At 41.1% G+C, this 126,771-nt stretch overlaps 4 protein-coding genes across 4 annotated transcripts; 2 read left to right on the forward strand and 2 right to left on the reverse strand.

Annotated features, from left to right (window-relative positions):
* Window positions 1-19,044: 19,044 nt before the first annotated feature.
* DOCK5 (dedicator of cytokinesis 5) lies at window positions 19,045-83,197 on the forward strand. Its single transcript, XM_009483902.2, is given in 52 exon segments — window positions 19,045-19,150; window positions 22,170-22,253; window positions 28,834-28,874; window positions 29,900-29,955; window positions 30,836-30,932; window positions 34,094-34,242; window positions 35,092-35,227; window positions 35,376-35,533; window positions 36,214-36,295; window positions 37,086-37,215; window positions 37,337-37,409; window positions 38,964-39,106; window positions 39,753-39,878; window positions 40,419-40,543; window positions 40,913-41,011; window positions 41,163-41,235; window positions 42,093-42,196; window positions 42,876-43,068; window positions 44,478-44,575; window positions 45,533-45,622; window positions 46,737-46,837; window positions 48,858-48,992; window positions 49,748-49,859; window positions 51,012-51,082; window positions 52,065-52,171; window positions 52,615-52,751; window positions 53,442-53,537; window positions 54,459-54,557; window positions 57,286-57,380; window positions 58,452-58,530; window positions 59,074-59,174; window positions 60,251-60,309; window positions 60,798-60,952; window positions 62,589-62,674; window positions 63,230-63,386; window positions 63,944-63,984; window positions 64,097-64,187; window positions 65,092-65,211; window positions 66,616-66,705; window positions 67,493-67,597; window positions 68,944-69,085; window positions 71,368-71,449; window positions 71,653-71,737; window positions 72,528-72,614; window positions 73,118-73,294; window positions 75,298-75,381; window positions 76,176-76,313; window positions 76,422-76,588; window positions 77,379-77,556; window positions 79,886-80,024; window positions 81,508-81,623; window positions 83,096-83,197. Coding segments are annotated over 52 exon segments (5,697 nt in total).
* A 6,879-nt stretch (window positions 83,198-90,076) lies between these two features.
* GNRH1 (gonadotropin releasing hormone 1) lies at window positions 90,077-93,554 on the reverse strand. The gene is made up of 4 exons (XM_009483901.2): window positions 93,508-93,554; window positions 92,925-93,066; window positions 92,142-92,237; window positions 90,077-90,118 (listed from the first exon to the last, which is right to left on the reverse strand). The coding sequence occupies exons 2-4, from the start codon at window positions 93,063-93,065 to the stop codon at window positions 90,077-90,079; spliced, it is 279 nt and encodes a 92-aa protein (XP_009482176.1). The 5' UTR covers window position 93,066; window positions 93,508-93,554.
* Window positions 93,555-98,374: 4,820 nt separating this feature from the next.
* Window positions 98,375-105,519, reverse strand: KCTD9 (potassium channel tetramerization domain containing 9). Its single transcript, XM_075724004.1, has 12 exons — window positions 105,457-105,519; window positions 104,228-104,349; window positions 103,512-103,555; window positions 103,235-103,331; window positions 102,673-102,731; window positions 101,929-102,057; window positions 101,187-101,254; window positions 100,989-101,084; window positions 100,385-100,534; window positions 99,896-100,001; window positions 99,487-99,620; window positions 98,375-98,666 (listed from the first exon to the last, which is right to left on the reverse strand). Exons 1-12 carry the CDS (start codon window positions 105,502-105,504, stop codon window positions 98,550-98,552), a joined length of 1,170 nt encoding a protein of 389 aa, XP_075580119.1. The 5' UTR covers window positions 105,505-105,519; the 3' UTR covers window positions 98,375-98,549.
* Window positions 105,520-106,898: 1,379 nt separating this feature from the next.
* CDCA2 (cell division cycle associated 2) lies at window positions 106,899-120,642 on the forward strand. The gene is made up of 15 exons (XM_075724200.1): window positions 106,899-107,455; window positions 107,962-108,092; window positions 108,699-108,849; window positions 109,649-109,851; window positions 111,209-111,284; window positions 112,155-112,390; window positions 112,747-112,834; window positions 113,348-113,559; window positions 113,983-114,061; window positions 114,690-114,742; window positions 115,788-115,928; window positions 116,679-116,853; window positions 117,386-117,597; window positions 118,012-118,897; window positions 120,609-120,642. The coding sequence occupies exons 1-14, from the start codon at window positions 106,924-106,926 to the stop codon at window positions 118,858-118,860; spliced, it is 3,138 nt and encodes a 1,045-aa protein (XP_075580315.1). The 5' UTR covers window positions 106,899-106,923; the 3' UTR covers window positions 118,861-118,897; window positions 120,609-120,642.
* Window positions 120,643-126,771: the final 6,129 nt, after the last annotated feature.

The following is a 126,771-nucleotide window of genomic DNA, read 5'->3' on the forward strand; positions in this document are numbered from 1 at the left end:
GGTGTGTTATCATATGCAGTTAGCCTCCCGGGGAATTTGCTACTCTCTTCTATTCAGAGAAATGCTATATGCCCTGTTTAAGAAGCAATTTATACTGTATGTAAATAAAACAAGGAAGCAGTCAACACCCGTTCACGTTAGACCTTGAGTCAATGAGGTGTGCACAGAGCTGCTATGTATTTCTTCCAGTGAAGAAATTGTTTCCTTCCATCACTGCAGGAAGATGGAACATACTGAAATATATTTACAGAAGAGAGAGATCTTGTGATAATGCATGAGCTGGTGTTGGTTACACAGTCCTTTGCTTACTCTTTAGCTGTAAATAGGAGAAAGTACTTCTGCGCAAGTTTGTCATACCTTAGCTCCATGTGATAACTGAAAGGGGGGTTCTAGTAGCTGTAAACTTCAGTTTAGTTAATGAATGTTTGCCCTTTCTCACAGCTGTGCTGGTGCAGAATAATCTGGGAAAAAAAAAAAGAGTGCCAGTGAAATTGGTGGCAGGTAAATAGTGGGTTTGTTGAAAAATTGATTAGAAATATCCCTGTTACATTAACAGAACAACAAAATGAACTGACAATAAGGTAATGCAAACTAAGTAACAAAACTAGTATTATCATACAAGCGTTTGCCTTATTTGGGCAACAAAATGTGCAGTGAAATATTCAGCTGTAATGCATCTGGGCTATGAGATTTGCAGATAATATGCTAAATATTGTTCCATGATAAAACATGTACAGGCAGATGGATAAAACCACTGTTTTCTCCTATTTGTGGCGTATGTATGTATTTGTATATTTAATTGCTTATCTAGCTTACTCTGCTGCTTTTTATTTATGGTTTCTGCTGGTGATTGGAAAATGAGAGTCCAACTTTTAACCAGACCTGATCATTCATCAGCTAGAGAGATTGACTTACTAAATTAATGATGAGATGGCTTTAGCTGTAGTAGTCATTTTTTAGTTGGTGTGCTAAAACCACTTACTATTTTGCTGAACAGCACGGTTTTGTTATTTTACGTTTTTCTCCACACTGTTTCCATGTCCTTTCTCTTGCTTTGAATGTAAGCCACTTGATTCAAGTGACATCTTTTTGGTTTGTCTATGCACAGAACCTAGCTAGATAGGATCCAGGCTGGTGACTAGAAGAGTCCTTCAGTGTTATCACAGGAAACCCCTTTTTTCTTCCCTTTTCCATTCATTCAGTGAAGGTCGGTATTTTGTTTAGCTGTTGTAGTTCTTATTTGGAACACAGGAGGGCACTAGAATTCCGTTTCTTAAACTTCAGTTATGCCACAAAAAAAGAGAAGCGGTTAGTGCTTCAGAAATGTTTCTAAGACACGGGCTTCTTTCTAATGACTCTGTTAACTTCACATTTTGAAATGCTAAGTTTAGTAAAGGTTTTAGTTCAGAAGCCTGATAATTTGCAAATATGCTGTTCTTTCAACTATGAAGTAAAAGACCTGGGAGTAATATGGCTTGCTTAGTGCACTAAAAATGTGAATGAACCTTAGTCGCTCAGATTCTCTCCAGCTCTGATCTGTCTCATGACCTCAGTATTGTGGTTTTGATGTGGTATTTATGTAAACCGAGTTAATCTCGGGTGTAGCCTCAACTGGAATTAACTATCTATCTTGCTCCTCTTTGGGGCGGGGAAGAACAGGGTCTGGACTGTTCACCATTAATGACCCTGTTAAACAACACCTGAGCATTACAAGAAAGAGAGAGAGAAGGAAAAGATATATCTGGTGATACTATAAAATTAAATAAAAGGCTTTCTGAAATAAAAGCTACTTTCAGTGATAGCTGAGATTGCTTCCTTCATGTGCTCCTGACGTTTGTAAATCATTATATTTAATGAAACATTCACCAACTTTCCCTACTTCAGTAATAAAACCAGCTACTCTAGTTACTACTTGTCTATCTTTTCATGCTTTGCTCTGTTTTTCATTTGCTGCCAAGAATTTGCTTTACCTGGTTTGGAAAATACTGGCACAGCTCAGCCAGCTTAACTACAAAATCAAGAATCTTAAAGTAAAATCAAGGTTCTAGGCTGTCAGTTAGACTCTCGATTAGACAACCTCTAGCCAAAGGCCTTGGCAGCCAGAATACAGGTGGTCTTTCAAAAACTCCTTTCAGTGTCTTCATGAATACTTTTCTTCTTTAATAATCTGGCCTCAGATCTAGGCATGTTCCTCAGTCCCTCTCTTGTCATCCTAGATACTACTCATCAAGCTGTTTCTCTCCTTTATTTGGGATTATGCTACAGAAAGGCATGGCTAAGCATAAGTAAAATGTAAAGAGAGAAAAGGATCTTTACCGGAAAAGAAACAGATGGTTTTCTCTTTCTAAGTAGGGTCATTTTAAGTAACTTTGGATGTTAACGCACACATAGCACCTTGAATTGCAGCGAGGAATGTTTAGCTCGAAGCACTGAAACTTTTGCAAGACTAACACTTCAGGCATTGCTAAAGCAGCCCTCCAGGGGCAGATGGAGTGTTCCCTGGACAGAAGGGAATGTGGGGTGATGCAAAAAAAGCAGTCTCCTCTGCACCACTTGTTCTGCCATACACTGCAAAAGGGCCACAGAAAAGCCATATCCCATTCAGAACAGGGAGGATTTTGGAATCCAGGTGGTCCGAGATCAGAGCAGAGAGGCCTGGAACAACCGTCTTCCTGTTCAATTGTCTTGATAGCCTAGTTACATTGCTCTTCGTGTTAAGGTCTCAAAGCACTTTGCAATGTTAAGCTTCCATAAAAAAAGTCTGGGTGAATCTTCCAGAGTAAAAGAATTTGCAAAATACTGAAGTATTTGCTCTTCATACAAGCTTGCATGCTCCATCCTGTGGTGTGATGAGGGGACCAGCCCTAGGCAGGGCCCTCTCCTCTCTTTGAGCCCGTGGCTCTCTACAAATCTTTAGCGAGAGGTTTCTGTGCATAAGAACGATGACTTCAGATTTGTGCCAGTACCACATCTGATCATGGTTGGCTGGGTTGAATTAGTGTTTTATAAATAACAAATTAGTTAACCAGTTCCAGCTTGCAAATCTTATTTTCTTAAAACTTGCCCTACGTATTGACATGCTCTGTGTTGAAGCTTCAGGTGCCATTTCGGTATTGAAAGAGCCCGCGTCCGTATTTAATTTCTAAGCTGTAGCGTTCTCATGCTCAGTGGTTCAGACGTACACATCTGAATATAGTTGGGAGCATCTCAGTCATGTCATGAGCAGCCCTTGGGAGAAGGTCAAAACATCATTTTAGAGAAGGGTTCGGCTCTGTAGTGGAAACTGGCTGTAGCATGACTGCCCGTCACAGCTAGATGAGTAACGCGCCGTGTGTGTACCGTTCATGGGCCACACATTCTTGGCAGATGACAGATCACCACGTATTGTTAAAACCCCAGCATATTGTACAATGATACTGCTGCTAATAGTGATATCAGGTGTCCTTATGTTTAAAATTCTGGCTTGCAAAGAACAAGTTTATTTGTTAGAGCAAATTACCAGTAATTAGTTCTTATTTATATTAGTCTGCCACTTAGAGGCGCCAGTGAAGATCAAGGCAAATTAAACTTAACTAGAAACACAGGTGGGAGAGTCTGTAGTATGGAAACCTGTTCTGAACACGAAGAGGGATGGAGGCTGGGAATCGGAGAGGGGTGAAGTGATCTGCCCGGGGCACCACCGCAGCTGAGCAATAGAGCTACCCCTAGTGCTTCTCACTTGTAATGTAAAATAATAAAAAAGATTATCTCCCCAGATTTTCATGCTTCGGTGCAATTAAACAGGTGGTTAGATTTTAAAATACTCTGAATGGCGACAGTTCTCATTGCCTTCTGTGGGAGATGGGCATACAGCAAAGATCAGGCGCCAATGAAAGCCAGACCTGGTTACTTACAGCCCCAGGCAGGTGACGAGAACCTGGGTCTCCTCAGCTGGGACCCGGCGCTTTGTGAAGAACCTGCCGCTGTGATTTGCGGTGGTGCTGCTTAATTAAAGGTCTAAGTAGTAGCACTGTCCCTCTCCGGGACAATTTGCCGCACCGCAGCCGATGTACCCGCAGAAGCCAGCCAGCCTGGCTGATGTCCCAGCGTCAGACCTGCGCCGCAGCATAGGTGCGCAGCGTCCGTCCGTCTCCAGTTCGGAATACTTTATCGAGCCCCGGTTCGCAACGCTGGAGTCAAGCGGAGGTTTGCGTCACCGAGCACCAAGTCAATCTTATAAACAAGAACATTGCGTCTTTTGCAAAGTGCGGTCCTGTGACCATTTTTCCAGATGCCTGGCGTGCTTTTAAAATAACCTTTCGTTTTCTTTGTTAGTGATAAATTATTTAAAAAAAAAAAATCTGGATTTCTGCCGTGGGAAGCTGCAGGCTTACACATCCGTCTGCGAAGCGGCAGCGCGGGGACGCGTTACCCCTCGCCGCCCGCCCTCCCCGTTAGCGCCTTCTCCGCCGTCCCTGCCCCGGCCCCTCGGCACCTCGCCCCGCACCGGCCGGCGCCGGGGCCCGCTCCCCGGGGCGGGGCGGGCCGGGAGCAGGTGATCCCCGCCGGGGCGGGGAGAGCCGCCTCCTCCCCTCCCCTCCCCTCCTTCCCTCCCTCCCTCCTCTCGGCTCGGCGCGGCGGGGAGGCAGGCAGGAAAGTTGGGCGGCTGCCGGCCAGTTCCGTAGCATGGCGGAGCGGCCCGGGGCGGCCGGCCGCAGGCAGCGCGGGGCGGCGGGCGAGCGGCCGCGCTGAGCAGAGCCGAGCCGCGGGGCAGCGCCCGCCCGCCGGCATGGCCCGCTGGATCCCCACCAAGCGGGAGAAGTACGGGGTCGGTGAGTGCCAGGCCGGGCCGCTCGGACCCCCCGCCTCCCCCCCGCCCCGCTCCTGCCGTCGCGCCCCTCCCCGGGCCGCCGCTGCCGGGTCCCCGGTCCCCGCAGCGCACGCTCGCTTGCTGCCCTCATCTGGAGCCGTGCCTTTTCTTCTGCACACCCCTGAGCCGTTTCTTCCCCGCACGTTCTTACTTCTCTTTTTTTCAGTTTGTGCTCGCCGCCGCTTGCAGGGCTCGGCAGCGGGCAGTGGCGCCCAGCCCTTAGGGACGGAGGCGGTGGTGTGTGTCCAGCTCGCGCCCTGGGAGCTCGGGGGTTCTGGAATCCTGCAAGTTTGGGACTGACCTTTGTAATTTTGTCTCTCCAGCGTGTTTTACGGTGAAGAGTGCTCTAACGTAGCAGCCAAAACGAAGATGTGGATAGAAAAAGCAATAAGATGGTTACAATGAGCAAATTCAGGACTGGGGGTGGCATCTTTGCAGGGGGGGGAAATCTTGACATAGGGCAGGAAATAGTGAAACCTTGACTGACACCTTGTACCTTCTGCCCTGTCCTCCACGTTTAAAAGGAGATTGTTGAACGCTGGCTCGCTTTTCTCTAGGAGGAATGTAGCCAGTGGGGTCGCTGATAAGCTCTTCTTTCCTTGAGAGTTTGACAAATTGAAAACCACACGATTTTGAGGTTGCTTGTGAGAACTGGGCAGAGAACAATAAGCAGGAAACCACTAATGACACAAACAACTTCTGGTAGTTTATTTTAATGAAGAGTGATCTTCTGTGCCCCTTATGTTCCACAGAGGACTTCTTGATGTGAGAAAAAATTTTAATTTCATGCTTGCAAAGTGTTAATTGCCCTGGCTCCCGTGAGGTTATTCATTCAAGTTCAGTCCATGAGTTTAAAGGTGATGATCCTCATTCAGTGCAATTTTGCACAGAGTGAGTGAAATAAGTTACCTACTTGATTTCGAAGTGGCTTTGCTGAGAGGCAGCCCACTTCTTGCAGAACTGTGGCTTACGCTTCGGAGATATTGTACGCAGCACAACCTTATCTAGTTTCTGCTCTGGTAACCGGGAGGGTGTGGAGTATTGTATGCCCTGAACTTTGTTTTTTTCTGTGTAAGTAACAGCCCAGGCTATTAATATATATGAGCGTGTGTGTATGACTTGGTGAGATTACTCTGAGCATAAGGAATTTTAAAATTTTGGTATTATAATCAAGTAAGCTATATAATGCTAGTATGATTGGCTGTGCTAGATTATGGTGGGGTTTTTTAAGCACACCTTTGAGCAAGGCTCTTCTACCTCATGAATGGCCTTGGGCAGTAGGGTGAATCAGAGGCACTCCTCTGTCTTCCTTTTTATTAGCTTCTGGGTTGAGTTTTTTGTGCTAGCTTGAGCCAGCTGCTGATCATGATGGATTCCCGCCCACAAAGGGCACCAGCTTGTGAGTAAGCAGGGCGGAGGGAAAAAACTGCCTCTTGCCTTACGTTACCAATCAAAAAGTGTGCCAGTGGGAAGGACCCCCGTACTTCCCTGTGAAAAAGATACTCATTTCCCCTGTATGCAGACACATGGACCAAACTGACATAGTCTGTAATGCTTCAGCTTTTGCATTTAATTTGCAACCAGAACTGATAGGGTTAATCCACAGGCGGTGAACAGAATTATTTATGTAGTGACTAGCTTTATCAGGCAGCGTTTGATACGTGGCACTAATGTAATCGTAATTTTGTTAATTTGATGTTTGCGGACTTGTTGGTTTCCTATCTACAATGGCATCCTGTGCTGTGTTCAAGCTTTGCGTGCAGGTAGCGGTCCTCATTGGTTTCGTGCTTAATTTGAGTAAGTTGATGAGGATTGAGGGGAAGGTGCGAGCTTCTTGGGCCACTGATCTGCCTGCGAACCATGGTGCCTGTTAGGACCAGTTACAAAGGTGGTGGTAATGAGGGTAATGCCAGCGATTTGTGTGATACAGGCTGTTAGATGGTAACAGCTTCCATTCAGTGGTGGCATGGGTATGTTGATAATTGTGAAGTGCAAAGATACAAGTTCATTAGAAAGAACACACACATTGTGACTGTTGGTTATCTGGGCTCTGGAAACTAATATAGAAGTATTTGCGTTTATTTTAAACACAACCCTATAAATGGTACGGATGCAGCAAGAAATTCCAAGAAGTAAACACTGTGATTCAATGTCACTTGTCTGATTTTTGCATTTTGGTTCAAAGTGGTTTATGTCCTGGGTTATATTCCACAGATTTGTTGATTGTGGGTTCAAACGGATTTGCTGCCTTCTAGTTTTGTCCTTGGTTAAACCTGGAGACTGCTACCTTTAGCATGGATAATACAGGTGGCATATGGGCTGAGTTTGAAATGGCAGACAGCAGAGAGTGCAAGATTGGAAATGGTAGCATTTTTAGGGAAGTATACATGAGAGACAAATGGCTTGCAGTTTCTCACTTGCAGTGAGTTTTCAACCCAAGTAACAGATGGGATTGTCAAAGCTTCAGCCTTGTAAAGGGACAAAACCACTGCTGATCATCTGATGGGCAGCATCCTCTTTAAGCAACAGGATTTTCTGGGTCTCACAAAGCTTCCTTGCAACATGCTTCACCTCTAATTTGGGAAGGAAAGATACTATCTGGTGCATCTTCCTTGAAAGCTGGTCAGTTTTAGGGACAAACTGAATGCGGTAACCTATTCTTGGTCAAGTATTATCTCCTTGGTTTAAAATTATTAACTTAGGGCATAAGGAATCAACAATGTAGTTATTTTCTTTTTCTGCTGGTGGTAACATGGGCTTGCATTAACTTCAACTCAAGTATTACACTTCAGTAGTAAAAGCAATTCTTTCTTTAGTTGTCATCTGTTCTTAACATGTAAGTGTCCTTTGTGGACTGGAGAAGACTGTATTAATACTTTCAGTACCAAGTATGAGAGAGTCTGCAGTCTGTGGAATCATAAGCTATTCTATTCCGGTGTAAACCCAGGCTGCTGCCAGAACAAGCAATTGGACCCCTCTTTCTGATTCCATCCTGCAGGCAATAGCAGTGTGGTAAGCCACGTCAGGGAACTGACGCAGCTCAAAACCAATTCAGAAAGGAAAAGTGCTGAGTTTTCAGCCGGAACGGTTTCCAGGTGACTGTAATGATCCATCAGGTACGCACATGCTTTATATGTCACCTTTGACTGCAAACTAACAGGATGTGAAGTGTTTGTTTATAATTATGTAGTTTGATCTGTGTTACGCACCTACTGTTCAGCCAATCCACACATCTGGTCTTCCAGAATAAGAAATTATTAACTGATGTTTTATTGAAAAGGGCTCTGAGACGCGAGGTCCAGGATAGTTTGCATTTTGGTGAAGATGGTGGCTTGCACCTGGATGCACTGGTGGGACTCTCTCTTGAAATGTAAATTTACCCTTATTTTTGCGGTAGTGGCTGTTTCATAGAGCTTGTATGGTGGGACTGGGGAAGGACCAGGCAGATTATTGCGGCTGGTCCTCTGCAGCTGCAGGCCATAATGGACCATTTGCTCCAGAAACCACAAAATGCTTCATCCCAACAACAAATTTTGAGCTTGCAGCAAAACACTGAAAGCCACAAACTGATGTTCTGCTTAGAAGGAGCAAGTGAAAGCTTAAGCAATATTTGTTGCCTGTGATCTCTCCCAACTGTTAAATGTATAACTTAAAATACTATTATGATCCCACAAAAACTTCACAGGTCAATGAGGTATATCAATGCATTGTTTGTATTTTAGTAATCTTTATAGGCTCTGAGTAAAACCAGACTCATGTTTTGGTTAGAAAATATCTTAAAATGTTGGGTTGAAGGGAAGCTAATTAAACAAAGCGGTTCAGTTACTCTGTGGAAAGTGTTTTGATCTGGTGCGTTTTTAAAGGTGGGGGGCTGGGAGGGAAAGGTGGAGAAAGTTTTGGGCAGCTTTAATTCCCAACCTTTCCCTGCCTCTTCCCATGCCATTCCAGGGATTCCCATTTCACACTCTGAGTGAGCGGATACCTGGGTGGCTATTTGAAAGGGAATGGCCCAGTTTGATCTGGTTCCAAAAGAAGCGTGGCCACTTGCTATGGCTAAAATACCTTAGCCATATTACCAAAAGAAACTGTTTGTTACAGTGGCAAAAAGCAGCCTTTGAGTTTCAATCTATCGTCTTTTATTTTGTTGGGTTTTTTTCTTTTTGAATAGATTTTTTTGGGTAAACTGACAGGTAATTGCCCCTGATAGTTATTGGTGGCCTTTTAAACCCATTACATTTTTCCCTGCTGGAGGGACTGGAGCATAGGACTGTTCTTGTTGCAAAGAATTATTTACTTTGTCAAAATACTGTGTGGTGGTTGAGTTACAATCAGCTGCGTCAGGTCTTAGGAATGGCAGTAATTTTTCAAATGTAAACCAGTGCCTGCCAGCTACATTTGTGATTTATGTGAGCAGAAATGCAAAGGATCAGAGAGGAAGAGAGAGTGCTGCAGAATAAGATTTTCTTACTAATGGTTTGATTTGTGATAACTTCTGATATTCTGGGCCATCAGGTCTTGGCTTCATGTTCAAACCTCATACATCTTCTGCAAAGTTGTCTCAAAATACAGTCTGTGATCAAAGGAGTTTCACGGTACTGATAGTAGTACAACATGTCAAATTAGAGCAAAATTCATATTTGTTTCGACTTGCTGCTTGCCTTATGCCTACCATTCCTGCAGAATGCTTCTAACTTGAAACTTAAGTCCCCTGTTGTACAACAGGTTCCTGACAAGGAACCTGTTCTTTAGAACGTGCTCCAGAAGGATGGAAGAGCCCATTCATACTGCAGGAGTGACTGTCTTCCTTTCTGTTGATAGAAACAGTCTGTAACTACTAGTTTTCCCTTCCATTTGCTTTATTATGAATTGTGTCTAAAAATTGTTGTGTTGATGGCAATACCAACAAAGCTTTCAACAGGGAAAAGTAAAAACTTGGCATTGTTGACAGCAAAAAGTTTTGAAGCTTTTATTTCTGATTTAGTTCCCCAGTTTTTACTGCTGTGTCTACAGTTTATTTGATGTGAAAGTTGGCTGTGCTATTTCTTGTTTCCATAGTCCTTTCTATTTTTTGTTAATCCGTATTAGCCTGAGTCTGTCTTCTCTTACTTCTGGTGATTACTACTCTACTCCTTAAGTAGTTCCCTGTGAAACTAATCCTGTGGACTTCAAAGGCATTGCTGACATGAACAAGGCTTGTAAGCGTTCCTTTTCTTAGCCTTACTTCTAGAAATACTACTTTTCAAAGTATCTTGTGACTTCTGGGTGCTTTAGCTCTTGGGTATCCCCCTTGAAACACCACCAATAGTCCTCATGTTTAGGAGCTGTCATACACTTCATCTTACTAACAATCGGGTCCCTTTATGGGGGCTCTGAATCCTCTCTTGAGGCATCCAGAACTGCTAGTTGCCTTCTAGAGTTTTGGCTGAGCTGTCTCCTGCTGATTAGATGTGGGCCTGGTTGTTCAGAGGTGTCAGGAGGCTGTAAGTACCAGCTTCCGCTAGAGCTGGATGTGGCGACCAGTTCTGAATTTCACACCAGTCTCTTGCATGTTCTTGTGGTTCTTCTTTTGGCATAGGACTGTATTTGCTAGCACAAATGCAGATAGGAGCTATGAAAATTAAAAGCAAAATAATAAAAGTTCATGAACTGAAAAAAACTCAAACCAATAGCGTATTGATCAAGAAGCAGTAAATGTGTAATAATCTTTTCCTGTCATTCAAAAGTTGAAAAATGTTTACCCCTTCTACAGAAAAGCTATTTTTTTTGCTATTTAACTTGCACTTAACTTGACTGGTAGGACATTTCTTTCAATTAGTGCTTTTAGGGAAAAAAAAATCTTATTTATGCTAGCACGTTAAAGATGCAACCATGGCCAAGCTTAAAACTACCTTAGTCCAAAGTCATAAACACATTTATCCCCTTGCTACCAGAATGCGACTATGGTTTTGGGTCCAATGCATTTAACATATGACTGAATGCCTAAAATACTGTAATGAATTTTGGTGCATTTGCCAGGAAATATGTGCTAATAAAACTGGAACATAAATATGAATTACTAAACAGCTTTCTAGGTGGCCAGTTCATGGTTGCGTTCAAAAACTGAAGATGTTACAGAATGCTAGTTGGACCAGTTGCTTAAATGATAAAATTGTCTTTTTGGTACAGTACAGGCTGTACCTCCTAGGAAGATCTCCCAGGAATAGAGGGGAGAGCATTGTTTAAAGGGTGAATTGCTCTGGCAGCCTCTTGAAGCTTTCAGATAGGTGTTTGGCACGTTGTCAAAATGTATCTAAAAAAAGTAGTGATTGTGCTGTGGAGATTATTCTTTGGCTGCTGCTTATACTCTCAAATTTTTTGAGGTGTTGCTGCAATAAAAGTGGACCTCATTCTGGAAAGTGCTGAATCTGGGCAAAGAGTTAATTGAGATACAGTGGAGATAATAATAGTTTTCTGCTCTTGGGAAGCGTGGTACTTTGATCCTCCGTAATAATAAAACAGTTTATAACTTCAGCTCTAAAGTTCTAATACTGTTTCAGAATGTCACGGGCAAGTAGCGGCCAATTAGGTCTGAAAGAGCGCGCTTTGTTTTTTAAATGCAAGAGTAACTAGCTTAAATATTAGAGACCTGATTCTTGCAGCACTTCTCATTGCTCTGATGATGTGGTGGGGGGCTTCAGGCTGCAGAGAGATGGAGCTTAATGTAAAGGAATAAAGTAGCTCTGGAAAATGAAGGGAAGGCTACAGTGCATGGTAGCTGGTTCCAAATTCTTTATCTCCTTGCATCTTGTGCAGTTTAATTAAAACTGATTTGCTTACTGCAAATTTGGGAATAGCTTGTTCTTCATTCTTCTTGACAGCAAAGGGATCAATATTCTTGTTTGGCTTTTTTCCTTCCAGAGTAAGACCCTTAGTTCCCAGCCAAGATTTCCTGTTCCTCGTTTCAACACTATTCCCCTGTTTGCCATTTACTTGTTACCTGAGATAGGTGGCAAGATAAAAATGCTTTGGAATTAAAGGTCTCTGGGAATGTGAAACTGTATATCTTGCTATGCAGTGCCAATTCTCTGATTTGGGCTTGTGTCATTTTGCAAACATGAATCAATGAAACCACAGGCATCCATTACGGGAGAGTAATCTGTTATGAAGCCCATGTTGAATGAGAAGGACTGAAGGCACAGAGGCCAACTGAAATCCCTATGGTTATGCATATTAGAAATTCTACTTGTGTTAGCCCTGCCAGCATGAGTTAGCTCAAGGGCTAGTTTCCGTAGAGGTGCTATCCAGTGGAGGTGAAGAGTTTCTTGGCAGCATATCCGAAGTTTCTTAAAATGCAGCAGGCCAAGCCACACTATGAATTCTTCTCATGCAAGTTGCGGGAGAGCTTGTCTGTCTCTTTCTGGGCACACAGATGGAAAGGGGAAGGTGTTGGAGGCCTGAGAACACTTGTACAAAAATTTATGGCTGTAATTCTGGTGGGTTGTTTGCAGCTGATGAAGTGGGATCCCTTAGCTTTATACTCTCTGTGGGTCTGTCAGTGAGTTAAGTGTTGATACATGTAGGTGTGATGCTAGCAAGAGACAATGCTGAAGTTTTAACTCGAGTGAACTTCATGGTGAGGAGTAGCCGGTAGGCACAGTTGGACTTCATGCTCAAGTGTTTTAGTCGTTAGACCTCCTCTCATCTCTCCACCCTCACTCCCTCTGGAAGTAATGCATACAGCAGAACTCATTAGAAAGTAACACTCACAGTTCTGTACAGTAGTATTTCCAAGTTTTCTTTCTACTTCCTTTGATGTTTTGCCCAGTAAGAACTAGGACAGTAATTTAAAGCCAGTGGCAAATTCACTTAATTCTTTTGAAAGTGCCACACGCTTTTAAGTTGGGAATTAGCTGAGTAGTCCAATTTATCAAGTGATGGTTTTGGTTTTTTGCTTTTAAAAATCTCCTTGAAAATTTCATTGCAAAAGTTACTCTTGTACTTAATGTATTCAAACACAAGCTGCATGTTTGCAGGCTTGGAGGAAAAAACGGTGGTTACAGACAGACTTGGTAAAATTCAGTTGCAATTGTATGTGTATTGTAAATGAGCATCTGTTTCTTCACAGGCCATAAAAATGGAAACATTCAGAGGTTATTTTTGTGAAAACTGGATTTCAAACCTCTGGTAGGTATATGCAGTTGTTAAAACCAGAATATAAGGACCACAATACTCAGAAGGCTATAGATACAAACCCCTTCTTTTGTAGAGGACAACCCAAAGAGTGGTTACGTGCCTATTTTCTTCCAAGTCTCTTTCTCTAAAATGCACAATACAGAGAAGATGCATAATATTTTATCCCGTTATACCAACAGGCTAACCTGAATACAAACCAGATTCCAATTCAGCTAAAGCCAGTGGTGAAACTGTTGATTTCTGTGGTCATATGATAGTTGAAACAGTGTTTTGGGGTTAGAATGATTGCTCTAAAGGACAAGACTATGATTTAGTATATTTTTAGGAGAATACTAAGCGTTCAGCCTAGACGTTACTGCTCAGATTTCAAAGAGGTAGAATAAAGCTGCAGGGTTTGGAAGATATGCACATTATAATAATATCAAGCACCCTTTAACCTAATAAGATCTATAAGCCACCTGTCATTATGGTATCTAGTTCTTGTAGCCTCACCAGTAGATGAAAAGGAGTAGTCTTGTCTTGTATCCTGCATGTTGAGAAGGTCACAATGTCACAGTGAAAGCAGTTGAATGTACGTTTTGGTAAACAAATGAAGTAATTAAACACACTAGGTAGATGCGTTTTGTGAAATAAGAGCTGGTAAAAGATGCAGCTTTGATAGCACCAGGATCTGAGGTTTCTCTGTAGCTCAGTAGTAATAACAACATTGGCAGCTGTGGCTGCACCTTTCCTCCCTGAGCCAACTTTATGCTGCTCAGAACTGAGTACCACTAAAACAGGGATGGCAGTTTGGTGCCACTGGCTTCTTTCCTTCTGTGTCAGCTGAAGGAAGGTTGGCTTGATCAAATTGCAAGATCTTCTGGCAGCTGGGTTGAGGACCATTAAGTCAAGGACCACCTTCCAGATCCAGCAAGTGGTGTGTTGTCATCTTTTTGCACTTGGAAGCTGCTTTTGGCACATGAGTTCCAAGCTGGGTACTCCCTACATCTGTTCATTCCACTTGAACACAGACATGCTGTTGCATGTTGTTTAGTTTGAATCAGCCAGACCTGAAACAGAATGTAGCCTTAAAATCTGTTTTACGCTGTGGCTAAGACTTCATTATTTTATCTTCCTTTTTTATGTTTGAACCCTATTAGGTGGGCACCATTCTCACTGACTCTGGTAATGCAGCGGGAGCAAAAGCCAAGGGCATGCCTCTAAACCACAGCCTAGGTAATCTTGCAGACAACCTCAAATGGCTGTTGTAGAAAGATGTATCAAGGCAACCCGATAAAAGTTCACAAACGTGTGAGTCTTCAAGAAGAGAGGCTAGGCTATTTTCTTTTTTCATCTGTGTATCTGCAAAAGGGGACATTTCATGGTATTCCAAGGAGACTGGAATTGCAGGTCTAGTGTTTTGTGGGGGTTTTCTTTGTTTTGTTTTGTGTGGGTTTTTTTTTCTTTAAATCAAGCACCAGATTAAGTTGGGTATAGTATATTCAGGAGTGGTTTGTCTCCTACACTGCTAGTACTGATTTATTCCTCCATTGGCTCACAGCACTCCCTCTTACTCCAGACATAAGCTGAGACAGCTAATGTAGAGCTAATGTAGATTAATTCTTTATCTGAGCTTAAAATCCCTAAGGGACTTTTAGAGTGAAAATAATAAAAGGAGCTAGAGAGCCTAGTGAAGAAAATCACATGGCTAACAATTTGTGTGTGCATTACCCATGTGTAAAATAAAATGCATACTTACTATTCTGTACTGTGACTCTGCTATGCATTGTTCTGGTAGATGTTTTCAGGAAGATGGTTTAGAAAATTACTGCATGTGTAAAAACAGCAGAGCTTTAAACTCCACGTTGAGATGGGTAGAAGGGAAGACTGGACTTTCAGAGATGGGGGGTATTCGTGTAACTTTTGAGGTCAGAGTGGGTTATTGCAAATCCTGGAAGCTCTGAAAGGAGTTGACTCTTGAGCCAGTGGATGAAGTCGGGGTGGGTTCTGCCATAGCAGGATTTTGCCCAGGGTGTCTGTATGAATGCCTAAGTGTATTTGGAGAGACTTATTTTCTGGTGGTTTTCTTACTGGTTTTGTTGCCGTTGGTTTCCATGGCCTAGTTGTGAGGAGGAGGCGGAGGGGCCAAGACTTTAAAGTTTTTCTGGGCAGAATTTGGAGCTACTTTAAAATGTGCACTTAGTGACAGAGAGACTTCAAGATTTTTTCCAAGTGTGTCTCTGCTCGTATACAGCAAAGTCGGGGTTAGTATGCTATAATGCTGTAACCAATGCCCTGTAGCCTTGCTCTGCTAGCCACTGACATAAAAGTAAGTCTGGAGAAGTCACTGGTTATCAAGAAAAGTTAGTCTAGAGTCTCGTCAGTGTAACAGAGGGTTTCTGTGCGGTTCAGATCACAGAAGCAGCCGTAGCTTGGCCGCTTCTACCCCAAGCACACTTACAGAGAGACAAAACAGCTTATGCTGTGATGACATTATTACTGGTATCCAAATCAGTGTATGTTTATGTCCTTTATATGTCCTTTATTGCAATACAGATGCAGTCTGAGAACAGAATCTCCTTTATTTTCATACAGCTACTGTGGTATAAACACTTTGCAATAAATATTTGAGGGGAAGATGACTAATGGGAATTCTGCAGACACGAGAAGATGGAGATTAGTTCTTTTTCCTTTATAATCAGTATGTCTCTTGCTTCAACAGTTCTGAATCATCTCAGTTTGCCTGATCTGAATCTACTAAGAAGCTCTAATTAAAATACATGGGCTAATTTGTCATTGGGTCTGCCCCTTGATCCAGAACGTTGTTGTGGAACTGACCGTGGTTTTAGTCTGTACAGTTTAAAGCCGTAAGAGACCATTAGATCATCTGGTTGGAGCACTTGTGTAACGCTTGTGAAGCCATCCATGTTCCCATGGGATGAGGTTGTTAAGTTGTTTTTTTCTAAAGCAATCTAGGCTTTAAGAGATTAAACCATTGATCCTAGAATCTGATCCAGTCTGTGATGGAGAGTGAGACAGGAATATCCAAACGTTGATCATGGCATGACTGAAAGAGAAAATCTTCCCCAGTCCTAAATTTGGAAATTAGTTTGATTTAGACTGTTTGTGCAGGACAAACTGCAAAACCTTCAATTATTTGATTATCCCATCTCCTGGGTAATATTCTGTTGTTCGGAGGAAATCTGAAAAATGTTAGCAGACTTTTGATCAGCTGTGCATCTGGCAGACACACTTCCTTGTCCTTGGCGGGTGAGCAGGTAACACCCGTATTTGGGTTTGGTTATTGGAATAGTCTTAGGCTGGAACTGCAAGTGTTGGAAGCGTGTAGGGGACAGTGGATCTTCCTGCTCTTCTCATGGTTCTCAAAAGAAAGGAATGAATATAGAAACCGACAGTTACACAATCCAAATTAGAAAGACCATGCCATATCCTCCTGCATAGGCAGACAGTGTAATTTCTCAGTTGATTTAATGCCCGTTTTTAAGATAACCCAGCTTAAAAATTTTAAGGGTAAGTAAAAGTCCTTCCAAGTGTATTCCTGTGTGTGAGGTCAGCCTAAAACAGTACGTACACAAGATGTTAAAGGTCCACCTCTGGCTTATCAGATGTTTGACTCTGAAGTCTAATGATGGCTGTTAATTAAAGCATTTCCATCCGTGTAATCCTGTTATTCTGGATTATTTGCATTCAAAATGCTAAGCAGTCACTTGGAACTTTGTAGAACTGAGACTGAACGTCAGCATCAACCAATTCAGGAGTAGTAATTTTTTTTCATAGCAGTCAGTTAATGTTCATGTTTAGCAGTGTTGAACCATGACTTACTCTTTTTTTTTGTAGTAGTCTGACATATAAATCTTAATTATGCTGTTCTCAATTTTTCAGACACAAATTCCTGGGAAGTTACAAGAACTTTTTTTGCTCAAACATCAAAAAGCCTTTGTTCCTATTAAGAATTAATTCCTTGGGCAGTTCCTTGTTTTTTAAATAAGCCACTGTTTTTTTGGTTATATCTTGGCAACGGATAGCATACCAGGCTTCTCCAAATGGGGCTGTCCAGCATAAATGCCATTTCTTAATACAGGGTTGTTGCAGCATAAAAGCGCATACTTCTGTTTCCGTACAATAGTTTCTGACTCTTCAGTTGAAAGATGTAATGAGTTGAAGTTTGGTTATTGCAACAGCACTGAATGTGATTCTTTGTTCGGAGGAAGCAAGGCACAGCCCTCTCCTATCAGATAGTGGTGAGGGCAGACTTCAGAGAAGTGAGACATGGTATTTGGAAGTGGTTATCATATCTTTGTAATGGGTGGAGGAGTTAGAGATAACGGATCTTGCAGTGGCTGTGTTTTTCAGGCCAATAATTCACATTTCAAATGCATTTAAACAAGTTATTGAAGGAAGGATTCCATTTCATTCTGCTTTGAATTACACACAAAATAGCATGTGACAGTTTCTCCCTCATTCACTTCAGTTTTGGACATTTTAGATGAGCTTCACTTTTAGAGCAGTCTTGAAAATGACTTACAGTCTTGTGGTTAAAATGGGCCTAGGAACTAATATTTGGTTTTTGTCTTTGAATATGCTGCAGATGAACAGTATGACATTCGGTTTTTCTGTCCTCAGTTTCTCTGCATGCAAAAGAGAACAACTGCTACCTTTCTAACGTGCGTCGGTAGCACTGTGTGACAGACGCTGCGTTAGTGCAGGAGATCACTTGTCCAGATGTGTTCTGGCTCTATAACGTGCAGCCAGATGTGTATGTGGCATTGCAGCTGACTGCACCATCACCTGCCTTCAAGTGAATGTTGTTGGTAGGCACTGAAGGAATAAGCCTGACGCTGCTTTCATGGAAGTATATGCCAAGTCTCCCACTGGTTTCACTAAAAGCTGGATTGGGCTCAATGAGTTGCTGACAGACCTCTTGCAAATTAAGGCTTCTCCTAGGATTCTTGGACAAAGGGCTTGGACAAAGGGAAGCTTTGTGGCTTTTCAAGAGTGTGTTTTGGGTTGTGGGGTTTTTTTTTTTTTTTGCTAGTATAATTGTGCTTCTCATTTTCTGCCCCATGCATGATATTGAGGCTTCTTACTGTTTTAAGTGCCACTGTCTGGTGTTTCACAGATCAGGAATGTGTGCTGTGATTAATCTTGTGCCTTCATACATCTGGAGGGAGTGACATAACTAAACCTGCTCCTCCCATCGTAATACTGCGTGTGCCAGCCCACAGCAAACTCTGCACCTTTTCAGAAACTTCCAGCTCACCGTTAGCTATTATTACTCAGAGCCATGGCTACCCTGGAAAGCCCAGGCTATCCCAGGTTTCCTTTGCCATTCGTGCAGTCCTTGTTTCTGGTGATGACTGTTGCGTGATGCTTCGGAACACAACAGTGTATCTCCCAACATCCAGCATGCACGCACAGTTGTGCAATGCCTAGAGTTCCTTCTCGATCCGTTTTGTGGGATCACCTTCTGCCCTGAAGCATGAAAATTACTTCTCCTTATCTTTACCTACATTACTCTGGCTGCTGTCATCAGTCATAAAGTTATCTGTTGCTTTTTTCAAACCAGCCCCAATGTTGACTCCTCTGACCTTCCCTCCTAATGAATTCCATAGGCTGGATGCACTGTTGAAAAAAACATTTCTTAAACTCCCTGCTAATCAAACTGTCGGACTGTAAATTAAATAATATGATACATTGCCTCAAAAATATGATCATTAAAACAAACCCGGTATCATCTTCTTATGGATCATGTTTTCTACCTCTGCCTCTTTATTTAGATTAAATTTGCTGGACTTCAGTGCTGCTTTTCATTCAGGATGATAAGAGGAACAGGATCACCATTCTAAAGTGAATTTCAAAGGACAAAATCTCAACTGAAGTTTAACTTAAAGCGAAAAGACTTAATGTCAGATATTCCTGCAAATTTGGGGACAAAAGTCTCTTTTTTTTTTTCCCCCGTGTTCATTTCTTGCTGCTCTGTCAAGATTTTATATGAAGGATTTTTATTTTTCCATGCCCTGACCATGTTTGTTATGTGCAGCTTCCTTTTTCTTTCAAGTCTGAAAGAGGTCAGATTAAATACACACAATGAAGAAGAGGCTAAGCAGTTCAAATAACTGCAGATGGACTGTTTCGGACAGGACTGACTTCAAGCAGCAGGAAGCATCAGTTGCAAACAGTAAAGCTCCCAGGGAAAATATGCCAGCAATTTGTCTTTTATAACCTTGCGCGTAACTATTGTGTGGGAGATTTTATATATAGTGACCCTCTGCTCTTGCCTAATTCAATCTAGCAAAGCAAGATACTACAAATCTTGCCTTTTCTTGATGTGCAGTGGCAGACGTGCTCCTTTAGCTCGTAAATGCTATGCATTGGGATCTGAAACCTTTCTGGTAAAGCATGGAAAGAGAAGGGAAGGGAACTGCAATGCTTAGTTCCCGGTCTTGTGGCTGTTGCGATCTTTGAGGGGAAGGGAACTGCAGTGTTTAGTTCTCCCCCTTCTTGCGGCTGTTGTGCTCCTTGGTTTTGAATTAACTGTCTGTGTTCTCAAAAGAAAGGCTTGTCTGATGCCCGCCCACCTTTCTGCTACACACTTGGTGCTGCTCAGACTGCTTTTGTCTGAAGCTAAAGCAGCATTTGATGGAAGAATACAGACTGGTATTTATATAATGTCTGTTTGTCCCAAAGAAACCCGAGGCATCTAGAAATTGTATGTAGGAATCCCTGTACGTACGCGCACGCGTGCCGTTCTAAACAGCAGCCATTTTTCGCGGTGAGCACAGCAGTGAAACAGGGATCCCAAACAGCATTTTAAGACAGAAAGTAAGGCAGTCCAGCTGTAAGTACAGGAGGAAACTTTGGTAGACAGAATGTAATCAGCCAAGTTAGAAATTGGCTAAGACACTGGGCTTTAAATCTTCCAAGTCTGTTGCCAGTGCCAGGTGATTAATGTCCAGAGACTGCTTGATGCCTGGGCTTCACCGGAGGAATGGCACCTCCCGTGTAGCGCAGTGTCCCCGTAGCGCGTTGTGGGCCAACGGTTCAGCAGTGGCTCCAAAGGACGCCTGGATTGTTTTATCCATCCGCACCGCTTCCTGCTGCACCTTGGGAAGATTTGGAGATGTCCCATCCAAGTAATGGCTTGCAACGTCCCTGCTTAACATTAGTGATTTGGCAGGTTTACTGCGACAGAAGGCACGGCTGCGGGGAGTTTACTTTTCTTTGGGTCGGGCACTGCATTTTTATGCTGACCTCTGCAAAACCTTGCAGAATTATTTTCTATATGCGGCAGAACGGTTTCTTTTTAACTGAACCAAATACAATATTAACCGGTTGTTCTGCCAATTTATGATCTTGGCATCTGTCAATACAAGGTAGTTCTTAATGCATTACTCTGATCTAGTCCTGTGTATGTTCATGTTTGTCTTTGGCCATAAACATTATCCGCATTTTTCTGCAAAAATGTTGATGGGCTTTTTACTTTTGGGCCTATTCTGGGCCTTTAAGGTGTCTAAACTGAATATCCAGATCACCGGTCCGTTTTTAGTGTCTTGGCTTACAACACCATTGTGGGGAGGGAGAGGAAACTGGCTGTCGAAGCAGCTAGTGCCTTAGGAGCAAAAGTCCAGTAACATTCCTGTAACTGTCTGGAAAACAATGTAATAGATTCAGTGCATGCTCTGTGTGTGTCTCTGCAGGCACTGAAGTTATGGTAGGCATGAATTGGAGCCACCGGGAGCAAACACTGCCTCTGCAGCATAAGAAAATAAGGATCTGTTTGTGATCAGGGTCTATTTCGGATACTGCAGGCAATTCACATCGCCTGCCTACTTCTCTTGGATGATTTATAGTTACAGTATTTTAAAGGAAGTTAGTATATACGACGTAATGTGGTAAGCCACAGTTGTTTATGTTGGATCCTTGCCAGGAGGCAATATACCTCATTTTGATGGAAATGATAGGCATTTGGCGCAAATTTTCTGACATAAGAGCTCAATTATTTATTTATTTATTTATTTAATTTTCAGAGAGAGTTCTTCAAATACAAACCCTCTGAAGTCTGAAGAATTTTCCCAAAGCCCCTTGAAAATGTTTGCGTGATTTATTTGCTGCCTTAAAAATAAACATCGTGCTAGCTTCACTAATACATTTGCTCGGGGAGCAGATTTGGATATGTAAATATGATGCTTATGTGTGTGAGAAGGTTGCATTTCTGCATTTAAGATGTGATCTGTACTTAAACCAGTGTTTTAAATAAAGAAAAAAGATAATCTCATTTTGGTAGAGGAGTGGTCTGTTCTTAGACAATCAATTCATTGAACCATAGCAAAGCATTTTCCCGACTGCTTTATGTCTTTTTACTTGCATTGGTTTGAAAGCAAATTCAAATTAAACTTTCTCATCTTGACAAGCCTCCAGCAGCTCTAAGGAGGGCTCTTCTGCTTTGCCCAGTGAGAATGTGTGCCTCAAGGAAGTTCCAGAGGAAGGGCAGTTCAGAAGCGTGGGCTTCTGGACTTAATCCTATTCCCACTGGAAATCCGATAAGCATTCAGATTAGCTTTGTCTTTGGTAGGGATTAAATTTGCAGAGAATCTCAAGTTTTTGTGCCAAGATTGGCTCTTGTCTGGAAGGAGCCTTTAGTAGCGAATAGTCGGAGGCATTTAATATAGAATAGTGGTATTTTTTCTTACAGCGTCCAATTTACGTTGTTTTGCCAGTGCTTGTGAGTGCTACGTTGCAGTTAGTCCTGTGAAATGCTAATAAAAAATGACCATTACCTAATTGATCCATAACCCCTGCCTGGGGTGATAGTGACCTTTCTTGGGCAGGTCGTCAGTGAAGTGGGAAGATGCAGCTTCTTAAGATAGTGTCACAGATCTGTATTCTTAAAGGTAAAAGACAAACTTTGGCTGTTGAGATTAATGTTTCTTATTCTTGCAGGAGCTGATGATAGAATCTGGAAATAGATATGCTACATAGTTTTCTGATGTATTATATACACAGGATAGCTTAGAAACTTTATAGTGCTTTTTCAAAATCATATTCTGCCTTGGATGGGTGCCATGATACCAGATTTCAAAATCTGATTACCTCACAGGTTTCATCATGGTGTTTTTCATCTCTCTCTCCCCCTTCTTCCCCTTTTTAGCAATATACAATTATGATGCTGTCCAAGATGTGGAGCTCTCCTTGCAAGTTGGCGATACTGTTCACATTTTGGAGATGTATGAAGGTAGGTTGCAGATCACTTACAAGTACTCTGCAGTCGTTTTTGGAAGTAAATACAACAAATCAAGATTTTCTTAAATAATACAAATTTCAGATTTAGATTTTCAACTTCTGATATGCCCAAAAGCACAAAGTTTGCTATGTAGCGTTTGCTGTATGCACTTGACTTTTAAAAAGGTATTAAAACTACGTAAAATACAGAAGCGATGATCATATCTGCGGTGTTCCTGGCAGAGGTTTGTCAAGGTAAGATTTCACTAACATCTCAAGGCAGCACTGCAAGAGAAAGAAACACTTACTTCTGGCTGTTCATTCCTGTTTTCATACCACACCTGTTTACCTTGGCTCCTCCTTGTGCCAGGCCAAGTGCTTGTATAGTCATGTGATGAACTGATCCAGCTGGAAAATAATAATAATTAAAAAAAAAAAAAAGGTAGCTTTTAACCTGAATTAGTTGTTTGATCTGAGACAACGGAGGCAGTGGATGAAAGAGGAGAGGGCAGGTCTAATTGTTTCAAAAGTAATGTTGGTTTAAGCCATAGTATCACGAACTGGCGTTATATATGTTAAAAAGCCTCCAGTTATGGAGCTTCCATGCCCTTTTTAGGCTGTTTCTCTCAGTACTTTACTGGGAAGATTTTCATAATACATACCTTCATGTAAAATGTCTTGCAGAAAGGAAGACAAAATTCCTATTTTAAACAAGGTGAAAATTACATTTGTGTGTTCTGTATCTACTTATTAAACTAGACTTTTTAATGAAGATTTCAATATTAGGAATGGAACGCAGCCATTTAATTATTTTAAGGAATGTACTGGTCACCACTTCATTTGGAAGGCTCTCCAAAATTCAAATACTCGTTCCAAAATATAAATTCAATCACTTTCACAAGCAGCATCATATTGAAAAAGACTCAGCATACAAAAACTGTTTAGTATCTCTGCTGGGAACGGCAAGCTGCTTGTTTAGCAATTTGTTCTTAGCCAATTGTTCTCTTTCCACTTCTCTTTGACCTCAACACTGGAAACAACCAGCCAGTTCCTACGTGTCAAAGCAGATTTTGTTGCTGATGTGTGTGATAGTGGTGTGTTTGGCAGGGGGAGAGAGAGAAGGAGAAAGGGAAAAAAATCCGTATGTAATAGTACTAACTTATGAACTGGTTCTGCAAAAAGACACAAGGAAGAGGGAGTGTCAGGGATGGAAATTGCCCTCACAAAAAGGATGCATCTTGTACTTCCCAAGATGTTGAGGTATTTCTTTCTCTTTTTTTAAAGCAGCATCATTGTTTAATCCTACTGCTTGGCCTGTAATCAGCTGCTTAACAGAGAGACAGTCAAGAATAGGAAATGAATACCCACATGGCATCCCTTGTTTAACTGAAATGTCCCAGTTTGGAACTTCAGCTGAGAGGATTGATTATATTGCTTGGGAAAGTGTTTTGATTGTTTTTACACACTGAACCATCAGTGTGGCATCCTAGTTTGTGACTGAGGCACCTAGGAATTACTGCAGTGCAAATGAATACTTTTCCTGGAAAGACCAGCCAAAAATTCAGGCCAGACATTTGTGAATCTAAAGGAAAAGATGCAGACTGTCTCTGAGATGGTAACTCTGCTGCGGGTCTGGTCTCATTTCCCATAAATTCATCTTAAAACCTCCAAATTCTGGTATTCTGTCTGCTTGGGAGGAAATTCTCGTGTCTTATTGTATCTATTTTTCTTTCTTATGGGTCATCAACTTTCAGCTTTGTTTCCAGACATCTGTGGGTTGTGTTTTTGAGAATTAGTGTTCTCACAAGAAGCCTTTTCTGTTTTTTCTCATGCTAATGATGTATACTTACAAATACAACTCCAGTCTGATAAAAGTGGGTTTTTTGTTCCACTAATCACGGTTCTTATCTGGATACACAAGTCTCAATTTAGAAAAAGGTTCCATTTAACCAGGGCGTTGTATTTGCAAGAAGAAAGGCTCCGAGATGCCTTGTGAAGTCCTTTTTTTCAGTCGGTGTGAGTTATCCCTGCAGCTCCTGGCTGAGGGCGTTCCTTAGGCTATCAGAGGCATTCTTTGGGGAATTCAGGGGGAGTTTTTCAGGATTATCTAGAGGCTCTCATGTAATGGTAGTGGCCACTTGGAAAATCTTGCTCCTTGCTATTGTTCCCTACCTCAGGATGCACAGGAGCATCTTTTGTGAGTTACCAGAATGTTCTCAGGGCTGTTGTACCGCAGTTCGCTTCCCGCTCTGGCAGTCGTCTACAACATGCCTCCTTTTTCCTCCTGGTTGAAGTCAGCAGGTATTCATTCCTCAGCCGTGTTCAGTGAAGGCTCTCTGCGTATCAAACAGCCTTCCCTTGAAAGCTCTTTGTATTCTGCATCTGGGGTTTTGGCTGGCTCCACTCTGTCTGCAAGAATTGAAGTGCACAGTTTGTTCCTCGACAGCAAGGCAGCAAGGTTGAAGCTTGCGCTGGGTTTTGGTGTTAACAATAAATGTTATCTGACTCTCAGCTGGTTGAACAGCTTTGAGACATAACACTGATACAGCTAAGCCACTGGGGTAGGTGTGTGAGAAGCAAAGAGCAATAAAGTGAATTGAAGTGCGAGCCGGAAGGTATGGATGCGGTTTGGTGCAGGCCTCTGTGCCATGCAAACCTCTAATGTGATGTGGCTTTGCCACAGACCGTAGCGTCGCGCACACTCTTAAGGTGGAGTGCCTGCCGTCAGGTGCTGCTGCTGTACTGCCTAATGGCCTCACAATGAGAGAAAGCACCTTTAAATTGCAAAACCCCTGCTCACTTACGCTAGAGCATGCTACCAGGAGTTAGAGGCCTGTTGCAAAGGGTGGAAGTCCTTGGAGAGTTGGCCAAATTTGGGGTGAGGCTCTGGCATTGCACTTTCGTTAGTAAAGCTTTCTTTCACCATCCTCTAAACAGATGCTTTGCCTAATGTGTTATAAGTCCCAGTTACAACTACACAGTTTGGCTTGGATTGTGAGTGCACAAAGGAAGATTAGGGAGCGATAATGTGGTAGACTGTTCATACTACTGGACTGCAGCTTGCTGATGTCAAGGATTCATCAAAGGGTCATCATCCCTGTAAATGGTAGCTTCGGCATGGACTAAGTACACACCATTGAAGTGAAGGTCATGAGAGCTGAAACCACAGACCGAGCCGTTTGAACTAAAGGTTTCAAATATTTCTAGTACCAAGCTATAGCATACTGATGTCCAGTGCAGCTCAAATCTGTATAGGGACAAGCTGAGAGCTGTCTGCTATTGGATTGAATAACTTAGTAGTCTAGACTGTGCAGCATTTCCTTCAGTCCAGGAAAATGAAGATTGCGGCATACTGCATCTTTGTCAATCGGTGATTAGCTGCAGTTGTAAGCCGGGTTTGCGCTGTGGATAGGACCTAAATTTGCATGTTCAGTTTTTTGCTTTGATTTTAAATAACTTTTGAAATGTCTTTGTTGGGCTTCAAGCATGCTTTGAAACACCATGCTGTATTTATTATATGTTAAGATCTGGAGGATACCAGCTTTCTTAGACTTACCTTCCCTTTAAAACAAATACACATAGACCCTCTGCAAAGCATAGTTTTGTTAGTTCAGGTGTCTTGGTCATCATACAGTCTTGTAAACCGCAAAGCAAGGTATAGCTTTTCTCGCTCCTTTCTCTGGTTGGCTATCTGTTTGCAGAATGGCATGAGGTCTTTGTACAAAATTACTTTTTCCACTTGATAATGAGATAAGCAGCGCATGCTTATCCTGTTTGCCAAATATTGTCAAGACTGGGCGTATGCTGCAAAATCCAAGCAAAGAAGGAAACTTGCTGCATCCAATACTTTGAAGACTGCTTCAGTGCAGGATTTACTTACTCTCTGGAAATCTGTCCTTCAGTAGTGAGCTGGGGAGGATACATTCCTGTTTAGAGGAATCTTTTTTAAATCTGCAGTATATATTATTATTTTGTGCAAGCTGTGGGAAATAGGCAAATTGTGGATAGCAGGAATGTGTGCCCACATACCATGATTCCAATCAGTTTTTTCTCCTGATGCTGGTCACAACAGCCCCATGCAATGCTACAGGCTTGGGGAAGAGTGGCTGGAAAGCTGCCTGGCCAAAAAGGACCTGGGGGTGTTGGTCGACAGGCAGCTGAACATGAGCCAGCAGTGTGCCCAGGTGGCCAAGGCGGCCAACAGCATCCTGGCTTGTATCAGGAACAGTGTGGCCAGCAGGAGCAGGGAGGTGATTGTGCCCCTGTGCTCAGCGCTGGTGAGGCCGCACCTGGAATGCTGTGTCCAGTTTTGGGCCCCTCACTACAAGAAAGACATTGAGGTGCTGGAGCGTGTCCAGAGAAGGGCAGCGGAGCTGGGGAAGGGTCTGGAGCACAGGGCTGGTGGGGAGCGGCTGAGGGAGCTGGGGGTGTTCAGCCTGGAGAAGAGGAGGCTGAGGGGAGACCTGATCGCTCCCTACAACTACCTGACAGGAGGGGGCAGGGAGGGGGGTGTTGGGCTCTTCTCCCAAGTAGTTAGCGATAGGACAAGAGGAAATGGGCTCAAGCTGTGCCAGGGGGGGTTTAGATTGGATATTGGGGAAATTTCTTCATGGAAAGGGCTGTCAAGCACTGGACCAGGCTGCCCAGAGAGGTGGGGGAGTGCCCGTCCCTGGAGGGGTTCAAAAAACGGGCAGAAGTGGCACTTTGGGACATGGTTTAGTGGGCATGGGGGTGTTGGGGTGATGGTTGGGCTGATGATCTTAGAGCTCCTTTCCAACCTTAATGATTCCTAGTTTTTACTTTCATTACAAATAATCCAGCCACCAAGCCAGGAAACATGAAATCAATTATTACTCCCCTTAATTGGTTTAGTGGTGGAGTTGGTAGTGTCAGGTTAATGGTTGGACTGGATGATCTTAAAGGTCTTTTCCAACCTAAACGATTCTATGATTCTATGAAAACAAGTTTCCATTGAATTTGTTCCTAGTTCAGTCTTTTATTTTTCCTCTGAACACCATAAGTAAATGAAGCAGTCCCTTATTTTATTTCAGTACGGTGTATTGGTGTATGTTGCCTGATTATTTCCTTAAATCCCTTGGCCTTCTTGATGCTCCTCCCTCGGCCCGTCAGCTGAACATAATGGTCTTGGATCAGTGATGTTGTCTTGTCTTGCTAGATCTCAACACCAATCCTGCATTATAGACCACGATCTATACCCTTCCTGTTTAAGAGGCGGGGTCAGTGTTTTCATTTCAATGCAAGCAGAACCTTAGGAGAAGAGTCAAAAACTGGTGTGCTAAGGAGCATGGTTAATTGAGAGTTGGGGTCGCAGAGAGTCTTGATGTTTGGAATGATGTTTTTAGTGCGAAGAGGCAGTCAAGTTTGCATCCTATCCCAGAACAATACAAGGGATGTTATGTCTGCACATCAGCATTTAAAACAGACTCTTCTAGAATGGTTAGTTTGTTATTTCCAGTACGGTAACTTCAGGGGGACTGAAGGTGATGGAAGTGTTGCTTATGGCAAGGACAGGCACCCAGTGGAAAGAGCGTGCTTGATCACGCACAGCTCTTACATTGCCGAGGCAAATGACAAAGGTGAGGGTGGAGAGAAAAAATCCCTTTGTCTCGCACAGTTTGGAGGTGGCGGAGGAAGAGTGTGAGCAACTTGCCCACAGCTATGCTTCTCTCCTGTCTGCTCATTCAGCAAGGCTCGCTTGAGGACATAAGGAATACAGCAATTTTTTCATCCGCTTGGATTTCAGTGACATTGAAGTCAAAATACTGGTCAAACCCCAGGTGCTGAAGAGAGAAGAAATGTACATCTGAAAGTGACATATACTTCTGAGTCTTGGGGATCACAGTTATTACTTTGTATCTTATACTTTACTAGAGCTTGTCAAGATAATATTGAGAAACAATATCTTTACCAGGGCAAGCGGTTTGGGGGAGGGTTTTGCCTTATCTAAGAAAACATTCTCTTTCAGCCTTCCTTTGAAGGAAGGCTTTACTGAGTCGCAGAAGAAAATAATAAACCTATGCAATATGGAGCTCAGGCACAATCTATATGATGATTTGGATGAAAATGCACTTCATAGAGAAGAAAATTTTAAAGGGGTGGAGTTGGAATTGGACTTGGGACACTTGACTATATTTCTCTTTGCCAGACACATGCTGTATGACCTTGGGCTGGTAGTTCTGCCTGCATGGTTGTGTGTCTCTGCCTCATCTGTCAAATGATCATAGTAGTACTTCTGTGCTGTGTATATAACTTGCAAGCTTTATGGAACAAGGATTGTCACTTTCAGAAGATATAGCATGAAGTGGCCTGCTTTTCCGTCGAGCCCGAACAGTACAGCCCAAATGGATATGCAGAGCAGAAGCGAGAGTGTCCATTCATGGTAGGAACAGACACCCTTCTGCCCTACTCTTAGGAATGAAGCCTCCTACAAACAGAGCAGTGGTGTTTTCACAATAGTAGATCTCAAACGAGCATGATCAATAGGTTTATGTTGTAGAATAGTGGCGAGAATGACAATGTGTATTTAATTGCTGTAGATGGGAAGAATAAAATTTTTTGTTTCCCTTTGACAGGCTGGTACCGAGGATACACGCTCCGAAATAAATCTAAGAAGGTATGACCTCACTTTTCAGTAACTCTAATTTTTATTTCACACCTTGCCAGACCCCATCCGGTGCTGTAATCTGCTATGCTTCTGCTGTATTTCTTGTCTTAAAATTGTGCAGGTCTCCTGATCACTATGTCCTTTTCCTTAGTGGTAGAAATAAATGCCCTTGAGCTAAATGTTTCAGAACCATTAGCTGGGTACTCCTCCATCGTAAGCATGTGTAATGTAGTTTGAACTAGCAAAATTGACTGCTGCCTATCTGCATACACTAGCTTATTGCTTTATTATTATGGTCTTGGACCTGTACACATCCAACATTAGTTATAGGTAATGGTAAGATTAGAGTTTTGATTTGACTTGGAAAATATTCCAAAAATTATGCACACATGGATCTCAGCCCATCTTCTTGAGGTTTGTAAAACCAGTCTGAAAACTGCATGGAAATCTGGTTTCCCATAGGAATCCTGGCAACCTCTCATGTGGTAACATCCTTCACAGTCTCCATTTTTCAGGCATAAGGGGGATTGAAAAGAAAATAGAAAAAGATTGCAGCACTCCTAGAAGGTTTCTCTTAAATAATGGAAACTTGGGACCGGTGAATTGCTACGAATGCTGTCATGGGTTGTGAGCTTTTCTAGAGAACCACAGGTCCAGGGCAACTTGATGACTTCAAGAATATTTTGTAGCAAGGGCAAATGAGTGTTGACTGATAGTTTGCAAGAGTTTACAACATTTCATACAGGAAGATGAGTGTCATTACAGGGAAACAAGGAATTAACTTCTCTGAAGTGCTCATATCAACTATGGTGCTCGAGCATGCAGCCTGATGCTCCCCACTGTTTTTTTTCCTGTGACACCAGGACTGGTGGACCTAACACATTTCTGTTATAGGTAAACAGTAAACATCAGTCACAGTTACTGCTCTGCTGATCATGCTCTTACCCTCTTCCTGTGCTTTCTGTTTTATGCATTTTTGTCATGTTATATCCTATGGTGTAATTTATTTATTTTATTTCCGTTTTTATTTTTAGGGCATTTTCCCAGAAACATATATCCATTTAAAAGAGGCCATTGTGAAGGACCGGGGGTAGGTTGGAGCTTCTTGAGATGTATTTTTGGTAGCAAGAACAATGGAATGCTGTTTCATTAAAAAAACAAAACAAAACAAAAAACCCAAAAAAAAGGAAACTTTAAGTAGTGGTGGTTGTAATCAGTGCTACTGGTCTGTGTGTGCAGCAGGGCATACTGCCTGTGCTAGACTTCTGGAGCTGCATAGCTTTCTTTTTTTCAGAGTATTGTAGATACCAAAACAATTGTAGGCAGAGGTGCAGGAGAATACCATTTGGTAAAGCTCTGCTAGACAAGTTAGTAGTGAGGCAGGTCAATTAAGTTATGTTTAGCTCCTCTGGGGACTCCTTCAAGTCATTACACACTCCTGCTTGCAGCCAAGTAGCCGGCAGGAGTGTGGATTCCTTCCTGTCTTGGAAAACACTTAAGGAAATGACTCCTCATTTGATTCTTAGAGCTGATTCTGTGATCATTATAGTGAGAGGAAAACAGCAGTTGCAAAGGAAGAGACTTTAGAAAGTTGTGTGTGGGGTGGGTTTTTTTTTTTTTTCCTTTTTAACAACTGTGGCCAAGTTACCATTGCAAGTGGTGATTCTTCCCAACTTAATTTCAGTCTCTTTAGCATTATGTTTCTGGAATAGATCAACTGAAAATAACAAGACTGAAAGAAACTTGAAACATGTTTGCATTAAAAATGGATAAGGAATGTGCATGTGTGTGTTGGAGAACAAATTGAACAATTTAAGAATCTTGGCATCGTGAGTGAATTGTGTGAATATGCAGCCCTCTGAAATTTCTGTTTACACATTTATCAAAAAAGGCCGTTTTACTACTGAGTTTTAATCTTGAATGTAACACCTTTTTTCTATTATCTCCTTTTTTTTTTTTTTTTCCCCTAGACAACATGAAACCGTGATTCCAAGTGAATTGCCCCTTGGACAAGAGCTCACTTCTACCCTGAGGGAGTGGGCAGTTATCTGGCACAAGTTATATGTGGTAAGTTTTCTGCAGTGGTTGGTATTTTATTAAACGACCTCAGATGAGATGAGACTGGGCTTTTTGCAGGGCACTTTAAGACATTGGATAAAATGTTAAGCAGAATTGTAAAACGATCATTATTATAAAATTGGTCTTAGGAGAGGCTAAAAATGTTCTGCTCCCTGCTGAATGGGATGTGTGATCAGACAGAACTGTGGTTTAGTCCACTCTACAGTGTTTGCTGTACTCAGAATTGTGTGTGACACAGCGCTGATGAAGCATCGACTGGCACAAGTCACCCTCAGCGTCGTGTCAGCTGGTTGGGACTGCATGTGAGTCACAGTTCACTAGTGAAATAAGACTTCCTGCTTTGCCTGTTGCGCATCCATCTGTATGAGGGCAAGATGCCTCAGTTGCGTGAGAAAACATCATGGTTTCTTGCGCAACTTTAACAGAACCTTTAACAAATGTGAACTGTTTTTCTAGAAGTATTGTGAGTACTCAGTAGAATGGTTGATCCTTATCCCAGAGTGCCTACAGCTCAAATAGGCAAGATAGACAAAGGATGGGAAGAGAATTAGGGCCATGTGTGGTGGGGGGAAGATTTGATTTGTCAGAAGTCACATAATACCTTTAGTTCTCAGTAGGGCTGGGGAGAGACCGCTCATGTACTAAATCTGTTTAGTGGCCTGGCCATATGATAGCCACTTCAGGAAAGTCAGAAGCCGAGGTAATGCACGGATTTGGTAGTTTTGCTGAGGTAGGTGCATTCTTGCTCCAAGAAACACAACTGGAGTTCATGATGAATTGCCTTCTTTTGAAGGTGATTATTAAGGCACATTAAAGAGAGTCAATCTTGATTATTCCCTGCCCCCCTCCCCCCCTCGGTTAGTAGTGAGTTCAGCCTGCATAGTATGTACTCTGAGACTTTAATTAAGATGAGAGAATGGTTTTAAGTTAGCTCTAGCCATTCAGTTTACTCAGAGCAAGATCTCCTATTGAAAATTTCACCAGGCCACAAGTAGGTTTTGTTTGTGCACCATGAAACCACAAGAATTTGTTCCACCCTCTTAATTTAATGAGAAGCCGTATGTGATGTTATTACTGTGTGAAAAGAAAGTTTTGTTCCTGGCTTTTTTATTTTTTCTGAATAGCTTTAGGATCCTAGCCTCAGAATCTATTTTTCTTAAGAGCAGAAATTTCATGTGCCTGTGCTTGACCAACATAAGTCTTCTAATAGTCTTGGAAAATGTGGTTTGAAATGGATTTGAGTTTATTTTATTTTCTCCTGCAGTATGTATAAAAAGAAGGGGGGTAGGGAAAGGGAGCTAAGGGAGGGAGGAGGTATTTGAGGAGAAATAGGAAATACAGGGGATTTTTTTTCTTTGGCAGCATTTCATTTCGCTGCTATAATTACTGTGTTTTTCAGCAAGCATTGCACCAGTGTGTATATCTCCACTGCAAAATAAATATAAATATGGGTGAGAGTTTTTAACTTCGTTTAGTTAATAGGACTTAACTAATGTAAACAGCTGTAGAGATAGCTCAGCTTTAGCTAACTGTCAAATTGAGATCTGCTCTATATTTCACTGAAAGCTACCACAAGTTGCCTTCTCTTTGCAATTATTTTTACGCAAATTAAGAACACACTTTTTGCTTACTAAATATGTCTCCGATACCTTCCTATAGGAACTAAAAGACTCATCTAGCCTCTGTCAGCCCCTTCGCGTTCACCCAAAGCAAAAGGAAGATGGCTATTTATAACTCCGTTTAGATTTGTGTTCTCAGGGGGCAAATTATGAGTAGTTTATATCATTCGTGTTCCTTGCAGAGACCAGAATGGGGAAATAATTTGAGTAATTATTTTCTTTCTGCTGTGTGGGAGCAGTTGGGGTTCATAGTTAAACATTAACAGCTTCGATACAGAGAACTGACGCTAGTCAGCTGCTGCCTGAATGTACCAGCAATATACCATTGGGCAATTCTCACTGGCTGTTGGGTGAGATGTAGTCAAAAACTCTTGACAGTCATTTTGGAGCTGTATAAGCGTAAATGTTGTCCCAGTAGATTAAAGTTTAATGTCCTTTGATTTGTGGCACATCCCTCTGAAAATGAGCTGCACCTGACAGCGCAAGTCAGAATCATCCTAGTAACTGGCTCACTAGGCAATGGTAAAGAGAGGATGAGGCCTGGGTTCCCTTTTGAACAGTATAAAGGGTATAGCTGACAGTTCTAAAGGCTTAATTACTTATCTAAGCACCTATTGGCGCAAGTCCAGCCAGCACGGGTTCGTGAAAGGCAGGTCCTGCTTGACCAACCTGATGTCCTTCTATGACCTGGTAACGCGCCTGGTGGATGAAGGAAAGGCTGTGGACGTCATCTGCCTGGACTTCAGTAAAGACTTTGACACCGTCTCCCGCAGCATTCTCCTTAGGAAGTTGGTGGCTCGTGGCTTGGACGGGCGCACTCTTTGCTGGGTGAAAAACTGGTTGGGTGGCCGAGCCCAGAGAGTTGTGGTGAATGGAGTTAAGTCCAGTTGGCGGCCGGTCACGAGCGGTGTTCCCCAGGGCTCTGTTTTGGGGCCAGTCTTGTTTAACATCTTTATCGGTGATCTGGATGAGGGGATTGAGTGTGCCCTCAGTAAGTTTGCAGATGACACCAAACTGGGTGGGAGTGTCGATCTGCTGGAGGGTAGGACGGCCCTGCAGAGGGACCTGGACAGGCTGGTGGCCCAGTGTCACACATTCTGAGTGTGGCAGAGGTAAGGAGAAAGAGCCTTTGTATATTAAGTTGGCATTCCTGTCTCAATCTGCTGGAACACAATTGCAATCATTTAACACCGTCTCTCTGTCCTGTATATAAAAAGCACCCATCATAGCAGTTTAAGTGCTGGAAAACACCAGAAGTCTATTTTTTGTCCGTGAGGTTTTTCCTGAAATAATGTCCTGAGGAGATGGTGAAGATCCTGAATCTTGAGACACTTAAGCCTTGGCAATGCAAAGTATTGGAGAATTTGTTCCATGGATCTAATCTTGTAGTGTCACATGGTGACAGTTCTCAGATATTTTTAGTTAAATACAACTTGTATGGTAGATTCAGTTGAGTACATTTCAGAAAGCTTACAGAGCTCATCATTTTCAGGCTATCACTAGCTTAAAATTGTCCCTTTTTTCCTGTAGGATAACAAGACGACACAGTTTCGGCACGTCCAACAAATGACTTACAGCCTGATAGAATGGCGGTCACAGATACTGTCTGGGACCCTTCCCAAAGATGAGCTAGCGGAGCTCAAGAAGAAAGTCACTGCTAAGATTGACTACGGCAACAGGTAAACTCCAAACTATGTCTTGAGGGCAGGGGAGAATCCGAAATCCCAGTAAAGGCTCTAGATGGCTTTTAATACAAAATGGTGTATTCCCCATGTGTTCCCCATGCAAGGGGAACACTGAATTAGGCTTTACATTTTTGCTTGGAAAGGGGATAATTACAGCTTTCAGTCCCCATCAGAATGTGACTAGCCTGGCAGGTGGGCATGTAGCAGTTGGTTCTTCATATGCCAGCAATCTCTTTGACTTGGCAGGAAACCTTACCTGTCTTAATTCTGCAGAAATGCTGGCACATGATGGTATTTCCCATAGAGCACAATTTGTGCCTGGCTAGCTGGAGCCAGGATTTGGATGCTGGTTATGAACTAAACTGCTTTATCAGCAACTGAGTAATACAATTCTATAGGCCACCAAAACTCCACTTTTCATTGGTTTGCACAGAGCAGGGATTGTCTCCAGAACTCATTTATCTGCCTGTCAGACTTGATTCAGGTCAAATAAGTCAATTAAGAAGAAAGCTTATGGCAAAGAATAATAATTAGCTATAATCCATAAGCTTGATAGATATACATACCTTTCTTTTTAAAGCAAGAGAGAACAAAGAAGATGTCATCTTAGAATTAAATTACCTGACTAATTATTTTTCCCTTTAATGGGAAAATAGGGGTTGAGGGATAAGTATTTCGGGACAGGAAAACCAGCAATGTGATTATTGCAAGGAATGGAGTTGGTGTGCATTGACTCCCTAGTGCAGTCCACAATTTGATCTGTGGTTTGTGCTCTTTCAGTCACCTTTGCATCTTAAATATTGTGTTGCTCCTTTCGTCCTTGTGACTTGCAATGCTATTCAGGATCCTAGGTTTGGACTTGGTTGTACGAGATGACAATGGGAACATCTTGGATCCAGATGAAACTAGCACAATCTCTCTCTTCAAGTCCCATGAAACTGCATCCAAAAGGATTGATGAAAGAATCCAGGAAGAGAAGGTACGTTTCTTGTTGTTGGCTTCGTGCTCTTCAAGTAACTAGTACCCACTGTATTTGTGCATTTCTCTTAAGAATGTTGTACTGCTTTGGCAGCAGAACTAAATTATTCTGTGTTTGTTTTTGATGGGAGTACTCTCCTTCTTTGTAGTCCCTGCAACAAAATTTGGACCTCCGAGGGCAGCCGATATTCAACACAACACATACCTATAGCCTGTATGTAAACTTCAAGAATTTTGTCTGCAATATTGGAGAAGATGCAGAGCTGTTAATGAACCTCTATGATCCTGATCTCTCCAAATTCATCAGGTAGGGTTTTTTGGTAGGTGCATAATTTAGTCATCACGGTGGTTGTTCTAAAGAAGCTGATAGAGGTTAGAAGGGAGGATCCAGCAGATAAGTTGGTTGCTGCCCCAGCGGTGATTTGGAAGGGGGTTATTTAGTTTCAGATGAGAAAGGAAGCCAAGGTTCTGAGCCCATGCACTCCCCTTCTTAAAGCTGGGCATTTCTGTGTTGCATTAGCCAAAATCCAGATTGTCTCTTTATGTTCTTAAATTTCCCTACTGTAGTCACTAGACTTGATGTATTTGATTAATTGCTTCCTGTTAAGTCATGTATATGCATGATGTTTGCTGTCAAGTCAGTGCAAGTTCACACCTAAGAGCTGGGCATCTTGTACTGGTAGGAGAAGATATGAAAAACTTGATCAAGGAGGCATGTACGTGTCAGGCACCATCTGTCTCCGTCACTGAAGTTTATCGGGTGTGGACATGCAGTCAGAGTTATATAGGGAAGTAACTGAGAGTAGCCATTCACATTGTGCCTGCCTTCACCAAAATGAGTCACTTCCGAATCACTTCGGGATAGAAGATTTTGGCAGAATTTTTCAGATATTCCTGAAAGATCAAAATGCTTTTGAGCTTTTGCCAGGTCATGGGAATGTCAGGTGTTGATTTATTTAATTTTTTTTTTCCTTCCTTTATTTGCAGTGAAAATTACCTGGTTCGTTGGGGCAGTAATGGGATGCCTAAAGAAATTGAGAAATTAAATAACCTTCAAGCAGTCTTTACCGTAAGTTATTGTATTTGCATCCTGGAAATTCTTCCCCACGCTGCAGACATCTGAGTTTTGGGTTCTTTCCCTCTCCCCTCCCCTGTCCCTGTGCAGCAGGGAGGGGTCACGTGGCATTTTGGGGTGTTTTCATGGACACCTAAGATGTTACAGGCAGCCTCAGAGGAATGCTGCTGAAAAGTATTTTTTTTTTTTTTTTGTACATCAGTCCAAAGCAGTAGTAAAGGTGTATTATTTTGCAGTAGTACTGTCAGTGGGTGTTGCTCACCCATGCATTTCTGAAAATGCTATTAAGCATTTCTCTGTTGGAGCCTAACTGTACTGAAAATCTCAGCTTCAGATCATAGTCGTTTGTTTTTCAGTTCATTGCTTTGCTGATTCTTTTCTGTGTTGGAGTTTGGTATTTGCAACAAGATGTTAATGGATGAATTGCACGTGAATGCAGTAACTTCTGACAAGTTGCAAAGGTGGCACAAACTAACTGCCTAGTCCTCAGGAGCTAGTACTTTGGCAATTAGCATAATTTACTCTCCTTCCAGTACTGTTGCTGGGGCGTGTTATCAAGGAATAATGGGATGTTTAGAAATTGCTGTGTGGAAATTGCTGGTGTTTTTGTAGCTTGGGGTTTGGTGGGGTGTTTTTCCACTCTCTAGGGCTCAAAGGGAGCAAGTTTTACTTTTTAAAAAATTTGTATGTGTGTACAGTCTAACAAAAAAGTCTTACTCTCTCTGTCACCTTCTCTTCCATTCATAAAGCAGATTGGTATAACTTTATTTTAATTACCTTCTAGGATTTAAGCAGTTCTGACTTGATCAGACCGAAAATCAGCTTGGTGTGTCAGATTGTGAGGGTGGGGCACATGGAGCTGAAAGATGGGAAGAAACATACCTGTGGACTCCGGAGGCCCTTTGGTGTGGCAGGTATGACACATTCAATCAATGGCTGGATAAGCAACTGTTGTTTCCATTCTGATAGGGGAAAGCACTCTCTGTATTCTTTAGCAATTTGGCAAAACTGTGTGATGAACTTGTGTCGTTGCAGTGATGGACATAACTGATATCATACATGGAAAGGTGGACGATGAGGAAAAGCAGCATTTTATTCCATTTCAGCAGTAAGTACTGGACTTCAGAGTTCATCACGTCTGGCTTATTTAAAGCAGTTGTCCTTTGGAGAAGGACGAAATTGTATGGGAGCCTGGCAGTGTACCAAGGTCTCTACAAATAGATTAGCTTATGGCAGTAGTCAGCTCTTTGAAGGAAAAAAATTTTGTCAGTCCTCTGAAGCCTTTGTTCCCCTTGATTTACATGTCTGTATGATAGGCTAAATTGCTTAGGGAGTTTTGGTAATGCAGCTGAAATTGCTAGGTACCCATATCATCTGAGGTAAGGAAAAAGAGCACAGTGTAAAATAACATTGTGGGGTCTGGGGGATGTGACCTTCAAAACTATTAGGGGGTTGAGAGGCAAGATTTTCAGAAACACCTGAGCGTAGAGAGCACAACTCCTTCTTGTCACTGTTGTGCGGTACCCTGTGTATTGTCTGCCTCTTAACTTTCCAGGTTACCTAGTGAGGGTGAGTCAGAGGACAGTAGGAAAGGGATTTCTCCCTCTTCTGGGAAAGAGATTCAAGCCCCAATGTGTTTTGCATTTCTGTATGGCTAGACAGACTTGTGTGTTCTGCCTGCTCTCTAATTGCTCGCTTTTTGGCACATTACAGTAACTAAAATGAAGCTTGTTTGGGTAGACTCAGCCATGTTGTTACAGTCCTAAATACAGCAATCCATTTGGTGTAGCCATATGTTATTACAGGGTATTTTCAGGGGATATTGTGTGGGGTTTTGTGTTTTGACCCTTTCAGGGCCTGAAAGGCTGGAAAGAAGGGTGTCTTTTCCTTTGCAGAATAATACTAGTCTGCTGCCTCCCCCCCCGCCCCCCCATTTTTCTTCTGCTCTAATGAGGCTGAGTTTAGATCCAAATCTGGACACCTACAGGGATGGGGAGCCTGTGGAGGCATTGTTTTGCACATGCTTTTTGGTTCGTTATTGATGGTGTGGGTACGGGAGTGAAGTCGGGTTCAAGATCCAAAGCACAATAGACGTGTTTGTGATTAGGGCTAGGTTCATCACTCGTGTGATCTCACAGCAGTCGTTAGTTATGTTAACTTATCACTAGTTAATCTACATAGTCTCTTCGGGACAGCTCTGAGGCACACGTGAAGACAGCGCTCAGCTCATCGCATGGGAGTGCAAGGCTCTATGTGCTGAGCTGTTCCTGCGTGGAACGTAGCTGGACTTGTTCTCACAGGTCTGCAAGGCAGTCAGTCTGTGGATGGAAAACAAGAACAAAGTAGAGCTGGCTGTGTTTATGGTTGTCCTGAAGGCTGCTCTTTCAGTATGATACAAATAAATGTGGTCATGGAGTCTTTAGGTCAGTGTTACTTATCCTAAGCCTGAGCTAGCACTGTGATGTATTTCCTAGTTTGAGAATTTAAATGTATTTCCATTGAGTTTGTACAGGTGAAAAAGGAAAAAAATTCCCATGGAATCCTTTAAAAAAAAAAAACAATTCTTTGGAAAACAGTCAGCTGTTGGCCAGCCCTCTGGTTGCAGAGCACATGTTTGATGTTAGTCTGTCTGCTTCCCAGTCTCTATTGTTGTTCTTCTCAGGATCGCCATGGAAACGTACATCAGGCAGAGACAGCTAATCATGTCCCCGCTGATAACTTCCCATGTGATCGGAGAAAATGAGCCCCTCACTTCGGTCTTCAACAAAGTCATCGCTGCAAAGGAAGTGAATCATAAGGGGCAAGGTACAGCAGTTGGGCGAGAAGCTAATGTAAAAACCTAATGCGGGGAAGGGTTCCCCTTGCTTACGAAGGAAAACAAATGACTTGTGAAAGTCCAGAGATCAGGTCTTACTGGAGTTTGCTACCTTCCCTGAGCCAAACGTGTGGTCTTTGTAATGGCTCTCATCCCAGCACATTGGGAGCTAAAAAAAAGATAAAAATGGGAGCTGTTCTTACTTGTGTGAAAAGATGTTCTCTAGCTGATGACTTATTTGCTAGTAATGGAATATTTTTAAGAGAAACCTGTTTATATGGGCATAAAATATTTTTAAGTGAACATGGCTGATTGCATAGTCTAAATAGCTTTGGGTTTAAACTGCATTATTCAGGTTTCTTCTGCTCTTGCTTGTGTGTCTGGCCTTTACTCAAATACACTAGCAGATTCATCTCTGAAAGTTTGTATTTTACTTCAGCTTGCCCAGTAAGGTCTTATTCAGCATTAGGGAGACAGAGAACTGGGCCAACTGAGAAGCAGCTTGTGATGTTTAAGGCGTAGTTGCATGGAGATCACATGAAGAAAGAGTTTCTGTTAAGCATAGGCTTAAATTTCATGGGTTTGTACTTTTTTTTTTTTTTTTCAGTAAACAAGTGTTAACCTTTCTTTTCTTAGGTCTTTGGGTCTCCCTGAAACTTCTTCCTGGCGATCTAGTGCAGGTTCAAAAGGATTTTTCCCACCTTGTAGACAGATCCACTGCTGTGGCGCGCAAAATGGGATTCCCCGAGATAATCCTTCCTGGTAGGTCCCATATGCCTTCATGCTTCTATGGAGTGAGAGCACCAGATGAAATTCTAGAATTTCTGCTATGAACAGATTTATTTTAAAGCCATCTGAAAATTTTTCTTCATTTTTCTTGAAATGTCCAGCCAATCTTTTTTGTTAAAGAAGTGAAAATGTGAGTTTCCTGTCTTGTATTGAAAAATGATAGTGTGTGTACTTTCTGGAAGAAAATTTCTGTTTAGTCAAAGAGACATTTTTGTTACATACAGGTTTGACCCTGCTCTATTTAATCCATTCAAAGTGGACTTAGCCCTGTAGAGCTCACTGCGTTAAAAAAAAAAAATGTTATGTAAAGACAGAGGTTTAAAAAAAGGACGATGGTACATTTTTAAGGATTTTTGTATAATTTGAGATGAGGATGAAATGGTGTGATGCTGGGTGTTGTGAATTAGCTGGTCTCAGTAAAGGCTAAGAAGAAGAAAAGGATAACGTACCCAAGGATGTTAAATGTTAACCTGTACAACTATCTGTATGAGAAAAACAACTCATGAATTTCAGGTGATGTTCGAAATGATATCTATGTCACCTTGATACAAGGGGAGTTTGACAAAGGGAAGAAGAAGACTCCCAAGAATGTAGAAGTCACCATGTCTGTACATGATGAAGATGGAAATCTCCAAGAGGTATGATGGCCTTTGCAGGAGGTCACGAGGCTGTGTGTTTGCTAAATGATAGCTCTGGTCCGCAGATCTTACTTATCAACTGTATGCAAGAACTGTGTGATAATGAACAAGAGATATAGGTGATCTCGGTGACCAAATTTGAATACTTGCTGATTTTTTTAACATTACTAAGAGATGTGAGCAAACCTTTAAAGGTTCTGTAAAACTTTCAAAGAAGTGATACACATTGAGTTCCCTTGACTGTGAAGCATAGACTTTGAGTAACTGACAGTTAAATGCTTTGAAAATTTCTGACCTCAGATACTTTTTACTTTCATTCTAGACCTTACCTTTCCCTTTTCCCTCCTCCCTTTGTCTTTTTGTCCAAAGAAAGCTATCCATCCTGGTGCTGGTTATGAAGGTGTCTCCGAATACAAGTCTGTTGTTTATTATCAAGTCAAGCAACCTTGCTGGTATGAAACTGTAAAGGTAAGAGTGTGTAATTTACAGTCTTGCTTCTTTTGTGTAGAAAATGGAACTAATTTAAAATCAGTAGGTACATCAGTAACAGAATGTTGTGTAAATTGAGCGGAGATAGAGAATGCTGGTGCTGCATTTTTTGTTGTATTATCATGTGCAGGTGTCCATTGCAATAGAAGAAGTCAGTCGTTGCCATTTAAGATTCACTTTCCGTCATCGGTCATCACAGGAATGTAAGTATCAGAAAAGAAAATCTGTGGGAGTACTGTACTCTTCCTACTCTCATTGAGATTTTCTGAGTAACCACCAAAGGTGTAGCACTTGCATTTCTACTTAGTTCCAGTGTTGTGGATTTTCTTGCAAGCAAAGAAAAAATAACTCAAACTTTTTACAGCCTTAAAAAAGGTTTGGTGCTGGTTTGTTCTAAAACTGAAATTAGATAGGGAGCGATGTGTTAGCCCCCTTGAAAGACAATTGTCAATGCTTATTGATGCTTTGGCTTCTCAGTGTATGGTGTTGTTTTTAATTTATTTCAAGGCCTTCACAAAATTCAGTGTAAGGCCTGGTGGGCTTCTAATGATCTTCCTATAGGAGGATTTGTAATTAGGTCAATGAAAGGCTAATGAGACAGAGCCAGAAGTTTTGTCAAACGGCTTCAGAGCCCTGAAACGAGAACAGTAATGTGAGACTAAGCCCTTGAAAGGCTCTGAAAAAAATTCTCTTAAGGTACCTGGGAGATGCAGTGACATACTTCTACACCCATACCTCACCAGCAGATTTGCAAAATCCCAACCAAAATATCTATACAATTATATATGTCCATCTAGTAGCATAACTAACCATGAAAATTCTGTGGCAAGAGATGCTTCAGAGAGGACATTTTTCTGTGTAGTTGCAGGTATCTACTAAGTGCCTTGAGATGAGAAGGAAAGAGAACTCTTTCTGCTGTGGATCAGAGTTTGCTAGCTCCATCACATCATCATGCGATGCTATTAAATAAAGAAGCTGCATGTAGTTAGAGAGCTGCATTATGGATAGTATGGGCATAAACAAGATGATTCCTGATAAAGTTTCTTCTTTCTGTTTACAGCTAGGGATAAGTCTGAGAGAGCTTTTGGCATGGGCTTTGTGAAGTTGATGAATGCAGATGGAACAACACTGCAAGATGGCAAACACAATTTAATTGTTTATAAGGTAACTTGGGCATTTGCAGTCTTCACTTTCGTTTAACTAATCAAAACAACTTTCTTGGCTGATTTTTTTTTCCCTAGCAATGTAGACATCATCATTGGAGAGATTTAGAGATTTTTAATAATTTTTCGAGAACAACAGGACAGTAACTTTTTTTTTTTTTAAATAAGTGGCCCTCAGCTCTGCTTTCACTGATGAGTTTTCTGACTGCAAGTACACAAATCTGGTACATCCTTGTACGTATCTGTATAGAGCATTTTTCCTCTAACATCATTCACCTAGACAGCGTGCAACAGACAGGCCTGGTGAACACCTGCTTTGGAGGATCAGTGTGTGATGGGAAGGGAGACCTGGTGCCTTTAATCACAGTAAGAGGAAAAAGTCAATGCGTTGCAGTAGAAAGCTACAAAGTGAGAGGCCGGGGGGGAAAACCCTCCTAAACTCTGTGGCATGAATCACTCTGAAAAGAGTGTAGGTCATTGGTGGTATGGGCAGCTTATACTCCCTAAAGTTAGAGGCCCAAACCAGATGATGTGAGTAAACAGCTATAGACATGACAAGGTGTTTAAAGCCCTCTCTGGCTGTCGCTGTGTTGAAGTGTGTCTGCAAGTGGGAACTGCAGGAGGTCAGCTGGGGTGCGTTCAGTGTGAAATAACCCTTGTCTCTGGTGTTCAACCAACAGGGCGATAACAAGAAAATGGAAGATGCTAAGTGCTATTTAACTCTTCCTTGTACCAAAATGGAGATGGAGGAGAAGGAGGCCCCCTCGGGGAAAAACCTGCACCATCTAGCCAACTTCACACCCACTAAGGATAGTACAAAAGACAGCTTCCAGATTGCCACTTTGATCTGCTCCACCAAACTTACCCAGAATGGTAGGTCTTGCATTAGCAGCCTAGCGGTCTCCGTGCTGTCTGTTTGAAGTAAAGAGGGCACTTTCTTTATGCAAATTTTTTGGCACTGCAGCATGTGTGGACATAGTGCTTTAGCTTTAATCTTGCTGTTTCATGTGTCAGTGGCAGCCCAGTCCCAGTGTTATTGGCATCATGTTGCCAGTACAAGCTACAAAAGTGTTTACGAAGCCACTAGAGACCATGTCACATGAATATTTTATCCAAACTGCCAATGTTAAATCTAACAGGTTTGTCGGCATGTAAAGAAATGACACCTGTCAGTGACAGCGTATATGCGTTTTCAGAATCCTTTATGTCTGAGGTTAATTATCTTCTTTCCTCTGCCTGTTAAGAATGTAGCAATTAGAACTGAACTCTTCAGCATGCTGTTATGCAGTAACTCTGCTTTGCGTGCTGCCAAAGCGGTCAAAGTGAAGGATGATGTATATATGTGAATGAATACAGTACGTGCTGGTGAATTATGTGAGATTTCCAGTAGCTCTGGAAGGCTCTTGGTATAACATGCTCTCTGACTTTGGGAAAGAAGCATGTGAAAATGCCACCAGCTGTGGCTACATCAGGGTGTACCTGTGTAGCTGCTGGGAGGTGGGCATGAGCTGTTCTGCTTGCAGTTTGAGCTTGGCCAGTTAGCTGAAGTTAAATGCCGTACTGATACATCCACATGCATGAGGACTGAATCTGACTTTCATTATCCCATCTGACATGCAGGCCAAGCATGTTTGCATCTTTCTGCCTTCCTGCATGTAACCTCTGTGAATGTGGCATTCTTTGTCAAGGCTGTTAAGTTTCACATGTGTTCTTACATCTGAAGGTAGTAAATGAATTTGGTTTCAGAACAGAGATAATGTACATATTTCATTAACATGGAAGGTATGTGTGAAACCTGCTAGACTCCTTTGAAAGCCTCAACTGTAGTTTATAACTAAACTTGAGGTCCTGGGATGTCCTAGAACTATGATAAACAGCTCTGCAGCTTAATGTAATTTATACAAGAGGTTTCAGTTTTAACTTTGAGAACCATCTCCAAGAGGCTGCTCTAAAGTAAACACAAACATTAGTAAGAAAAGTCATGCACTCTAATAAAATTCCTAGCTTGAGGTATCTTCTCTTGAGTGAATGAGAAGCCTGCAAAATTGTCTAATGCCTTGCGTTATCAAATTACACTGAGGTTTCCATTTATAGCAAAACTTAACTTTCTTGCCAAGCCAAAGGAACCATCTCAAGGTAATATTCTGTACATCAGTGTGACTTTTCCTTGTAAGCTGATTCTAAAAATAACCTCTAGTACTTGTTCTGTATTGTTCTGCAGCCATTAAGTCAGCTGTGTTGTTATAATCGGTTTCTAATTGCTGATGTTCTGTCTTTGCTAGTTGACCTGCTGGGTTTGTTGAACTGGCGTTCTAACTCTCAGAACATAGCTCACAACCTAAGGAAGCTAATGGAGGTGGAGGGAGGAGAAATTGTAAAGGTATGCAGAGAGATTTGAGTTTCCTTGTTATGCGAACACTTACGTAGTGCTTGATGTTGACCTTGAAGGGTTGTAATTGTGTTGTAACCAAAAGCTCTCTGTATAGGCTAGGAGAGCTGTTCTAGCTGCTGAGCAACAGGAAAACAAAAGGTAATACCTTGCCCCAGGAGCTCTCTTTAGTGGAATTCACCGGAATTACAGAAGTTAAATGTTACCAGGACTGGGGAGATAGTGGGGACTTTATTTTCCCCCGTATCCTTATGAAATAGAAGGTACATTCAAAGCCTAACTGTCAATTTTCAGTAGTGGCTCTGGGCCTCCTTTGTGAATAGGGACTTGCTGTGGATCTAGGAACAGAGTGCAGAGAAGGCCCAAAGTGCTGATCAGATAGTCAGAGTACCATGGAGAATAGACCTGAAATGCGCAGAAGCGCCACAGAAAATAGTCTGCTGAAGGATTTAGGAGGTAAGACTTCCTGCGGTTCCAAGCGTGGATCTTTAGGGATTATGCAAGGTCATGGTTTGACTTAACTGCTGAACAACTAAAGTAATGCTGTGTTGTTGCAGACCAGTCTTTATGCAAAATACCATGCCTTAGTACAGTCTATGTGGTTGATTTGTCCCAGTGCAAGCTTAAACTATGTGGACAGAATTGTCTGAAATAGGTCTCTTGCTAGATAAAAAGGCAACAGAACAGAAAAGAAAGTCGGGCCTTTCCGAGCTGATAAGAAAAGATCCTCCTTGCTATAGTGAGGAAGAATAGAGTGATGATCATAACAAGTGTGTGAACAAATACAGGACTAAGATCCCTTTTTAAATGTTCTTTCATGTACAGCTTTTACAGTTCAACTGAGCTAGGCTAGAAGGAGAAAAATGATCCAAAAGAGTAGGCTCTTGTGCAGGATTCCAGTAGTAGTAGTCTTTTCCCACCCTTTTACTATTTCTTTTTCCCCTCTAGTTTTTGCAAGACACCCTTGATGCACTTTTCAACATAATGATGGAAATGTCAGAAAATGAAACCTATGACTTCCTTGTGTTTGATGCACTGGTGAGTGAGTCTGTTTTTGTGGATTTAGAGTATTTGTTTTTCAGCCACGTTCTCTGTTCCTGGTGTTTCCTTTAGATGAACGATTGGTATTTTGCTCTGCAAAATAAATTATATTTAAATACTACTTACGACATTTTCAGGAGCTAGGACTGAGATACGCATTGAGTGTTTTAGTGACCAGAGTGAGAACAGTAATAACCGTTTACATAATTTATAGTAATTTCTTCAGATAACTTCCTGCATTAAGGCAATTTACAAAAGAGCAAAGCCGTATTATCTATCTGAAGCACAAAGTGAAATGGTTTGTTCAGGGTCATGATGGTGGCAGATTTGTGGCTGTGGTGGGAATAGAACCTGTGCACCCTAAATCCTAGCCCGGTACTTGGGCAGTAGGGATGACTGCTTCTCTGAACCTTTATAGAAGGATTGTAATGAGTGAGCAAAAGACTTCACAAGGAGTTTTCTGCATCTTTGGAGAGGCTGCTTAGTACACGTGTGAAAGGCACTGACTTTGGAGTGCAGTGCAATAATAAAGTTGTGTGCTTCATGCTGATTAACAAATATGTACTTGACAGTTCAGGGAGAAATGTGAAGTCAGATGTATCCAGCTGATGTTGGGGGGAGTGAATATAGGGGGACAGAAGGTCCTGGCTCTAATACATGTCACTGTAGTAACAGGACTGAGTGTTTGCTATGAGCATAAATGATCAGACTCTCAAGTTCTAGCTTGAAAAGCGTCGATTTTTAGCTTTGAAAAACATCCTTCAGCAGCTCTGTGCCTGTTTAACCTGTGTGAAGACTGTGAGTAGTGCTGCATCCTGTATCACTGTTGTTGCTTTGTGGAGTAGCTCCCTTTATCTCTAAGATTTCCTATCTAAATGCTGCTATGACCTACCTTCCCTCTGAGCAATGATGTAGTTGCACACACTGCAGTATTTAGTCACTGTTAGAATATGAACAAAGCTGTCTGTAGCATTAATGCTGTTAGAAAAACAAACAAACAAAAACCACGACCCAGCAAAATAAATGACAAGCAATTAGAGACTGAGTTACATCTGCGTGCGTTAGAGCTTGTGCGGCTCTGTACATCTGTTTCCTTTTGAATTTTTGGCAGGTATTTATTATTTCTTTGATCGGAGACATCAAGTTCCAGCATTTCAACCCTGTACTTGAAACTTATATTTACAAGCACTTCAGTGCAACCCTGGCATATGTGTAAGTATTGGTAACCACAAACCCACAGGCTGTCATTCAGACAGTGTCTCACCGATAATTTCGGCAAAATACGCTAATGTGATAAAGGCAGCATACCAGATGAGAGTGTTCCGCTGTATTCTTCTCTACTTTCAGGAGAGACAGAAACCCTGTAATTACTCTTTTTTACCCTGTAAAAAGTTTCTATTGTAAGAATTTTTTCATTAAGGAAAAGACACTGCTATTATGGAAAATTCAGACTCTCTTTTGACCTGTAGTCCTCTGCGTGTGTGTGTATTGTAAAAGCATCTTCATGTTTTTCAGCCTGATTTCCTATTGAACACATACTGACGTCAGGATGCATCTCCCCCTTTTGAATGTTTTGGTCTAGTATTGCTGCTAAAAGATTGGTGGGGGAGGTAGGGGTAGTGGTTATGGGTATACACAGAAGACAACGGAAAATATCGTAAGTTGGTACGTGGGGTGGTGGTGCAAATTGATGAAGGAACACAAATTCATAAGAAATCTGGTCTGATAGGTATTGCTGCTCATGGAGCTGTTTTGTCTGCCTCACCCTTTGCAATCCAGCCCACCCCCAAAGTACTTTGAGCAGAGGAAAAAGCTTTAAATAGTCTGTATGCTTCGTACTCTGTGCTACAGTTTTAGGGATATGTTTGAATGGGGTCACGGGGAGTAGAAGCAGAACCATACGTGGCTGAAGTAGTATGAGCGACGATGTGGTTGATGGTAGGAGAGATAAGAGCGGCGTTTACCTCCACTGTCTACTTACAACCAGGCAGGCTGATGAGGCCACAGACTTCAGAAAAGGGCTAAATGTCATGGTGGGGTTTAAACATGCAGATTACATGAGATTACACTTACATATTGAAACTCTCTCATGTAGACTGTCATTTGTTTAGACGAAATTTGCAATTCTTCACATTTGGATGTGTGGGTATGGACAGGGGGAGTAATTCTGTTTCCCTGTAAAGTTTTTATCTGTGGAGCTCAAAGCAGTTTAAAAAATTCAGCTCACAATCGTTAGTCCTATTTTATCAGGGAAGGAAAAAGCTGATGCGCAGAATTTAATTAGGTACATGTGGATATTTAGTCCTTTCGGTCAACCTGTTGACTTCACGTGCTTAAAAATGAGGCATTTGTTTAAGTGCTATAGCTAGTCATGGCTTACATGCCCAAGGATACCCAAGAAGTTGTTGGAGAAGCCAGGAATAACACCTGGATCTCTTGACTTTCCAGCTCCTTGATCTAGCGACCCTCAACCCAAAGGTCATTACTGTAATAGTAACAGGCAACTAAAAGGTTAAAACTGGGGCCAATAGGGAAGGCAAAACCAGAAACCAAACTCCTTTTCCCCTCTAAAAATCTCTTCTTACTTTTACCGATACGCATGAATTCCTAGTCCTGATTATTCAGCCTCTTTTGATGGCTGTCAACCTAAAGATAATTCTGTGAGGAAACACGATTCCACAAAGCTCTGAAGTCCCCATGTCCTGGATTGCTTTCTTCTTCCCTGCCCTGGCCATACAATCACTGCTTGCATATGATTTCCTTTCTTTCTTCCCTGTAACCTACGGAAGAATCATCATTCTTATTTCTCTTTACTATAAATAAACTTCTTTGACTAATGAGCACACTGTATCTTAGCTTAGTTGTTCCCTTGCCTTTCTTTAGCTTGACAATGTGGTATCTGCATAATGCCAAGTGGACTACAATATTATATAGCGTCCTGGTTTTCCAGCTTCCTGAACGCTTCCTTTTTTGGGGGTGGGGAGGGAGGAGCAGATCAAGAAGCTGGAGTCTGTAGACAAATTTGTGGATTTTTCTGGGAATTCATGAACTGGTTATGAAAATCTGTCATCCCATGAAGCCAAAGATTTCAGAAGGAAGTAGGCTGTGAAAAGGAACCCCTGTCTGTTATCTACTTATTAGACTGTAGTTCCTCTCTGGAATAAGGAGGCTGAACTTACACAGAAACTTAAGTGTCTCTATACTTATTCTCCTGTTTCTTTTATTTCCAAAGGAAACTCACCAAAGTACTGAACTGTTACGTGGGAAATGCTGATGACTCCAGCAAGACAGAATTGCTATTTGCTGCTCTGAAAGCCTTGAAGTACCTATTCCGATTCATTGTTCAGTCACGGATATTGTACCTGAGGTGAGATCAAGGTCATTGCCATCCTTATGTCTCCTTTGGGAAGTCCGTGGAGTTACTTCTGGTCAACACCACTGGAGGGGATACTCTTCAGCATATCCTCTATCCTTTTTAAGGATATTAGAATTTTAATAGAATTATTGAGAAGAGTATCTTTCTGCCCCTTGTCTACAGCTGGAGAAAACGAGTAAAACTTGAAATACCTGATTCGAAGAGGAGAATCTTTTTAATCACCTGTAGCATGCCATAAGCAGCATATGGTAGTGCTGAAAAGGAACCTGTTATTTATGAAAAAAAATTAAAACATGGAATGACTTCCTCATTTTAAGAAACTTTAAGACACATGCACACATGGTTACTTGTTAGGTGAGGGTGACATGTTGTCTGGTTAGGATATGGTCAGTGACAGTGGTTTTATCGTAGCCTCAAAACATTTTTTCAGAGATCTACAGTGAACATTTGGAATCCTTTTCTCATGTTCATTCTGGCTTTTTTGTTTAATACAGAATGAACTACTTGATTCTTGGATCCCAAGCAGAGTTTGATGCAGTGGTAGTTTAAAAAAAATGCAGCTTTTTCCTTTTAAGAGATTTCAGCAGGAAATTACTGCAGAATCCCCGGTGCCATTTTTACTCTCATGTCTTTGTAGGAGGAGATTGCTTTAAGATGTTGTTCCACAGGATAAAATCATATTTAAGTTACTTTGACACTGTTAGCCTAGATTTATGTGTATAACTAGCTCTTTGTGTTCTTCTTAGGTTTTATGGGAAAAGCGAAGATGGGGATGAATTTAATGATGCAATACGCAAGCTGTTCCTCTCCTTCAATGCCCTCATGGACCGGCCTTTAGAGGAGGCTGTCAAGATTAAGGTACACGTAATTTGCAGGGAGAGGTAATATCTTTTATTAGATCAACTGATACGGTTGAGGCAGGGGAGGCAGAAAAAGGGACAAGCTTTGAGGCATGTAAAACCCATTCAGATGAGTCACACCACATCCAAATGTCTGTTTTAATGAACTGTGTGTGGCAGGAAAGGAATATTTAAACCCCAAAGTTTATCAAATAAAGATGAGAGCTGTGGCTTTGCTGAAAAGCCTTCAGCACCTGCTAGGATGAAAGCTAACAACCAATGAAGATGTGATCTACTGCAGCATGGAAGACACTTCAACCAGTAATGCCAAGCTTGAGGGTAATGGAGATAGAAATGTTAAACCACTACAAAAATGAACATAATGCTGGGAATGAAAGTAATGAAAAAACAAACAGTTTCTAAACATCTTAGATGTTATACTTGCTTGTTTTTCTGGTGTCAACTGGATTATAAACCTTCTGTGTATGCTCTGAGGAGGAGCAGAGCAGCCATGCAATGAGGCTGCTAAATTGCTAAAGGCAATGAGACCTTTAGATTGCTTGCTTTATTTCAGTTCTTCTAGCCAACATGCTTTTCTCTTGTTTGAAGGAAAGATGGGTTCTAAACTTTTAATTAGCGCTTGGGTGATTTAAAGCCCAACTTTGATTCTCATGCAGTCAGAGCACCTGCTAGCAGCAGCACATCTTAGAGAGACCTTTAGTTGCTGTTGCACCTAGTTGTCTGGATGCTACATTTATGAAAGCTATACTGGTACCTAGATAACTTACTGGTGTGTATGCGGACATGCTGAAGTATGCATAACACTGAGTCAATTTAACTGACTAGTGCTTTTCAATGTCAGGCTATAATGAACTTCATTCCTGGAGCTGCAGGATGTTTGCAAAAGCTAAAGAACTTGGCTACAAATCCTTCCTCCTTCACCTTCTCCGCTCTGCACTGCAGATGTGTGGTTGCTGGAGGCTCTTTGGATGCATAAATTTGCCCTTAAGCCAGTTCTCTACAGGTGTCCGCATACTTGCTCTTAACAAAAACTAGATTTGCCATGTGAGCTATGGGCATTGGTGTTGAGACTTTACACCCTTTCAGAATGAACTAGCTAGTCTAACTCCATTTCTCTGTGTGTTTCATGTCCTTGTGTTTTTTATTGCAGGGTGCAGCTTTAAAGTATTTGCCAAGCATCATAAATGATGTCAAACTAGTATTTGACCCTGTTGAGCTCAGGTAACCATATTAAGTTTGTCCTCTAAACCCAACTCATCTGTTGGGAAGAATTTTGGAAACTTTCCTAAAAACAGCCACTCTGATTATGACGTGATGGTGCTTGTATTATGCATGAATTTCAGGAAGCGCTTGCAGGGCTTTAAAGAAAGTCACTTTAGTTCAAAGGATTCTGTGCGTCTCAACTACTTTTTCTTAGGCACTTTGAGATTGTACTGAAAACCAAAATTTGGGGACTGGGGAGTGATATGCTGAAATGTTGTGCAAGTGTCCACCAATTCTTAACGATTGCTTCTGAGGTAAACTGAAATGTGTGTCAAAGGCATAGCCTTGGTCAGGAAAACAAAAGTTGTATTTATTCAGGAAGTTCACAACACTGTGGATTTCTGTTCTTTGGTGTGCATAGCTTTGCCCAGAACCTCCCAACCATGCCTCCTTGTTCTGACACAAATAATTTGCTCTTAAACAGTAGACAGACAGCAAATGTACATGGAATTTAATTTAATGGAATCTCAGGTTGAAATGAGTCATCACTCTTGATGAAGGGGACGTCTGGAAGGATACGCTCTTGCCATTGTATATAGTAGTGTTTCAAGTTTCAGCAGTGGTCTGCTGAAGCTCTGCAAAATTCTGCTTTCATTTTGTACGGAAGTAAGTATGATTATCTTTGCTGGCACTGGAGGGCAGATAGTATTGTCTACTTACAAGCTTTTGTGATCTAGTGTGTCTTGGGTTGCAACCTTTTTAAGAGGTTTAAGCCTGCAGTTTCTGAATACTGTTCAGTTTTACTAAAAGTCCTGTGCTAAGTTTCTTGAAAATAAGTTAGGGCTCCATAATAATTTGCCTGGAGACCACCTGCAGGTAACATGTCCACGCAGAGACAAAACTCCTTGACTTGCCCAGGTGCAGGACAGTGTAAGTGTAGGATGGAATCACATGGGGTGAAAATGCTGACCATCTGCTTGCTTTGTGGTTTGCACACTAGTGTCCTCTTCAGCAAGTTTATCCAAAGTATTCCCGACAACCAGTTAGTTCGACAGAAGCTAAACTGCACGACCAAGATAGTCGAGAGTGATCTGTTCAAACAGTCTGGTAAGTAGCCAGTTGAAGCCTCTGGATTCTGCATGGGGCCCCACACCCTTAAAAACAAAAATGTCTTTCAAGTTCACATGTCCTTTACATCAGTCATCAGTGGTAGTCTGCCGTTAAGTCCATCTTTAGAAATATTCCTTGCCATGGAACAACTGAAACTTTTTTGCGCTCTTCAGTCTTTCTACACTGCCTAATACTGTAGGATCCTGATCCAGTGTGTTGATTTAGAAAGTGAGAGTGCGCTATTTGATGCAATACATATAATTACAGTTTATTTATGACTCTCTCTCTAGTCTGTTAGTGGTAATGCAAGTGGATTTAAGCATGTTTTGGTGTCCAAGATAAAGTTATGAGCAGAAAGCTACTGTGTGGTACCCATGTATACTGAATGCTGAAGAATTTCCTGAGACCAACAAGATGTGGTGCTCTGTTTCATTTTTTAGAATGCAGAGATGCTCTTTTGCCACTACTAATAGATCAGCTAAGTGGCCAGTTGGATGACAATTCAAACAAGCCCGATCACGAGGCCTGCTCGCAGCTACTTAGCAATGTTCTTGAAGTCCTGGATCGAAAAGATGTGGTGAGCATGAACTGTCAAGGGTGCAAATTATGGTTAATTCTTCTTTTGAGAAGTTAGGGCAAAGAAATGTTCTCAACTGATGCTTTAAAGAATTAAAAAGTTCTGATGTTTACAGAAATTGTGTTGCATTGCTGTATATAGTTCTTTGAATCTCTTTGCACATAAAGTAGCTGTGTCTAAAAAGGAGCCATGAAAGGTTGAATTAGTGGTTATCACTACAGTGCAAAAAGCAATTGTTTTCCTTTCTAGGGACCAAAATGTTATTCCCAGCTACTTTGGTGGCTTGTTGAATTATTTGGAGCAAGTAATAAAAGTATTTGGTTTCTCGTTTTCCCTGCTATGAAACAGGGACAACGATCATTATTCAGTCAGGAGAGTACAGTTACTTGCCACATTAATCATGGAAATTGATTCTAAGTTGCTGTGAAGAGCATAGTTTGAACTGAAGAGCTGTTTGGTTTAGCTATGCCAGGATGAACTAATGAAGCTGGTATAGATCAATTATGTTAGCTCTCCACCAAGTGTATACCTACAGTGTTTGAATCAATTGCTCATGTGTTTTAAGTCTCCTTTTTTGCATCCTCTAATAACAATTAACCACTGTCAGGGCAGTTCTCCCACACAGGGAGCACTCTATAGAACAGTATACATTAAGAATTGTCTCAAATTTTCCTTATTGAATGTCGCCAGGGGCCCACTGCTGTCCACATCCAGCTGATCATGGAACGCCTGCTAAGGAGAATAAACCGCACAGTGATTGGAATGAGCAGACAGTCTCCACACATTGTGAGAGCCTTTTACTTGCTTCAGTTATTACTTTACCATTTGTTATAGTGGAATTTATTCTCCTGGGAGATTTCAGTGTGTAGCAGTGGTTTATGAAATCATCTTTCCGTTTCCTGCAGGGCTTCTGTGCCACTAAAACATGGCTTTTGGTGGTTTTCTGAGACCAGGTATTAGGATACAAATTGTCCTGTTCCAGCAGCAGTTTGAACTGAGTCACAGTTGGCTGTGATTTCAAGTTCCTTTGGGCCCTTGTGCACAGCGACTTTGGTTTCAGTGCAGTTTTTAATACACAAGGAGTCTTTGAAAAAATGCTCTTTTGTCACCTTGGCTGAATAGGATTAAATGCTGGAGGACGAGGCATCTATCTCTAAGGGGCATTTCTGACTACTGTGTGGCATCGTAAAAGGTGTAAGCAAGTTGGTATGTCTTCATTTTCTCTGTACTTCATGTACAGAAAGATGGAAAAATCGAGAGCTGGGCGTATATACCAGTATCTTTCTTTTGTTAACTCTAAGGTCAAGTTAATGCTATTACCAATATGTCAGCCATGAGAGTTACAGTTGGCCATAGTAAATTTGAAAATCATAGAGCCATTTAGGTTGGAAGAGACCCTTAAGATACAATGAAGTGGTTCATACACATACATATATTCCACTGTTTTGAGGATGTGTTTTTCTGGCAAATTGTGATCCCTGGGGAGAAAGAAAGCTATACCTGGACTTCATACTTGAAATTTAGGAAGTCTTGGCTGGTTTGGGGTAGAGGGCGAAACAGTCAGACAGGCTGATGTCGGGACATAGATGAGCGGGATTGTGATCAGTGATATTTGATTAGGCAGAACTCTGAAAGCATATGCCACGCTTTGAACTTACAGTGCTTAATACAGGAAAATAACCAAATGTTTTGTTTTTCCTATTCCAGGGTATTTTTGTGGCCTGCATGACAGCCATCCTGAGGCAGATGGATGATTTCCATTACAACCATTACATCGATACTTTCAAAACCAGGCAGGACATTATCGTAAGTCAGCCTGGCTGGGGGATTAGCTCAGTCCATAAAGAATTACACTCTGCTTCTGAAAGGTCATTTCAAGTTACTGTATTCAGTTTGGAGTCATTATACTGCATTCATCAGCAATGACTTACGGGCACCTAATGCCACAGCCACTGGGGATACATTCACATCACCCCTGCTGGGTATACACAGCGGATGTTGCTGGCTCAGTAGAGCCTGAGAATAGTATTTGTAGCATTGAGTAAAAACACATTTAATGACCGTTTAAGTCTGTGCAAGTAAAAAGTCAGGAACCAGAAGAGTGAATAAAGATGAAAAGGAAAAGCATTTTCCCCTCTCTTGCTCTCACTGTATCTATTTGTGATCCTATTCTTTATCTACTACTTTCTAATTCTTTCTCCTCCTCTAGAGTTTAATTAAATGCTTTAGTCTTGCTTTAGTGGGCAGCAATGCAAATAGTTCTCTCCACGTTAAAAACTGTGTACAGTTTATGTCCCCAAGGACTTTCAATATGAAACCAGCTGAAACATTAGGGTTTTTTTTTTTTGGGGGGGTCCCTTAGAATTAACAGCTCAGTCCAGATTTTTCCCCAGACTGCCCAGAACAACTCAGAACAAAAATGAGTGTCTGTGCAACTCTCTGAAACATGACACGGCAACTGTTCTGGCTTTTTTTGTCCCCATACTCCTTGTTTTGCAACTTAGAAGTACTTGCTTATTTAGGTACTCGCTGGGGAAGAGCCTGGAGTTGTGTTCTTCCTATAAAAGCTAGATTGAAAACCACAAGAAGGTGTTTGTAATTCATTTTCGATAGCAAGGTGATCTCTCTTTCCCCATGCAGCTGGAATTGCTTGCTATCTGTTGAGCAACATAGCCACCTACAGGACACACACATTTCTGTCCCTTCTGCATCTAAAAGGCCACTTGGCTGCATTATCTGTAGAGAGCATCTACTTTTAGAATTGCTTTTTATATTACCCGAATAATTTTTTGTGAAGGAAGTAAAACTAAAATGGAATAGATTCAGGAATTCTGCTAGTGTTCATGAATTGAGTGAGTGAAAAGTTTTCCAGCAGGGTTGTGTAGAAATACTGTGTCTGAGGAAGAAGGTTGCTAGGAAGACAAATCTGATGGATTTTGGAAAAAAGGTAGATTCAAGGCAAAATTGAAACAAATTTTATGTTGAGTGGGCCTCAATTCAGAATTTTTTCTTTTTCCTGAAGAGCAGTTGAGCTAGTAGGAGACCATTGTAACTTAAGTTCAAGGTAAGGTTAAACAGGTGCTCAAAAGCTTTCCTGAAATGTAAACTTAGTTTGAGGCTCAGCTTGCAAGCTGAAGATGTCTTCTTTTGCCCTGTAGTGCTGCATTTTCTGACTCAAGCAGGAGAATATTTCTTCTGTGTTTCAGTGCGTATACATAAATTTTCTACGTGAAGACATATCAAGAAGGTGAATTATGTAATCATTAAAACTACCTGCATATCATTTAAGCAGATACTGATTGAAAATAGCAATTCGTAATCTAATTTTTACAAATCCTTAAATGTACAGAAGCAAGCCCACATTTGTGGTGGTGTAGTAGTTGTTAATGCCAATAGAACATTGCATTTTGTTTTACTGCAATAATGCTTTTTATTTTTGTTGCTTATTCTTGGGTTTTATTTGTTTTGGTATTTTCAGCCCTGGCATTGCATCATTACTTGGTTGTTATAAGTTAATTCATATCTTCAAGGTGCCCCAAGTCAAGTCCAAACCTTTCTGTCAAGCTCTGATTTAATAACACCTGAAGGATTTTTACTGAGGCAGCACCAAATGCCCATTTCTCTCTCTACATTGATGTTGCTTGCCAGTTCCTTAGAGCAAGCCATTCAGCTCAATGGAAATTTTTTTTTTTTTTTTTTTTTTTGCTGGTGATCTTTGCAAGGTGATGATTTTTCATGTGACCTTCTTTGTGTCCCTCTCATTTTTGGATACTAATGTGCTGTCTTTGTAGAGAATAGAATCCATTTAAATGCTCATAGGTAGCATTTATATCTGTAGAGACTACAATATGGAGATCAATATTCTTGATACTACCTTCTTTTGCTCACCTCTCTTCTTTTTCCTTTTCCTTTTTTCTTATTCTACAATTCAACCCTACCTTGCCCAAGTCTTAAGGTGTGATAAAGCTTTGTTTGGAGCAGTTTAGTATTTGTACAAAAAGTGTCTTTTCTACAGTAATGTTGGAAACCATGTGTCTGACAGCATGTTCACTACCTCTGTTTAACTGCCCTTCTTAAACTGGACCAGAAAAGACTTTACTTGGGGAAGTGAAAATAAATTACAATTTCCATCTTTATAGAAGATACTGCATAGGGCTGTTACTGTCATCATCCAGACGTTTGGAAGCAAGTCCTTGAGTATTGGTTTTGCTTTTTAATCCAGCTTGTGCACCAGAACTCCCTACAACACAGCTTAATTCAAAACAGTAAAGACAGGTTTAATTAAAGAGATCAACATGTTCTTTGGAATTATTTCTCCTTCTGTAATTGAATGGATGAGATGTCAGAAATAATTTAGTTACTGGAATATACCCACACAATAAGAGATCCTTCTTAGGAGGTACAGTGTACTGATTGCTAATTAGTGCAGTTGTTAATCAATGCAATTGCAAACATTTGCATTTCGCTGTATTTTCCTGTGGTTAAAAGACTACCATATTCAACTTGATGGGCTGTGTTTTTTATTTTCCAACAGGACTTCCTGATGGAAACATTCATTATGTTTAAGGATCTGATTGGAAAAAATGTCTATGCAAGTGACTGGATGGTCATGAACATGATGCAGAGCAGGTACTGCTGCTATTTGAAGTCTTGCTGCTGCTTTGGAGCCTTTCTGGTTCTGAACGGAGGGCGACTCACAAGCAGGCTTGCAAATCACTGGAGTTACGTAGGCTTATTTTCTCTTGCAATTTCAGGGTGATTTAAATTAGATTTTGGTAAATTGTAGTGCCTGCACATTTCTGTTGATGGAACTGGAAATCTTTCTTCTCCTGCCCGAAGGCACACAATCAAAACCGTGCAGTCTTTCATCCGGTCACTTACCTGCTGGAGAGTGCAACGTAAATCAGAGAAGCCTTTTTGGTTTCAATTCTGAGGGAATCACATGGCAAACATAAAGCCAGAGTTGGACATAAGTGTGGTCTAGGGTTTAGGCCTGTGCTGGCCTGTAAACTAGAACTATCCAGGTTTCGCTTCTGTCCTCTGCTGTGGGCTTTGGCCTTGTGTGAGTCAGTCTCTCCTGCTAAGTCTGTACAATTTGAGTGGCTTTGGCTCGCTATCTGTCTGCTGTGCTAGGTAGCAAAGCGTGGCCAAAGCCTGCTCTCCATGACACAGCAGGGCCTGCACGCCTGTGAGTTTAATGTCCCCACAGACTGTATCAACAGAACTGGGGACAGAATGAAGAAACAAGCAGCATGTAACTCCTGTTTGCATGGCACAGTCATGCAAGTCATCTTCAAAATGGAGGCAGCGTAGCTCCACCGTGTCGTAGGGGTGCAGTGTGGAGAAGGACATGAAAGTGGCAAGTTATGTGAATGCTTCAGTGATGTGGATAGGCTAAATTTAAGAGAAGCTACTGTCTGGAATGACACTGCACTGTCAAAGAGATTAGATGACCCAAAGAGTGTTTTGTTTTTCATCTGCCTCCAGTCAAGGTTTCTTTTGTTCGGAAACAGAGGAATACCTTTTCCTGAATGTCCCTCTACTGGGAAAAAGGAGAAAATAACATTATAGAGGAATACCTGTCTTGCTTGGGAGCATCTATTCTTGTCTCCTGAGCTTACACGTAGGAGTCGTAAACCCAGAACCGCAATGTTATTTTTCCAAGAGCCACCTTTTATATGATGTTTTTATCTCTTCCAGAGTTTTTCTCCGAGCAGTGAACCAATTTACCTCTGTACTCAACCGTTTCTTTCTGGATCAAGCAAATTTTGAACTCCAGGTAATAGTTCCATTGTTTCTGGGTTTTCTTATGGACCCCAGTCATGAAAGGCAGGAAGAGCAAATCAATCCCACTGACAGATTTGTTGATACGGAGCATGCCTGTGGAAAATGCCCATAGTCTTTTATAGAAAAGCAGCAGAATGCAAAGCGGTTCTGAATTACAGAACTGTGGTAGTGCAGCAATAAGTTGCAAGCAAATGCAACCACTGCAGGCTTTACAAGGTCAAGTTGAGCAGTATGCTGACTATAGCTGACTTGTGCTTGACGAGTTCTTAACAAAATACTGTATGGGTGTACCCACTGTCACTTCCTTTGGTTGGAAAGTATAAACAAAAAGGACTGAGAAATTTTAAGTTGCTGTATGCTTCTGGCTTGCGTGCTGTGGCTGAGAGCACAGACTCATCTACCAGCTCACTGTTGGTACACTTCCTCATTAGCACTTGCCTGGGAGATTACAGCATTTGGGGCTGTGTAGCTCTGTTGTGCTGGTGGTTGTTTTTCCTTTGTCTTCTCCTGTTTCAGACTTATTTCTCTTCCACAGCTCTGGAATAACTATTTCCATTTGGCAGTGGCCTTTCTCACTCATGAATCCCTCCAGCTGGAGACCTTCTCACAAGCCAAACGCAACAAAATTATCAAGAAGTGAGTTTGCATTTAAAAAGTTGCCAGGCCTTTTTGCTTTTAAGAAGCTTCATTTGTACTGTTCCAGACATATCCCGTACAATCTTAGAATGAGATGAACCATGTCATGGAAGTGCTTGATTAATGAATGATGATAAAGAGGGGAGGGGTGACTAGGACAGATGTCAGGTCTTTACACTGTGGATGTCTAAGTCTGGTCAGACAGATCCTGAGCTGTTTGAGCTCAATTTAAGCATCTTGCCAAAAGATTGTTTCTGCTGTAAGGTCTGTAACAGAAGGCTTGCGGTAGTTCCCAAAGCAATACCTTATGCAATTCCTCGGCCATTATATAAGGTAGGTAAGCAAGAATCCTAAAAGCCCTGCAACTTTTTAGTCCCCTCTCTTTGTTTTTTCTGTTTTGAAAGTGAGAGCAGTTCAGAGGCATTCATCATCCCAGAAGCAGTAATTTTTAGTAACTTGGCCAAATTCACAAAGACACTGAACAGCTTTTACTTCTGCATTTAGCTAGAATCAAGGGCCTAAATATATTTGTAGATCTTGACATAGAATTTTGTTAGGGCATACATAGTTAATGTTTGCCATCTTTTTTCTGCAATAATGAGGGATTTAAGAAGCCTGGTAATTAAATATTCTTGCATTCTCTCGATGTCAGCAGTTAAAGCTTTAGGGAAAAACACCAAATACAACAAAATTTTTGGTAGAATCGCGTGAAGCAGCGCGACTGCAGCTTTATTCTGTTCTCAGGGAGTCTGCAGTCTTCTGCCATAATGGCACATGGCCATTCTGTTCCTCTGTGCATTGAGCATTAGTGCTGGGCAGGGTAAGGAAGAAAAAAGATGAGGTGAACATCTAACAAAAGGTATGTAATACTGAGAACTTATTGGTAGACTCTTAGTATGGAAGACAGTCTGTGAGACCCCTTGGTGTACGTGCCCAGCATATTCAGGTTTGTGTGTGGTGGGGTTTTTTTAAGGAGAGGGTAATAGATTTCTGTGGTTTTGCCATTAAATTTCTTCAGCAGCTTTGCAAAGGTAATGTCAGTGCGTAATCTTTTTCTTTCTAATACATTTTTCTAGGTATGGGGACATGAGGAAAGAAATTGGCTTTAAAATAAGGGATATGTGGTATAACCTGGGTGAGTTCCAGCCAAAGAATTATCTTTATTGAAGCTGTCAAGCTGGGTTTCAAATCCTTTATTTCTTTATAAAAGCTGCTCATGTTTAATGTGGGGAAATACACTTAAGGTTCAGCTGTTTTAGAGCACAAAATCTCTTTTCCTTCTGTGAATAACTTGCAAAAGCTGATCTTTTCTCACATCAGCTGCTGAGATAATTTCTTAGATTCCTTATAAAGAGTGTTCTACCATATGAAGGACGAGTAGAATTTTTCAGAGAGCCTTTGTGATTTGCAACAACTGCATGCAATTCAGGTCAATTATTTTCTTGGACTGTTCCTGAATTTTGGAGCTGTAACATGTTAATTCTACCTTAAGTAGCCATTATCCATGTAAAATATGCATTCTCAGCAGAATCTGTGTTTTATGGTCTTATACAAATAACGTGCTTAAACATTTGGATATCCAAATCCTGCCATTAGAATGTATTGACTTTGACTTTTTTGCAGGTCCTCACAAAATAAAATTCATTCCAGCAATGGTAGGCCCAATCCTGGAGGTAACCCTGGTCCCAGAGCCTGAGCTACGGAAAGCTACCATTCCCATCTTCTTCGATATGATGCAGTGCGAGTTTAACTTCAGCGGGAACAGAAACTTCCATATGGTAAGGGAGTCTGGTATCTTCAGTACAGATGTTCCGCAGTATGCATTGGACAAGAAGAAGAAGAGAACATTTAAACAAAACAAACCGACCCCCACACACATGAAAAAGCATTGTGCCGGACACTTTGGGAAGTTATTGTTAAGTGGTTTGTAGGAGTCAGGACTCTTCAGTTCTGTCCCTGACTATACCTTTGCATGACTTTGATAATTAATGAATTCCTCTGTTCTCATACCTTTCTGCATTTGCAGATGTGTGAATACCCACATCTAAATTGTGAAGCAATTTGGAGACCCTGAGAGAGTACTCTAAAAAGTCATGTCTATGTACATTTATAATAACAATATAGATTTCCCCCAAGACAGATCTTTGGCTGTAAAATAAGTTACTATAAAGAAAATTGCTGGACAGTCAAGTGTTAGGACTATGTAGTTGCTTACATACTGACTAATCCCTCATTAGCTTAAAATTTGACAACACATTTGTGAATACTGATGACACCATTATGGAAAGGAGAACAGCAGTACAAAGGACAGACACAATTTGCTTGAGGCTGCACAAGTAAAAGGACAGAGAAGGGAACAGGACCTGTGCCCCTGAGTTCCAATCCTGTGCTAATTTCACCAGAAGTTACCTTTTATTGCTACTGAGAAAGCACCAGAAAGTAAGGAAGGAAAAAGACAATCTTCGATTTTGCCCTGAGCTTAAGTTTTCACTGCAGTTTCTAAGGACTTATTCTTCCAGCTTTCCTCTGGGGATATCAGGCATTAACATCTCAACTGGCAGGCAGGGGACACTGTAGTTGTGCTGTAGACAGTCTTCTCCCTGGAGATAGGTAGGAGCCATCCATCCAAAAGGCAGCCACCTTGGCATTTCAGACTGTTGTCAAATGTGACGTGCATCTCCCTAAGCACCATCACACCAGCTTAGACCCCAGCTTCAGTGTGCACATGGGACCTTTCTTCCCTTGGGGTCATCAGTCTTTCATGTGGTTGGCCCCAGAGTCTCAGGGATTTTTGGAATCAGTAGAAGGAAACAGCATGTGTGTGGCATGGATTTTCCATTCCAGTGGTATTTATATGCTAGCTACGGTTACAACTGAGACTATGTACTTGACCTGCTTGCACATAACAGGGCATACCTTCATGGCTAGACAGCTAATCACACAGGATGTGGTTCTTGCAACGTGAGAAGATGCTTTAATTAGTAGTCACAAGCGTTTATGATGGCCAGAGAGTTGTGACTTGCCCTTGAACTACTACTTGGTAGTAGTTCAGTTTCTTCAAGATGAATGAATGACCATTATCATCTGTGAGCTGGCTGCTAAGATGCTTCTCTGTCCTAGCAAAACCGACCTGCTAATGGATGGAGGAGAAGCAGCATTGCCCCAGAGCATGACTTTCCAGTGACTGTAGGATGAGAGAGGGAGGACTTCTATTTCCTTGCTCCAATCTTGTCATCTTGGCTTCTTACTGTTTTTATTCCGCTCCAACAACAAAAGCATCCTCTAGCTTGGCTTGCAAAACTAGTGTCTGATGGCGGGGCAGTTCAGAAACACTAGCCACAAGCATTACTAATGTTCAGACCACACTGTTGAGAGTTGACATCTATTTGACTGTGGGTTTTTTTGCCTTTTCAGTTTGAAAACGAGTTGATAACCAAGCTGGACCAGGAAGTGGAGGGTGGCCGAGGGGACGAACAGTACAAGATTTTGCTGGAGAAACTGTAAGTTTTGTAAAGAAGATGGAGGGTCTTTTTTACAGCTTAGCTGGCTATTTTTCTAATGCAAAGCAGCCCTAATTCATTACTCAGTAAATAGGGAGACAGTGCAGTTGACAGTTGATCTTAATGCTATATGGGTATTCTGAGACTGATTGCCTTAAAATGATGCTTTTATTCTGGAGCAGCAACTTGCACACCTACCCTAAACTTGGAGAAGAATGCCTAGAGGCAGGTGCCAAACTGGCAATGGGGTGGTAAGTGGAAAAGCTCGAGAACAGCAGGCTCAGAGTAGAAGCAAAATCAGGGCCTTCTTTCAGCACCAAGAGCAGAACCCAGGTTTTTGATCAACAAGGCAGGCTTTGACCTGCCTGACTTGGGTGTCTTAGGTCTGTGGGTGCGGTGGGCTGTGCTGTTCTGCACTGTGAGAGTCTCTGTTCAGGAAGCATTTTGACTCTGTTAGCTGAGTGGCTGTTTAGGTAACTCACACTGAAGTTCTGCTTACCACCACTCGGAACCGTAACTGAGTATTCCCTTCCCTCTCCCTGGGTATATCTGCAGCCTCCTGGAGCACTGTCGGAAGCATAAATATTTGTCCACTTCTGGAGAAGTGTTTGCTTTGCTGGTCAGCAGCCTGTTGGAGAACCTGCTGGACTACAGGACAATCATGCATGATGAAAGCAAGGAGAACCGCATGAGCTGCACTGTCAATGTGCTGGTATGGGGAAGGCTGGATTTGCATATGGGTGCTTCTTTACTGACCTGGCTTTTGTGGGTTCTGAAGGACTTTTTTTTTTTTTTTTTTTTTGGTAAGATTTTAAGTAATTCTTTATGCCATTTCTGGTTATGATGGGCCTAAACCAGGCTACCAGCCATTGATAGCTCTAAAATGTAGAAAGATATACAGTCCAAAATCAAGTCACCTGGCTGGTCCTTGTCTACATGGTAATCTGAAGCCCTGAAATACAGGCAGGAAAGATGGCTAGCTGATAGTTTGGGAAATGAGAGCTTAAGTCCCTGTTTCACTGCAAAGAGTCTGTATAACTTTGGACAAGTCACTGTCTCTCTCTTGCTTACCCCTTTTCTAGAGGTGATAATAGCCCCACCTTACGTTAAAGGAATGGTTGCAGGGATGTCTGCACCTAAGTAGGCAAAATGACAGCGAAGATCTTTGAAGTATCTAAAACTGATGCTTAAGTTACTTGTCTAGAGATGATTATGCAAATCCATGGTGGTTTATGTTGTAAAATTTTACTTTTTTTCTATTCTTGGCAGAATTTTTATAAGGAGAAGAAACGAGAGGACATTTATATCAGGTAGGCTGTTTCCCTCCATAAACCTGTATAGAAGCCTTTATTTCTCTTGGTGTTCTGTACACTGATACAGGAGCCCTTCACATCAAGTAACAATTGCTTTTTGTTTATTTAGGTATCTATATAAACTCCGGGACCTGCACACAGACTGTGAGAACTTCACAGAGGCAGCATACACTCTCCTACTCCATGCAGAGCTGCTCCAGGTATTACACTAAAGCCAATTTTAGTTTCCACTGTCAGGGTATGGGTTTTAAATGAAGCACGAACAGCCCAGAATAAACATTCACTTTTTTTTGTTTCCCCTTTAATGTGACTTTGCATTACCTACATTCTAGTGGTCATTAAGGAACTTCACAATTTTGCAAATCGCAGCTAAATGGATGAAAGCAAAAATGTTATTAGCATCAATTTGTTACATACTTTTGGTGAAACAGAGTGCTCTAGTGAGCTGGGAGAAAATGTCCATGTTTGGGGTTGTACACGGTTTGTTTGGTTGGGTTTTTTTTCACTTCTGTGTGAACAGGGTAAAATGCATTAGCCTAAGCCATCTTAATTTGGATTTAAGTCAACCTCTTTTTCTTCCACAGATTGATAAAGCATACACATTCACTTAGTGTCTCAGCATAAGAGCTTAGGCCAAAAATCACACCAGTTTTGCAGATATAATTAAACTTGTATTAACATTTTAAAGTGATTTTTATCTATGACTAAAAAAATTGTACAAGTTCAGATGAATTCTTAAACTGATTTGAAATGAACCTTCTAATGTAGAAAAAAATTTGCACATAACTGAAGCTTTCTGGTTGCTTATGTGTGTAGTGAGAGAAAAACATAATCAGGTGTTTTTCTGAGCAGCTGGCTGGTGTGTTTTAAGAAGCTACTGCGTACTGACTACGCGTTATTCTAACGACGCTGCTGAGATGCAATGTTTGTGTGTGTGTGCCTAGTTAACATTAGTCAGCTCAGCTTATATCACCCTCCTTTTGCATTGATGACGGATTTGTCTTGAATGCATCCCTGCAGAAGGTGAGTCTATCCCCTGTGAGGATTTGTTAATCTGAAAATGTTCTAGTTCTTTCAACTTGGCCTTTTTTTCCTCTGTACTAGTGGTCTGAGAAGCCATGTGTCCCTCATCTCCTGCAGAGGGACAGCTACTATGTCTACTCACAGCAGGAACTCAAGGAAAAACTCTACCAAGAAATTATCTCCTTCTTTGACAAGGGCAAAGTGAGTGTCTCTGTAGTATTCTACAGTTCGCTGGTAAATACTTGGCTTGGTGAAGGTGTTGTCTCACAAAAGGAGTTCATTACCCGGTGTCAAGGCCGGTAACACTGAGTTGAGATACCGATTTTATTTCATTTCTGCACAGAGATGGGTGCCAGGTGGTAATTCCACAAAGCTAGCACCCTGAACAAGACTTTCTGCGCCTTATTTATACACAAAACTTACAGAGTTAGTAATCATTCTTTTTACGACGACTGATTAGTAATTACCATCCTATCTGCTATTGGTCAACTATATTCTATTTAATTCTAATTCTAATTAGCCTCGCTTGCTATGTAAATTAGCACACATGCTCCTTATGTGTGTGGTGGGGCAAATGTTTTTGGTCCTAAATTGAGTTGGTGGTCGTGATCTCCCCCTGCCGGCATTACCTTTTCCCCAGTTACTGTTTTTTGGCAGTCGTCCAGTTTTTCCGGCACCTGCTGGGGTAGGATGTTCCCTTTGGTCAGTTTGTCAGGACTTCTTCAAGGCCCAGTTCCTCCAGAATGTCTTTGGTTAAAGGATGCTGAATGTTTGTTCTTCTGATTAGGGGTGATTAGGTGTCCTTCGCTTGCCAGCTTAGAAAAACATCTCGGCCTGATACAAAGTTAACGAAGCTTCAGAATTAGCCTTCAACAAAGGTAGCTGGCAGAAGCTGTCAAAACGACTTGTGTTAAAAGCAGACGTGATGCCATATAAGAGGCCTTTGATGCCTAGGCCTGGCTTTTTAATAGAGACCGCGGTACTGGCATGAACAGGGCTGCTATTTGTCCTGGTGGTATTTGAATCCTTCTCTTTCCGTGTTAGTTGAAGAACTAACCTGAAAAACTAACCCTGTTCAGGATACTGGGTAGATGAGAAAACAGTAGGTGTTTTCCTTTCTTTTTTTGGGTGATGGCTTTTGTCAGGTTTTTGCATTGCAGTGAGTATGGCTTGTCTGGCTGACGCTGACCTTGTGGTAGATGGTTCTACCAGGGCTAAACGAGACAAACCCAAGGAAGCCTGATGCAGGGGATGAAGTATTAGTGGAGGAGGAGACCACCTGGGCTTCTCTTGTTTGCTGTTTAGACATGTCCTTCTACCTCTTTCTGCCTCTGTTTTCCCTATGAGGAGTAACAATAGAAACCTTGCTTCGTAAATCACTTTCAGATCATTGAATCAAAAGAGCTGTGTGACTGTAATAATTACTGCAAAAAATGTACAGTGTGGAATTTAAGGGAAAGTTGGCAGTGCATTAAAGTACTGCCTGAATTAAAATCAGCTGAATTTTTTTCTTTACCTGTCTGTGGTAATGAATGCTTTTAACAGAGTCTTTTATTTTACTTGTGCTCTTCTTCCCCCACCTGCCTCCCTTCACCCTTCATGGAGATGTGGGAAAAAGCCATTCAACTAAGCAAAGAGTTGGCTGACATGTATGAAAACAAGGTCTTTGATTATGAGGGACTTGGTAATCTCCTGGTAAGACTTTTTTTCTCCATTTTCAGCAGGCTGCTGACTGCTTTAATTTATATTGTTGAGCAGGGTAAGCCCAAGTTCATTTGTTAAAGACAAACGAACATAACCCCCATGGTTTTGTAAAGCTTAATATTAGAAGAATGTTTTCATAATTTTTTTTAAAGTGTGTGGTTTTGACCTTGTAATTAGCATGACAATATTGTGTGCAGATGTTTAGCATTCTTAGTGTTAATCAAATAAGGTAACATTTGCATGGTGTATTTTCAGGCTCCATAAATCTCATCGCCTTGTTATTTCTGTGATAAAACTACTCTGTGTATGAACACAGAACTATAGAATCATCTTGGTTCTGAATTATATTTTTTAGTGGTTAAAGATGTAACCAGATGGTCTTTATGTTCTTTCATATGAGAATCATCTGCCCAGTTTTATTTCTGCCAGTTCTCTGACATTTGTCACCATTTGTGTCTGCTCAGTTTCAGAACATATTTATTTTTAATTCATGTTGCAATAGTTAAGGATTTTGGGTGTCCTCCTGGAATCCTAAAAAACATGGCATTGTTCTCATGTCTGCAAATCAGGAAATGAAGTTGATTCTGGCCCAGATAAACCAAATATTTAACCAAGTAAATGGATAAGTATGAGATACTGTATCAAAAAAACAATTGTAAAAAGTATTCCGTAGGGGAGAGCGAATAGATCAGGAATTGTCACTGGGAATGTGACCTACAGTCTGGCAGTGTCCTTAAATACTCCAAAGTGAAAATCCCCGCGACTTTTTCTTTTTCAGAAAAAACGAGCTACTTTTTATGAGAATATTATGAAGGCAATGAGACCTCAACCAGAGTACTTTGCTGTTGGATACTATGGTCAGGGTTTCCCCTCTTTCCTCCGGGTAAGAATTCTTCAGCACTCAAGTTCTGGAGTGGTGGGCACCCTAAAAGTCACAACTTTTGCAGAGCTTCCAAGAAAAATCAGATTCCAAACTCCTTTTCATTTGAATGATGCTGAGAGATCTAAATCCCTTAAGTATTACAAAACATTTCAGCATAGAAAAAGAGACAAGTAAGAGACCAGATTTTTTGTGTTAACAGCTTTAATAAAATTAGTGTGCTGCAATAGGATTTGTTCGATGATTGTATGTTCTTACATGGACTTAAACAGAATCTACCTTTTGTATTTGTGCCCCATACACTTCCTCAGAAATATGATTGTTGCCATTAGAAAATATTTAGCTTGTAAAGAAATCATCCCATTGCTTTTCAGCCTGAATCAGCCTAATTTTCAGGACATGGGTCATTTCAGTGCTCAAGCACATTAGTGAGAGTCTGTCCCACACAGAAGAATTAAAATGCAAAGATACTTCCTGTTTGAGATTTGCTGCTAAGCATTGCTGGGTCTGTGCTAGCTATAATGCAAGAATCTAGCCAAAGTGAGTCAGATGGGCAGGGTGTAGCATACTAGAAAATATTCCCAACTATTATTTAAAATTAAGGAACATTTACATTTTCAGGCTGGAGTTGTTTCAAGTTGCTGGTCTTAAATGGAAGCCAAGCTTAATAAAAAAGAAAATGTTAACTTAGGACTGTGGAACTGGATGGCATAGAAGGCTTTCACCTGCAGGTCATGTTTTTAAAACCATCCCTTCCAGAAACCACCACTGCTTGGTGGCCAGTGTGGAAAAACAATTGGCTGTGGCCTGCTGTTAAGTCTGTAGTGCAAAACTGTCATAGCTGGCCATTTTGTTAATGGTAGCTGAAGAGAGTCAGGAATGGAACGGAGGTAAAACTTGTGTCTTTGTGCATAGAGAGATCCCTCGGTTAATTCATACCATAAGTGGTCTGGCAAGGAGCATGCAGTTCCCTGCGTTAAAGAACTTTTTGGGACATGTGTTCCCTTACTTAAAATCAGTCCTCTGACTGAGATTTCATGTGTTGAATGTGTGAGTTCTTAGAGTGCTAGAAAGCATGAACATGTTCAGTAACACTTGTATGTGGAACAGTGAGTTTTCTAGACAAATATGAGGATGCTGTTGCAGGGCCTTGCTCCTGAGAGTTGCTGTGTTGTCATTCTAGCCTGTGTTTCTTCTCTCACGTGTTCTGACTCTGACTCTGTCTCTGTGTAGGGGACAACCCTTCGTATAAACTAGATAGATATCTGAGACTACTCTCTGTATGCTTGGAAAGCTCTTTCTTATTGCTTTGTTTAGTCTTAATTCTCTTTTTTTCCTGCTACCCACAGAATAAAATTTTTATCTACCGTGGCAAAGAGTATGAACGAAGGGAGGACTTCAACCTGAAGCTATTGACCCAGTTTCCTAGCGCAGAGAAGATGACCAGCACTGCCCCTCCAGGAGAAGAGATCAAGTCTTCTCCTAAACAGTGTATCTTTTTGGTTCTAATACATTTTGGCACATTCAAGATCTGCCTCTTTCCTAGAATAAGAGAATTCATAAACAACAATAATAAGCAAGGAACTTATTGCTCCAGGGGGACTTTGAAGGCAGGCACTGGGCATGAAAATAAGATTATCCAGAATTGCAATAGTGAACTTAAACATATTGAAAAAGAGAGACAGCTTGATATTGTCAGATTTAAACGAGTTGCTCTTAACAGGTTGCAGGTCAGGATTTCTTGTGCGTTCTTCTCAAGCAGGTGGTGCTGACTGCTGTAGTATGTATGTGATCCAGTTTGGTATTTCTAGGTGAAAGAGGTAAAATAGAGGCAGTGAAAGTGGGATATAAAGAAAGTGGAAGTATGCTCTCTTCTTGCTTGCAGTTAACTAGCATTTATGAATGTTTCTTTTCTTATTTTTTCTTTATGCTGGTGGAACTCCAAACCGTGTGACACAGCACACCACGAGGCTTACGATCATCTTGCTCTTTGTGAGCGTGACCAAGTACAACCTAGTGAAGATGCTTCAGATTCTTGTTTGTGACTTCCAGTCAGTAGCAGATGTGCTCCTGGAAGATGTACATCGGCAAAAAACAAGTTACTGGACTTCTGGCCTGTGTTATACAGGCTAGACTAGAGAATCTGATGGTCCATTTTGGCCTTAAGAGTCTGTGTACAAAGGCACAACTCAAGCAGTGATACCAGATGCTTCCCTTGCAATAAGCCTGCCAAGCACTAAATCCACATAGGAAATTAAAATTCATTCAAGACCAAACTTGGTATCAAAAAATGCCTCTTCTATTGCTGCTTTGTTTCAGCTACTTCCTTTGCATCTGTTTGTGTTTGTTCTAATGTTTTTGGCTCAAGATGAACCTGAACGGCAAAATTTGGATCCAGATCTGAACTCTTCCAGAAGTTTGGGGGTGTTTGGTTCCGGGCCTTTGGCATAGCCTTATTGTAAAGGGGAGCAGCTGCATAGCTTGGATTTGGTACAGGTTCTTCTCGGACTCTTACAAACACCTTCTGAAAAGATGAGGAGTTTGAGTGCCCAAGTCACTGTTGTGTTAGGCAGAGGTTGATGGTTCTGTAGTTTGTTTTAATTTCATGCTTTTTTAATCTCCGTCTCAGGTTCTTTTTTACTTTTGCTTAGAATCTGTTTCCTTGCTCTTTTACGATAAAAGGCCTTGTTTTTCCTTTGGTTGTTTCGTAATAGTGTACCGGAGATAGTGAGTGAGCTGTACACAGTCTCAGAGAATGCCTACACAGTTAACAGGCAGTCTTCCACCAGTTCTGAACTAGAAGCTCTATAGCATGCTTAGCATGGCATGAAGCCCAAGCTAATAAGCTCTCCTGAGAGAAAGAATATATTAGCTTGGGCTCAGTGCTTGATCTAATGTGGCTATGCGGTTTTGGGTTCAGATTTGGCTAGTATCCATCTGGCTCTTCAGTGCAGGCAGAATGACCTTGCCTTTGCTTTCAAAATACTGTTTAGCACTACCCTCAGTGAAGTAAAGGATGTATGGGGCTACCCTACCCACCAGTAAACATTGCCACTTCAGAGTGCAATTGGCAGGTGATTCACAGAAATAATCTATTAATGTGGGTCAAATTGTTTATGCTTTCCTTTTCCATACAGGTTTTTACTTCTGTAAAGCCTTCAAGAGAGTCCTTAGAACTGTGAAGGAACAACATTTTAAGCTGTTGTGCTTGGGGATGCTATTATTAACTACATTTTTTAAATGTCTGTCATGGTTCACAGTTGCAAAAGCTGAAGATGAAGTAGATGTTCACTGATTTAAAAAAGCCTACTTTCTTCAGTTAGCTTTATTGCACTAAAACTTGGGAGGGAGGGGCGGCTTCACTGTACTGGAAGAATCTGACAAATAACCGTGGGGTGGTGGGCGAGAGAGGAGAGACAGGTGCATCTGTTACAGAACCCAGTGCAGAATCTTGTTTTCCTGCCCCCAAAGTAGAAATCGGTAGCACCCAGGCTTCCCAAGCATTTCACCAGGGAATTTCAATAGTTGGAAGTATTCGTACAGCCCTTATCTTTTTGGGTTTTTAGTTCATGAGTAGCGTACAAACTACAAGAAGCAATATAATGCCTGTGATTTGTTGATAAACTACTAAGTATTTTTCTTCAAACATGACAAGAGCACAGGGAATTGTTGAGAAGTCTGACATTTGATGAAAACAGGAAGGGTATTCTTCTCCCTCTCCTGTTTTCCCAAAAGGATTCATAGTTTTTTCATCCTTAACTATAGCTGCTCAGATGTGCAGTGCTTTATTGTGAAGCCTGTGATGAACCTGCCACCTAATTATAAAGATAAACCTGTTCCTGAACAGATCTTAAAGTAATTTCTTTTCCTTTTCCCTCAGCGTTTCCTCTGTATTTTTCTCAACTAGCCTAGGCACAAGGTGGAGTGCCTTTGTGTGTTGTGTAAATTTGTTTCACAGTCCAGTTCAAATGTGGCTGGTTTTGAGAGGAAACAGAGGAACATTTCTGTAAGGAGGATGGGAGGTGAGAAAACTCACCATTTACTCTGCTTCTTTCTAGCTACTACAGAGCAAACGAGGTACAGCAGTTCACACACTCCCGACCCGTCAGGAAAGGAGAAAAAGATCCAGACAATGAGTTTGCTGTGAGTCCTTTGCTGTTGTTGCCAGCTGGCTTGGGTGTCTGTGCTATGAGAAAATGGTTCTATGCATTTATTTATTTTGTTGGTGGCATTGTGAACAGCACTGTCACAATTGTTTTTTTCCTCCACCTGTGGCAATGCAGTTTTGCTATTAAAATGTAGGAGAAGCAAAGGGCTGCACTTTGCACTGCAATCTTTACATAAACTCAATGTGATAATGTCAGGGGGCTCCGTAGATGAAGTTGTAATGGTCAAAATCCTTGATCTAGAATCCATAAATACTGTGCTGTCTAACCGCAGCTTCCTACAGCGTGCAGCTGTGTGTCTGGTAGGTTGTGGATGATGTAGCTGTCCTTACAGAGGCCAGCCTCTAACCATGAAAGATCAGTTCAACTTCAGGCCAACTTTTAAGATTTACAGTGGAGAGTGAGCCTTGGATGTAGTGTAGTAGCATGTTTCCTTGCTGCCTGTGAGGCGTACTGTTGCTCATGTGTAGTAGTTGAGCATGTTGCATATAACTCTGTCTAAATATGCCGTAATCACAGTGCTGCTAACAGTGGTCCACATGGAGGGTACAGCCTACTGCTGCTAATGTAGATACCGTTTAAATAGTAGAGGTGGTGTCTATTGCCAAAAACACTGGGTTCCATCCCAGCTAGTGAAGGTGAAAGTCATTGTGTAAGTCCTGCCAGCTAGTGCTGAAAGTCTGGTTCCATGCTCTACCGCAGAAGAGAATTGAATTGCAAGACCAATATTTTCCTTACATCTTGGAATTTTTTCCTTCCCTAACTAGAATATGTGGATAGAAAGGACAACCTACACGACAGCGTATTCATTTCCAGGCATCCTCAAGTGGTTTGAAGTCAAACAGATTGCAACGGTGAGTTCTGCATGTGGGCTGGGTTTCATCCCCTCCAATCTTTTGTGGAGTAAAAAGTCTTGAAACAGTTAGGACTGGTCCTTCTGCTATTGGATGTGGCACACCAATCACTTCTGCTTCAGCTAAAAGCAAATGTGTATCTTCTTTGATGTGCTTGTCTTCTTATGCCATTCTGCTCTACCCAAGGCAGCAAAGTTCTGCGTTGACTGTATAATGCTTGGGAGAGTGGTTACCTCTGTAACATACTCCAGAGTCAGCAGCCAAGTCCTAAACTGTTGTTCCTTCAGGTTAAGGTATAAGATCGTTCTTGTGCTCATCTCTGATAGTTAGCACAGGGGACCAAAATTTTGGATTTTGGACCCCCTGTGTAAGGTGGTTAGCACAGGGGGTCCAAAATCCTCTGCTGGAAACTACTAGGCTGCCATTCATATATGAGGAGTTGCTTAACTTCATATTCAGTGGAGGCAAATGAAGGTTTATTCTGTTTCTTCTTTTTCTGTCAGGAAGAGATCAGCCCCTTGGAGAACGCCATAGAAACGATGGAGCTAACCAATGAGAAAATCAGCAACATTGTCCAACAGCATGTCTGGGACCGGAGTCTTCCTGTACATCCTCTCTCTATGCTCCTGAACGGGATTGTGGACCCAGCGGTCATGGGGGGATATGCCAACTACGAAAAGGTCTTTTTCACATTTATCTGTAGCTCAGTCTGTTGACCTCTGCAATGTTGAATACCTGAATTGAAACATGGGAGATTCAAGTTCGGTTTTCAGTGGTTACTCAGACATGGTGCATTCTGTAGCTGTATCTGTTCAGAGCTCAAAGAAGAGGCAAAAAGAACAAAGAGAAGAGATTACCACTAAACTGGAAGGTGGAAAACCCCACATATTATCTTTAGCGTTTTACTGCTGTGCGTTGCCACAGAGATGAGTGATCCAGCTTTTGGGCCTCATTTATAGTGGTGATAACAACATGGTCCTACCTCGTGGGGGCATTGAGGTGCTTGGTGAGCCTGACGATGGGTGCAAGTAACAATGAAAAGCGAAAGAGCTAACTTTTTTCCATTGTATTAATATAGCATGGTAAGGCAAATGAGGATTTCTCTTTCCAGCAGATAATCTATCTGTGGAGTCTTGCAGCACAGAGCATCTATTTCAGGAAAAAAACAGTGTGTGTTATCCAGGTTTATTCAGTTGACTTCAGTTGAAGAGTATATGTTCTTCCTTTATTGTGATGTTTAACTTAAGCTGTTTATTCCCAGTATCTAATGATGGTATTCCCAGCACAAAATACATTGCTTATTTCCATAAACTGAATGGATGGTGTTAAAACACATTTAATTCTTCTCAGATGTGTTCCAGTCACGTGAAATGAAGTGCAAAAGTTAAATGGGAGAGGGTCTGATTTATCCTCCCATTTTATGAATTAAGGTTGACATAAAGTTTAGAATTACGAAAGTGGGAAAGCAGTTAAAACTAGGAAATACAAAGTATCTGTAACCACATCTGGAAACACTCATTTCTGGTTCATATTTTCCTATTTCAACTGAAGATCAGTACAGAACATTTGGCTTTTGTGGGCGGCTAAAATCTTGAGTTTTAATTGTTTCATTGTAGCCAAAAGCCAAAGTCTGCATTTTTAACATGCGCTTTCTTCTTGCAATAATTAAACACTTTCAAGAAAAATCCACTGGGACCTACCCGGCAGTCCTTTCACAGGCTAACCTCCTCTTGACATCAGCCCCTTTCAGAGTCATACCACTAGGCCTATAAACACTTGTGCATACAGCCCAGTTAATGGAACGCAGAACTAAGAAATATACGCAGAGGCTGAAATAGATCAGAGACGCGTTTTAAAACCAAATGAAAAATTATTAGGGATTTTATCTAGGAAAAAGAAAAATTAAATTCTTCTCAGCAGGAGTTGTGATACATTTCAATGCAATACACTGTAGCACATAATGTGAATTGGCACAATTCTAAGGCTTCGTTCCAGGAAAGTGTACTTGTGTTTGTTCAACTTTAAACCGATACCAGATTCTGTTGATTAAAGGTAAACACATAAGAAGCATAGACTAAAGGTGCTTTGTTGAATCAAACTGAGTCAAACTCTCAACACGGTCTTTATTTCTACCGAATCTTTGTAACAAGCCCCATGTGAAAATGTTGTACTTAAGGGCTTAAATCATAGAGCTTAAGGAAATTGCAGGCAGGAGATGCCCTGTTCACCTTTCTGCAGCTGAGGTTGGTGGCATGTCATTGTGTACTAAAAATGAAAGACTTCTTGAAGTGAAAACTCAGAGACTGGATCTGCTACTGGCATTTAAGTGACAAGTAATGTAGCCTTGATTATTCAAATCAATACTATTTTATGAGAAGGGAATTGGAATTGAAGAAAACCCTTGTGATTAAGTAACTTTTTTATGTATCAGTGTTTCACTGAAAAAAATAGTAAAATTCGGGTTTGGTGCTTTTTTTTTTTTTAAGGCAAAAAAAGTGTCTTTTCTTCCCAGTTCTCAACAAATGGTTCTTTGTCCCTCAGCTTTGTGTCAGGGAGATACTAAAACCAAACTTGCTATGAGGAATAATGCCAATTAATTGCTTTTAAAGTACAAGGATCTTTCACTTGGAGTTAGCTGTGAAAGCAATGTAGTGTCTGTATCATCTTCTCTCTTTGCTTTCAGGCCTTTTTCACAGAGAAGTATCTTCAAGAACATCCTGAAGATCAAGATAAAATTGAACTGCTTAAGCAACTAATTGCTCTACAGGTATCGTATGGGGAAAGAAGTGGAAGCACTATGTACGAGTGCAGATGTTTTTCCAGCACTGTTGTTTTGGAGAGATAATGCAGATGAATACTATAAGAACAATGTGGAAGTGTGTACAGTTGCTTCTATTTTGAGGAAACTAAAATTGTGGCCTAGACTGTTCATGTATCTCGTGTTGCTCTGAAATGTTATTTTGGAATATTTGCCAATGTGGCATAGATTTTTCCCTCATGAGTGTAAGTAACAAAATATCTGTTACCTTTTCATGAAATCATCAGACTTAATATTTTGTCAGTCTGACCAGTGAAAGTTGTCTATTTTGACCTGCATAGCAATGAAAATTTGCCCTAGTTTTTTTGTAATGCAAATTGCATCCCTGCAGACCAGTTTTTGCATACTTCCACGCAAGAGAGCCCACTTAAAGCTACCTCACAGTCATACAGCTCTGGGGGCTAAGTTGTCAAACTCCAACATTTAACATGCTCTGTTTTCCAAAGCAGAATATGGAATCTGAGTAGGGAAGAGGGAACCATAGGTACAGATGGGGAACGTGTTCATGTTTCCTGAACACATGGAGCTCAGACAGACAGTCAAGTTACTACAGTGTCACAAGTTATGAGTCAGTAGCTGAGCTTCCTTACTGTATGATTGCTTTTTTTGCATCTGCGTACTCAAAAGACGTTGATTTGAGTGCTTTGATTGTATCTGAGATGTGTAGCATGCATTGAAAATTCCTTCCTGGAGCAGGAGAGCTGATTTGTCCATTCATAGCTTAATTTTGTTCCTCCTTTCAGATGCCATTGTTGGCAGAAGGGATTAGGATCCATGGTGAGAAGCTGACGGAACAGCTGAAGCCTCTACATGACAGGCTGACAGCCTGTTTCAAAGAGCTGAAGAAGAAGGTGGAGAAGCAGTATGGTGTAATAACTTTGGTAAGCATACCTAGTTGTTCAGTGGCTTGCCTTCAAGAAACACAACTTTCCCCTTTCCCACTTGTGAGTGAGTGTTACATGATTTACCACAAGCGTGTTTGTCTGCAGCCTCCCTCCCTCACCGAAAGGAAACAGAGCAGGTCAGGCTCTGTCGTGTTGCCCTATATCATGTCTTCCACGCTGAGACGGCTCTCTGTCACATCTGTGGCATCTTCTGTGGTCTCTACATCTTCCACATCATCTGATAGCACTTCCTCCAGACCAGGTTCAGACGGGTAAGTAATCAGCCTCTATGTGCCATTTACAAGAATGGGGATATGCCTCTGCCGGAATTAGTTAATCTTAAAATGAAGATTTATTCCACACACAGTAGTAATACCTACGCATTTAAAACTTTAAATGGAGGCTGACGTTGTTATCCCATTTTAGAGATAGGGAGTTTGAAGCGCAGGTGGGGACAGTTCTGGGAATTGAACCCACGACTGTCTGCCTCTGGAGTCCCAGTTATCTACATGATACTGAAGAGGGATGCAGGCAGTATATTTCAGATGTACTCTATTTCTGTTTCCCAGGAATGCTGGCAAACAGAGGTGTAAGATACTACAAGGTAATTTAGTTTGTGGTCTGCAAAGAGGTGCGTAGTCATATGCTACTTGTTCTATCTACCTGTTTGCAGCTGCATACGTGGCATTAAAAGGAGCTGCCACACATGGAAACATTTCCTGACGTTACTTCTGTTACATCTAGTTTGCATCTGTGATAGCCAGGGAGTCTAGGTGACTTGCTCAAGGTGACACAGCAGACTCGGTGGCAGGGTTCAGCATAAAATGCAGGTCTGGCTCCTTCTGCAAGTAGATCACACTTATCTTGTATGCAAGGCATTATACTCAAATTTGCTAGGGTAACTTAGGAGCACAGATCTCACTGAAAATTCCACGGTCATAACTCGGTTTTTCACATTAATCTCTTAGGCAAACTAAGAGATCAGAGCTTTTTAACAGACAGTGCTTTAAATGTCTGATGGACTAAAGTTTCATGTATTTTCACTCTTGGTGTGGGTGACAGATCTATTCTGGAGCCTCTCTTGGAGAGAAGAATATCAACAGCTTCCAGAGCTGAGGAACTGCCCATGAAAGATGATGGTGATAACCGGATTAGCAAACTCAAGCGGAAGGATTGGAGTATTAGCAAGTCTCAGGTCATTGTAGAGAAGGAGCCAGAAACGGAACTGACTTCCAAAATGGTAAAAAAAAAAAAAAAAAAAAAATAATAGCAATAATAAAATCCACAGCAGGAGATTTTAGTGTTTCCGTTGCTTTCAGCCATGCTTGTCGTTGGGAACTTCATTAAATAGTGGGAGGGGTTCAAATACCAAAAGCCTTGGTCATCTGAGTAATTCTTACTTTTTTATTTGGAAAACTTGTGTCACAGACCAAACTGCAGTTTGGCTTAAGGTACAAACTGGAAGCAGGAGGCACTGATGTTTCATCTAGGTGCTCAGTGCCCTCGTTTTGCAGGAGTGGAGGACTGCGTGGTGCACTCAGCACAATGTAGAATTGTTCTGGTTTTCTTGGAGCAAGCAGATACTGCTAGCCCACTCAAAAATCCAGCTGGCGAGCCAGATGTTCAGCTGCTATCAGTCAGCATCACTGCACAAATCAAATGTACTGCAAGGTGAGGATCAGCTTGATAGATCGGGACTTGAAAAAAGATGGTCTGGTAATTAGGTCACCAGCTCAGGACTCTGAAGAACTGGTTCTTCCAGTCTGCACTCTGCTCCAGACCTGCCTGAGGACAGGAGTGTTTACTCCTTGAGCAAATTATTTGCAGAAGAGGAATAAAAGAGAATCTATACCCCGACCGGGAGTGTTGTAACAAGGAATATATTGGAGACTGTTAGGCATTCAGGTTGACAGTGGGATTCAGAATGATCACCTAATATGAACAGATAAGTTTCAGTCCAAAAGTAGAGTTGCACGAGCTTGGAGCATTATCCTGATTTATGCTAAGACTATGTTACACTGTCAGAGACTATTTGAGAATTAGGCATCTGAGTATTTAAGCTGGTGGCTCAGTGATACTAATTTGACTTAACACAGGCTGCGTAAATAATGAGAAAACATGAGTTCCTCTATTTCCCTTTCCCTCCCAAGATTTCAACTGAATCTGGCAGGCACAGGTTATGCTGCTATATATTCAGGAATTCTCATCAAATCTGAGTGATGCTGCCAGCACTTGGAGTCTGCAGAATATTTATAAAAAGGGGAACTGTGGTTCTAGAATCATGTCATTTGGTATTGACAGGCTTTCCACTCAAGAGGAAAATCTGGGGTTGTAAGTATTAGTGGTTCAGGAGGCCTGGCCCTCTGCCTCTGGAAGAATTAAATGGGTTTAACCCACAAACTGTGATGTCAGCTGCTGATCACTTTATTAAGTAAAACTAGAGGGAAAGGATCTGGAAGAAAGCCCATTTGTATCGACCACTTCGCTAGGACAGTAAGGCATGTCAGATGCATTGCAGAGAGCTGAGAGATGCAAACCAGAACACCCGCCTCCCTCTCCCCCCCACATCTCTGAGGGCAAATTACATGTGTGATCAGCTTACTGAAGTGAACGAGCAGTTAAGGGTTATGTTCGTGCTTAAGAACGTTGCAAAGTACCGAGAAAGCTGTTTTTTATAGCTGATCTGTTCCAAAGCTGCATAGTGCGGCACAAGAATTGGACAGACTGATTTTATGCAACTCTTGACTAAGCTGCTTGGGAGCTAGAAAGCCAGAGGGAACCAAAGGCTTGCTGTACGTCCAGCAGCTTTGGTCTTTGTAAGTTTTATATTCACTGTACACCAATGTGTGGTCCCTTCTGTGAAGTGAGAAATCCTGAACTGCTCAGTGATGGAGAATTGATCTCTAAAAGAGCCCAGTGAGTTTAACTACATGTGTAAGTGACAGCCTTCTCTGTAAAGCAATAAACTAATATTTAAAAGGACCATAATATTCATACACTGGACTCTTGGGACCATATTCAGATGGCCTCACGATTTGAGTGAAGAGCACAGAGGACACGCATGACACTGGAATGAACTGGAACAACATCTCCCAAGTCCCAGATGCAAGGGATTGGCTCTGTAAAGCCCAAAATAGACTTGTTTCACAGCCCTAAGGAGCTGGATGGTACTAGTAGTCCTGACTTACACCCAGAATTTAATTTTTTTTTTTTCTTCTTGGAAAGACTTTTTTCCCCCAAAATTTGTTCACAGAACTGCAGCAATTTTTTAGCTTGACATCTTCCCTTCGTAGTTAATACACTAAGGTCGTTAAAAACACTTTACTATTGCTACCTAGTTAGTAGGGTTCCACAGAAAACTGGATGTGTCATAGGAGCACGGTGTATGCCTTTTGCCGTGGCTTAGCGGGTGCAGTGATCTCACTCTTACGTCTCACCTGAATGCACCTTTCTCTTCGGCATGGCTTTTCTGGAGCATGTTGATGCCTTTGTGACAGGTCTGATTGTCTGATAATGTGCAGCAATCTCACTGACTTCTAAAGGTTTTGTTTACTCTTTGTTTAAACCAGGGCATGTCAGGAAAAGCACAAAGGCCAAAGAGTCTTCAATTAGGAGACAACAGGCTGACTTTGCTTCAGGGTTCTTCACTCCAGCAATCAACGCCTCGCAGCCCACCACCCATCACTCCCAAAACCCCAAGAACCCAAAGTAAGTTCTATTATAGGGCGGTTGCCACATCCTTCAGGGCAGAAGCTGCAGTAGTAGGAATTACTACATGTTTACTGAGGTGACCTCGCTGGGGAGGTAGAGAATGAGGGAGGAACTACTCTGAAGTAGTTCACAGAAAGTGACTCTGGGCTGTTAATGTTTGTAGACGTTTTTGTCAGATAACAGAATTTGGCAGTGTTACCAAAGGCACGGTGAGCATACTTGTGACTTACATATCACTCATTAAAATTGTGTATCAGATGAATTCCAGAGCACAATTTTTATCTTTTTCAGTTTCTTTCTTGTTTTCTCCTGTATTGACTTGTGGGAAGGTATTTTAAACCTCGAGGTGAACATCACGTGCAATCAGTGTAGGTGCTTGTAAATGCATCAAGTCAAGTGGTTACAGCACATACTAGAGCAGTTCCTCCTGTGAATTCACTGGGTGGAACTGCATCAATCCAGCATGGTATTTCTGATCAGGTCTATGGCTAAATTTTCTGGCCAAGCACTGAAGGCTTTGTTAATTAATGAACAGTAACTCCCATCGCATGGCAAAAAGTTTTGGGAGAAGTTGCTCTGCAGCTTGGAAACTCAGCTACTAAATGTTACACCTGAAAGAGAAGGCATTTATCTTGAAAAATTAGCAAAATTAATAATTTGTGCAGTTACCTTCCTTGCATATCCAGTAAGCTCTGTAGTTAATTCTGAAGCATCAGATAAATATGGCTAAGGTAAAAATACAACTGACAACTTCCTTGCTTGCCATTGCATTTCTCACTCTACTGCTCTTTTTTTAAAGGAACAGATGTTCATAGGTAGGACCTGACTGCCCTTCCTCTTATGTGGATATATATGCAGAATCTACTGTAGATAATGAACTAAACGAGCATAAAACTATTGAGAGGATTAAAACCAAAAAATACATATCAGGGTGGGGGATGGGGTGGGGAGACAACCAGAAACACAAACAAATGCAGGAATACTATATGAAGAGAGATGTGTGAAAGGAATGTGAAACCTCACTCTTCTACTTAGCAAGTGGTTTTAATTGCCATTAGTAGCAGGACAGCTTCCCAGGAATTCTTCTGAAGTTTGGATACTTATCTACTCCATCAACTGGAGTTAAAATCAAAGTGAATTCTCAGGTTGAGGCCCAGGCTGAAAGGAAACCCCACTGAACATTGCAGATGCGATAATGGATTAAATTTTCTGTTCTCTCAGGCATGCAATTTTCACATAAACTTAGATTCATTTGCTGAACAGAGAACTCTTTTGGGCATTTTGAACTTCAGGGAGATACAACTGTGACTCTACTTTTACATACCCATTCGTGTTTAGCTGGTAAAGCAGAGAACTGTTAGCAGGTTGAAAGCACAAGATATTAAATGATTCTCCCTTAAAATTCTACATGGTCAATCCCATTTCCCATTCCTTTTCCGCCTACTTTAATGTCTTTTCTTATTGTTGTTGTTGCTTCTAGGTTTTCCCTCATTGCAGGCTGATGGATTGGCAACTGCTAGCTTACATAGCACCCCACCCCCACCTCCGCCCAAAAGCAAGCCCTATGAGAATAGCAACCCGAGGAATTCTGTGGAGGTACGGAAATGAGAGCTGACATTTTTTTGGAAAACAGCTTTTGAGAAAGAGACACCAGTGGAATTTTCCAAGCTGCTTCTAGGGTGGTGCTACTTGAAACTTGTCTAATCAATTTACTGGTTCACTCCCTGAAACCACAAAAGAATAAAAAGGTTTTTTTGCCTCAAGAGAAGGCTATCAAGTGGAGTCCCTTTTTTTTCAAGTGGGAGTTGTGTTGTCCTTGGTTAGACAAACTGTGCATGGGCGTGGGAAGATATATTGAAAACAAACAAGTACAATGATTAAAAAGTTTCAAAAACATGATCAGTATAAAATAGCACAATAATCTGGTCCTGAAAAAGAAGGGGACAAAACTTCACACATTTTCAGAAATTATAAATGTCTCCTTTTGAGTCCTCAGCTCAGAAAAATCTAGTTTTTGAAGGCGTGTGTCACATTAGGCACTTAAAACAGCCTGTATTATATCACCATCTTAGCCACAGCTTTTTCTCAATTTCATGAAGTTGTTTTCCTTCTAGGAACATCAAATTGCCACATTTTTTACGCCGTATCACTGACGTTTCTCTTGCCCTGTGGGATTCCAAACGGCTTGCAGATACTTAACATGCAAATACTCTGGCCATTGTGTCAGAATCATTTCATCTGCCCCTGAAACGTATGAGACTGTAATCGCTTACCAGTGCGCAGATACAGAAAGCATCTCTTTGTAACTGTGAAAGGGATGGATGGCTTTCCCAGTCCAATTTGAAAAGAGGATTTACAGAGGACCTTAGTTAGATGAACTGGAATTGGACCAAAAAGAATTTAAAGAATGATCGCACTTAACAAAATACGTTACTTCTGACAACACAGGAAGACAACAAAACAGCTGATCACTTAATTCTGTTGGAGAGAGAGGTGACAGTGGCATAAAGCCTGGAAGCATGGGATAAATAGGAGGTTTTCTACTTTGCCCTTCATTTGGTCAGCATTGACTGCCCTTCTGAAAAGGGGCCGTATAGCAGCTGCTGTAGGTGGCATGAATGGCGGAAATGTGCCAGCTCTGGGGATGCTGTGGGAGTCACTGGTTCAACAGGATTAATAAAAGAGCCTCCTTCCCTTGAGTCTTGTAAGAAAACTAATTACTAACATGTTCTGACTTGCAACATTGACCTTGGCTTGCAGCCAAATGAAAAGGATTTGAAGGGCTGTAAAGAGAGATTGTAAAAGTATTTTCTGAAGGGCTTTGTTACTTTGTTGTAAAGTTGACTCTGTCCTCCTTCAGTTAACATAGTCCTGAAATCTTGACCGTTTTGGCTAAGCAAGTGGTGAGCCACGCAATGGAGTACTGTAGAGGCTGAGTTCAAAGATTTGGTCCTGAAAGAAACATCAAGTAGTACAGGACCTTTTGGATTTCTTGTTTGGTAAAGCAAAATGTCTCAACTTCCCAGTAATGGCTTATTTTTCTCTGTGTTTCTGTTCTATCTTCTTAGGTTGCTCCACCACTACCCAGCAGACGTGAAGCCAAACCTCCCCCTCCACCCCCAAAAACCAGAAAATCCAGTGTTGTCTCTTCAGAGCAAGGATTGCAGTGAGGATCATCGCTCGCTGGTGGAACGGCAAACGCCTGGAGTGAAATGACTGCTTTCTTTTTACTGACATACTGGGGCTATCTGACCCTAAAGACTAGTGATCTCACCTGCCATTCCATTCACTCCCCTTAGAGTTTTCTTTGGGAAATACAGTCACAACGGGAGTTCCTTTTGGTATTTACCTTTTCAGTACTGAGACACTAATCACGTAGCAGAAGTTGACCTACTGGAATTCTTGTCTGTCTTAGTCTTGTCTGTCCCAAGTTTTTTCACTGATGCAGTTTCAGCCCCTCATTCCTAGTGTAAATCTCTCACGGTAGTGATTTGCACCAGTGTTTGAAACAAGGTAAGCCACACCAGTATGAAATGTGTCCTACAGTATTTTCACATAAATTCATTACAGCTTTACAGCTGTACCTATGTACTGATCCTTCCTTCTGCCCCTGTAGCGTAGCCAAGCCCTGACTGGCATGAAGTGAGACACATCGCAGCCATTCCTAAGTTGTGAAATGTCGGCTCCTGAGATGTCAGGTGCCGGTGTATGATGTGCAGTCTCCTAAGATTCTTGATTGCAAGCAGAGACCTGAGCATTGTTAGCAGAATAAGAAGTCTTTTTTTTTTCTGCTAGTCATCATACGTATTTAAGATGAAGCGCAGACATTCTGCCTTACTCCATCTCTGCTCAAGTAGTGGCAGTTGCTCACTCCCTATGGAGAGTTTAGGTTCACCAGTACTTTGTCATAATTTCACTGTTGATTCTGGTTTTAACACTACAGAGCAGTTGATACTCCTTCTGGAATTATCTTACTGTCCTGGTTTTGGCTGGGATAGAGTTAATTTTCTTCCTAGCAGCAGGCATAGTGCTGTGTTTTGGATTTAGAATGAGAAGAATGTTGATAACACGCTGATGTTTTTAGTTGTTGCTCAGCACTGCTTATGCCAGTCAAGGACTTTTCAGCTTCCCATGCTCTGCCAGGGGCACAAGAAGCTGGGAGGGGGCACAGCCAGAATACTTGATCCAAACTGCCCCAAGGGCTATTCCATACCATACGGCGTCATGGGCAGTATAGAAACTGGGGGGGGGTTGGCCGGGAGCAGCGATTGCTGCTCGGGAACTGGCTGGGTATCGGTCGGCGGGTGGTGAGCAGTTGCATTGAGCATCACTTGCTTTGGATATTGTTATTGTCATTATTATACTGTTATTATTATCATGTCGTGGCTAAACCACGACACTTACCTACTTGGTTTCTGCTTGCATCTGGGACTTGGTACAATCTTTCATCTTTGTGCTTTTTAATAGGGTGTAAAAAGTTGTTTCTCTCCTGTGAATATGTGAGACGAATAGAAGCTGCATTGATGCCAGCACTGTACTGGTATCAGCAACTTTGAGAGGATGGAGTATGCAAAACTAGCCATACATCCTGATGTCAGAAAGAAAGTCTGATAGTCACTGTAACCTTTACTTTCACTGGGCAAATTGACAGAAATATAAATAAGTCTCATCCTCTTTTTTTTTCTTTTTCCCCCCCCTGCACCGATCTGTGGCAGTACTTGCACTTTGTTTTATAGCCTCCCTTGATCTAGGTTTTTAACGGCCACTAGACTTTAAGGAGCCATTTGGATCTGGGATGCATGTGAAAGACTTGACAATTAACCACCTGCTTTCCTGTTGCTTGGATTACTCCAGCTCTCTGCAGCTTTTCTTTCCTTGGAGGATGGGATAATCTGTTAAATTTTTCTTTTAGTTATTTATTCCCTGCTCTGTCTGGATGTCAGCATCGGTCTCTCTATTTGTATAGAGAAAAAATGACAGGATCTTAAGTTTCAGTATTTTTAAATTCACGTGATCCATGTAGAAAAAGGCTGTTGCGCACTGTTGGAATAGCCTGTCCTCACAGTTGCATAGTGACCGAAAATTCAACACAAATATCATTGTTATTTATGGACCATAGGGGCCTTAGACACAGTGTTCTCTGTGCCTGAGCTGCCGCTGGAAGCTTGCTGGCAAAACCCAGGATGTCACTATTTGTGATTAATACTCCCAATGTTCTGTTTTGCACCTTTCAAGGCTACTTGTCACAGGCAGGCAGAATATTTTGCCATGCTATTCTGCCTGTGTGACTGGTCTATTTATAAACATAGTTTTTGTCATGGCTGTTGTTTTTCACTTTTCCAGGGAAGGGGGGAAAAAGCACTCAATTGTTGTTCCCTTTCACTATGGAATGCAGGGAACATGGGAGCTTGCCTGCAATGTTCAGATTCAAACTTTTTGGAAAGTTCAGAGCTTCTTAAAACTCATCATAAAGAGGGACCAGCTGAGGAATTTGGATCCCAGTTTATTTCTGAACCTATACAAAACTTTGGCTGTTTGGTTATATTGTGGCCTGTTTATTATCAGTATTGATGAAGATTCTGTCATGGGCTCTCTCCTCCAGGAGATAATTTTGCTTGTTAACTGTGACTGTCATTTAGCTTCTGATTATTGGGTAGACACTGGGGAGACACGCTAAAACCCCTCCTGAGGATGTTGCTCGCAGTAGTAAATACAAATACTGTTGGGTTGGGGTTTTTTGCAGGCCGCTGCACCATTATTCTGCTCACATGACTTAAATGGGTTTCATTACCTTACTGAAAAGTTGAAGTTCATTAAACCTAACGAAAGCTTTTCTCAGCAAAGCCTTTTCAGGGAGAAACAAAACCGATGAAACCCTAGGGGTTTTTTTGTTCAGACTGAAGAAGTCCTTTCTTTTGTACTTCTACATTCCTTTGGCTTCAGCGTGACTCCAGTTAAAGAAACCTGCAGAAGCTGCCTTTACTTCGCTGCCTGCGTGGCTCTGTAAAAGAGATTGCTTTCATCAAAGGGTCATATTGGATTCACATCACAAACCAGGTTGGAGACGTTTTGGAAGCTGCGCTGCAGTCACATCACATACATCCACAGTCGTGTTCGCAGTAGCACACATGCAGCTGTCTTCTGGGCGGTTGCCTTCTCAGGGGAAATCTTCGAAACCTTTCTGGACAACTTGGCCGTGGTTCACCCCCTCTCTCGGGTGCATTGTAGGACTTGTCAGCTCCACATTATGTTCTTGGACATAGATGCTCCTTGACTTGAAAACCACAGGGTTTTCTTGTCTTTCATATTTTGTCCACTTCTTCCTCTTCTTGTAACCACTGTCTTCCTTCTGCTGCACGCACGAACTAAAGGACCCTCTGAAGCTCTTCACTTGAACAAGAACTTTCTGTCTTCGGTGAGAATTTTGCTTTAGGCAGAAGAGCAGGATGTGGTCTGAATTGTAGAAAAGTACATATTAACACCACCTATTGTTAATTCAGTGCCTTTCCCCATTCTACATCTGCCTGTTACCTCATGTTTTTTAGGTGCATTTCTTTTTCAGAGCAGGTTTGCTTTTAAATCCTTTGGTAAGTCAGCAGAAACAAAGGAGACTGCTGGAATCCCAGCTAATGGTTTATCTGTCGTGGGTAAACAAGTGACTTGGTTCCAAGTGACTTTTTTGAGTCTTATTTCCCTACCTGTTTGATCTGCTTTAATAATTTTAACTCATAGTAGTAACTTGTACATTCAGCAGGGTTTTTTTCCTGGAGGAAGGAACTAGTCCATGCAAAAAAAAACCTCATGGGAGGAAGTCAGACCTTGGGAAGAATTTTTCAGCTGATCTTTAATGACCCTTTACACAATGCTCTTTAACGTGAAGACACTTGGTTCTGACTGCTTTTTTTGCAGTTTTATAGACTAGGTTTATGAACAGAGTACTTAGCCTGTAAGTGGTTAATTATCCTCTCCTTTCCTTCCTTGGATCATGCAGCTGCCAGCCATTAGGAATAAGAACAGTGGCTGTCTCTGCTGTGTGCTGATCCTAGGTGCTAACCCCGAGCTAGCAAGATGCCCAAGTCACCCAGAGTCAGGAGAGCGGGCAGGGTGGTGGCTGTAACCCATCCCAGTGCTGGCAGACGTCTGGGAAGCTTCAGTGCTCTGTGTAAGTTGAGCAGTGGCTGAAACAGCCCTTTCGTTTGTGTTTTGATCTTTGCTTTTACTCCACCGCCAGCTCCTTAAAAAGCAGCGAAGACACTGTCTTCCTGTAGGCTCTGCCTTGCAGCTGCCCTGCCTCACCTGGCAGGTTCCTTAAGGTTTATCTTGGTACGCTGTCCACGCAGTTCAGGCTTTTCTTGCTGCCTTTGTTGTCTGGCCAGTTGGAGCCTGCTGGAGCTGAGGCATCACCCTAACTGGAAGGAAAGGGACAGCTGATGCCTAAAGGGTAGAGAGTGAGGAGGTTTCCCTTCCCGAGATATTGTGGGCGTGTTCATTGGCAAATTTTCTACACCAAAAGCGGTTTAAAGTTGGGGGACTTTTTTCTTTCTTCGTGTTATTTTTGTTCTAGAGTTTGAAGTGCTGTAAACTCTTCCCGCTTCTCCTTCTTGCCTTTTGGCAGACTAACTCACAAACAGGAGTTCAGTTTTCTTAAATGTGTAACTGACTGTGGTATGTGAAGAGTTATGTTCTTAGCTGATATAAGTCAGCATAGTTTGCTTAGTTGTACAAGATGGAATTTCTATACTGTGCCTAAATGATTTAGGGCTTCATGCCAGTTTTAGAGAAAAGCATTGTCTTCTAAGTGTCAGATTTTTAAAGGCAGTTGGGCGTTTAAGTGTGTGAATAAGCACGCAGCCTGACTGATTTTAATTAAGTGGAATTAAGTGCCCACACTCTTACGAGAAATCCCACCAGACCCATGATTTTTTGGAGTGTTCTGGTCTTTGCTCTGGTACCTACCTGACTTAAATTTTGCAATTTAATTTTGAGAGACACTACTTAGTTTTCAAAATGAGAATCATCTCTCCATGCTAATTAGATGCTTTTGGAAATGTCATCTAATGTCTTTTAAACAGGAGGGCTAAAAATGGGAGTAGAACAGTCCATAATGATGTCATCTCTGCATACCAGAAATGAAAGCAAACATCAGTGTTTCCACCCAATTCATAGTTTTGAATAAAACAAATCTCAAAGTTAAATATCCAGTCTGCAGAGAAGACAAAATCTAATCCCATTTTATAGCCATGCTGTTCAAAGCTAGTGTTAAATTTCAAGTCTTAGAGGATATTTTTCCTTTGGAGAAATATGCTCAACACTTGTTTTCTGGAGCTTTTAATTAAAATTTGTCATGCTGTGATAAATTCCTTTAAAAATGTTACAGGCTCTAATCCACATCAGGGGAAGAGAGAAACAGACAGCTTTCCATTTCAGTGGATTATTGGATTAGGAAAGGACACCGATTCTAGTGAGAATAGCTCTGTGATCTGCAGTGGCAGAAAATACTGTAACGTATATGCAGTGGGTTTTGAGAACTGGCGTCTAATAACCTTCACACTGTGCAGCCCAGTGTATGTTCCACAGATTAACAGTGAGTTAGACTTGTAGTGATAATAGCTCAGATTTTCTCTCCTTATTTATTTTTATAATTGTAAATGGAAATGATAAGTTTAAGATGTCTGTAATTTAACTGTAATTTTTTTTATTGAAAACATTCCTGACCCACTACTGCTACCTTCTTTCAATTTTTTATTTTAATTAAAAACTTCTCTATCTTGTATTTACTGTCGCAGACCAAATTATCTAGTGGACCAGGGTGGGTTTTTCCTCGGACTATATCAGAAAGAAAAAGTAAACAAATAATGTGATTTCACTGATTGCGTGGCAGGAGAGGGGCTTTTTAAAAGCACATGAGGTTCACCTAATTCTGCTCCTATTAACAGTAAAGCACCTTTAGGACAGCATGCGTGGGCACTACGGAGAGTACACGAAGGCGTACAGAGGAGCGCATCCGTTTACGCTGTACTGGGCTGAGTGTTCCGATTTAAGGCTGTCATTGAAATCCCTGGACGTGCATGACTGCATACTTTGAACTTGCTTTTCACATGTATGGTCTGCAGTTTTTGTGGTTTTTAAACAGAGGTGTAAGTCCTCAGCAGCTCTGGAATTCAGTCCCAATATGCATGGTATTAAAATTGATGTAGTTTTTTATTGTTGGTATTATAAAGGTTTAATGACATGATAAACCTTGGGACATGTTTGTCTTGAATTCAGGAGAACATCGATGTTGTGTTACGTGTTTTTGTGAGTGTTTTGAGATCCTGGATGTCATGGTTTAGTTATAAAATCCACCTCTGCAAACGGCAAATACCTTCTTTTTCTCTTTCTTTTAGTCCTCTGCAATTGAATCAGCAAAATACACAGCTTTTAAAATGGCTCTGAAGAAAGAGTAGGAGCTAAGCTTTGGAAAGGGAGTCTGCAGCTCTCTGGGTAAATGACATGATTCACTAAGTCTGTAAAACAAGGTGTATATATTTCCACGTTTTTTAAAATGCATTAACTATTGTAAAGTTTGTATGTACCTTTCTAAAATCAATGCAGTTTTTGAGTGAACTAGTAAAAAAAGAGCATATAAAAGTCTTTCATACATGGACTACTGAAGTGTGAGTGGAATTACATTCCAACAGTAAGTTTATTCTTGATTTTTAAAACAAAGTTGTATTACTATTGTTTTACCCCAAGATTAGTGAGATCAGACAGTGCCTTTGTCCAGGCATTGTCTGTACGTCTGAAACAAAAGCTGTCCATCCAAGTTTTCACTGCAGGACACAAAGCAAACCCTATGCTGCTGAGTCCCGGCCACTGGACTAGAATGTGTTCTCTTTTTACATATAAGCTAGTCATCTACACAACAATTATCTTCTGCTATTTAAATGCAACTTCAGAGTATTTATTCACATAATGCAATCTAAGCAGAGGCCATTTGAAGAAGAACTGTTTGTAACATAGCTTTGAAATTTTATTCTGGGTCCATTGTTCCATTTCGCTTTGTGGGTTTAAATCTTCTTTCGTCTAGCTTCTCCTTCGATCAGACTTTCCTGTAAACACACATCATACACTCTTTTTTTAAAGAGAAGAAATAACTTTGATGGTGGAATTGTAAAGCCTGGTCAGATGCTAAAATATTCATGTTGTGGTCTCCATTGGAAGGAGGATTAGAATGACATAAATCTGACCCGACATGATCTCTCTGCCACCTGCCCATGGATCTGATCATACAATATAATGTAACCGACACTTATAATGGCCCTTTTCATCCCAAAGTGCATGACCAACTTTACATCTGTTAATGGGTTCACCACTGCAGCAGTTCTTGGAGTGCAACCCAACAGCTGTCGAACACTACCCTTCGACAGCAGCTTAGGCCAAGAAGCATGAACTTGCACGAAGCGTCGGTATGTAGAATGTCTCTGTGAGCTTAAGCAGTTGGCCAAGATACCAGAGACAAGAAGGCTGTGCTTGCAGAAGTATTCCAGGGTCATTATGGAGTGGCACAGTTGCCCTGTTACCGTTCTCTGTGTACCTTAGTACTGCTCGAATGGAAACCATATTCCTGTGTCACATCCTGCAGGATCTGGTCTCCTACTTGAATATTTATTTATGTTGTTGCCTCCGAGTTGAAAGCCTGAGGTGTTTTGGATAGATGTGCTGTCTGAATACGTTATTTTTTCCCTTTTGTATCTTAGCTAGGTGTATTTTTGTTTGTGCTCACTACCAGCTTCTCCAGGAAATGAAGAAGATAATTTGAAAAGTTTTTCCATGGGGTGGACAATTTCCAGACACCTCCCCTCTCATTGCATAATATTCCTGTAGCAACTCCAGGAATGTGTTACATTGGAAGAGCTGCATCTGGAAAAAGTTCGATTTGTTTTCAATGTCATTAAGCAGCTAGAAATAAGAAGGTGACGTAGTTCAGGCTATGCTACAGGAATAAGATGTGCAAACTAAGTGTTTGATGCAGAGGCTTAGGAGTTTTTACATTTACGTGCAAGATGACCAGCAGTTTCTGAGCAAACCTAAGAATCTGACTGGGGGGGATGCTTTCAGCTCTGCAAAGAAAGGCCAAGTTTCCCTCAGTGAGCAAGCAGTATCAAGGACTCACTTCAACTATCCTGATAATTATTCCAGTATCTTTTCCTGCCTAATGTAGCATCTTGCAGTTAAAAACAGGGGGGGGGGGGGAGTCTAAACATACTAAGTTACTGTTGCTGGCTCTTCATTCTGCAAGTAGCGCTATTGGAAGCCAGAGTCATGGACAAAGATTCCATTTTATGTTCAGTACAAATAGGATTAAAGGTGACCTAAAAAAAAATACGGGATTTTAGGTAGTTTCTGCATGAAAATTCAATGGAAGTCAGACTCTGACCTGTCTGCATTACTGTTATTGAGCTTACAAGCCTTTATTGAGGCCGGGTTCTTCAGTGAAAGGCTAGAGTTTGTACTTGAAACTTCTGGTCTTGGCTTTAAAAATGAAGTAGAGATTGAGTGTTTCAACTTGTAGGACGGCTCAGAGACACTTCCCAGAAAGTGGTGACCATCTGGCCTGATCAAGGTGTTGCTATATTAATTAAAGAGCACATTTTTGCTTGAGAGTATTCTTTCTGTGGCAGTTCGTATGTGAAGTCTCTGCTGTCATTGCACTAGACCATCTAATGGAAAACACATTTCCCAGTCTAGGGACCTTGGGAGCAGCAGCTTCCATATGGCTTGATCCTTCAGCTGGCAAAGTGTGCCTTTGAAGTTAAGCATCTGTGAATGCTGCATAGATTTGTATTAAGACAGAATGTGTTTGACTTTATTTTGTTTTTTCATTTAGGGACTAAGGACATTGCTACAATCGGAGCATCAGAATGTAGTCCTGTCCCAGGACTGTAACTCTGAGGTACTTGAGAATGATGCTCATAATATGGGCAGAACCAGTACTGCCACATGTGAACTAAACTTAATGCCACCTCTTCCTTTTCCACCACCTCTTTTTTTTTCCTTCCATGTACTTTCCCATCCTGGACTGGTCCCCTGATTTTCCCATAGTGATAAAAGAAAAAAAAACATGTTACTTACCATGGCTTCCTTCAGATCACTGAACCTGGAATGCTGACGTAAGCCTGGGCATTCAGTCTTCTGCACTTCCCCTGATTTTTCCATTTCATTTGCAGTCTGAATTGGAAGGGGATACAGCCTTTATGAAGGGAGATTTTTCTGCTAAAGCAACTCTACCCCAGTTACAGATGAAGATGAAACTGTTCCACTGCACAATTTAAATTCACCTCTTTCCCAGGTGCTATGCTTGTGCTACAGCAAACTTAAAATCAGGATGTTAGAACTGCTGTTACGAGGGACTACACATGAAGTATTAGAAAGGATGGGAAAACCAGTGGTGGACAGAACCTTCCCCATTTACTTTGTCATTTAAGTGCTTACCATCTAATCGGTTACCACATGACAGCTGCCCGTTGCGGCGTTCTCAGTGAAGTGGATGAATGTTGTCATAAAACAGCCCATCAGAATATTGGTTGAAATTTAGGGAGAAGGTGAAATCAGGTTTAACCTGGAACTCAAACTTCCATCCCTCCTTTAGAGCAGGCTGCCCAAGCTCTCTGCAACAGACGGCACTGTTCTTTACACAAGGCTGTCAAATGTCATCTCACCCTAATGCCAATTACTTTCCAGTTACTACTTTAAAAAAAAAAATGTGTGTGTGTACATATATGTATGTATGTTTGGGGGGGAAGAGAGAGAGATACACACACATAGAGTAAAGCCAATGTTCTTTTTTGCTTGCAGCTTTTACAGATAAGAGATCCTAGCTAAAGCAACAGGGTTGTTTTACAGTCTAGAACCCACCTCTTGAAACGATTCTACCAGGTTTTCGGCGTTCCTTTTTCCTCCTGGTTGCAGGCCGTAAGACCAGTGTTGGGCTAAGCAGATTTCCACAGACATGACAAACAGGAGGATGCTGACAAAGATCTTCCTGGACTTCTCCATCCTGTGAGAGAACAAAACATCTTTCTGATCATAATGACATTACAGCTCCATTTTTATCTTGCAGAATTATGAAAATGTTACATTTCTGGATCTCCAGCTCTGATCTGCACCCCAGTGGCATTGTACCTAGGTGTGAGCCACAGCTGGATTTTGAGCCTCTCCAAGTGTGGATTAGCTCATTATAAAGAGATTTAACATCTGAAAAATTTGGATGAAGATCTAAATTAGGATTTTTGAACACCCTTTCAGAGTTTTAGGAATGTCTGGACCTCAAAGGTTCCATAAAAGTCCCTGTTGCTATTTGCTAATATTTGCTAATGTCCCTGCTCCTTAAAAAGCGCTCTTTGCCGTTTCTTCTAATGCAAGTTTCTTGTGTAATATAAGCATCTGTAAGCACTGAATAAGTAAAAAGGGAATCCGGTATGTTGTTCAAGCACATTACCTGCTTGCTGAGAGAGGTTGCAGAGTAACTCCAAGTCTTCTCTGTTTGAAAATGTCCTGCAAGTATGCTTGTCATCTCACTTTTTATATACAACCACCCCAACACCAAACCTTTCACAGCAGGTAACTTTATCTGATTCTATCTCACAGGCTGCAATTTTGTTCTTAAAATTGCTGTAATGCTGCAGAAGTAAAGCACATAATTGGAACACCGCTGGTGTAGCTATTAAATTCAGCTGTTTTCTCTAAGAGCCATAAAAGTAACAGCCTTTCTTTTAAGAGGCTATAAATCTGACATTCAAATCTAGCTGACTGCTGTTGCCCTGTGGAAAATACACAATCTTTTCTTTCAGTGGCTTCTAATTTTTAAGTAAACGTTCTTGGGTCATTTTGAATTTGTTGAGAGGGGGAGTTGAAAGAGGAATTCAGTTTAGTCTCTGTATATCAGGCACGAAGGAAACAGTCCTTTGGTGCATAGACAAGAGCCTACGATTGCCCAAGCGCAGAGAGCAATTTGCATGCTCCTTTGAATGCCTTCCTCAATGTTTAAATTAATGTGCCTTGATATTCTCTGCTCTGTAAAGTGCAGAGTAGTACTAAACTGATCAAATGGACAAGTATATTAGATTGTAAATCTGCTGGGGAAGGGACCCTCTTTGTTGTCACGATGGGGTCTCTTTCATGCATAGGATTCCCAGACACATTATTTTGTGGGTTTTTTTATATATATATATATATATATGTATGTATGTACTTTTGAGAGTTCTTTGTTCTTGAGAGTTTATAAAGGCACTGCAGTTTTATAAAGGGTTTGATAGCTATTTGCATGCAGGAGTTAAATTTGGTAATTTTGACTGCAGAAATCTTGGTTTTTTTTTTAATCCACCTGGCAGCTATTTTGACTTGCTATGCACTGTTTTATGTTCAATTGAACGTATCATGTTTAGTGTTCTTCAAACATCCTCTCTTCCTGCTCCCATGACCTCTTTGAGATTAATGGATTAAAAGTAATTTAAGTAAATAATTTAAGGAGGATTTAGTGACTCTAGCAAAGGGTAATTCTTCCTGCTCTAATGCTCCTCCTACTCATGGCAAGAGTAGCCAACATTTAACTTCAGCTGATAAACTGATCAAGCTGTGAAAATAAGTTTGTTTCAGTGGGAGGGATGTTACTTCAGCGTAGGCGCATCACTTTAGAAGTGAGATTGTCCTGTACCGGTGTTTTAAGACTCCTTCCTTCCTGATGAGCCTAGCAAAAATGAAGGTTATTTGAAGATAAACAGAAGAGTTTGTTCATCCCGAGGGATGACATTTAAAGAGGGAAGGGGGCCTGCTTAGCCCAATAATTGTACCTTTTATTAACCCACTGCTTTAAGCTTGGTCTAATGACAGCCTACCCTTAACATCTTGCAACAACCGTGTTTCTCCACAGGTTTCTGTTACAGCTACAAAGCTGACCTACCTAAGCACGTCAGGAAGAGCACATAACTGCGCTGGTTAGTGAGCTCTTCCATGTCTTCCCTTAAACTTTAGGCCGCAGTCATAAGTTACATAAAGGACTTGGGAGGTCAAAAAAAAAAAAGATTACCACTAGTTTTGTTTGCCCACAAATACTTTTATGGCCTTGTGTAATGGAAACCAACAAACTACGCTGATTTTGGCAGAGGCAGAGTCTGAGCGAAGTCTGATCCAAGGTCTGGGAGCGCTTCAGGCTGGGCTGGCCCCACAGGTGCCGGCTTTGTGCTCGCAGAAAAATCAAAGCGTGAAGCTGGGTTTTTATCGCGTTGAGCTCTCCTCAGTTTTCAGACACTGGAGTATGGTGGATTTTCAGAAGAGCTCCCGGACCTTCCAAAGCACTAGTTTTTCCTATTCGGGGAGAGAAATCTTAATGCCTGCCGATGCTGTTAAGTACCTACATGGAAGTCAAGGACTTGTCAGGAAAGCCTGGGTTTGTGGATTCCCATTCCAAGAATCAAGACCTCTCTTTTATCAGAAGCGTTGGAAAGGCATATCCTAACCTGTTGAGTCTCTTGGGCTTTTTAGACAGCATTCCTAACCCAAAGAAGTCTGCTGGAGGTGAGAAGCTGAAGAACGAACTAGTTTTTTTTTCTCAATTTTGTTCTTGGGGTGCCCTACAGCACTTACACGAATGTGCTGTTTGTATTATCGCTGTTGTGCCACAGAGTTATTGGACTGAACTCACGAGCACTTTATAGACCAAAGTCTATAAAGGACAGGGTTTTTTTTCTTCTGGAAGTGCTTTAGTACTTCCTTATTAAGTAAGACACAGCTTAGCTGCTTGTGCTGTGCGATGATGGTCTCTAATGTGGAAAGAGTGTTTTAAATGGTGCACATACCTATGTAAGTCGTGGTAATGACTTCTGACTCCAGCTGTTTTATTAAGCAAATATGAAGGGCGGAGACAAAGAAAAGCTGAAAAGTGCTGCAGATGAATGGCAAGTCAAAAAAACCCCATGAAAGGTCTCAAACTGAAAGTATCAGAAACACTGCAGCAATCCCTGCAACACAAGGTGCACTTGCCTGTTTTTCTAGCAGGTGAGCTTTATGCTTGAAAGCAAAAATTCTTTTGCTTTCTGCCATAGTGCAAATTGCCTCTGCAGAAGTAAAGACTTCTAAAACTCAGTCTTCTCATAAAGTAAGTACTCCAGCATGGATAATTCCTAGTTCACAATATGTAGTCCATTTGGGAAGGCACTGGTTACATACAAATCCTGGCTAAGGTGACAGTCAAGGTCTCACACAGAGCAAAACCAACTTATAGCTACTATATTTTTAAGTTTGTATGCGAGGAGCTGTCAGTTAAAAATCGTGTTTTCTTCTAACTTGCTGTCTTTCCCATAGAAGTCAGATAAGATTGAGATTGGTTTTTTTTAAATTAAGACAACCACGACACTTTTGTATTTCACACTTTTATTAATGCAATTTAAATTAGGCTGGAACCTGCAATTTCTGAACAGGCCCCTTTGGGCTATTCATACAGCTTTGTCATAGCAAAAGAGGTACCTTAAATTCATCTGTGAATGAATGATGCCACATGCTGTGATTATTCAAAACATAGTGCTTCAGTGATTATGAAAATAGATTTTTTTTCCATACAATATTTTACTTCTGCCAGCTACAAAATATGATAAAGAAAAATAATTCATTTATTTCTCTAGCCCTAGGAATCTTCTTCTACTGCAACATATACATCACTCTCAGTGAAAGCGATGAGGTGGGAGAAAGGACTCCAAAATCACGCTGAAATATTTCCCTTGAATCTATAGGTGTATTTCACCGAGGACACGGTGTTGCCCTAGAGCCAGATCAAGAAGCCTGGGAATTGGGAGGGAATAAAAGCCCAATTCTGAACCACATGGCTGTGGGATTTTGAGTCCCAGAAGTTCATGTTGTATGCCTGAGTCAACCCAACTTGAAAATAAGGGAGAATCCTGCAATTCCCCCCAAACAAATCATATACTGGTCCTGAACTAATCTTTCTAGATGGATGGCAAAGCAGCATTTGCATAACAACTACTGAGGCAAGAGGACTTCTGCTCAGAGGACTGGAAATCTGCGCTGCAAGTAAAAGGCAACCCACTGAAGTAACTGTGGAACTCAAACCCCTGCTAACAGTGTCACGTTCTGTAAGTTTTAGGATACATTGGTTCTGAACTTCCAGTAATAGCTGTATTTCCTTAGATTCAAGGTTAGTTTTAACTTTGGGGTGTTTTAAGTAAGCATCTGAGGTAAGCGTTCTTGATGCACCTTTTTCTTTTTGGTATAGTTTCTTCATGTGCTTTTTGATTGTGTATAAAATAAATGTTCTGTTAAATGAGAACTAGATTGATACTACAGTGGAAACAGCTTAGTAGATGAAGTGCACCACCACTTAAAGAGATGCTCTGAGGCTTTCTGCAAATAGTTCCCTATTTGCTCACAGGTAAAGCAGTTGTGGAAAGGGCACTCTGCCCTGTGCAAGATGCTTTTTCAGCCACTTTAAGCAGGCCCGAAGTGGAATACTACGATCTGGCTGGGAAAAGGATTATGCCCATGCTTTCAAGGATTCAGTGTACAAGAGTATTTGCATAGTACATTGAGGGGAAACACGTGCCACTTACTTATTCATATACTGGAGCAATGACGGGAGGATGGAGCATGTGCTGTGGCCCCAGTGCTTGTCTCTACTTTGGTGACAGTACTGTATTTTCCTACGTATGCTTAATTCCCCACAAAGAATGAAAAAACTACAGGTACTCCAGTTTGGAGTGGTTAGGACATCTGAAAGCAAGCTGTGAGCGATAGTGCAATTTCACACTAATTTGGGAAGCATTAAATAAGCCATCCAATTTCTGAACAGGGATGGTGTAGTTATAACTAAATCTGCTGTGTATGCAGATCCCTTCAGTGGAAGCAGCTTCCACTGCATATTTTAGAAGATAATAAAGCTGTTCTATACCTGCATTCAAACTACTACAAGGCAATATATTACCTATGATGACAACTAACTACTGTTTTCACCCCAGAGGAGTACCTGAAAACTTCCTGTGGACATTGTCTAAACCACATCTGTCATCTAATACACTGTGCATGAATGAAGAAACTAACTGTAACTACACTAGTCTAACTGTAAACCTGAACTTTGTTGCTACTATACATGAATAACATTTTCTATTCATATTGCAGCTACAGATTTAATAAATAGAATTGCATATATTGTGCTTTATAAATTAAAATTCATTCCAAAGTGAGGCAATGCTAAACAATGAATCTATTTAACCACCCCCCCCTCCAAATGGGCCACACATTCTGGTTCTAGAACCAGCCCACTTCCTCACTCTGTTCACAACGGTAGAAACAGTGTCTGTTTCCACCTCTTAAACAAAAGCTCCCTCCCCTAAAAGTGATCAAAGAAGAGTTTACTTAGGCACTACTGCAAATGTAAGTTGTCTACTAACCATTACTTCTAACTTAATAAGGGGAGGAGGTGAAGAAAGTCACAATAAATGTTCTGTTTCCTTCGTCTTCGGCATGTTCTCTTCCCTATCTGACGCTCTGAGACATGTGCAAAGGTGTCAGCATCTCTTCAAAGATAGCGCCTTTTACATTAGATCCCCTCAAATTGGCTTCTTGTAGATCACAACCTGATAGATCACAATTCTAAAGGGTAAAAGAATAAATGAGCATTAATTGAATATAGCTAGAACTTAGTTCAAAACTTTACCTTAACTATATTTATAAAGAAACCACATATACTTCTATAAATTTCAGTGCGAATTTCTAGTCTATCACTCTAGCTTAGAGTTTTAGTTACTTCTTGTAAGAGAGTAGTTCCTTATCACAGTAACAGCTGGATTTATTTTTAAGTTGTTAGACTTACACTCTTTATATCAAATTATCTTCCAGGAGTGAGTTACTAACGCTTGCTGAACAAAGCTAGAAAGAAGCTGCCTCTTGCAGTCCCACCAGACATGACTCTGAATACTTCTCTAGTACTTGAGGAAGAACAGCCATGTCCACAGCTTGCACAATGAGCTAGTTTGTCTTTCTAAGTAATAGAGACAGCAGTGTATCAGGTGCCACCAGTCAGGTAAGATTCCATCATTACTCTACAAATGATGTCCCAGGATCAAACCCCACTCCCCCCAAACCCAGGCAACTTTATTTCTCTTCAGTTCTTGAGTGATGGCATCACCTTACACTAAAGAGTTAAGTTTAGCAGTATTTCCATGCATCACTTTTGAGACGATACCAACCATTCCTGTGGCTTTGAGGTGCTGGCAAGTCCAAGACTTTAGACTCATCTTCCAAACTGAGGCTAGAGTGAAATGTGATTCCCTAGATCATCTGTATCTTGCTGAGACTGGAAAAAGACTAGTGCACTCTGTCTAGGTTGAAGCTGGAGAACTCAGCCAAAAGCCAGCAATCCCCAAAATTTTATCAGTTGACCAGTTAGTATATAAAATGAATCATAACTCACTTCCAAATCGGTTCCTGCCAAAGTTGCTCCTCTAAGATTACAGTTTTTTAGTTTTGCATTTTTGAGCGTTGCAACTCTTAGATTAATTCCTGTCATTTGACTGCCTTCCATGTCAACACCTTTCAGGTTAGCACCTAAAACACACACACAGTTTTACAAGGAAAAACAGTCAGAAACACAGTAGCTCCAGAATGATGCCTCCTCAGTCAGAGCCATGTAAATTGGTAGAGGTCAAGATAGAACTTGGAATTTAATGATTATATGGTCACACACTCAATCTGGTATTTGTGGCCTCTTCGCATGAAAAGGTGGATTGTACAAACCACAGCTAAACCTTTGACACGCCACATAGATTTACAAACACGTGGTTCAGTTTCCACAGCGTACCCAACAGGCAAAAACTTCTTACCTTCCAAATTAGCTTTGAGGCCTGATGGATCTTCAAAATTGCACCCTTTTAGAGATGCTCCTTCTGCGTTGGAACACAGCATCTTTACCCCTTGAAGGTTTGCACACTGATAGAGATAGACATGTCAGTGAGATTCATAAAAGTGCGAAGATGAACAATACTGAAAATGATCAGAGTATAGTTCTCACTTCTGTTTTGGAAGCGAATCCTGTTAAAGGACAACAGCCTTGTTACTGTGAGGAAGTGTAAGGACTTGCTATACTATTACTTCTCTATCATCAGGAAGGCAGATAATTCTCACCCGCTACCCTTTTTTTCCTTTTTTGAAGTTAAAGATAGCTTCAAAAAGCTTTTGAAGTGATCTAACTAGAATAATTGCAGAAAATATCGATGAACTACGTGTTTTACACTTATCTGCTTGTTCCAATTCCTCTTCCCTTAAAATAACTAAAGGACAGCCCAGACTTTCCAAGATGCAGCAATTCTTACATCAAGCACCGATCCAGAGAGGTCAGCTCTTTCCAGATTTGCACAGCACAGGTTGGCATGTGCTAGATTGCAACGGCTTAGGTTAGCCATCTTGAAGTTTATGTATCGAAGATCTAGACGTGAAAGATCTGCTCCGCTGAAATTCAGACCCTAAAACCAAAACGATAAACCCCCAAAAGTTACAGAAGGTGTAGCTCTGAACACAAAACAGTTAAGAGAATTGTCTATGTACATGTGTAAATACGTGTACAGATAAAGGTACACACACAAGACCATCTATTCTACTACATAAGACTAATGCAATAGCAAAGCTATCAAGCATTATTTTTGGTTATGCTAGTGCATTTTACATTTAAATAGCATAGCTTAACAAATTGCTCCTCCAGGAAACCTTCAACCTAAAGAAGGAAAGCAGCCCAAAGAGCACACCTGAATTTCATGTTAAAGGTCACTCTGCCATAGCTTGGAAGCAAAACTCAATTAAAAAGCACTGGACGGGGGAAAGCACACGTCGTTTGAATTTCATGTTGTGATTTGATGCTGCAGGATATTTCACTGCCAGACACCAACACTACAGATCAAGACAAAGTCTGTGTTTTCGCACCTGACATCGCAGCTCAGACTTGGTTGGGGTTGCCAGCAGGAATCGGACAAACTCCTTTCGAGATATAGGAGAATGATCCTCAGCTGGCTGTGAATTCTGTTGAGAGAGTTGTTTAAAAGCTAATACAGATAGGACCAAATTATATATTGCCTGGAAGAACAGGACACGTGCATTCACGTATTAAAGAAAACAAGTTACCTTAATAGCTATTTCTAGATGTTCAATTAGTGAATCGATACCAAAAAACCTGGCTTCTTCCAAAACACCTAACAAAACAAAGCAGTATTTGTTATTTACAGGGAGTCGTTAAGCTTAAGAGAGCACTCTTCTTCCCTTACTGGAGAAGGCAGTGTATAGCCACACCAAGAACATGCCAAAAAGTTTGGGTTAATCCATCCTTACTACTGGAGCAGCATCAATTCTTTGATTGACTTTTCTTTTTTTAATTGACAACTGACTTTCCCTACTCCTTATACCTTTTATACATTTTAGCTACACTAACACGGATGAATAGATCACTTGCTGAAGTTTAAGGAGTCTGGAAGAAATGCATAAACTAATAAAACTGACAACCACATACATTAGATGTAACTGGATAGAGGACAAGCAAGCTTGCTTGCAGCTAAAAGGAAAAAACAACTCAGAAAGGATGTTTCCAATACCAGTATTAGGTTAAAGATATCAGATCCAGAATTACAGCCATATACTAATCCAGTACAGAGAATTTTTAATGCTCTCAAGATAAATAAGTTCAAACAGTGTATCTTCACTAAACCAAGCATGTGGAATTGCAATGCTTGAGAATAAATTCACCAAAGAAAAATCCCAAACATTTAGATGAGCATACAAAAGTCTCGTTGACTTTATCATGTTTACCTGAGAGCAAAGTTTAACTTCTAAAGAGTAGTAATTTAGGAGATGTCATACAGGTAATACCTACCTAGCAAATTAATGCCATCATTTACAATGAGCTGTCCGTGACGCAAATAGTTCAAAATTGGCTCAAAATACTCTGGACTGCGGTCAATTAGGAATGCTCCTCTATGATCTTGCTTATTTCCCCAAGCATCTGTTTCCACAACATATATATAATTAAATTTGATATATTAATAGAAGAGCATTTGCTTCAGTTTCAGATTTTTATTACCAAAGGGTACTGGATTATGAAAAACGTTCCACCTGAAAGGGCATTTCTTAAAGAAAAGGAAGGAAAAGAGGAGTCAAGGAGGGGAAAAATCACCTTAAAACAAACTCGCTCCTGCTATGAATAGCTAAAACATTTTATGACATATATAAGAATCATTGCTAGAATAAAAGCAGCATTAAGATTTTAGTCTGCCCGCTCTTCCTGAAGGCTGTCTTGTACAGTGTTTGTTCATTGATTCTGTTGACAAAACTGAGCAAGATGCAACAATAAGATGAAAACCTAAAATCAAACAACCAACGAAAGACCCCAAAATATTAACTATGAATGGAAATTGTATTTTCAGTTTGTGAGATGATAAGCATTACATGGGCAATGGAGAAATAAACAATTATAAGAAAAAGATTAAATGTTCTGCTTTGATACTTTAACATACTTTTGATATTTTAACTTAGAAACAACAGTCTCAGCTTGATAGTGCCTTTTGCCTACTTTGCTAATTTGTTACTTAAAAAGTAAAGTTTATTTCAATATACTAACCTTTATCTTTAAACATGTGGGCCAACATACTGTCAGGTTCTTTGTTAACCAAAGTGCTCCTAGAAAACACAGGCAGTGCAATTTTATTTTTATAATGGAATGTTTTGCTCAAGAGACAAACTTGCTGGTTGGAGTGTATTTTCTGCCCTTGACAGCTTGAAGGTAATAATGGTGTGTGATATGCATTCCAACAGCTACAACACTCTACTGATTTAACTTCATATAGCATTTCTGACCTGAGGTATCGTAAAGGTATTTTAAATACAAAGCACTTAGCTGAAATATTCCAAGGATAAATCCAGGCCTGTTCAGGCTTTTTGCCAGTTCTAATTCATATGTAAACTTTTTTAAGAATTAATTTGTTGCAAAATTGTGGTAGTAAATACAAAACACAGCGAAAGCTGCAGACGTCAAAGACCTCCTGCTCCACAGTAAGTTATTTTTCTAGCTCTTTTGCAAGAGCATCTGAAGCCTCACCAAGTGGATGTACACTACCAGCTGCTCTAACTACTTTACTGAAATCAAGTCCTGTAAGAACAAAACCAACTAGCTGCATTTTTACCTTGTAGTGGTGAAGTATCGGCCTCCAACATTGAGTGTTAACCAATCCGTGTGTGACCCTGTTAGTTCTTCGTGAGGTCTCCCATCAGTCTGAGGATCTACACAGATAAGACAGACACAGTAATTATTAGAAGAATTGTGAATATTTCTGAATCTTCCATATGGTAAGAGGTATCTTCTGAAAACACCAGAAAATAAAATTTTAGATTTACATTAAAGCAAAACAAAATCTCTTTCCATTAGACAAAAGGTCAAACGTAAGAACTACAGAGACTTACCAATGAATGGTTCCCCTTCACAGACAAACAAAACGTCGTCATCCCTGAGAGACAAGGGGGCATGGGGAAGAGAAGGAGGAGGGAAACAAAGAAAAGGGATTAATCATAATTTTTTGTTCATCTAATTGACAGTGGGAACCCCTCCTGATTAGCTTCAGGTAAATAATAATCAGTTGCCATTAGTCAGAACTTCAGTATCTGATTTTTATCTTAATTTTGCAGGTTCCAGTGGATTGCAATACGATTGACTTCACTAGAGATGTGATCTGTATCAACCAGGTAGGGATCCCTTCTGTTACTCCACCAGTTTTGTTTTACAAAATAGTTGCTTTTCTCCCCGCTCTGGGAGTATTCTGTGAAGCCAGAGCAATGCTAAAGTTGGTCTCCTTTCCAAAAAAACCTCATCCAACTGCTGACTAGAATAGTGGGATTTTCCTGGTACATACATTGCACTGTAAATCAGCACAGGAGGATGTTAAAAGGCATGAAATGCAGCTTGTATCAAGTTCTGATTCATCAAGATAGAACTGCTTTGAAGTTGAAAAGACAGTACTATTTTTCCTTGAGGCATGAAAGCACCTTTGGACATACTGGCTGGAAATGATAATATCTGTTTTTGAGGAAAGCACTAGTTATTGATTAAGGTCAGAGCATCAACAGGCTCACACGTCTCTTCGTCCGCATCCACGATTTGACTTTTGTCGGATAAGCCTTACCTAATCAAAGCGATATCATCAATGAGTCCACCTTTTCCGTTGTAGACACTGGTCGCTTTTATCCCAAGCTTATTACTAGCCACAGACAGCAAGTCTGATAAAGTCCCGTACACAGCCACAACCTGGGGGAGAGAGAGGTGGCTGTAGCACCGTGCGCGCATCGCTTCTGCCATTGCAGAGTATCGCCAGGGCCGTCAGGATCTTCCTGCGGCGGGGAGGAAGATCTGTATGGATCTTTACTAAGAAAGGAAACAAAGAGACCAGCTTTGAGGTACATCTACTCTCATTTTCTTTAACTTCCAGGGGAGCACTTATAGTCTTAGATTGTTTGAGCATTATTCGCGATTTATTTTAGGAAACATTCAACCAGCCTTTGCCCTTCTGTAATTACAGACACCTATCAAAAAGAAAGAGAGATTTTTTAGCTGCCTTCAAACGGGGTGGCTCGCACCTCTCCCGCCCAAGGCGCGACGTACCGCGGCTGCGGCGGCAGCGCAAGAATCGGTGTCGCTACTCATTGGTTCAGGTGGTTATTTCTCTAAAGAAACAGTGCTCTCTGTGCTGCTCCAAGTCTCCCAGATTTCTCTCCCCTCTCTAAAGCCAGAGGTTAGCGCGGTCGCGTTAACCGCCCTGGCTGCGGAGCCGCGGATGGGAGAGGCCGGGGATGGCGGCCAGCACCGGGCAGCGCACGGCAGGGCCTTCCCCGCGCCAGCCGTGCGACGGGCCGACCTGGCGACGTGGCGGCGCACGCAGCGCTTCACCAGCCAGCGGGGCGAGCGGGATTTCCCTCGGCCGGCCCAAGCCGTGGGCAGGGGCAGAGCCCCGACACCCGCAGCTCGCTGCCCGCCTGCCCCGGCCGCGGGACCCGCAGCAGCGGCGGGGGAGCCGCGGCCCCGGCCCCGAGCTCTCGGCCTCTCGCCCCGCTGCGCTTGTGCTGAGGGCCCCGCGGGCCCCGGGCAGCGGGCGGGCTAGGCCCCGGCGGGCAGCGCCGAGCGCGGCGAGGGGGCGGCGGCAGCAGCGCGGCTCCTCCGCCGCAGCCACCGGCAGCGCGGCCGCGAGAGGCGGCTGAGGGCTTCGCCGGGGCCCCGGGAGCCGGCACACGGGCACCGCCGCTGCGCTCCGCCCCTGCCCGGCCCCTGAGGCGAGCGAGCGGGAGGGGGGACTGCTCGGGAGGCGGGCGGGGGTCGAGCCGCGGGCTGCCGGCGGGCACCCCCCTCCCCGCCCCTCACCTTCCCGTTCCGGGGGCTGCCGTTAACGAACAGCGTGACCCGCCTCATGCTGCGGCGGCAGCCCGCTCCGCTGCCGAACCCGGAAGGCAGCGATCGCTGACCGGCATGAGCCGCGCCCAATGGCGGCCGCGCCGCGCCGCGCCGGCTGCCCAATAAGAAAGGCGCTCCGCGGCGTGGCGGGGCAAGGGGGGGCGGGAGGGTTGGGCGGGGAAGTGCCCGCGGCGCGGCGGGAGCGCTGCCGGTAGCCAATCAGGGGAGGCATCACCGCGCGTGTTAGCATAAAGCAAGGCTTGGGGGAGAGCCGCCTCTGATTGGTGCGGGCTGTCACGTGGGCGCGGCTCGTTGAACGGACCGTTGGTGGTGGTGCTTTTCAAAACGGCTGCTCAGCACTTGAGCGACGGTTCGTGATCCTTCCGCGCCCGGGGAGCCAAAGAGTCCCCCCGTCCCGCGGAGCTGTGCCGGCGCGCGGGGAGGCGGGAGCGGCACGAGACCGGCTCTGGCGAGCCGCGCGCCCTCCGCGCGCCCTGGGCCGTGGCGCTGGTGCTCGGTGGGCGCCAGGGCGGGGGGGGGGGGGGGGGGGGCGGGGGGCGCGGAGGGATACGCGGCAGCGCGCGGCTCGATTTGAACGCGGGAGGCGGGGAGCGCTGAGGCGGCTGCGGGGCCGCGCTGGGCGGGCGTGAGGGCGGAGGTGAGGGGGTGCGGTGAGGCGGGGGCGAGCCGGGCGGAGGTGGGGTGCATTGGTGAGGGGGCATTGGGGTGCCCGGGGCAGGGGCGCGCTCGCGGGGGGCCGTAAGGGCCGATTTGGGCGCTGATCCCCGCCGCGGTCGCGTCTCGCGGTGTAACCGCGCAGATGCGGGCAGCAGCTTCCAGCGTGGGCTTAAAAAGTTGCGCGCGCGGTATTTATCAGCTTAATTCGCGTTACCCAAAATAGGGGAGGACGCGTGTATGTGTGGAACCGACGTGTCAGGCTGAGTTACTGAATTCGACGTGTTTAACTTAAAATCCCAGAAACTACATGCAAAAAGCGTTTGCGTCTTAAATTTTCCAATTAAACCGCTAATACTTGTTGCAACACTTACAGCAAAACGATCCCAGTGTGATTGTGCTTGGCGTATTTTATACGAACATGAAGTTTAAGTTTGATAAAGAGTGAAAACATAGCCTTCTATTTCCTCACTCCGGAAACACTTCTGATGCAGGTTTATATTGCTGTGCATTTTTCTTTATCGTGCTAACCTTTTGTGTCAGAAAGGTGTAGCTTTCTGGAGATAAGACTCCCTTCCCGCCACACACTTAAACACCTTGCTCCAGGAAAAACCTAGATACGGTAGAAGTTAGAGAATGGTGGCAAGCTCTTGCTATTCAATAAATAAATACCTATTAAAATCTCTCTTTCTTTTTGATAGGTGTCTGTAATTACAGAAGGGCAAAGGCTGGTTGAATGTTTCCTAAAATAAATCGCGAATAATGCTCAAACAATCTAAGACTATAAGTGCTCCCTTGGAAGTTAAAGAAAATGAGAGTAGATGTACCGAAGAGAAGGAAGAGGTGTCTTTCCCTGATCTGTCAAAAGACCGGAAGATGTGCAAAGTGACTAAATCAAAAGTCCTAAAGGCATCCAAGAAGGAGAATTTAAGTGATGGGAACCAGGCGCAGTTGCAAAAATGCACCCTGAAATACACCAGAGGCCTGGAGAAGGAATCCTGCCACAACAAGGAGGATGTTGTTAACTGTCGGTCTACTGAATGCTTTTTTGATAGGCGAAAAGGGGATATGGTTGGTGAACCTACCTTACCTTTGAACAGTAAGGAAAATTTTTCAGGAAGTAGACCTGTTTCTTTGGGGGATGAATGCTACTTGACCCCTAGTAGGGACAAAACGGAAGAAAAATCTGATTGTGGAATATCAGAGAAACGGAGGGAAAAACCTGTTGATTTTGCAACTGCAACAATTGCTGAATTTGGGATTACTCAAGAAAGCTTTACTAAACGATCTATAGGTAAGGCTGGAGTGACTAATGGCTGTTGTCCTTCTCGGCGGGACATCTGGAGGCCACCTAGTCCAACCTCTTATCAAAAGCTTCAATTTAGGTCAGGTCCAGGTTGTCTGGCTGAGTTTGAGTATGTCCCAGGATAGGTCTGTGATAGCATGTTGCGTTAATTCCCTACTTAACTTTTTTCTGTCCAGTTGATGAAGTGTCATTGAGTTTCACAAGGGAGTAGTAAGACAAATTCTGCAAGTATTGGTAGACAGTTTGTTAACTAGCAATTGGAAAAGTAGAAGACAGCTCCTCACTTGGTATGTAGTTTAGGTATATATTAACTTGCTTTTAGGAAGATATTTTGCTTTTGCTCAGGAAGGTTTCTTGAGCTGAGCACCTAACTTTGGATGTTTTCATAAATGGCATAAATCACTCTTAGAAAGAAAAAAAAGGTGTAGGCATTCTCACCAAAAAAAAGTCTTTCTTTTTTCTTTATTTCTCTTTTCTTCCTGTCCCCATTTCAGGGAAGTGTCCAACTTTATTAAAATTTAGACGAAGATCAACAATTGGAGTACGGGGATCACCAGAAAATAACGCCCTTATTCAACACCTTGCCCAACAGAGAAGCAACAGGCAAGAAGAAGCTTTTACGCAGGTGAGAGTCTTTCTCAGTTTAGTTCCACCCAGGAGTCAACATACACTGGCAGAAAGAGAAGGCAAGTCTCAAGAAGCATCCATGGCCTTAGTTTTGTTGACCTTCCTTGGACACCTTACTTTAGAATAAGGGGGCGTGACAGGTTTGTTTGTGTAGAGCCTGGAGTCTTTTCTCCATGCCTAGCTTGCTCATGTATTTTAACTTTTGTTTACCATAACCCTTACTTTTCTGTATTTGCCATGCTTGATTTTTGGCTACTTAAAGTGTTGATAATTCAAAGTGAAGTAAATACTAGCATAAGTGACTTGGTTTTTTTAATCAGACTTGTTCTTAACTCAAACTAGCATAGACTGTCAGAAAACAAATTCTGGATATGGTCTAGAGGGATGGATTATGAAAGGCAGTAAAACTTAACAGATTTCTTGGTACACTTCCTTTTTTGCATCTTTTTACCATACAACTGAAATTGCAGCTAGATTGAATACAAGATTTGCTTCTTTTCCGAGTTTGTTTTATGCCAAAGTACAAATACAAAGTAATAAAGCCCACATCATCTTGGAGTTAAAAAAAAAAAAAGGTCTCATGAGGCTAATTTTCCTTTAGCAGGTTAGTCGTTTTAAACATGAAAATGTCAGGTCATTGAAGGACAAAATAGATGCCTTTCAAACCTCTTTTAAATCGGTACAAGAAGCTGAAGGAGAGACTGGCTTCTCTGGACTGTCACAAGTGGATGATGCTTCCCAGGAAGCAGGCTCTTGTAAGTTGATTATATTTCTGGTCAATGATTTATCTTAAACATTAGGTCTTCCATTAGGCCAAAAAGTACAAAACTACAAACACTTAACATAAAAAAAAAAAACCTTTATAAGGATTGGCACAGGTTTTTTTGTGTTTGGTTTGAGGTTTGTTGTTTGTTTAAACCTACCTTATTTCTTAGTGCATCCTGAATAGTGGTTTCTCAGAGTAACCCCCAAAGAAAAATGAAGACTAGTATTTTTTTGTGATGAGAAAACCATCACAAAGTTTTAATTTCTAGATTTATACCCTTTGATTTGCTTTTCACTAAGAATTAGAGTTTTCACACTTTTCCCATGGAACTGAGAGTGGTTTTTATGACAACTGGTTTTAGCTGTTTTAACTGTTATATCTCTTGATTGTGATATGCAAACCTTTGCTTAATAACTTTTAAGTGCAGTAACTTTAGAAATCACGTTACATTACTGTTGTGTTAACATCCTTATTTCTTGATGAAAATAGTAAGTATTGCAAAAGCAAGTCAGGACAGGACTGTGTTAACTGTGAGAAGATGATAGTGTAAAACACACTATATGGAAAGAATAACTTGCTTTGTTTTGAAGATTTGGTAATGTTATTTTCAAAGTAGAACTAAAAAAATGCATGTTTTTTTTTCCTTTTTCCTGACTAGAAAATTACCTAGCTTTTTGAATCTCATCATCCTTTTGGTGAAGAAACACAAAAAGAGCATTCATTGAAAAATCTGAAGTTTGTCTTTGTGGTTTGTTGTTTGGTTTTTGTTTTGCTTTTAATTGATGCAGCTCAGAACAAAGTACCTTTTACAAAAGAGTGGAATCGGGATCAGTGGAGTGAAAAGTTCACCTCAGACAACAGCGGCGCTGCTTTGAAAGAAAATTTAAGGCAAAATTTGACCAACAGCAGTAAGCCTGATACAAAGATATGCACCATCTTGTCTTCACACCAAGACATGACTGCCACTGAACCTGCTGCTGCTGTTTCAAAGGTACTTACGTAAGTGTGGGCAAACAACAGGGAGAAAACAAATAGCACAGCAAATCTCCCTTGTAAGAATTTTGTGTCTTATTATGACAAGTCACGGGAAGCAAAATCTGGCATGGACACTGATCCATTTGGTCTGACAGTGAATGTAGCCTAACCTCAGATACCTGCTGCTGGCTCTTCTGAGGGTCCGCTCAGTTTTCTTTCACAGGCAAATGTTCAATGTGGATGCTATAAGCTGTTATAGTCAATAAGATGATACTCTCTTCTGATAATCACATGGAAAAGCTTATTTTATTCTATTAATAAAATTTAAATCTGTCTTAATTCTTTTGAATCTGCAGCTGTAACTGTGTGAGACGTCAAATTCGCAGATCTGGCAAATACAGCTTTTTCCAGATGTCAAAACCAATATTGATCATTGGGATGACTTTGAATGCAATTTTTAATCTTCACCTTATATCTGTTCGGCAGTTATTTGATATTCATGCAAAAAAAAAAAAAGTGTATACTTGTATAGAGATGGGGAAGTTAATTTGTCTTCTATATAAATATCTTTAGTGATACTTTTACTAGCGTCATATACAAAAACAATGAAGATGGGGTCCATTTTGCTAGGTGTGTCCTCTGATGCTGCTGGACCTAGCAGCTTCTGAGTTGTAAAACAGCTGTGGTAGTGTAACAGTTGGATGGAGGTTAGGAAGAAACTTCCTAAATTAGTGATTAAAATATACAGGTTTTTCATTCCATCTTTTTTTCATTTCTGATGTCTAATCCTTTTAAGCATTTACCTTTGGCGTTTTGGGAAAATAAATTCCACTAAAGTAGTGGATGATTGAGAGAACTCTGAAATCCTTGTCTATGGGATTAAAAACCAGGTTCATGGTATTTTAAAAGGCAGCATTTGCAAGTAGTTAGACACCCCACCCCGCCGTCTTTGAATATGGAGATGGGTTTGAAAAACTTCAGGTTCTTTGTTTGGTCAGAGATGTGTCACCTGTTCTTTTTGGATTAAAAGGTTCAGCAGCCAGGTGGAAAATACTTTCTGCTCTATTCAACAACTTTATTCAATTGAGGATTGAGAAATCTCCGTAGTATTCTTCTGTGTTGATTGCAGTTGATGCTTGTGCTGTTCATAAATAATCACTTGAAGCAACACTTGAAAAGTATCCCTCATAGATATTACTAAATGAGTAATGAGGGCAGAGGCAAAACAGATTTAGGTCAAGTGCTTCACAAAAAACTCAGCAGATTGTATTTTTTTATTTCTTTATCATGTTGTGTGGGTGTATATATGAATAGAAGATACATATATATATATATAAAAATAAAAAAAAAAAATCTTGTAACTTTTTCACTAGGAGTGGGCTTATGAGCAACACAATCCTATTGAGTCGGAGGCTGTTCTAATTAGAGACACCTTAGAAACAAGCCATGGTAAGGGGATTCATTGATATTATAATCTTTGTTATGTTGCTATAGAAAGTAAAAATACTTCGAATATTTGTAAGGAAATGTTTCACAAGCAGTCATCCCATGTCTGTCGTCTTGTCTACAACTTCTAACGCAGTAGAAACTTGTTACAATTTTGACCTAAAGGCTGATGGGGGAACAAAAAAAAAGGTACTGCAAATAACGATCTATACAAGTGCTGCTGAGGAGGCTCAAATCTGAGTTTAAAAACAATTCAGAGCTTGTTCAGTACAGCATAGCATTAAACATGTTTTTACTTAAGCACAGCACATAGGAACGAAATAGCTTTTATGAGAGAAGCTCAGATATTTGGAAGGTGGGGTAGGGCCTCTTGGGTGGTATGTTAGCAGTTTCATTCTGATAGAAAAAGCAAGCTCAAACGGAGACACAGGCCGGGAGTAATTGTTTAGAGTTTTCCTGCATTTTGTTAGTCAGGCCATTTTTAGGGAAAAGTGTAGCTGAGTAGTTCATGCCTACGAAGGGGAGGGGGATGTTCATGTACAGAGTCCCTCTCCACATTAGAGAATACGTGGGGTTTTTTTTCCCCAATTTACATGGATGAGAGAGAAATCCTTATGCAAAAAATTTCCTTCATGCAGTGTTCCCTTTTGACTTTTGTATGTTTTGTAAATTTCTCAAAATATGAAAGGTAAATGTGGCACAATAATAGCAGAAATTCAGAAACAAATGGATTTTTTTTGAGGTGCCAGGTGATGTTGGTGCACAGAATCTATTGAGATGTGTACGTTTATAGTTAATAGTTTTGCTAATACTAGAGTCTTCTCAATTGTACTTCAGTCTTTAACTGTTGTTATCTGTCTTCTTGCTCTAAAGGTTTCAGTTCCAGCCACATCACTAAAGACGTCAGAAGTAATGTTATATCAGATCTAAGCAGAAAGCAAGCTAGTTTTGCAGAAGAACCAAGCCTGGAAATATTTGATGAAAGCGAGCCACCTATCACACCACTGCGAACAGGAAATATTTCATTAAATGGACATACACAGAGTGGCTCCCACCTGCGATCTGTATTAAAGAAAACGCCAATGAAACAAGTAGTGGATATCACGAAGGTTGGTTAACTGAATTATGTGGAGGTACTAAGGATGAACTTTTGCAGTCATTATTGAACTGCCAGAAGTTGAATCATGGTTAAAGATACTTTTTGACTGATTGACATGCATCAGAAATAATTTAATGCTATCAATGGATATCTGTTTGCTCTTTGGTCATCTTGGAAGCTTTGTTTGAAGCTTTCACATTATGAGAAGATCTGTATATATGTTGTTGAGTTTTATTCATTTAGAAAACAAGTAGGTTTTTTTAAACAATAGGACTGGTTATTAAATGTTGCATTTTCATTTTTGAACAAGGACAATATTTTAATTAAATGGTATTGAATAGATGATTGTACGCTTAAATTTGATAGGAATACTTGAACGATGCAGTTGACAGAGGAGGAGGTGAATCTCTCACAGTCTCCAGTTGTGCACAGATCTTTGAAGCATTGCAAACAGGTCAGATTCCCCTTTTGTTTTTTAAATAGGCAGGGTATTATGTGAGATCATAAGGTTTTGCCTCTTTGGTAAATCTGAAGAATGATACACGTTAACCACCACTGAAATAGCTCTTGTGTGGCATTCTGCTGCGTGAAGTGGAAAATAGAGTTGCCGAGGAAAATAGTGTCTACTAAAAAAAAAAAAAAATCCCACACCAAAAATTCAGAAAGCCTTTAATACCAGAATAGAATCGCCTGTTTTTCAAGAAACTTTACGCTTGTCAACTGGAACTTGTGGAACAGCTCATTTCTAGTCTTCTATTTTCTTTCTTCTTTAATTCTTGATACTGTAATAAAGCTACACTGAAAATTCTGGTTGAATCCACAGGACATGTAAAGGTATTTTGCTGCTTGGTTCAGGGGGGTGGTTTTTGAGAGGATGTTAAGACCCATGAAAAGACATTGAAAAGAAAGTCTCTGCTCTATGAAAGTTCCAAATTCACTAAGCAGTCTATGTATTTTATTACAGTAGAGAAATCTGAAAAACATAGCTCTGAAAAGCCAAAGAAGAAAAGAGTTACTTTTGGAGAAGCTCTAAGCCCAGAAATATTTGATGAAACTTTGCCTGCAAATACGCCATTGCGCAAAGGAGCAACACCAGTCCGATCACAAAGTAATAGCCCTTTTGCAAGGTTAAGTCTCACTGAAGAACCAGTATGCCAGCTGAACTTTGATTGCAATGATGTAAGTTGGTTGTTGTTTTTTTAAAAAAGCTATAAAAACAGCCTCTTAGTCTCTGTGAATGTTTAATTTTTTCTCCAGTCTGCTTGGTTTTGAAGATAAATTGCTAAAATACTGAAATACAGTCTGCGTGAAGCATTAGAATGACATTGAGAACTTTTGCTTTATGAATTCTCAATAGCATTTTGTCCTGTAGAGCTATGTTTAAAGTTGAGTACTGGTAGCACGTGAAATGTTTTTGTCTTGGCTTATTCATATACTTTTGATACTGTATTTCTTTTTGCCGTATATAGCAGTTGAGCTGCCGCATTCTTTAAGGGAAAAAAGTAAAATCACCTGGCTGTTCCAAACACTAATGGACAAGGTGTTTTTCAGTATATATCTGGTATAGTATATTGCTAAAAGATTTAATTTTTTTTTTTAAAGGAATGTGTTGAGCCTCTTCAAGAATTAGCAGAGGGTTCTGTTGCTGCACAAGGCCTCCTACCTGTTGAAAATGCAGAAGGTAACCCCAACTTGCAGTTTTTGTCGTTAGATAATGCATCTTTCTGTATCTGAAAACTGAGATGACATAGGGGTTTTTTGTTTGTTTGCTTCTATACAGGGGACATATTTCAATTGTGTTAAAAATTAAATGCTCTTGCTTTTTTCTAAAGGTCTTTGCAGTAGCTGCAGTGTTTACCTGTTGTTTAGGTTAACTGGGTGTTACTTGACCTGTGGTATTTTTCTGTGAAGGTGGCTGATCTAGTTAGACTTACTGCTTTAAGTAACTGGGCTTACTGTCTTGATTCTGATATTGTAATTTGGTGTTTTTAAAACATCAAGCAAAACAACAACAACAAGAGGGTTGTGCATGTGTGTATGTATCTCTCTGAAAGCTGTGTAAGTGCTAATTATTTTACCAAATCCTCGCAGGTTTTGTTTTCCTCTGTTTTGTAAAGCAAGCTGTTAAGTTTTTTTTTTTTATCTTGCCATGTTTGATAGTCCTTTATGCAGAAAACATTACTCAAGACTAAGATGACTAAATATGCTGTGCATAAGGTTACAAATTATGTGGATAATTTCCTCAAAAGGTGATTAACTTTTTCTGTTGAAACTGATTCAATATTCTTATTTTCTTCATTACATAATAGCAGAAACTGACAAATCTGATATGATAACAGCTCGTTCTTCTACTAAAAGGAAGGTAGGTTTCTTTAGTGATGACGTTTGATTGTTGCACGTGGCTTTTTAAACTTCTTCAGGCAGAATTGTTATCCTGATGCATATAAGAGTTTTTACAGCCTCGGGTATGAGGATTTTATATATCCAGGTATATGGAAATGATTCATGTTAGTGCAGGTAATTGTCTTAAGGAAATCTCATTTTTGAGTGAAAGTGGTTTTCCAGTTACTAAAAACGTGTTTGGTTATAGCATGATACTTAAATTTACTATTTCTATTGAATTTTCCAGGTACTTTCTCAGTTAGTCTGACAAAATTTAGAACAGATTTATTCATAGACTTTCATTCGTAGGATCAAGGGCCTCACTCATGGGAATCTAAAAAGTTATAATCACAGAAAATTGAGGAGAATGGAAGCAAAGTTTTCTGGCTAATTTTTCTATTTGGTTTAATTTCTTTGAGATACAGGAACATAGATAGAGGCTAATAAAGTGAAATTTATTCTGCAACTTGTGATGACTTTTGGTATCTTTTGGTATCTTTTGGCACTTCCCAAATCCAGTGCTAAAGATCTTCAGTCTTGTTAACGTTTTTGTCTGCTAGCTGTATGGCAGACAGCATATCATACGTGTATCTCTTCTGGTTGCTGGAATTTTAAGGTGTATAACATTTATTGTACAACAATTTCTGCAAGAAGTTCTTTCAGACTTTAGTGTTGTACAGTTCTAGCGTGCTTTATCGGAAGGGGAAGGCAGAAAAAAGTAATATAAGAAAAGTAACCCATCTTTGAAAGAAATAGCTGAGGATGAAAATTTGCTATTTTGTCATTAGAATGTCCTTTTTGTGCAAATAGAACTATATTGTACTGTGTGAAGAGACTAGCTCTATAAATCTTAATTTCTATCTGTGAGTGTCTAGCTCTTATGACTTTATAAATGAAATAACAGTGACTAATTACAATGTGATTCTTATGACTGTTGGACAGTGGTGTATTTCTAAAAAACGCAAGGAGATGCATGTGCACGTACACATGCACCCCAAAAACTTAAAATTCATGTTCCTCAACAGTGTAGCACCATTTCAGAGGGGACTGATTTTAGCATCTCAAGAGCCACAAATACTAAGAATGCTAAAGACACTAAAAATCCAAGAAAGAACAAGTTTCAAAAACAAGAGAATATAACCACATCTGCTGCCAAAAAGACACAAGTAAGTGACAGCCCACTGCAGTTGGTGAATGCTGCCTTTATTTCTCTATCCGAGTGTCTCTTCTTTCTTGTGTGTTTTACGTGATTATTTTGATCTTTGTATTAAAGATTTTCTAAAGGGTGTTATGTTTCCTGTTGCTGCCAATACTCTTTTTCTTCATGCCTATCTTGTTTTCCTACACTTACTGCCGCACCCCTCTTTCTTACTGCTTGTTAAGGCTGACTAGCAGCATTTAAATACTTGTAGGGCAAAAAAGATACTTTATGGAGGTGAAGGGGGGTGTCACTTTTCAGACTTCAGGGACAGAAAATGAGTTTATGGTTCTTCTCTTACCAAGAGTATGCAGTAGTAGTTCTTTGAACTTGCCCAGTTATATGCTAGTTAAGTATTGTAAAAGAGTGAGACTTCTGAAAGATTTTTGCTTTCATGTATTGCAAGGGAAAGCACATGTTCCTTTTCAAACTGGGCATGAATGAAGAATCTGTAGTTTTGAGCTGAAAGACTAATTTCTTTGACTTCTAGATTCGGTTAAATGAAACAAAAATGGGATCTCATGTTTGAGAAGTAATTTTCCTTTGTTTTGAGTTTTTAGATTAATTTGCAGATGTCAGAACGAGTGAAACCTTCATTTTAGGGGAAACACTGGATTTTGATGAATAACAATTAATGGTGTCACTGGTTTGTTGGAAAATATTGTACAGGCTCATTATAATTACATTGTGCGCTATTCAGTCTTCTCAATCTTTTCAGAAAACAAAACGTACAGGCTATGGGAAAAGAAGAAAGAAAAAAGTAAAAAAATCTTTATATGGGGAAAGAGAGATGGCTTCTAAGAAACCTCTTCTCAGCCCTATCCCTGAAATTCCAGAGGCTTTCTCTTTTGCCTCATCTCCAAACTCACCAGAGGCAAATGCATTTTTTTCAGGTAATGCGGTTTTTAGTGGTGTTCTGCCTTGCTCTTTGTGCTGCTTGTAATTTTTTATTTCAACAGTTACATAAAAAAAACTATTGATAGTTATCTTGAGTCCTGTGCATAGGTAAAGAGCCCAGTATACATTTTTTACTTTTAATTGCTTCTGTAATAGTAGAGCCCAGATGATATAATAGATTAATAATCTCCAACTGGATAAATTTAACTCTTGTTGGACTCCAGCGTAAAGCTGATTTAAAAAAAAAAAAAGAAAAAGGCTGTCTGTACTTTGACTGGATACTGGTATTTTCATAGTCTTTAAAACTGGTAAGTTGGGCATGGATAGTTAAGGGATGTGCAGTAGCTTTCTGTTGGGGTTTTTTTCCCCTTTTTTTTTTTTTTTTTTACTAATAATCTGGAATGGTTGTTTAGAAGGTTATTTTTATGGAAGTAAAATACTATAAAGCTTTTATTGTAATATTAAAAAAAAGACTTTGTACACTCACAAGTAGAGTCAAATAACGACGTGTTTATTCTAATTCAGCAGGTGTATTTTTAGGTAATGCCAAACCCAGGAATGCTCGCAAGGATGTTCAACAGAAGCCAGTGGCTGAAAGAATGAGAGCAGAAGACACCTGTGCAGTTCATACATATTCAAGCCCGAAGGACCTGGGCATTGTAGCAGCCAGCAGCTCCAGCAATACAGTGTTTCAGGTGGCAGATGGTGACCTGAAGTCTGTTCCTGGCAGCGATCGTAAGGTAACTGATATGCATGAGGATACTGCTAGAAAATAAGTCAGAATTGTGCTTGATGTTGTTAGATCAAAAAAGTAATGTTTTGGGGGAAGAAAAGACCTAACTCTGAGAGTGATTAAACATTGGAACAGGCTGCCTGGAGAGGCCATGGAATCATCTCTGTCCTTGGAAGGAGGTATTCAGAACTCCACTGAACAAGGCCACAAGCAACATAAGTTTGGCCCCACATTGGAGCAGATTCCGACATACAGGACTCTGGGTTGGTTGGTTGGGGTTTTTTGAGAATGACTAAACTTGGTGAGGAAAAGAGTAGCAGTTGTTTAGTTGTCAGCTGTTTGAAACCAGTTTCTTGTGGATTACCTTTTGCCTATATTTAAAAACAAAACAATTTTGTTTTTTTCTCTTCCCCCCCCCCCCCCCCAGTTTTCAAATATTGTGCCAGATGCAAAGTGTGTGTTTGATACATCTGACTGTTTCCAGCAAGATAAAGAGACTGCATGTATAAAAGAAGCAAAAGAAAGTCGTTCCTTGATAGAAAATGAGAAATTACAAGGAAATCTCCTAAATGAGACAGAGCGACTAACCGGGCTAGAATTTCTGGAACAACAGGATGCTACTGTATGTGAGGGTGCCCAAAGAACTCAGTGTCCAGAGAAAGATTCTGTAAGAGGTAGTCCGCCAAGAAGAAAAAGAAGTAGTGCAATCTATTTTCCTCCTGTTGAAAAATTGGAAATAACTGGAAACAATCTTCCAGTTCCTTTTTTAAATGTGGAAGAAGTCTTATCTGCTCCTCAGCTAAAAAATGACTCCTTAGAGCCTTCTAGAAGAAAGAGCAGTAACAGTGGTGAAAGAAGAGTGAGGCGAAGCATGAGATTACATAAAGATGCAGAAATTGAAGGACTTGCATGGGTTCAAGTACCCAGTGAGATTCAAAAGAGCCCTCCCAGGCTAGCTTCTGCTTGCAAAATCAGGAGAACAATAAGCACATCCATCCTTAAAGAATCTGAGAATATTCACCATAGAGAACAAAATCTCATCCAGTTTTCAGCACCAGGGAAGGAGAACACTGGCTCTGTTGATCTTGCTGGTGGTCCTTGCAAAAGATGGAGGAGGAAAAGCATGTGCGTATACACACCTCAAGAAACAAGAACTAGGCCTCGGACCTGGAAAAGCAGCATAACAAATTCTGTATACAGGAAGGACAGAAGTAACCAAAACCACTCTGAAGAAGCAGAAATACCTCTTGAAAATAACTCTGACATTTAGCAAGGTTTCAGCTACCTCTTGATTTTCTAAAGTGAAGGTCAGTATTAGATTCTTATGTTCTCTCTCTTAAGTGCTGTTTTCTTCTCTGTCCCGCTTATATGTCCTTCCTTATTATTTCCTTACTCATTTTCCGGATAACTTAGAACTGATTTTACTTGTCTTGATGCCTAAAATGCTTGAAGATTAGAACTGCGTGGAAGACCTAGCTTGGCTCAGAGCATTGGTCTGGTAGACAGTCACGGCAGGTAATCAAGAGGATAAAAAAACCTTTTCTCCCATGATGAACTGAATTTGGCATCACCTCTTTATTGTAGTCTACATCGTTGCTTACATATTTTCATGCTTTACTGTTGTCTATAGAGCAATAGCAATTAAACACTGCTAATATTAAAAAAAACTTGACAAATGACTGACTTTCTCTGCAACACCAAGTTCAGTCATTTCAAGAGGGCAAAGACTAATCTTTCTCAGTTGGAAGGATTGCTCTAGGGGCCAGTGAATTTTGTTGCAAGATACAGCAGTAAGACAATGTACAAAATTTAAGTAATGTTTATGCATGCATTTGTATGCATGTTATCACAGTCTGGGATTTTCTTGTGTTTAGATGAGTATGTTTACAGTTGTGGTACCTGCACAGTAGTGTGGATTTTTGCCCTTGAAACTTAGTTGTGATTATTAGGCTGGATGTGTTTAGTAGACCATCTTGCTACATTTGCTCTGCTCTCAAATGCACAATCAATGTATGAAGCTGCTAAACGGAGACGTGTCAGCAAACGTGTGACTCGGCTGTTTTAAGAGGAACAAATTTTATGGTTTAAAAATATGGTCTGTGGTGACAAGTTACTTTTTAGATGATTGGGTGTTGATACTGATCCATGTTTTCCTTTTTTTTGAAAGAACAGGATTCAAGCTTAAGATTTTGTTATATTTTTGAAGTTTAATTGAAGTAGATAAAAAGTGAATTTGTCTTTAGTAGTTAAACTATGCCCTTTCAGCTAGAATTGCTTGAAGTGTTGATGTGCTTGATCATTCCTTATAAATCGCTTTTGAAATCTGCACAAATTTTCTTCCAGATTTCAAAAATGTCCTAAAAAAACCCCTTGAGATTCTCTGCAAATAAGAAAGAAATCACTTCTGGCTTGAAAGGGAGGAGTAGAAGGTGGGGAAGCTGTTACCATCTTCTGAAAAAACTTTGCTTTACTTTATGGGCACAAGCAGGGGTAGAGTTCCTATAAGGAAGATGAAATTTTGTGTTAGTGAATTGTGCTTCTCTGGTGTGAAGGTTGGTCATCTAAAAAAAAAAAAAAGCTTTTAAATCTTTATAACATTAATTTTTAAAAAAGAAATTGGCTAGGGCAAGTGAAACATTCATCATACAATAAAGCTATATTGCATTTCTGGACACTTCCAGTCTTTGGTGTATGTGTACTAAATACAATGCATATTATTCAGTAGTTGACCTGTCATCTTACTGTTTTCATTTGCCTAGTTTGAACAACATAATAAAAAGCTAGGTGGTCTACTTAAACATTTGCTGTTGCTTCTTCACACTCTTCTGTTTCAGCCCTAGTGAAATACCTGTGCCAGCTTGAAGAAAATAGCTTTCTGTTGAAAATGATCTCTTCTGTGACCTTGTTTTTAACATTATTGATGTGGAATAAAATACTTTATGTACTTGGCTGCTTTCATAAAGCTTAAAAGCAAACAGAACAGTTTCATTTTTATGCATGTTTTACTTTTCTCTACAGACATCATCAGTTTTTCCCAAGACAAGAACTCGTTCTAAGGCAACTTGAAAGAAACTTCACTGCTTAAATGCTGTCCATCTTACGCTGCTTTAGAAACACTACTGAAGTTATCAAAACAGCCTCCTTGATGTTTTATTTTGGGTTTGCTTTTTTATCACAATCAAAATGTTAGATTTGGAAACAGAATGGCAATAGTTACTTGGGTTGAATCTTCTTGTGATAGCAGTATGTTGGCTTACCAGGAGAGGGCAGTCTGACATGAGTTTTTATGGTGTAACTGAATTTGAAAATAATATCATGAGACGTACAAAATCTTTGAAGAGATACTAGCTAAGGTTAAAATCTAAAGTTCCTTGAGATTAAAACTAATAATGGCTGCTACTTCTAACATTAAAAACAATTCAAAACAGCAACTGAGCTATGCACTGAAATGAATCTGGAAAAGTGAAACGCGTATGCACTGTATTCAGGTATGACTCCTATATGCAAATCACATTGCTTTCTTAAACAGTTGCAGCTGAGATGTTAGGGTTTACCTAACAGGTTTTAGATATCAAATATAGCAGTGAGTGAAACCTTTGGAGACTGTGGGTGTTGGGATACTGAATACCAGACTTGAATAGGCAAGTCTAGTGAAGAGCTGTCCTGGAGGAAGAGACAATAAACTACTGTGTGTGATACTAGAGGGCTTAATCTAAAATGCTGCCTAGAATGTGCTTTTTGTGATGTTGCTGTCCTATGCATCAGTCACAGCAGCACTAGAAGAGAATTCTCCTGTGAGGTTTCTTGAGTGGATAGGCTAAGTGCATTTGTGAAGTGTAAGTAAAGTCAGAAATAGAAGAGCAGGGGTAAGGAGAACAAAACAAGGCTTGGATTTTCCTCCTGGCACACCTTGGTTGAAAAGGGTTGTTAGGAATTGTGTAGATGCCTGACAGCAGTTTGCATGGCTTACATGAGGGTGAGGTTGGAACCTACGGGGAAATAAAGAGGTTGCCGTTAATGGGGCTTAATCTGGAGAGGACTTGAGAGGAGACAAGTCTTCAGTTAGGCAGAACATTGTTGCAAGTGGGGGGGTAATTGTTCTCCGTATCTGTACTGAATGGGACAAGAAACAATGTTTAATTGGAGATAAACGTTAAACATTGAGATAAAGTTCTAGCAGCAGAGATAGTTGAGCACTGAATACGTTGCCTTGGGAAGTTGTGGAATCTCCATCACCGGAGGCTTTTAAGAACAGATTAAACAAATATCTGTCAGGAGTGACATATGATCCTTCCTAGAGGTAAGGATAGGGCCTGGATGGCCTCTTGAGGTCTCTTCTGGCTGTGTTTTCTGATTGCTAGAGATTAGGGTTGCAAGAGGTGATTTGGGACTTGCCTAATAGTAAAGACCTGAGACAGAATCTGTCATGGAATAGGGAGCTGGAGAATTGCTAACACTGGGGGCTGTTTAGCATGGGAAGGAACCAGGGAATTTGCGAGAGCTCTCTTCATGCAAGCCTAACAAAATGGTCTTAGTACTTTAAACATTCAGATCTCACGTGACTCGCTGCTCTTCAGAAGAGTATTTCCATAGGCTCCTGAAATAGTGTAACCTACAACTTGGTGGCCGTGCTGTTGTGCAGGAAGTGTGAACAGCAGAGTGAACAATGCTGCTCCATTTTCAGATTTGCTTTTCTAAAACTGAGCTAATGTTAACCTTTGAATGACCAGCAACTTTACTATCCCTGTTCAACCAACAGAAGAACTTTCTGAAGTGGTCTCTTGTCTTTGTTGTCATGTGGGGGTGTAGGAATTAAAATTAAGGTATATTGTGTGCGAGTGCAGACAGGTCTCAAGAGCCAAGATATTTTGAGTTTCGGTCTAGTTTTCAGCTGTTGATTGCAGCACTATCTGGAATAGATTTCGATGGTGTTCTGTTACACTAGGTTAGCTGTGTCACTCTAATACAACCTGCAGTTTCATTTGCAACCAAGTCATTGGAGAGAAGAATGCACCAAGTCAGCAGTGTAAAACTGAGTCGTGTTTTTGTTTGATCGGTGAAGCATTGCTACACAGTATGTTAGGCTGGGCAGTAGGCTGATGCAGTCTTCCAGTGTGAAGGCTAGCCTTCAATTTAAGTCACTGTTTTGAGGTTTTTTTGTGCAGTACTGAGCTCCACCTCAGCCGGTGTATTATAGTGGCATCTAAATACGGTGCTGGCCAGTCTTTCACCCCTCATTTACTCTCCCTACTCTTCTAAAGGGAGGCTTTTTCTCTCTTTAGAGGGTTGTTATAAAGATTACTTTGTGTTTAGAAGTACTTCACTAACGTTAAGTGCTGTATTGTATAGACTTTAAATGGCTTCAAGTATGGTAATAGCTAGCACTAAGTGTGTATTGCTGAATAATTGCATTTAGCAGATTGCCATGTGATTATCATGCTCTGACTGACAGAGGATAAGTGGTGGGTCCTAGAAAGACTGATTATTTTGCCACTCTGTAATTATGATGTCGTTAATAAGTAAGAGTAATTACATACCGCTTTTGCTTGCACTATGAAGTGCAGTCTTGATACATGTTCAGATACCTAAATATCTGACAACTAGCGGTAAGGAGTATTTCACAGTTGGAATGGTCTTCACCTAAATTTGCTTAATGCTTGTGAGCTGAAGATACAAAGAACAATACTTATACTTGAATTCTTCAGAAAGTTTTAAAGGGAAAGTGTTAGTGTTTTCCAGGAATTATTTTATGCCAATATTTTGCCATAATTAAGATGCACATAATTTACAAAAGTGAAGATGGTATGACCAAGTTTTCTCACATGTGAGTTAACAGAAAGAAAATAGTTTTCTCAACCTGACACTCATGCTAAGCAGGGGAAAGAAAATAACAAGAATAGTATATGCCCAAACTTTAATCGATCATAAATAAAGCTTCATCTAGTCTTCAGCTTATTTTTCTCTACTTGCTTCTGACTAACTGGGCAATAGAAGGGGATACTGAAACACCTAAGGGTTGCATATAAATGTCACTATTGTGTTCATCTAGTCGTCTAGTCTAGTTGCTGTTTAGAAATGCACTAAAATGTTTGTGCTCTACTCTTCCTCCTTCTCACTCTAAATCCTCTAGCACTCTTACAGTTCACTTAGACCTGGAAGGACTTTAGTGATGAACTGATCTATGCACAAGGAAGCAAACAGAAAAGCATTGTTAGATCTATGCAGAAGGAAATGGAGAGAGGGGAAAAAAAAAAAAGTCATTGAAGTATGCCAAGTATAGCTTAAGCACTCAGGAACAGGAGTGGGCAGTGAAAGAAATTTCATTTTCAAGCTGTTAACAGGTAGGTAAGCAATGGAAATAAATCTAAAAACAAACTGTAAAGTGTAGTTGGGTATTCCTTCAAATTGCACATTTTTAAAATTAGGAGGTAAACAGTGCAAATCAAAATGTTTTAACTTGAAATAAGGTAAGGTCTAATTTCACTGTGTCCCAGTGGAAAAGATGAAGTTGTGCCTGTGGCTTATAGACAAGAGGGCTAATGTATTAGTTTTGTAATTAAGTCCTGTAAATTGTGCATAACAGAGCAATTAACTACTTTAACCAAGCTTTGGAGGGGGGAGAAGAAAAACCTGTGTGCACTGGGAATGAGGGCATGGAACATATTCCCTAACTCAAACCTGAAAAACCTGGTGTTAGTCTTGGGTTATTTCCAGTGACCCCTTGACTCCCATCTTCCTGCCCCCTGCACAGATTTGGAACTGGTCAGCCATATTTGTTTTTGGAAGGGAGAGGAGACAGATATAATGAATGGCTTTTATTGTGCAATATTTCAAAACCTTTTTGACTGCATTCGGATGGGATGGAAAATGTTCTACCCTGCGCTGCAGCCAAAATAAACAAAACATATTCCCTAAACCTGGATGTGTGTTTCACTCAAACTGGCAGTAGTTAGAGCTCTACTCTTAAACAAGAATTTAGTTTGACAATTTTTAGGCCTTGTTCAGCTGAATGTAACAGCCAAAGAAAATACTTGGAAAAAAATTAAATAATACACATATTTACAGCTTGCAGGTGGCATTAATTTTTGTGGTTCACAGTGTTTAGTTTTAAGAATCCCTGTTAGTTGGGCTATATTGTAGATTTAAAAAAAAATATTCTTAATTGTCTTCTTTTTTTAAATTAGGGATTTTTTTAATGAGAATAGTCATTCTGAAGGAAAATACATTTTATGTAGCTCCCTGATGGGTGATAAATAGTTGTGATTCAAGGCTTTAAAAGTTTAGGGTCTACCAAGAAACTGAAAATTCTACAAACACAAGACCCAGCAAACTAGCAGTAAAACCTCTTGACAGAAGCCTGCTATGGACTGGCTTCCAACTCCACTAAAGTTTAGTTTAAATACCCTCTTTATGGTGCAGGCTTACTGCTGGTTTTTAGCATTGCCAATTAGTTCAGTGAAGACCTTGCACTGTGTAACCAAGATAATTCATGTTGTGCAATATGTTTTATAGTCTGAACAACCATATTTATTAATAATAATAATAACAACTTTTAATTTAGTCACCTATGCCCAGGGGCCTCCGAGTATTGTAACAACGGAGGACTAAAACTAAATTAACAAAACTGACACCGTGCCTGGATAACCCCCACCCTGCAAACAACTCTCTTCTTCCTCACCATCCCACCCTGCAAGCCAAAATCCCTTTGAACAAATAACATGCAAAACTCTTTATGTTTTTAAGTAGATGAATGAGCCTCATTTTTTAAATCATGATTCAATCATTTAAGATTACAAACAAGGTATCTCAAAGTCTGAAGAGAATTTGCAAGAACAAGTAGCGATCATTCCTCGAAAGCCCTAATGACATAGTAAACTAAACAAGCTAGGAATGAGAAAACTGGGCTTTTTGTTCCCTCTATGGTCCGGGTTTGGTTTTGTGCTGGTTTTGAATTAAGTTGTTACTCAGTTTCCTTGCTCTTTGTCTTTCATTTATTTGCCAGCACTTGTAACATCAGGGTGAAAAATATGGATCTAATATCACCATCCATTAAACCAACTGAGCTATACTGAAGATACTTTTGAAGCCACGCTTCACTCTGTCATAAATAACCTGCCTATGCCATACAAATGTTTGGACAAACAAATGCACTTAATTCCATGGTTAGAAGGTCAGTAATGCTGAGTTTTGGTAGTAAATAATATTCACTAATGCAAATCTATTATGGTTGTAAGGGAATTCATGTTTGAACTGTGACTTGGTTATGTTGAGTATCCTCGTGTGTGCTATTGAGGAAAAAGTAATTGTGTGGGTACAAATATTAATGATGAATAAAAAGGTCATTTTACTCCCTGCTCAAGAAAAAAATTGTGAAGTACCCATGGTACATTTTGCAAGGAAAGCTTTGTAAGGTTTTTATAAGGAGTAAGTAATGTACATGTAGGTTATCTTAATGCTAAGCATTACATAATACAAGCTATGGAATATAAGCCTCAAATGTTCACTTTACATTTGTCTTTTGCATTTCTCCCACTGCTTGCTTCTCACAGTAGATAGAGGTCTATTGTACCTCGCCGAGTTTTCCTGCATTGCTGTGTTCCACTGCCTTGGGTTCAGAGCATGCTGCCTTCTGGTGTGCCTCGCTTATCTTGCTTTTGTATTCCCAATACTTCCTCCTGTTGCTTAATACGCTGATGTCTGGCTCTTGCCAGCCACAAAAATGACAAGTAGGTTCATGGAGTGATGATCCAAATAGGGAAGCAAAGCAGTTGGTAGCACAGAGAATGTATGCATACCCAAGATATTGCGAGTTAAGCACATTAAAGCATTGCTGCCAGGAACTTTTTCTAATGCTTGGCATAGTGCCTCTTAATAGAGCCACAAAAAGCCTTAGTCGCAGTCTGTGGTGTTAAGTGCCTTGGAATTGCACTTTTGTATAAAAGCTAAAGAAAATGATAAGGCTATAGGCAGAATTAAATATGTGGTTTCATACTGACACACAGAATAGCCAAAGCCTTAAATTGTTCCTCTTTTATTAGCAAAGAAAATCTCTGCTTCTGAAAACATCTTTTTTCCCATTTCACTAAGGATCAGCAAGGGCTAGGGACTTGGGGTGGTAGTTGAGGAGAAGTCTTAAACTAAATCCTAAAACTTTCCGTTTCCATATTTTTAGCCTGCCTTT

Source organism: Pelecanus crispus, chromosome 21, assembly GCF_030463565.1.
Source record: "Pelecanus crispus isolate bPelCri1 chromosome 21, bPelCri1.pri, whole genome shotgun sequence".
NCBI lineage: Eukaryota > Metazoa > Chordata > Aves > Pelecaniformes > Pelecanidae > Pelecanus > Pelecanus crispus.

Excerpts from the sequence above, each read along its gene's own strand:
- GNRH1 (XM_009483901.2), bottom strand. The coding sequence starts at position 93,065 with ATGGAGAAGTCCAGGAAGATCTTTGTCAGCATCCTCCTGTTTGTCATG. Across the intron at positions 92,238-92,924 it reads TGGTAGAATCGTTTCAAGAG|ACTGCAAATGAAATGGAAAA; the intron begins GTGGGTTCTAGA and ends CTTCCAATTCAG. Across the intron at positions 90,119-92,141 it reads GTGATCTGAAGGAAGCCATG|GAAAGTCTGATCGAAGGAGA; the intron begins GTAAGTAACATG and ends GTGTGTTTACAG.
- KCTD9 (XM_075724004.1), bottom strand. The coding sequence starts at position 105,504 with ATGAGGCGGGTCACGCTGTTCGTTAACGGCAGCCCCCGGAACGGGAAG. Across the intron at positions 101,085-101,186 it reads ATCTAGAAATAGCTATTAAG|AATTCACAGCCAGCTGAGGA; the intron begins GTAACTTGTTTT and ends CTCTCTCAACAG. Across the intron at positions 100,535-100,988 it reads AGTCTGAGCTGCGATGTCAG|GGTCTGAATTTCAGCGGAGC; the intron begins GTGCGAAAACAC and ends TTTTGGTTTTAG.
- CDCA2 (XM_075724200.1), top strand. The coding sequence starts at position 106,924 with ATGCTCAAACAATCTAAGACTATAAGTGCTCCCTTGGAAGTTAAAGAA. Across the intron at positions 108,093-108,698 it reads AAGAAGAAGCTTTTACGCAG|GTTAGTCGTTTTAAACATGA; the intron begins GTGAGAGTCTTT and ends TTCCTTTAGCAG. Across the intron at positions 114,743-115,787 it reads GTTCTTCTACTAAAAGGAAG|TGTAGCACCATTTCAGAGGG; the intron begins GTAGGTTTCTTT and ends GTTCCTCAACAG.